Source organism: Castor canadensis, chromosome 14 (genome assembly GCF_047511655.1).
Source record: "Castor canadensis chromosome 14, mCasCan1.hap1v2, whole genome shotgun sequence".
NCBI classification, from domain to species: Eukaryota; Metazoa; Chordata; class Mammalia; order Rodentia; family Castoridae; genus Castor; species Castor canadensis.
Genome location: NC_133399.1, coordinates 27,027,842 through 27,132,464, shown reverse-complemented (window position 1 = coordinate 27,132,464; position 104,623 = coordinate 27,027,842). Strand labels below are relative to the sequence as shown.

Here is a 104,623-nt window from a genome sequence, read left to right as displayed (position 1 = left end):
GCTTTTCCTACTTAACTTTCCCAGCTAAACTACACAAGGCTCTAGCCCAGGCAATGGCTTGATTGCACTCAGGTGGAATCCTGAACAGAGACACTATCTAAGAAACTGTGAGATAGTAAGTAAATGTTTTAAAGCACTATGTTAGGCAGCAATAGGTAAGCACACACATATCCGTCATCTTACAGCTAAACCCCTGCTGTTCTGGGGACAGAGGCATTCTTTTGGATCCAGATTCTTTCACTCAAAATTGTGTCTATGAAGTTTACCAGTACTTTTTTTTTTTAACTGCCTTTAATTTATTCCTTCTATCTGCTATGGAGTCTTCCATAGGATAAGAATACTTTAACTTGCCCAGTATTCTGTTGGGCTATTTCTAACTTATGGCTCTATTATACATAATCTGTTATGTAAAGTCTTTACATTTTTCTTTCTCTTTTTGATGGTACTGGAGTTTGAACTCAGGGCCTCTTACACCACACACATACACCCAACCCTTTTTGTTTTAGTTATATTTCAGATAGTCTCCCGTTTTTGCCAAAGCCATCCTGGACCTCAATCCTCCTACCTAAACTTCCTGCGTAGCTGAGATTACAGGTGCAGACCATCATGGCCAGCTTATTGGTTGAAGCAAGTCTTGATAACTTTTTGCCCAGCTGCCCTTGATCTTCACATCCCCAGTCCCACACTTCTATCTTGATATACATATACATGCATTCCTTTTTTTGTGACAGAACATGTGTTCATATGAAGTTAGGATATATTACCAACAGGTTTTGAGATTGATTCACCAATAAACATGCACATCCTCATCAGCTTCATCCTTAGAACCCTCATATATTGTTTCACTATGTCCACCCAGCTCATTGGGACCCAGAGTGGCAATAGAGAATATGGACGCTGCCAAGCCACATGGCCCCTTCAGAGCTTACTGGGAGCCCACAATGGCAGGGGACTAATCATTTACCTGTAAAGCGAGTCCAACCTATAGATGTGTGCATGTCTATGAAGAGTCACACAAGTCAGACGCCAGTGGCTCACTCCTGTAATCCTAGCTACTCAAGAGGGAAAGATCAGGAGGATCAAAGTTCGAAAGCAGCCAAGGACAAATAGTTTTTGAGACCCTATCTCGAAAAAAACCCATCACAAAAAAATGGTTGGCAGAGTGGTTCAAGCGATAAGAGCACCTGCATAGCAAGCATGAGGCCCTGAGTTCAGGCCCCAGTGCCACCAAAAAAAAAAAAAAAAAAAAGCACACAGGAATGATCACTATAGACACTTGAGGAAATGAAGCCTCGTCTAGGTAGAAAAAGGAAAACAGATTTTGATTCTCTCAAAATCCGTACACAAACATTTATTAAGATAGGTAATTAAAAGAAATGAATTTTCATGATGAATTTATTTTTCAATGCTCAGTCTCATATTCTAATTCCTCAAATTAATTTCCAACTCATGAAAATTCAAACACATGCATGCTTTATCCTATTTTATCTTGACGTACAGCATCTGAATGGATAACACTTAGTTTTCCTGCCTGTTATTATAGACTCTTTTCTCAACTTTTTCCCCAAACATAAAAATGATGATAATGCCAAACCTGCCAAACTTCCCTGTCTCCCTCCACCTATGTAATGTGCCAATCCATAGAGAGATTTCATCATCTCCTACTCCCTTTCCTTTTTCATGGCTACCTCCCACATCCTGTTTTGTTGTTTGCAGTGCTGGGAACTGAATCCAGGGCCTATGTACATGCTAGGCAAGTGTTCTACTGCTGAGCTACATCTCCGCCCCTACATCTTGTATTTTTTGGTTCCAAGTTAACAAATTACTCATTTTCTTAGCTTCACCTACACCCATACAAAGACAGAAAAAAAAAAAATACTGTCTTATCCTTTCCAAACCTTTACCAATTTATGATACATTCATTTCCCTGGTTACACATTAGCCTCCTCCCCTAGTTTATAAGCTCCCTCAAATAGCTCTAGTTGAATTTTGTCACCAGACCTTAACAAACCATTCAGGCACCCAACAGTTTACAGGTATTACAAGAAGGGAATGGAAAGAGCCAAGATGCCCTACTACTGATGAATGAATTAAGAAAATGTGGTATTTACATATAGTGGAATTTTACTCAGCCACAAAGAAAAATGAAATTTTGTCACTCACAGGTAAATTGACAGAACTGAAGAACAGCATCTTAAGTGAAGTCAGCCAGGTTCAGAAGGCCAAAAGCCACATATTCTCTCTCATGTGGAATACAGATCTAACACAAAGGCAGCAATATCATGAAACACTGGTCACACTAAGGGGAGGTCACATATGAGAGGGGGAGAGATTAAAAGAAGGAAATTAAGAAGGTGAATATGGTTGATGTACTACTCTCTATACAAGAATGAATATAGAATTTTTAAACCAGATGAAACCACCGTAAGGGACTAAGGTAGAAAAAAGAAAAATAGAGATGAACCAAATCGGGTTATAATACATATATACATGGAAATGTCACAAGGAACCTCCCTGTGTAGCTATCTTAAACAAGCAAAAATGTCATTTTTTTTCTTCTTCTTTTCTTATACAAAAATGTAGAACAGAAGGATAGAACAGGTTCTGTCTGGGGAAAACAGTACCAGTGGGAGGGGGGTGAATACAGTGCAAATACTGTGTACACGTGTATATAAATGGAAAAGTGATACCTGCTGAAATTATTTCAGGATTAGGAGGAGGGTGGAAGAAGAATGATGGAGGGGTCAACTCAAATATGATCTATTTGATATAGTATAAGAACTTTTATAAATGCCACAATGTACCCCTATCCCGCACAACAATTAAGAAAATAAAAACAACTGCTTTCTGTCTGCCCCTCTGCTGCCTCCTGCCCTCTCCCTCCTGCCCTGGCCATGCTCCGCAAAGTCCTGATCCTCTCGGCCTTGTGTGCCCTGGCTGTGGCTTTCCCCACACCACCCCCAGCTCCTCTAGACTCAACCAGTGAGCTAGACTCAACTGGTGAGCCAGAGTTTACAACTTATGTGGAGATCACCTCTGAAGTGGTCTTAAGCACTGCTGTAGAGGTAACCATAGATGGAGATTCAACCATGGACCCACAGCAGACTGCAAAATCAGAGGCCACCACAGATGTGTACGAGTGGGACACACACACTTTTGAATTCTCTACTAATGTCAAGACCTCCAGCTTTGTGGATGAAACCAGTGAGGCCACAGATCAGATCAGCACCTTCACAGAAAGCAATGAGTCTTCGACCATGTATCTTTAAAATGAAGCAAAATCTCCGTTAGCTGTGACCTGTGCTATCCACCAGTACCCAGCCAAAGAGAAATGGCAAGGCAATGATCCTGGGTGGGTGCTGTGAATTGCACCCAGAAGGCAGAGGCCCATTTTTGTAGCTCTGTCCAATTTATTACAAGCTTAATAAATATTCAGACTGCAAAAAAAAAAAGAAAAGAAAAGAAAAACAAGAACGGAGAAAACACTTAATGAAAAGGGCTGGGGATGTGGCCCCATGGTTAAGAGTGCATGTGCAAAGCCCTAGATTCCATTCCCAATACCACAAATAAATAAATAAATAAATAAATAAATAAGCTGGGCACCAGTGGTCACACCTGTAATCCTAGCTACGTGGGAGGCTTATAGGGAGGATCATGATTCAAGGCCACCCCAAGCAAATAGTTCTCAAGACCCCCCCCAATCTCCAAAATAACCAGAGCAAAATGGACTGGAGGTATGGCTCAAGCAATAGAGTGCCTGCTTTGCAAGTGTCAAGCCGAGTTCAAATTCCAGTCCTACCAAAAAATAAACATACCAGGAAAACACAATCACAATGTATGGCTTTCTGAAAGAATTCGTGATCCTTCCAAAAGAAAATAATAGAAAAACAACAGCCACTGCTCTGGGTTCAAAGAAACTTAAAGACAAGATGGGTGCCAGTGGATCAGCCTGTGATCCTAGACACTCAGGAGGCAGAGAGCAGGATCACCAACCGGTTCAAAGCCAGCCCCAGAAAAATAGTTCTCAAAACCCTATTTTACAAAAACAAGTCAGAAAAAGGGGCTAGCAGCATGGCTGAAGCTGTAAGAGGGTGTGCCTAGCAAGCATGAGGCCCTGAGCTCAAACACCAGTCCCTTCAAAAAAAAAAAAAAAATTTAGATTAAAAAAAGACTTGAAAGACAAACTGAAAGAGCAAATCCCTGAGTTCAAACCCCAGTACTGAAAGAATAAAAAAAAAAACTAAAACTAAAATATATACACTTGGAGTCAGTATTAGAACCAACAACAACCAAAAGTATATATTGGAACAATGTAGCGAATTTTAGTTTTTTACATAGGCTATATATTAACATTATTTTTATTCCCTTAATTTAAGCTGGAGGCATGACTCAAGTGGTAGAGCACCTGCTTAACAAGCGCAAGGTCCTGAGTTCAAACCCAATACTGCAAAAAAATATATATCTTTTTTCATTATTTTAAGAGATGCAGTACTTTGCATTTAAAGCTCAGTTTGCATGTCTGCAATTCTCAAATAGTTCACCAAAAAACGTATTTTATTTTTCTGGAAAGATGACAAATTCAAATATTACAGTGCAATCTTTCCTTTCTTCCTCGAAGCCCTTGGTTTGAAGCTCTGCAGAGAGGGGTTGGGGATGGTACAGCCCTAGGAATTTCAGATGAAAAGAGGTAAATTATTGTGTTTTAGTGGAGTAGCTTGTTGCCTCCACAATAAACCATGTAAGGAAATATACACGCCCCAGAAACTTAAAAACAAGCAGCTGTTAGCCAGGCACCTGTGACTCACGCCCATAATCCTAGCTACTAGGAGGCTGAGAACAGGAGGAGTGAGGTTTGAGGCCAGTCTGGGCAAATAGTTCTCGAGACCCCATCTCCAAAATAACCAGAGCAAAATTGCTCTGGAGATGTGGCTCAGCGCCTGGTTTGCAAGCAAGAAGCCCTGAGTTCAAAGCCCAGTCCTTCCCGCCCCCCCCCAAAAAAGGCAGCTTTCTACGTGAATGTAATTACGTGTCAGAAACAAATACAGGACGCGCAGAGAGAAAGCCGAACATCCGGTGACACCCGTCAAAGCCCCTACAACCAGCTTTGCCCCGGAGCTCACCGGGACGCGCCGGTCCATGCAGAGGGCGTAAGTCGGGCGAAGTCGCGGTGAGTCAAACTGCGGGAATTCTTTTCCTTCTGAAAGAAAACCTAAAAGCTTGCTTTGGAGGCTTTTGGAAAGGCAATCGCCGTGTCTGAAAAACCTGTGAGGAAGCGCAGGGATGCCAAGTCCCCAAATCGCACCAGACAGCACGCACCGTGGGAGCGACAGCCAGAGCGGTCTCGGACCCCACCGCGCGGCCCCGGCGGACGCGAGCGCTCGGAGACGCGGACTCTCGACCGAGGCTCCTCCGCCACCAGGGACAAACCTGCACTTTCACCGCCCCCTTGCCACTGCCGGTCGGCCACTTTACCTAACCTCAGTAAAGCCGTATCCAGGCAGACCACCACTGAGGGAACTCGGAGCCACACCGGAAAAGACGGGCAGCTCATGGTGACGTCACTTCCGCTGCCTTGGTTATGAGGGCCGGATTCCGGGGTCCGACCTGAAATACTTTGGACCGCTTCAGGCACAGAAATTATAGTTAACTTCTCTCGAGGATGGGGTCGGCCGCGAAGTCGATTTAGGGCTGAGGCTGGAGGCAGAAACAGATGCAGAGGCCCAGCAAGAGGTTAGAAGCCTGGGGGCGGGGCTGGAGGCAGAAACAAATGCAGAGGCCGAGGTGGAAGTGAGCGCCAGGCCTGTGGGCGGGGCTACGTTTGTGGGCGGGGACTGAGGCGGAAACTAATGTAGAGGCCCCGGTGGAGATCAGCGCCAGGCCTGTGGGCGGGACTACGGCGGTGAGGGGGCGGGGCTGGAGGCGGGACCGGGCCCAGCCCGTTGAGTGGACAGCTGGATGGACTGAAGGTCAAGACTGGGGGTGGGGATTACCCCCGCGGGATGCTCAGGAAAGCTTTTTGCCTGATTCCGCCACGTTCCTGGAGGACTTGCATTTGTTCTCTCGGTATAAACCTGTAATGGTCTGTATCCCTCCACTCAATTCACTTTAGGTCTTTGTTTTTATCTTCACACATGCTACACTCTACTGATTCTTTGTGTTTCCATAGTACTGGTACTTCTTGCAAATTTGAATTGTTTTCTTCTTAAAAATATATTTCTGGTTTGGGAATTTTTTTCTTGCTGTACTGGAAATGCACCCTAGGGCCTCACATGCTAGGCACTCTACCACTGAACTACATCCCCAGCCCTGAATTTCTATTTCTATTTCTCGGATCTTACCATAAATTCAGGACTTCCTATACCACGTTGTAAAATAACAGATACCAGCCATTCTTCATTTATGCAAAAATGGTTCTAGGCCCTGAATTCAAACCCCAGTATCACCAAAATAATTAGTAATACAAAACAAAAAATGGTTCTAAAGTTTCTATGGTGATCAGTTTGTTGTGGTTTTTAGTGGCAGGCCTTCGTACAGTTTAATAAATTTATTTTAAGCACTGATTTATTAGTATTTAATCAAGAATTGTTCATGTAGCTGGGCACTAGTGGCTCACACCGGTAATCCTAGCTATTGGGGAAGACAGATCTGGAGATTTGAGTCCAGCCTGGGCAAATAGTTCCTGAGACCCCCATCTCCAAAATAACCAGTGCAAAATGTACTGGAGGCATGACTCAAGCACGAAGCAGAATTCAAAGCCCAGTCCCATCCAAAAAGAAAAAAAAGTCTCCACATGTCTGGCATGGCATCAGAAGCTGTAATCGGGGCATTCCAGAGGCAGGAGGATGGTGAGTTGGAGGCCAGTCTGAGGTACACAGCCAGACCCTGTCTCGAAAGACCAAGGGTTAGGAATGGATAGCTCAGTAGTAGAATGCTTGCCTAGCATACCCAAGACCCTGCATTCCATCCCCAGCACTGGTGGGAGGGAGGCAGAGTCTCCATAAACTATACATTTCATACAATTTCCTAATTTTCTTCTACAATGTTTAAACACTTGTTTTTTCTTTCTTTTTCCAGTAACAGTACTGCTGTGTTTCCACTAATGGTATGGCCCTGGTCTGGAACTTGTGGACTCCAGTAATCTCAACTCGGCCATCACAGTACTTGGGACTCCAGTTGCAGTGCTTTAACTTCATGGAATGTATTTTGCCATGTGGTTTGAGGGTAACTGATGTCAATTTTTTTTTTCCTACAGAAAGATGGCCAATTATTTTGGTACCAATTATCAATACTGTCCTTACTACATGATTTTGCATATAGATACCCAGTTGTACAAGCACCATTTATTGTAAACATTTGTTTCTTTCCACACTGGATTGCTCTGGCAACCTTATCAAAAACTGTAAGTCTTCATTCCTGGAATATCAATTTATTTTTTGGTAGGACTGGGGTTTGAACTCTGGGTTTCATGCTTGCAAAACAGGTGCTTTATTGCTTGAGCCACACCTCCAATCCATTTTGCAATTATTTTGGAGATGGGGTCTCGAGAACTGTTTGCCTGGGCTGGCCTCGAACCTTGATCCTCCCCATCTCAGCCTCCCAAGTAAGATGTGAACCACTGGCACCTGGCTAGACTCTCAGTTCTGTTCCATTAATATATTTTTAAGCCAGTACTACATTAACTTGATAATTGCAACTTTGTAGCATATTTTCAAATCTGGAAGTGTGAATCTTCCAACTGTGTTCCTTGCTGGAGATTGTTTTGACTCTTTTGTCATTTCTATCTGACATTTAGGATTAGCTTGTCAATTTTTTTCCTTTGGCAGCACTGGGGTTTGAACTCAAAGGGCAAGCACTCTTACACTCCAACAGCCCCAGCTTCTCAATTTCTGCCAAGTAGGTAGTGGTAATGAAAAAAATCAAATGGCACTTATTAAAGCAAAGTATCAATATATGATTCTCTCCACTGTGAATTCTTGTCTGTTGATAGAACAGTAACAGTATTTTTCAGATTCCACCCACCTGAAGGCAGAAACATAAAATGTAATGATAGCCACTATAATTTTTGCCTTTTTCAGTACTAGGCATTGAACCCAGGACTCTGCACGTTGGGCAAGTATTCTACCACTAAGCTATACACCCAGCCCTTGTATTTTGAAAGGGTCTCACTATGTAGCCCCTGATGACCTGGAATTCACTATGCAGCCCAGGCTGGCCCTGAACTGGAGATCTTCCTTTCTCAACCTCCCAAGTACTGGGATTATAGGGATGCACCCCAAGGCCCAGCTTTAGAAGTTCGTATTTTCTGATGCTTGAAATTCCCAAGGAACAGGCTGTGTGTGAGCCTCCTGATCATCCAACCATGAGGCAGGGGATCATAGCTACTAGGGAGGAAGAGATCAGTAGGATCACAGGTTCAAATATTAGTTCACAAAAACGTATTCTCAAAATATCCAACACAAAAAGGGGTTGGTGGAGTGGCTCAAGTGGTAGAGCACCTGCCCAGCAAGTGTGAGGCCCTGAGTTCAAACCCCAGTGCTGCCCCCCCCTTCAAAAAAATAAATAAACAAGTTCAGAGTTCCAGGTGATCACAGCCTACATAGTAAGACCCTGTCTCAAATATGTGTGTATGAATTTTTTGGTGGTATTAGGGTCTGCATTCAGGCCCTCACACTTGATACAGAAGTACTCTACCAGTTGACCCACTCCCCCAGCCTGAACATCTTTAAATGTACAATAAATTCTGTGATGCCTCGAAGTCTTTACCGATACTAATTGGCATTGACAACACTTGTTACCTAGGTTGTTGCGGTATTAAAGTTGAGACAGATTGACATAGCCACCAAAAATAAACTTTAATAAAGAACTAACAAGAGTCCTATTTCACCCATGAGGTTTTGGAACCCAGGCCACAGCAAGGTGACAGACTTTGTTGATAACAAAGGAAACAGGTCATACATCTCTGAAATTAACAGAATCTTTTGGAATGTGTTCATTACATCATGAAACAGCTTTACCTCCTGCCTAATTCCTTACAGTTTGTCCTATAACCTGTGTAAGCAGACAGAACAGTAGGTACCCTGAAAGGCATAAACTTGTCCTTCCCTGAATAGCATTTACTCAAGAGTAAGTAAGTTGGTACACTTTATTTATTTATTTGGCAGTACTAGGGACTGAACTCAGGGCCTCCCAATGCTAGGCACTCTACCACTTGAGCCATGCCCTAGTCCTTTCATGTTTAGTTTGTTTTTCAGATAGGTAAGGTCTTGTGCTAACTTTACCTCAGACTGTGAGATGAGCCTCCGACATCCACCTCCCAAGTAGCCGGGTTATAGCTGTGGACCACCACACAGAGCCTCCCACTCTAAGTTCTGAAAGAGACCCTTATAGGATAAGGGCCACGTTTTCTTGTCGCCATTGCCTATGATCTGAAAGAGCCACTGAATGGTATTGGTTGCCATCCATATTGTAATTCGGTCTGACAGAGGCCTGATATACCACTGCCTATGCTCACAGCTCCTGGCAAGTCCTGTCAACATAGACGTACATACCAACCCCAGCATGCATGGCATCCTTGAGTTGACAGAAAAGAGGTGGTTCCCAGTGGTACTTCCACTGGGAGCTTCCAATGTACCCATCCCACACCAGGGTAGCATTCTACTCCCAGAAATCAAGTGCAGGAGGGGGGAAAAGGAAAAACACATAAGGTGTTTCTGCCTAGTTGGGGACACAATAGACTTCAAAGGAGTCATTATTCAGGGCATAATGTAGCTGTGAGTTCACATTCTTTGATCTGAGAGCGTGGGTAAGAGGGTAATAGTCAGACATTCATGATGAAACCTTGTGGAGGGGGCCAGAAGGAGTCCTAAAAAAGGCTTCAAGAAGTGGGGTCTTCTCTCCAGGGGGACAGGGTTTGACTAACATTAAGAGAAATGTCTCTTGGACAAAGCAAGTTTTCATTAACCTTTCCTTTAAGCATGGAAGCGTAGGAGTGCACATTCTAACAGAAACAAAGGAGTATTACCTGGATCCCGGGCAAAGCAGACACCGAGTTCACGAGAAATAGCACACAAGTGTCCAGTATGCACCCTGTGCCTCAGGAAAGGCAGTACATGGGCACCTGTTGATGGCGGCTTCAGTGTAAGGAAAAAATGTCTCTAACACAAGACTTTCCCCAAATGTGAGGGCTGAGGCGATGTCATCTCCATTGGTGAAATGCTGGGCTGGGCCAGAGTCCAGCTAGATGCGGGACTGGGGTCCCTCTTGAGCTGATATGGGAGCCTAAGCTTATAAACGAACAAAAGAAACCAGAACCAGTCATAACAACACAAAAATTTAAAGCTTATATAAACCAACGAAAGAAATCAGAACCAGTGGTGATACGACAAAAAGTCAAAGAAATAGTGTGCAGTTGTCCCTGACAGGGTTTCAATCTTGTTTCTTCATGGAAGTTTCTGTTCAAATGAATTCTATTTAAAAAAAAAAAAAAACTTCTATATCAAAGAAGCAATGGCCAGCATCTAGTTACTGAGTCCTATGAAAATTTGCATTGCCTGCCCATATGAGAGGGGATAAAATCAACATTTTATAAAAACAAACTGGACCATGGTGGCTCACCTGTAATCCTAGCTACTCGGGAGGTTGAGATTGAGAAGATCACTGTTTGAGGACAGCCTCCATTTTAATTAAAAAAAGAAAAAAATGCTGGGTGTGGGGGTATGAGGTATGATGGTGTGTGTCAGTCATCCTAGCAACAGCAGGAAGGTTTTTTGCGCCAGACGGGCCTGATCTAAAAAGCAAGACCCAATAATCAAAATGACCAGAGTAATGTGGGCTGGCAGCATGGTACAAGTGATAGCACACCTAAACAAGCACTAAAACCACCTTTTTTTTTTTTGTGGAACAGGGGTTTGAACTCAGGGCCTTCACCCTTGAGCCACTCGCCCAGCCCTATTTTGTGTTGGGGTTTTTCGATACAGGGTCTCACAAACTATTTGCCCAGGATGGCTTTGAACCATGATCCTCCTGATCTCTGCCTCCTAGGTAGATAGTATTACAGGCCTGGCCAATTTTCTTTTTTTATACAAACAGATTAAGGTCTGGACAAAGCAGAAAACTAGAGGTTGAGGTGTGCAGTAATTAAAAAGGAGTTATTTGAGACCACTGTATTGCTAGATTACAGTTACTTAAGACCTATCAGAGACATGAAGGTTCTACTGAATGCCTCTACTATAAAGGGGGTCAAGGAGTGTTCTGGCATATCTGGTATCATGACTGACTATATAGAGGATGTTGGATTTTGATACATACTTTGCCTGCCTATGAAGCAAGAGATTCCAGTGATTTGTTTACTTTTGATTATATTGAAGTAGATTAGTCTGTTTGGTCACATAGGCACTTCCTCACATGGAAGTGATTAATGATGGTCTTAAGTTCCTGTGAGTAAAATGTTATAAAACGAGGTCAACACCACGTAGTTATCCCCTTCTGTACAAAGCCATTTCTTTCTGCTTCTCTGCCACGTTGTAGGAATCTCACAAAGGGCTAACCAAATGGGGCTCCATTGATCTTGGATTTCCAGCCTCCAAAACTAAGCTAAATATACCTCTCTTCTTTATGAAGTATCCAGCCTCAGGTACTTGGTTACGGCAACAGAAAATGGACTACAACTAGTAAAAGCAGATGAGATAGCAACTCATCCAAAGTCTTGGTGGTACTAGGGTTTCAACTCAAGGCCTAAGCTTGCTGGACAGGCATTTACCACTTGAGCCACTCAGCCATCCTTTGTGTTGGGTCTTTATTTTGATGTACTGGGACTTGAACTCAGGGCCTACACCTTGAGCCATACCAGCCGTTTTGTGATGGGATTTCTGAGATAGGGTCTGGTGTACTATTTTCCCCTGGCTGGTTTCGAACCCAATGTGGAGGCCTCCTTTGTAGACAGGATTATAGATGTGTGTGACCAGCAGGTCTTGATTGCAGCTGAGTACAATCCTGAGCAGAGAACCTATCAAGCCATCTCTGGGCTCCTGACCCCAAAAAACTGATAATTGATTCCACTGAGCTTGTTAAGCAACCACAAATAATAAATATGCACATTCTCTAATGAGTTTGAAATTTCTGAGTTGGAGAGGGGCAGGCAGTCTTTTCATGCATTAGGCCCTGGGTTTAAGCACAGTAGAGCCAAAATATAAAAAGTACTGGTGTGAATAGAGTACTTTGATCTACACACATACATGTGCAATTACTGTTGTTACAGTGTGCACAAGCACAGATTTAGTATATACTGCCAAGATTTTTGAAATTTCCCCAGTGTACATCCCCACCAAAACTGGATATATATTTTCACAAGCTTTAGATTTTGAGTCAACAATTTTTTCATGATGTTCAGTCAATTGTGACACAAAAATGACTGCTCAAAACTGTATACTTTGACTTCAGCACCAAAACAAACTGTATACTTCACGAAAAATTCATTAAAAGACATCAAGAAGAAAATTAGTAGGTCTGAGGGGACAAGGGGAGGTGGAAGAGCAAAGAGAAATTAATCTCAGAGAATGAAAAATATTTAGCGTCACCTATGTATGAATATAACGCACCGTAAGCTGTTGATCAGAGGAGCGTGGTGACAGAGAAAGAGTAAGCAACGGGAAAGGGGTTACTCTGATTAAAGCATGATATACACAGGCCTGAAGTACCAAGGTGAAACGCCCTTGGACTAGCAATATATGCCTTAAAAAAAAAAAAAAAAAAGGACAGGAGGGTAAAACAGGTCTTTTCCAGGACTGGTTAACAGTGGGAGGGGGTATGCATAACAAAAAGGCGAATGAGTGTGAATATAGTAGATTCTTGCATTCGTGTATGAAAACAGAACGAAACCTGCTGAAATTTTTCTAGCAAGGGAGGAAAGTGATAAGGGAAAACGATGGAGGGGGTGAATATAACTAAGATATATTGTAAGCACCTATGTAAATATCACAATGTATCCCTCTCTACAACTATTATGTGCTAATGAAAAATAAAATATAAATTTAAAAAGATAAGAAAATTAAATGAAAAATCCATTCAAAGGGAAAAATGGATAAAATGACTTTATTAAATTCAAACCTGTCACATGTTCTCTGCACATTTAACAATGTATATTCTGTTACTGTTGGGTGCAATGCTAATCCATCAATTGTTCAAAGTATGTTACTCAAGACCCCTGTTATCTTTATATTGCTATTTCTCTCTTCAGGTCTTTTAATATTTTCCTTATATAGTAAGGGGCTCCACTGATACCTATAACCTCCCATTCTCTTGTTATGGTATGTAACTTGCTTTATCACATATAATAGATACTCTTGCTCTTTTATGTTGTTTTGTGTTTTCGTGGCTCTAGCTGTGCTACCACTGAGCTACAGCCCGCCTCTCATCTGATCTTTTTAGTTTTCATTTGGAAAGATTCTCTTTTACTCCCTTCACTTTCAGTCAACTTGTGTCCTAAAGGGTGAGTCTCTTATATGCAGCATATTGGTAGATGTCTTTTTTGCTGCAGTATGCTGTTGTAGGTCTTTTGATTGCCAAATTTAACATAATTATTGAAAGGGTCACACACCATGACCAAGTGAGATTTATCCCTGGAATGCAAGGATGGTTCAACAAACACAAATCAGAAAACGTGATACATACACATTAATGAAGGGAAAAATCACGGCAAAAAAATTTAAACAACACTCATCCTCCCATGACCACTCCCCAAAATATTTAAAACTGCACCTCAGGGCTCAAGCTGCACCAGGTGGCTAAGCAATGTATCGTCTGTTTAGAAAGTGCAAAGCCCTGAATTCAAACACAGCACAACAAAAAAAAGGGCAAAGCATCTCAACTAATAAAGGCCATATGACAAGCCCCAAACTATCATCATAAATGGTGAACTCATAACTTTTCCTTTAAGATCATGAATAAGACACTTCAACGTAACACTGCAAATCCTAGTTAAGAGCGATTTGAAAAAAAAAAAAAAAAAACATCCAAATTGGGAAGTAGTTTGTGTTTGCAAATGTAGAAAAATTACTTAGTAAAGTAAATGAAAAAATTATTGGAACTAAAACAAATCAACTAAATTATATAACACATGCAAACAAACAAAAAAAAATTCAGAAGATACCCAACACAGTGACTCAAGTGATAGAATGCCTGTCTAGCAAAAAAGAAACTAAGAATCCTAATGAAAAAACAATATAATACTTTTAACAAGTGGGTTTAAAGACCTGTACAATGAAAACTACAAATTATTGATGAAAGAAATAAATGGACACAAATAAATGGAATAATCCATATTTACAGATTGAATATTGTTGCCATGTTCACACTCCTCAAACAAATCTACAAATTTAATGCCATTCCTTTCAAAATTTCAAAGATACATTTCACAGGATTACGAAAAAATTCTAAAAGTCATATAGCACCAGGTAAGACTAAAGAGCCAAAGCAAATCTTGAGCAAGAACAAAATTGGGAGCCATCACAGTTCCCGATTTCAAATTATATTATAAAGCTACAATAATCAAAACAGTATTGTACATGTGTGAGGCCCTGGGTTCAAACCCCAGCACCAGAAAAAAAAAAGTATTCTACTGACATAAAAACAGACACATAAAACAGGAACATAATAGAAAGCTCAGAAACAAACTCATGCATATACAGTCAAGTAATCGCCAACAAAAGCACCAATACACAAATGGGGATGGGATAGTCTTATATAAATGATACCGTGCAAACCAGATATGCACATCCAAAAGATTGCAACTGGACATCTTACATCATACACAAGAATCCATAGCAAATGGACTCAAGCTGTGAAACCAAAAAAAAAAAAAAAAAGTGAGAAGAAAACATAGAAACTTCCTGACACTTGTGTTAACAATGATTTGTGGACTTCCCAACAAAACCAAAGACAACAAAAACAATAATAAACAAGTCAGGATACATCGAACAAAAAATGTTTTACAATGAGAAAAAGTTAACAAATGAAGAGGCAAAAAATAGAAGGGGAGAAGAGTATTTGTAAACCACATAACTGACAATGGGTTGTAATTCAAAATATGTAAAGAATACATCTAACTGAATAGCAAAAAACCACTTAACCCAATTTAAAATATGCAAAGGAGCAGAGTATTTTCAAAGGCACAAAAATAACTACATGGATACACAAAAAGATGTTAAATCACCAGGGATGCAAATACCATGATGAGGTATCACCTCACATGTTAGGATGGCTATGTCAATAATAAAGTCAACAGTAAAAACTGCTGATAAGGAGGATGAGGGGAACAAGACCCTTGTAATACTGCTGGTGGAAATACAAATTGGTAGCCATTAAGGAAAACAGTTATGCAAGTTTTCCCTAATATTAAGAGTAGAACTATAATATTATCCAGCAAACATTTCTGGATATACATCCAAAGAAGTAAGACAACTGGCTGGGCCCCAGTGGCTCATGCCTGCAATCCTAACTAGTCAGGAGGCAGGGGTCAGGAGTATCATGGTTTCAAGCCAGCCCACACAATAGTTCTTGAAACCCCATCTTGAAAATACCCAACACCAAAAAAGGGCTTGCAGAGTGGCTCAAGTGGTAGAGCACTTTGCCTAACAAGCATGAGGTCCTAAGCTCAAACCCCAGTACCATTTAAAAAAAAAAAAAAAAAAAAGAAAAGAAAAACCACTGCCTGAGACATCCATTTGCCTGTGTTCACTGCAGCAATATTTTTTGGAGTGTGTAGTGGGGTCTCACTATGTAGCCCAGGCAGGCCTCAAACAATCCTCCTGCCTCACCCTCCTAAATAGTGAGGACATGCCACTGTGCCTGGCTCAGCAGCAGTATTCTTAATAGTGAATGTATGGAAATACTTGTGTCCCAACACATGGATAAAACTACCCAGGTGTGATGGCAAACACCTGTAATCCCAGCAGGAGGATCAGGAGTTTAAGCCCAATATGGACTACACAGCAATACTGTCACAAATAAAGAAAACAAAATGGTAAAAAAAAAAATCTAGGGTTAGGTGAATGGCTCAATTGTTTAGCAAGAACAAGGCCCAAAGTTCAAACCAGAATACCACCAAAAAAACCCAAAAAAACCAAAAGACTGTATGACCTCACCAAAAAAAAAACTGTAAAACTCACTGAAGCAGAGATTACAAGAGCAGTGACAAGCTGAGAGTTGTGACAAAAGGGTCAAAGGTTCAAAAGTTCACTTATAGGATATTTGAGTACTTGAGATATTATGTACAGAATGCTGTCTACAGGTAACAATAATGTACTGTATATATGAAATTTAAGACAGTACAAAGTGTTTTCATAACATGACAAAAGTATGGGGGCTGGGGAGCTCAGTGCTAGAATGCTTGCCTAACATAAAGACCTAGGCTGGAGCCCTAGTACTCATTACTCCCCAAAATAATCATCTGGTGAGAGGAGGTAAGTATGGGAAGAGATATATATACCAATTAGCTTCAGTGTGACAGATTATTTCAAAATCAGGTTGCACACTTATATTTAGCTGTCAATGATACCTCAACAAAGATATTAAAAAAAAGAAAACTGTAGTGGAAGTGGAATTATTTATAATTTTAGTCATAAAACACTTATACTAGAATATATGAAAAATTCAAAACAATAAAAACGTTACCTATATACCCATCTAGAAATCCATGAATATTAGCACACAAGACTTCAGGACACATGGAAGCATTTCCCATATTCCACACACAGTTCCTCTTCAATGTGAATCACATTTCGTATGAGATATGTAAGGAATATGTAAAAATGACATTCCAATACTTCTTACTTTCATGAAGTTTTTCTCCATTCCACATTTCTTGCTTTTACAAAGTTTCTCTCCACTGTGAGATCACAGGTGAACATCATACAGAACAACTTACACAGATATGGTACATCAAGAGGATTTCACTCTATTGCAACATCTCACAAACTGAGCAAACCTTGAGGAACACAGCGAAGGGTTTCCGTGTTTCTTACACTGTATGTTCTCAGGTAAGGTATTACATGCGGGATGGTGAGTAGAGTCCAATGACTGTCCCACGTTCTTTATATTCATTGGACATCTTCAGAGTGAGAGGTGTCTCATCTCTTTAAGGTGAAAGGGGACAACTGAATGCTTTTACAGTGCTTACCATGATAGTTTCTCAAGACTGAATTCAAATGTGATAGCAATTGAGAGTCCTTAACAAATTTTCCTCATTCCTTACAGTCAAAGTGATTTTCTCCAGGGATTATTTGTTCATTAAGATCAGAACTAGTGAAGGCTTTTCCACATTCCTTCCATTTAGACAGTTTATATCCAGTGTGAATTTTCACATGAGTACGTAAATGGGTTGAAGTGCCAAAGGCTTTCCCACATTCTAAACATTCATAGGGCTTCTTCCCAGTGTGTATTCTTAAATGTTTAGAAAGGCCTGAGCACTCAGTGAAGGCTTTCCCACAGTCCTTACATATATAAGGTTTCTCACCAGTGTGAGTTCGCACATGCCTGCGAAGGTAGGAGGAACATGTAAACCCTTTTCCACACACCGTACACTCAAAGGGCTTCTCTCCACTGTGAGTTCTCAAGTGTAGATGAAGAGATGAGGAGGAAACAAAGGACTTCCCACAGTGGATACATTCAAAGGGTTTTTCTCCTGTGTGGCTTCTTAGATGTTCAATAAGATATGAGGAAGTTGAGAAGGCCTTGCCACATTCCTTGCAATCATATGGCTTGGACCCAGTGTGAGTCAGCACATGCGTAGTAAAGCTGGTACGCCCAGTGAAAGCTTTCCCGCAGTCCTTACACGTATATGGTTTTATTCCAGTGTGAATTCGATAGTGAGTCTTAAGGCATGAGGAGTTTCTAAAAGACTTTGCACAGACCTGACATTCAAAGGGCTTCTCACCAGTGTGAGTCTTCATATGTTCAGTAACTTGAGAAAAGCTTATGAATGCTTTCCCACATTGCTGACACGGATAGGGCTTCTCCCCAGTGTGTGTTCTTAAGTGTTTAGTAAGGCCCGAGCGCTCACTGAAAGCTTTCCCACATTCCTCACATTCAAAAGGTTTCTCTCCAGTGTGAGTTCGCATGTGCCTGCGAACATAGGAAGAACGTGAAAATGTTTTCCCACACACTGTACACTCAAAGGGCTTCTCCCCAGTGTGAGTTCTCAAATGGACAGTAAGATAAGAGGAAGATGCAAAGGCCTTCCCACATTGGTGACAGTCAAAGGGTTTCTCTCCTGTGTGACTTCTTAGATGTCCAAGAAGGTGTGAGGAAGTAGTGAAGGCCTTGCCACATTCCTTGCACTCATATGGCTTCTCCCCAGTGTGAGTCAGCATGTGTGTAGTAAAGCCAGTATGCCCAGAGAAAGCTTTGCCACACTCCTTACATTTATACGGTTTTACTCCGGTGTGAATTCGAAAGTGCTTCTTAAGGCATGAGGAATTTCTAAAGGTTTTCGCACAAACATGACATTCAAAGGGCTTCTCACCAGTGTGAGTTTTCATATGTTCAGTGAGTTGACGAAAGCTGGTAAAGGCTCTTCCGCATTCCTTACACTTGTAGGGCTTCTCCCCAGTATGCGTCCGTGTGTGTATATTAAGGCATGAGCGCACAGCAAAGGTTCTCCCACATTCTTTACATTGATAAGGTTTCTCTCCAGTGTGAGTTCGCATGTGAATGCGAAGGTAAAACGAACGAGTAAATGCTTTCCCACACACCTTACACTCGTAGGGCTTCTCTCCAGTGTGAGTTCTCAAATGTGCGATCAAATATGAAGAAGAAGCAAAGGCCTTCCCACACTGGTCACATGCAAAGGGTTTCTCTCCTGTGTGACTTCTCATATGTTCAATAAGCCCTGAGGATTTAGTGAACACTTTCCCACATTCCTTACAATCGTAAGACTTCCTATTGTGACTTCGTAAATGTGAAGTAAGGGCCGAGTGCACAGTGAAGGTTTTCCCACATTCCTTACATTCATAGGGTTTCTGCCAAGTGTGATTTCCCATATTATTCAGGTAGAAAGGATATGTGAAGAAATCCCCACATCCGTAGGGCTCCTTTATAGTGTGTGTTTGAACATGGGTAGAACAGCTTGTGGACTGACTAAAAACTTTCTCACACTGCTCCCACTCATAAAGTTTTTCACCATCATGAGCTGTGTCATTTGCCTGAAGGTGTGGTTGATTAACAAAGGTTTTCCCCCAATCACTGCATTCGAAGGATTTGTCTTCAGTGCAAGTTGTCTGGTAATCATTGTTTGGACTCAGGGTGAAGGCGTCTTCATGTTTAATCAACAGAGATAGTTTCTCTTCTGCAGAGGTTTCCTTGAGCAGTGGAAGGAAGTCTTTCCCATACCTATTACACTCAGAACTGTTCTCTGTATTTGGAGTAATAGTGTGTGTCTGAAGGTGTGAGTGTTCACTGAAGATTTCTCCAACATGCTTGGAGTCACAGAGCTCCCCTCCACTGTTGCTTTCTGCCTGTTGATAAAGGGATGAATGAGGATTAAAGGAGTTTTCAGACTTATACATGAATATACACTTGTGGGAAGTCTGAAGCACCAAACTTCACACTAAGTTTGGGGCATCTCTCTCCACAGACACTGCTTCGCTATGAATTATGACTACTTCTCTCAACTATTTCTCATTCTTGACGATTGCTTTCTGTGACTTCCCAGTCTTCCATGAACTTGGAAAGTAAGAAATGTTCTTGTGACTCTTACCAGTTGTATGCTACTTGACGCATCTGACCAAAATATATCCTGCTCAAGTGCTGTCGCTTTGGTTTTAAGGTGCATTTCCCATTCTGAAGAAAAACAGAAAACAATTACAAAGGTCTGCACAACAAAACAGGAGCTTAAATAAATTAAGACTAGTATTATTTTCATTTGAAACATGCTAAACAAAAATAATTGCCTATGCTTGAACTCTGTCAAACATAAGGGTGTGGGGTCAAAATATGTAAGTTTAAGAACTGTTTCTATGAACATTAAATGCAATGACCAGAAATAATAAAATTAGAAGGAAAACTGGAAATAACTGAACAAATAGAACCAATAAACTCAAGATGGATGACAGCAGGTCACCGCTGAGATCATAAGAAAGGATGGATAAAGTAGTGAACACGGGAAGTTGAAGATATCCCAAAATTCACAGTTAAAGGACTTCAGCCTTCAGGGCTGGCAGAGTGGCTCAAATGTTACAGCACTTGCATAGCAAGTCTAAAACCTTTGAGTTCAAACCCCAGTACCAACAAAAAGAAAAGTTTCCGCATGAGGTGTGGCTCATACTTACCTTGGAGAACACTTCGCTCCATTATTGCCAACTCTACTTCCTTCAACCAAGAGATCAGGCTGGGCTCACAGCTGACTGCCTATACACAGGAGAGATACATCAGTGGAAGGGTCTCATGTAAGGGATGACAAACTTTCTATATGAGAGGAATTACACTTCTAATGAAACATTAAAATAAAAATTTTTTGTAGTGGTAGGGGAGTTTGAACTCAGAGTCTCTCACTTATTAGGCAAGCCTACACCCCTAGAGTAATGTACGGAAGCCCTTTGTTTTAGTTATTTTTCAAATAGAGTTGCTCAGTGTTATGTCTGTGCTTCCCTGGACTGCAATCCTACTTCCATGTCACCTGAAGATGGGATTACCAGAGTATGCAAACATGCCCTGCTTTTCTTGTTAAAATGGGGTTCACCCTAACTTTTTGTCTCTTGGTTATCCAAATCCACAATCCTCCTGATTCAAAGTACCTGGATTACAGAAGCAAGCTAGCATGCCCAGGCTAATTTATTTTTTGGTGAAACTGGGGATTGAACTCAGGGCTTCCTACCTCCAAAGCAGGCCTCTTGAGCCACACCTCCAGTTCATTTTGCTGTAGTTATTTTAAAGATGGGGTCTGCCCAGCTGGCCTTGAACCTCAATGCTCCCAAGTAGTGAGGAATACAGGCATGAGCCAAAAAGTCCAAAAATTTTTTAAGCAGCTCAAAATGCAAGTACTCAAGTCTTCAGATATCCTAACAAGAATGGCTATCTCTGCCAGGCACTGGTGGCTCACATCTGTAATCCTAGCAACTCAAGAGGCAGAGATTAGGAGGATCATGGTTCGAAGCCAGCAGGGGCAAATACTTCTTAAGACTAAATCTCAAAAAAAAAAAAAAAAATCACAAGCAAGAGCTGGTGGAGTGGCTCAAGATATAGGCCCTGATGAGTTCAAGCCCCAGTACCACACACACACAAACACACACACAAAGGAATGGTTCTGTCTGACCCAAGGAATTCACATTCAGATTTAAATATCCATGAAAAAGTCATTTAGACTTATTCAAATAGGACATACAAGAGAGAAAGATCTTTATTCTCATGGTAAATTACTACACCAGAGGTTGTCATCTTCAGAATGAAACAGATTCACATGGAAGAATTGTTTAAAACACAGATGACAGGGCACAAATGGAGACTTTCTGATTTAGTATGTCAAAAGTAGAGTCTCAGGATGCACTTTTCTAAGGGAATTATCCTGATGCTATTAATTGTAGGACATTTGACAACAATCACCAGTAGCAGATTAGATGTATTATGGTAGGAACACTATCTCTGTTGGTTCCAACTGTTTTCAGAGTTGACATCATCAATCCTAGAAAATATAAAATACACAAAAGTCCACTCCTCTGAGTAAGGTCACAACCATATCCTCAAAGGTCACCAAGTCCCATACCATCATGCACATGCTACTTTGAGTCAAGTAGCATCTTCATCACTATTCATGGGGAATGAAGAAGTGATAATAATCCCTATAAAGGATTCTAAAGTCTCCCATATTCTATCCCAGAGTTCAATGTTCCTTGGATGTGTCTCTATTCACACTCACTCTCTGTGGTCTCAAACAATCATACGGCTTTGGCACTTGTTATACGTGAACTAACTTACCCCAACTAAACTTGAAACTTCTTTTCATCCTACTTCCCTATAATGCAGCAAATTCCTGAGCACATTACAAAGTATTCACAAGTTTTTCATTACCATTTCAGAACACTCAGAAAAATAAGTATGTAGCCAGCATACACATGCAAACACTCTTACATGTTTCCAAGGAACATGTCAGGGCAGCTTATGTATCTAAGTGGAGAGTGCCAAAACGCATTCCTATTTAACCAGGATTATCTAAATAATTCCTATAGACATAAATTATTAATAAATATTACTTATCAGTCATCAAACATTAGCTTCCTGCTAGTGATCTGTTATAGCCAATAGAATTGGTACATGGTGGGTTGGGCACTCAGCTCAGTGCAGAATGCTTGCCTAGCAAGCAGGACACTCTGGGTTCAATCTCCAGTGCAAAAAAAAAAAGGGAGAGAAAAAAAAAGATACACCGTAAAACATGAAATTAGTAACACCAACTGACATTTCCTGAGGAATGCTACATGTTATAATTCATACTAGGAACTGATGTGTATACATAAACCCTCTTAATTCTAATAACCCTTCACAGTAGATAATATAACCAGAATTTTATGATGGAAAAAATCTTGATTCAGAAAACACAAGTGATTATTCCATCATCAATTAGTGAGGATGTGGGAAACCAGGACCTCAATGCAAGCCTCCCTAGAATCTAATCTTCTGTAGTTATTATTCTCCAAGACAGCTACTATATAAAGGACTCTGGAAATTGGTACCTGAGGTGGAACTGTTGGAAATTATTTGGAGCACAAGGGCTAATCTCAGTGGATTAATCATCTTCATTCATTATCTGATGGCATTATTGGAAGGTGTTTGAAACCTAGGGGGTGTGGCCAAATTGAAGGAAGTAAGTCACTAGGGGTGTGCCCGGAAGAGTAGAAGTAGAGTCCAATTCCTTTCCCTCTCCCTGCCTTCTTCTTCTGTGTGCCATGTGGGCATCAGCTTTCATCCAACTGCCCTGCCTTGCCACAGGCCAAAAAGCAATGGACCCACCTGTCCATGGCCTGAATCCTCTGAAACTGTGAACCAAAATAAATCTCCTTCTCCTCAAGTTTTCTCAGGTACCTTGCTACGCAATTAAAAAGTAACATGGGTCTGCTGCCAGTGGCTCATGCCTATAATCCTAACTACCTGGGATCCTGGGATCAGAAGGATCGCAGTTCAAGACCAGCCCTGGCAAATAGTTTGCAAGACCCATCTCCAAAATAACCAGAGCAAACTGGACTAGGTGTGGCCCAAACACTTTGCAAGCAGGAAGCCCTGAGTTCAAACTCCAGTCTCACCAAAAAGAAAAAGAAAAAAAATTAACAAACACAGAAAACATCCAAGAGTAACATCAATCAAATAGATTTGCCAAACAATCTATTTGGTGTTTCTTCTCAGAGAATCAACTTTACTAGGTAATTTTTACTTATTCCTCCCTTTAAACTTAATTATACAAAAAGAAAACAAAAATATAGTAAATACCACAAACAATAGAAATGATCAGACAATAATCCCCAGTACCACGAAAGAAAAAAGAACTGATCCAAAAGAAGAAAGCATCTGGGACCTTGATAAAAAAATTCCTTTAAAATATATGATTATAGGAGAAAAATGGAAAAAAAAAAAAAAAAACTTTATAGAATCTATGGGATACATTTAAACCGGCAAATAGCTGATCTATAGGACTTCAAAGGTCAAACAGACAAAGGGAAAGAAAAAATATTTTAAATATTTTAAAACAGTAACAGGGCTGGAGATTTACCTCAATAATAGAGCACTTCCCAAGCACGCATAAGGCACTGGGCTTGATCCCCAGACCTGCAAAACAGTAACAGAAAATGTCTTACATCTAGGAAAAAAACAAATTTCCATGGAGAAGCTCCAATTTCCAAGAGACTCCAATGAAGGGCTGGTGGCATGGCTCAAGTGGTAGCATGCCTACTTAGAAAGTGTGAGGCACAGAGAGGATCCTAAAGGCAATGTGGGGGGGCGGGAAGTAAATCACATGTGGAATTTCAAAAATGCTATGAGCAGATCTATCACCAGCAACTTACAGGCTAGGACAAAGCAGGCATATATGTGAAATAAGTGCTAAAGGGAAAAAGAAAACAAAAAAAAAAAACCTTCTAAAAACAAAGACCCAACACACAGAACCAAACTCATCACCTCTGTTCCTCAAAAATGACAAGACATGAAGATTTTCCCAGAAAAACAAAGTACAGAAAGTTCATCACTATACAGATCTACCTTTCAAGAAATGTTAAAAGGAATTCTACAAACATCCAGCAACAGCCAGACACCGGTGGCCGACGCCCGCAATCCTAAAGTCAGGAGGCAGAAATGAGGAAGATGGAGGTTCAAAGCCAGCCCAGGCAAATAGTTTGTGAGATCCAATCTCAAAAATAACCAACAAAGCAAAAATAGCTGGTAGAATGGCTCAAAAGTACCTGTCTAGCAAGTGTGAGGCCCTAAATTCAAACCCTAGTACCACCAGAGGAAAAAAATCCACAGGAATAGAAATCTCATGGATAAAATACACACTTAAATTTAGAGCCCTCTAATGGTCACTTATAGTCTTCATATGAAGATTAAAAAAAAAAAAAAAAAAAAAACAAAACCACAAAGTATTAAAAATACTAGTAACTACAGTAGTTTAAAGGGCATACAACTTAAGACTCTAAAAGATATAAATTGTGAAATTAAATACATAAAATGATAGGGATGAAAAAAAGTAGCTATTTATGCAAAGGGACATTTCTATGACCATAAAAAGCTGTTATAACTCTACGATGTTTTATGTAAGCTATAAAATGAAAAAACAAAATCTAAAGGATACACAAGACAAAAAAACAAATCAAAGCATTATCACTAGGGCTAGATGCATGGCTCAAGGGGTAGAGTGCCTACCTTGCAAGCACAAAGCCCTGAATTCAAAACAAAGTCCCACTGAAACAAAATAAAAGGAACAGGAAACAGTATAGAGATTCCTACAAAAATTAAAAAATAAAACTGCCACATAATCTAGTAATTCCAATACTGAGTGCATTTTCAAAGGAAGTAACATCAGAATGTCAAAGACATCTGCATTCCCTCATCTACTGCAGTCCTACACACAACAGACAAGATGTTTTAACAATCCAGGTCAACAGTGCTGGACGAATAAAGAAAAAGCAGTGTACATACTCACAGAAGAATACACATCAACTTTGGTGAAAACAAAATTGAGCCCTGAGTCAGGTGCAGGTGGCTCAAGCCTGTAGTCCTAGCTACTCAGGAAGCAGATATCAAGAGGACTGTGGTTTGAACCCAGTCCTGGCAACAGTTCAAGAAACCCCATCCTGAAAATACCCAATACTAAAAAGGGCTGGCAGAATGACTCAAGTGGTAGAGTGCCTGTCTAGCAAGTGTGAGTTCCTGAGTTCAAGGCCCAGCACTGCAAAAAATAATTAATTAATTAAAAACAGAAAAAAATGAGTGAGACAGATTAACTTAGCCACAAGAAATAAACTCTGAACCCAGCACCAGTGGCTCTCGCCTATAATCCTGGCCTCTTTGGAGACTGCGATCAGGAGGATTATGGTTCAGTACTAACCTAGGCAAACAGTTCTTCAGACCCCCATCTCCAAAATAAAATGCACTGGAGATGTGGCTCAATGTTATAGTACCTGGTTTGTAAGTGCAAAGCTAAGTTCAACTTCAGTCCCGAGATGGGGGTGAGGGATGGTGGGGGTGGAGGGTTAACTCTGATAGAGATGACACAGCATAAGCTGGGCGTGGTGGAGCACACCTGTGATTTACCTCAGCACTTGGGAGGATTACTGGATTCAAGATGAGACTGGGCTATAGTGAAAATCTGGTGATGAATACTGTAATCCTAGCTCCTCAGTAGATGGAGAAAGGGAGGACCATGGTTTGAGGCCAGCCTGGGCAAGACCCAATCTCAACCAATAAAAATGGGCAAAGTGTTGTGTGCAAGTCATCTCAACTACATAGAAAGCATAAATAGAAGGCTTAAAGTACAGGCAGACCCTAATAAAGAAACCTAAAGCAAACAAGTCTGGAGGCATGGAGGCAAGTAAGAGTGCCTGCCAAGTAGGCACAAGGTCCTGAATTTAAACCTCAGTACCACCAAAAAAAAAAGATTAAGCATATGACAAATTTGGAACCCAGTCCACAACCATGTGACCTCTTTGTCAAAAATAGCCAAGAAAGTAAGTCTGGCATCTCTAAATTTAAGGGACTCTTTTTAGAAGAAGATGTTTTTATGTCATTAAAGAGCCTTACTTCTCAGCTTCCTCCTCAATAGTTTCTTATACCTGGGTAGGTCATACAGCAGGGGGCACACTGAATGTAAAGACCTATCTTCCCAGGTAGCATTTAATCAAAAGCCAGTCAACTACCCAGGCCATTTTCAAAGAGAACTCAATGGCTTCCAGTATAAGGGAGCCATATATGTTGCCAACAAGCACTGCATATAAACTGAAAGGGCCACAGAAAGCAACTGGCTGACCACTACGTTTTGATTTTATTGGACAAAGGCTGTCTGTATAGTGCCTGTACTGACCCAATGCTGGGTCTGTGTGGGCACCCTAGTAATACATTTCATTTTGCATGGTTTCCTTCAGTTTATGGAAAAGGAATCTACAGTGGATGCAGACTTGTGGGCATCCCCAGTGTACTGGGGTATGGATTCATTAGAGAAAACAAGTGCAAGAATAGGTAAAGGAGGTATTGCGCTTATGAATCTGGGCCACAAAAGACCCTGAAGAGCTACTGCTCAAGGCACAACATACCCATAAGAATTTCATGCCGTGTTCAGTCAAGGAAAAAGGATGGCATGGTGGCATGCACCTGTAACTGCAGCTGGGTGAGCTTCAACCTAGGAGTTCAGGGCCAGCCTAGGCAACAAACAAATACTGTCTCTTTAAGGGGAAAAAAACAAACAAACAAAACCAGTGCTGGTGACTTGCACCAAAAATCATAGCCATCCCAGAGGCAGAAATCAGGAGGATCATAGTTAAAAGCCAGCCAAGGTAAATAGTTCACCAGACTCTATCTCAAAAACACCACATACAAAACAGGGCTGGCAGAGTAACTCAAACAGTACAGTGCCTATCTAGTAAGCAATGAGGCCCTGAATTTAAACCCCAGTACAAAAACAAACAAACAAACAAACAAAAAAAAAGATGGGCACAGTATCTCAGGTTTTTTTCCAGGACAGCCAGGGAATCCCATTTCAACCAACAGCTTATTGGGTACACAGGCACATGTCTAGCAAATACAAGGCTTTGAGTTCAAAACACCAAAAACTAAACAACCTATGCCCGCCTGGGACATCAATGGCTAGCTCATCGCAGGTCGCAGGATAATGTGCACCCTCAAGCTGCCTTCTTCTCCTAATGTGATGGGGTAAAATCAAAATTTAGGGAAAAAAATTGGGGCAAAACAAAGAACTGTAAGAACTATAAGGGCCAATTTTTTAAAAAGAGTTGTTCATGGGAACCACTGTGTGTCTTCCCATGTAACTAATTATCTAGAACCTGTCAAGAGCATGAAACTTCTATGGAGCCCAACATGCTGGTCTCAGCTAAACCCAAGGGTTACGTTGAAGATTCCATCATGGTAACTGCAGTTAGTAAAAAGTATGGTATATTTGAAAATTTTTGAAGGTTCAAGGTTGACCTTAAGTGCTCTAACCAAACACAAAAAATAAGTATGTGAGGTAAATATCTTGATTTAGTCATTGCAAATATAAAGAGATACAAAATTTCATTTTCTATACAACTACTTTTTTACGTCAGTTCTCTACCTGGGCACAGTGGCTCATGCCTGTGTCGAAGAGGTTGTTATCAATACATTATCATACCTGCAGCTCTGGACAACAGTGGATACAGTAAGGATGATGCCTGAAGACTGTGTGATGGCAAAATTTTTGTGGTACCCCAGCAGTACAGTAGAAAAGGTCAACTGTTACCCTTCAGAGGGAGAGGCACACTGGCTGACAGGCTGTTAAAATAGGAAAGGAGCAGAACATGTTAGGCAGTATTTACCTGCTATTGATTTAATAGACTGCATAGTTTCTTTTTTTCCAGGGTCGGGGATCAAATCCAGAGCCTTATTCATGCTAATCAAGCACTCTGCCACTGAGTTCTCCCACAGCCCTAGCTCAGGTCTAGAATCAGTGATTGTGAAGAACCTACATTAATGTACTTTGGGCCACATTAACTAATTAGGGCCCACAGAGTTCCATGTATGAAGGCAAGTATAAATGACAGGAACATTCATTACTATGTAAGAGTATATATGGGCACTATTTTAGGGCAAAAAGTATTACTATAGAAAGTTGAAGCCGGGTGCCAGTGGCTCACACTTGTAATCCTAACTACTCAGGAGGCAGAGATCAGGAGCATCAGTGTTCAAAGCCAGCCAGGGAAAATAGTTCATGAGACCCAATCTTGAAAGCACCCATCACCAAAAATGGGCTGATAGAGTGACTCAAGGTGTAGGCCCTGAGTTCAAGCCCCTGTACCACAAAAAAAAAAAAAAGTTTTATCAATCCTACAGTTAAAGAGGAGTATACCAATCTTTCTTCCATGTCCTGTAGGATGCCCTTTTAAGACAACAGACAAAAAAGTTTAATAGGATCCTCAGACATAACTATAATTTGAATCCCAGTAAAAAGGTTCATGAAATTTCGTCAACTGATCATTTTAACAAATACTAAAAATCAACAAACCTACATTATACATACCTAAAAACCAAAAAGTACCTTCTTTTTGGCAGTACTGGTGTTTGAATTCAGGACCTCATGCTTAGTAGGCAGTTGCTATACCACTTGAGCCCACCTCCAGCCCTTTTTACCCCGTTTATTTTTGAAATAGAGTCTTGCTTTGTGCCCAAGCCTGCCTAAATTGTAATCCTATTTTAGATTTCCTACTGTATCTGTGAACATACCATCCGTGCACTAACAAATCCTTCACCCACAGCCACTCCATCCACAACCCTGTTTCTCATCAAAGAACCCTTTTCACTGCAAAGTGTGACAATGGCTGTCTTGTCACATCTCCATCATCAGAAGCAGCTGACCTAGATCAAAGGTAGAACAGCTCATTGAGCCATGTGGGACACAATACTCTGAGGAAGGGATTCTGTCTCATAGGACCAAATGCATGCTTTCTGAGTCAGAGAGCCTTTCGTGGTGCTGTCTCCCCACAGTCAGAACATGTGCATCCAGTTCATGGAAAACTGACTCCACTGATAAGAAATTTTACTTCACTAGCACTACCTTACAAGTGCTTCAGAGCTAGGCACTGACACATAACCCATACACATAACCAACCCTAGCTACTCCAGAGGCAGAATCAGGAGAATTGCAGTTTGAAACCAGGTCAGGCAAAAATCGAGACCCTACCTCAAAAATGTCCAACATAAAAAAATGACTGACATAATTCTAGCTCCTAAGGAGGTAGAGATCAGTAGGATCACGGTTAGAAGCCAACCCAGGCAAATAGTTAGCAAGACCTTACCTTAAAAAAAAAAAAAAAAAATCACAAAAATAAGGCTAGGAGTGGCTCAAACCCCAGCATCGCGGCGGGGGGGTCGGGGGAGTTGATAGAGTGGCTGAACTGACAGAGCACCTGCCCAGCAAGTGTGAGTTCACACCCCAGTACTGCCAAAAAAAAAGTGTGCTGGTTCAGAGACTTTAGTCTCTAATGAGCAATGCTCCTATAGGGGCACAATGTATATATACATTGAAGGATGGGACTGACACCAAGCCATTTTTAGTCACACAAAAAAAAGTGTGTGTGTGCGTGTAAACAATCCGAATTATCAAAGGGAAACTGTGGTATCACCATGTAATTGAGGCAGGGAGGCTAAAGTTTAGAAACTTTAAGCACTTTTATGCTGCATGGAAAATTACAACTGAAGACAGGGTAACAGAAGCTATGCTGGGGGAATGAGAGTAGAGTCACTTTACATTCAACACAGAGCAGCTGAGGTTCTAAGGGTGAGGGGGAAAAAAGAAATGATCACTGAAGAAATAAGCCATGGTTAACAACTACAATCTCAAAACCAATTACATCAACAAAAAATGAACAAGTTTCAATGAAACCCATTACTTCATACAACTAATACACACTAATTAAGGCAGGTGTGGTGGTACATGTCTATAATTTCAGCACTCAGGAGACTAAGACAAGAGGATGAGTTCCAAGCCAGTAGAAAGCAAGATCCCTACCTCAAAAAAAAAAAAAAAAAAAAAAAAAAGGGGAAAGGGGCCCATAGTGGCTCAAAGCTGTAATACTAGCTACTTAGGAGGCTGGGATCCAGAGGGCTGTAGTTCAAGGCCTGCCCAGAGCCCATCTCAATCAAGAGCTGGGTGCAGTACTATGCTCCTGTTCATCCCAAATCATGCAGACCGCTGAGATGGGGAGGAACACAATTCTAGGTCAGCCTGGGCTAGGAAAAAGGCTGGGTGTGGTGGTACAAATCTGTAATCTCACCAACGGCAGAAAGTCAGGCTGGTCTAGGCAAAGAAAGATCCTGGAAGCAGTGGCTCACATCTCTAATTCCAGCTACTTGGAGGTTGAGATCTGGAGGTTTGTGGTTCGAAGCCAGCTAGGCAAATAGTTCATGGGACCAAATCTCCAAAATAACAAGAGCAAAATGGAATGGAGGTGTTATTATTCAAATGTTAGAGCACCTGCTTTACAAGTGCAAAGCCCTGAGTCCAAACCACAGTCCCACCAAAAAAAACTTTTTAAAAGGGAAATAAACTGCTATACTGACCAGGCACCAGCAGCTTATGCTGGCAGAGATCAGAAGGATCTCAGTTCAAAGCCAGCCCAGGCAAATAGTTCATGAGACCCTATCTCAAAAATACCCATCATAAAAAAAAGGCTGGTGGAGTGTCTCGTGGTACACCACATGCATATAACAAGTGTGAGGCCCTGAGTTCAAACATCAGTTCAGCAAAACAATTTCAAAAGGGAGACTGGGAGGGAAATGGCTCAAGTGGTAGAACCTCTGATTAACAAGCACAAGGCCCTGAGTTCTCACTACAGTACTGCTTCACCATCCAAAAAAATATTAACTGTTAAGTAATTTTCAGGTCAGGTCAGCACCTGACCTTTCAGCAGCAACAGCTGACAGTTAGTCACACCCTTTCCTGGAAACTTGCTTCATTTGGCTCCTATGGTTTCATACTCTAATAGTTTTCTAACATGCTACTCTGTTTCATTGCTTTCTTCTTTCTCTTTCCCCTTACTTCCTATGGTCAGACAGCCCCAAAACACAACCCGATTTTCACTTCTCTGTAAACCCCCACTCCTCTGACACTGTAATTCAATTCATTAGCTTAAAATGCCACCTACATTCCAAAGACTTCCACATTTATATCTATGAGCCCCATCTCACAGTAAACTCTGACTTGACATTTCCATTTGAATGTTTAGTAGACATCTCCAACTTAACCTGTCCCAAATTGAATTTTGAACTTCAAAAGCTGTTCTATCTGCACTATCACTTATTTCACTTGGTTACAGCTTCATTTTTCTTTCTTTTCTTTTTTGGTGGGCTATGGGTTGAACTCAGGGCTTTGTGCTTGCAAAACAGACACTCTATCACTTGAGCCACACCTCCAGTCTATTTTGCTGTGGTTATTTTGGAAATGGGGTCTTGCAGATTATTTGCTCAGCTGGCCTTGAACCACAATCCTCTGGATCTCAGCATACCAACTAGCTAGGATTACAGGCATTAGCCACTGGCGCCAGCCAGCTGCATTCTTTAACTCATTCTAGCTGAGAACCTTAATTAGCCTCAACTCTTTGTTCATGTCTCACATGTAGACATACAGGGAGTCTTGTCTGCTTTACCTTCCTCACTGCTACCATGCTGGCGTGAGGATCACTGCTCACCTGGATTGCTGCCATGGCTTCTCACTGATATCTTGGCTCCCATCCTGATCCTCCAGAAGCAGTCCTTCCCACAGCATTAGAAATGCAAGTCGGGTCATGTTGCTTCTCTGCTCAAAATCTCCATTAGATTCCCATCTTACCTTTCTGAGCTCATTTCTTTCTATACTTCCTTCTCTTACTCCCTTCCTGACAGTACTTAGGGCTTTTGCACTGTAATGCTGTTCCCTCATGTAGTCATGTAACTCCTGTATCTCCACTATAGTCTGGATCTATAATGTTCCCCAAAACCCGATGTGGTAAAGGCTTGGTCCCAGTTTGGTGTGGTTGGGAGGTGGAGGAACCTTTAAGGTCACTAGGGTAATATCCTCAAAGGGAATAGTGGGTCCCCAGCCCCTTACTCTTCTTTTTATATCCTGACCATGAAATGAGTGCTCTTGTATTGTCACATGTTCCCACTGTGACACACTGCATCACCACACAGCCAAAAGCAATGAGGCAAACCAACCATTGATTGGAAATGCAAGCACAAGTCCCTGAGTTCAAACACTGGTACTACCAGGCATCAGTGGCTCATAACTAATTCTAGCTACTTGGGAAGCTGAGATCAGGAAGAATTCAAGGATTCAAGGCTAGATCCACTCTCCAAAGAACCAGAGTAAAATGGACTGACTCATGTGTGGCTCAAGCAGTAAAGTGCCTGCTTTACAACCGTGAAGCCCTGAGTTCAAACCATAGTTCCACCAAAAAAAAAAAAGTAGAAAAACGGTGAAGGAAGGGGAAGAAAGACAAGAAAGATTACAAGGTATACTCAAAGTACACTAAATGCATGTGTGTAACTATCACAATGAAACCCCTCATTATGTACAATTAATACGCACATTTTTTTTTGCTTTCTGACCTATTTCATTTTTAAGTTTTTATTATATCATTATTGTGACATTTACAAAAGTGCTTATAATATCTTAGTTAAAATCACCAACTCCATCGTTTTTAGTCCCCCCTCCCCTTTCTTAGAACAATTTCAACACGTCTCATTTTTCCATTTTCAAATGTTTTTAAAAACCCATACTTGTATTATACACACAAATTATAAAAGTAGAGACACATGTTCTCTATGAAGCCTATGTTTCAGCAATGTTACCAATTTCAGATCACAAGAAGATGCAGTGAATTCAAAAGGAACACAATCCCTAGGAACCATGATATTAAAAGATTACTGTCTGAAAAGTGGTGCCTAGAACCAAGTCTAAGGTGGCAAAGAGTGACCATGGATCACAAAGCCTAAGAATTTGAAGCAACTTGGCAACAACTAGGGGAGGAGCCAGAAAAGGTGACTCAAGTTGGTGAGGACTTTAAACACCTGTCCCCATGTGTCTGGCTGTTTTGCTTTACCATGGTGCTACGAACCGTGAAAAGCTAAAAAACAGAGAGCTTAACAGAACCCACAGGACCACCCAGCAAGTCCTTGTCTTAACACCAAAGCTAACTCACAACTCTGTTAACTTTTCTGAGTCTCTTAAACCCCCTGAATCTCAATTTCCTCATTTGGAAAGCAGAGATAATTAACTCTTCCCCACACTCCAGAGTTAGTGTTTAACTTGGTGGCATGCATATTTGGTACATTATGTATTGAACAAAAACAAATATTCAACACGTCCACAGTTAACAGCCAAGTCCTCCCACCCTATACCAGAGTTTTCTCATCTTAATCCATGGCACCTCCATTCACACAGTTATTCAGAAAAAAAAAACTGGAATCAATCTTTACTTTTTTTCCCCAGATCATCAGGAAATCCATCAACTCTACCTGTAATTCTAGCTACTTGGGAGGCTGAGATCAGGAGGATTGTGGTTCGAGGCCAGCCCAGGAGAACAGTTTGTGAGAACCCATCTCCAAAATCACCAGAGCAAAATGGACTGGAGGTGTGACTCAAGATATAGAGAGCCTGTTTTACAAACACAAAGTTCAAACTAAGTTCAAACCCCAATCCCATACCAAAAAAAAAAAAAAAAAAAAAAAACTCTCCAATAGGGATAAGGCATGACTCAAGTAGTAGAGCACCTGCCTAGAAAGCTCAAAGCCCTCAATTTAGGGCTCAAGGTCCCCCCACCAAAAAAAACAAAAAACATCACATCAGATACTCAGAATTTCCCAATGGCACAGACCTCACTCAGTAAAATCCAGAGCCCGTATTGTGGGCCGTGGGATCTGGTCCCTTGCCATACCTCCTTGACCCAATCTCCTACCCTTTCACTCACTTGATAGGTGTCACTTGGGCCTGTTTATTGTGCCTCAAACTGTCAGTTGACCTAGTTGCCACCTCAGCACTTTTGCACTGTTCCCTTCAGACTGGAACAGTTTCTCCAGACATCAGCAAGGTTCACTCCATCTTGTCTGCTCAAACACTGTCTTGTCTGTGAGCCTCAACAAAGCGCTCCACCTTCTTGACACTGCCTATGCCAACTCTGCTTTTTCTCACAGGATTTATACCCAATGGTTATCATTACATATTATAGATTGTATCTTTTGTTGTTCACTGCCTGTCACTCCCCACTAGAATGTAAGCATGGTAAGACTGGGGACTGTTGTGTTCACTGCTATTCACTCAGCATCTAAAACAACAAAGGATCCCTTGGGCAATCAATGAAATATTTGTGAGATGTATTTATCTAAAAAAATATGAGATTATTTTTCATCTGGTCAGGTGTAAATAATAAATGTGGAAGCCAGGTACCATGGCTCATATCTATAATTCTAGCTGATTGGGAGGACTATAGTTACAGGCCAGCCCAGGCAAAAAGTTGGCAAGACAGCCACCTCAACCAATAGCTGGAAGCAATAGCATGTGTCTGTCATCCCAACTACACAAGGAGGGCTGGGATGTAGCTCGGTGGTACAGCGCTTGCCTAGCATGCATGCGTAAGGCCCTGGGTTCGGTCCCAGCACCAAAAAAATAAAAGACAAAAAAAAAAACCTCTCCCCAACTACACGAGGAAACACAAATGTGGCTCAAGTGGTAGAATGCCTGCTTAACAAGCAAAAGGCCAAGTTTAAACCCTAGTACTACCAAAAAAATCTACTTTGGAACAAAACACTAGACTATATTATATTAACAACACTCTTAAGCTTTTCTCATGTATTTATCATAAATCTGTTTAATACACAGTTGCTGCTTTGGAATCTATGTTTAGGTTCCAAGTAAGTTATTTGAAACCCAGCTGTACCATCACCTTTGGCCTAGTTAAAACTTTCCTCCCTAGCCTGGCGCCGGTGGCTCATGCCTGTAATCCTACTCAGGCCTGTAATCCTAGCTACTTGGAGGCTGAGATCAGGAGGATCATGGTCAAAGGTAATCTGGACAAATAGTTCTCAAGACTCCTTCTCCAAAACTACCCAGAGCACCTGTAATCCTACCTACTTGGGAGGCAGAGGTCAGAAGGATAGTGGTTAACGCCAGCTTTGGCAGAGTCTTTGTAAGACCCTGTCTCAAAATTACCCAACACAAAAAAGGTCAGGCAGAGTGATTCAAACAACAGAATCCCTGCCTAGCAAGCATGAAGCCCCAAGTTGAAACCCCAGTACCTCAACCAATAATAACCAGAGCAAACTGTACTGGCAGTGTGGCTCAAGCATAGAGCACCTACTTTACAAGCATGATGCCCTGAATTCAAACCCCAGTCCCACCAAGAAAAAACAAACCTTCCCAGTGTGGTTCTATGACCTATCCCACTGACCAACAAATGCCAACCATAATTACACCTAATGATCAACACCAGAGTCATTTAAATATGTTCCCCACTTTGTACATGCTACTTACCCTAGTGAATCCATGATCCCAATGGAAAAGGCTGAGGGACATTATCTATGGACCTCACAATGCTTTGTTCCAAATCACACCCCTCCCCATTTCCTACCTAACAGTGAGCCCCTGCTGCCACCTCTAAACTTCCTGTGGGCCCTAGAGGGCAATCCCTTTTAATTCAGGAATGTATGAGCAATAAAATAAAATGCTTGTTATTTCATGTGTTTATGGTACTGCCTCCTCTGTGTCTCACCTTACCAATGCACCAAATGTAATTCTCCTCCTAGTTTGGGTAGGGCTAGAATTTACAGTCACTCTCCAGAGACCTCTAGATCAAACAGAGTAAAACACAGAAACCAGGAGAGCAACAGGGGCAACAGCAGCCAACAGCCAAGGCTGCTATATAGTACCCCAAGGGAACACTAGTGAAATTGACTTTTTTTTTTGGGGGGGGGGGGTTTGACAGCTACATCCTCCAGGAACACAGCTGTGACATCCTTCTCCAAGGAGACTTATGACACACCCAATGAAAAAACACATAATTCCTGTAACTCTTGGGTTCTTCTAACAACGTATTTCTCATTTACAACTTGTACACCAATTATTGCCTGGGGGAGTGGAGGACCAGAAAGCTGGGCATGATGGCAGGTAGCACCCAACTGTTGAAGAGGCTGAGGCAGGAGGATCACTTTACTCCAACAGTTCAAGGCCAGCATGGCCAATGTTTTAACACTCCACGACAGAAGGAAAGACAAAAATAAGAGGGAGGAAATCTTCTTCATGATAAGAGGTTATTTAAAACTTTTTAAATGCATCTTGAAGGGTCTGGCACCAAGGGCTCTGGGTAGGCGGCCCAGGGCTGGTGGGTGGGCAAGGCTGACAGGCTGAAAAAAATCTGGGTAGGAAGGGGAAAGTCTTAGAGCTAACCCTTAAGAAGGGCTCATAAGCTCCATGGGCTATGGCAGAGGGCAGGTGGACAAAAGAAAAGAGGTAATTAACATAGAGGGAGTAAAAAAATCTGTAATAAGAAAAAAATGTAGAATCTAGACCTAAATGATGGTGATGATGGCACATGAGTGGCAAAGGGGGAAAGGAGTGGGGGTGGGTGAAAAGGATATATATATTACACATACATATTTAATTACATATAATGGGGTGAACTTGTTCAAAATATACTGTACACTTCTATGGAATGATAAAACTCCCTTGTACTATGTATGCTAATAATAAATAAGAGGGCTAAAGGTGTGGCCCAAATGGTAGAGCACCTGTCTGGAAAGAACAAGGTCTTAAATTCAAACCCCAGTAGTGTCAAACATAAATAAGAGCAAAATAAACTAAAACATCCTGAAGTCTCTGGACCATCTGAGGTGGTTAGAACTTCCTCCAGGGACCCTAAAGCAAGTAACTGCCCCTCCTGACCACCTGATATTCACCATAACAAATGACTGGCCAACTACCAGACTCCCCCAGAAAGAGGCTCTCGCAGACCCTGAATCTGTGACCCTTTGCACCCAGTTGCCCATTATGCTTTGGGTCATAGAAATATCATCCTAGTTTGGCATGTTACTGAGGCCTCAAGATAGGAGAGAACCCAAACATGGGTCCTCTGGATTATTCCACCTATAGGTAGCCAGTGGCCTCCTCTGCCCTTAATACCTCACCCGATGCCAGGGGGCTAGAGAAGATCACATCTTCTGCCTACCTAGCGCTTTGAGATTAACTGAGTGAACAATAATGTGAGTATGACCACCGTATGTAATCGAGCTTAACTAACGCTATTGCTTTCTATCTATTAGAAAGATGTCCCTCATGAAACATAGGACACCAACAACGAAACTGACTAAACCTCAGGCAGTTATCTTAGCAATGGACATTCTGGTAAAATGGCCTATCTCTGCACTTTTTATCAATGACAGTGCCATGCCTAAAAACTGTCCCCTACAAAGTAAAATCACACTTCTGCACATGTACTTAGGCCAAAAACAAGGCTGGTAGTCACAGTAAACTTATTTCTCAATGCTCAGCCAACAATTGCTTCCTTGAATTATTTCCTATTAATAATTAAAAAAAAAAAAAAACCTAAAAGAAAATTTCCTACTCATGAAAATAGGCTGGGGACATGGACTAGTGGTAAAGCCTGTGCCTGGCAAGCACAAAGCCCTATATTCAAACTGCAGTAATGCCAAAACAATAAAAACAAAACACATTCATGCTTTATCATTTTCTCTTAATTCACATTTGAATAGCCTCTTGTCAGCTACATGTTTAATAGCACACTGCTCCCTCAACTTTTTACAAACATAGAAAATGACAAGTATTAAACTTCGAGCAATCCCTGATGTACTTTCCAGCCTCTCTTTGCAAAGGTGGTCTGCCACTTCATAAATAGCTGTCATTGTCTCCTTTTCCTCATGGCTGGCTCCTACTGCTTGTACTTTTGCTCTCAGTTTCAACATTCTGACTTACACTACTCCCATTTAAAGACCATTCAAAAAAGACCTAGGAAATCATGTCTTTATTTTACTTCCAAACCTTCATGGAATTGTAATAATTTGTTCATTTCCTGGCTTACACTTTTGCCTCCTCTTCTAGTTTACGAACTGTCTACAAAGAGATCTAGTTGCCTGGCACTGGTGGCTCATGCCTGTAATCCTAGCTACTCAGGAGGCAGAGATCAGGAGCCAGTCCCAGCAAACAGTTTGTGAGACCCTAACTCCAAAAATCCATCACAAAAAAGGGCTGGTGGAGTTGCTCAACTCTTGAGTTAAGGAAAAAAAGAGATCTAGTTGAATTTTGTCTCTATGCCTTAACAAGCCATTCAGGCACCCCATCAGCTTACAGGAAATACAAGAAATAGAGGAAAGATTTAAACACAGCAGGAGACTAAAAATCAGAATGGCTAATTTTCTGAAAGAATGCCTAACTATTTAAAAATACAACAGGGTGGGGACAGGAGGCATACCTCAAGTGGTAGAACGAAGGCCAACTAGCAAGCCTGAGACCCTGGGTTCAAGTACTGAAAACAAAATAAAATAAAAATAAATAAAAGGATAAAACAGAAAAATACCCTCTGTTTTACAGTCAAAGAAAAATAAAGGCAACTTCAACACAGTAGATATAACCAACAAAAAACAACCAAAACCAAATTTTGGAACAATGTGGAGACTTCTTTTTTAATATATTCTATATTTGTAACATTCTTTTCCACTTTCTTATTTTAAGTGACGGACTACGAAACATTTAAAGCTCAATTTGCACGCGCGCAATTTTTAAATTATTTCTTTCCAAACAGTTCACCATAAAAAAAAAAAGTGCTTTTATTTTCCTGGAAAAATAGTAATAAACTGAAATATAATGGTCCTAGTGCATCCTTTCTTCCTGGGAGCCCCGGGATCGAAGAGAATGGGACGAATAGAATGGTTGAAGAGTCTGGTTCTTAAACAGAATGACTTGCAGTCTACACTCACGCACATCCAGACAGAAAGATGCACACCCCAGACGCCTCAACAGCTGGCTTTTTTCTTTCTTTTTTTAATATTTCTCAAAGATAAATGTAAGACGGGAAATGAGAAAGCCGAACTTGGGCCTCCCCACCCCGGGTGGCCCATCCCCCTACAAAGAGAGGGTTGAGAAGCCCCTGGAACCACTTTCCCCCCGAAGCTCACCGGGACGCGCCCTAGTCGCCAGGTCCGTGCGGAGGGCGGACGGGGGACCGGGAACGAACCGCGGCAATCCGTTTCCTTCTGGAAAGAAGTTCAGAGAATTTGCTTTAGAGGTTTCTGAAGAAGAAATCATCGTGTGTGGAAAAAAAGCACTGAGGAGGCGCACTTACAAAATCCCGGAGCAGCGGCGGCCCGAGCGGCCTGACTCGGCCGCGCCGGACGACACGCGGCCCCACGGACGCGAGCGCAGCGCCAGGCCTCTCGGAAAAGGCTCGTCGGCGGCCCGGGTCAAACTCGCTCTTTTCCCCCCACCCTCTTCCACCGCCGGCCAATGCTCTTACCCCACCTCACCAAAGCCGGACCAAGCAGGATGACCAGTAAGAAGAAAAGGAACTTGGCGGCCAGGAGCCAGCACCGGAAAAGACGGACGAGAGCCGCTGACGTCACTTCCGCTTAGAGCCTCCTCCTCCCCCACCCCGCCCTCCGTGCACCAGGCAGGGCGGGGTCCAGGAGCTCCGCGCTCAAACAGGTTGGACAACTCCTGCAGAGCAATTATAGTTTCCGCCCACGAGGAGGCGGGCCGACCCGGGAAGAACTGAGAGCGGGGGCTGGAGGACATTGTTGAAGGTATAATTAGGCCTGTGGGCGTGGATACGGGAGGGGGCGGAGCTCATACCGCCACGGGGTTGCAGGTGGCAAGGGTGGTACAATGTGAGATAGCGTAAGCCCACGCAGGACTCTCGCAGAGAGCTTAACCATATCTTCCTGGAGCTCTTGCACTGTTTCTGCCCCATGGTAAACCTACCAACCTTTCAAATGCCCTCATCCTCTACTCAACCCGTCTTTTTCTTTCTTTCCCTTCCTTCCTATCTTTCCTTCCTTCCTTCCTCTCTCTTTCCTTCCTTTCTCTCTTTCCTTCCTTCCTTCCTCTCCTTTTTCTCCTCTCTCTCTCTTCTCCCCTTTCTTTCTTTCATTCCTGGAGGGGCTTGATGAGCTGGTGTTCTATGGCTTGAGCCATGCCTTTAGTCCTAGCCTGCTTTTTTGGACCTTAGTTACCCCTTTTTAAAGTTTTTAGGGGACTTGTGGTATGGTTTATGTTGGCAATAATGGTGCCGATAGGTTTCAGTTCTTACTGCACCCTTAAGCTTCTGTTTTCCAGGGTCACAGTCCAGCCTCAAGTCTAGCTTGAGCCCTCTTTCTGCCCCAACCTCCAATCAGCATGAACCATAAGATCCTAACCAACCAGATCATGCTGAGTCCCACTAAGGGGTATTTAAGCCCCTGCCCCTCCTGCTTCTCTCTCTTGGCTCTCTCTGCTCTCTCCCTCTCCCACCCGGCAATAAAGAATCTCTTGGCCAGATCACTCCTCTCCACGTGGTCACTTTTGGGGCCTATATTTCCTTACAGTTTAAGTGATAGAACACCTGCCTAGCAAGCACCTGTCCTGAGTTCAAACTCCAGTACCACCAAAAATAAAAAAAGTTTTTAGGATCCTGGGAGTGTGGCTCAAGTGGTACAGTGCCGGCCATGGGCTCCATCCCCAGTACCACCAACAGAAAAAAAGAAAAAGAAAAAGAAAAACTTTTGAACTCAATCCACTGGCTAACTGGATTGACAACATACTGATTGGTTGGCCATTGAAGAAAACATACAGTAAACAATATACAGAAAAAATTCCAGCCCCTCTCTTTCCACTTTAACCTACCCAATCCCAAATACTCATCATGATTTGGTCAGAACCAGGTCTCAGAGTCAGGAATCAGGGTGACAGAGGGTAGAGGAGTCACGGGCTGTGGGTGTGTGACTGTCACAATGATGCATTGGTCATGCTGCAGGTTCTCTCCCAGTTGGGAATATTTGGAGAGAAGGCTGCTGCCTGATGACACCCAGCTGAAGAGAGACCTACCTACCCAGGGCCTGCAACCCTGCCCCAGACCAAGACCACTATATTCAGAGTGTTAAGATATTAACCACAAATTACTTTCCTTGGTGAGGGGGGTGATTCTGGACTTTTTGTTTTGTTTTCTCTTTGGTACTGGGATTTTGATCTCACGGCCTCAAGCTCGTTAGGCAGGCGCTCTGCCACTTAAGCCACACCTGGAGCAGGTCCCCTATTTTCTTATTCAAAAGGAAAATCTAAGAGTGCTCTGGGTTGGTAAAGTGGCTCAGATGTTAGAGGGCCTGCCTACCAAGCCTGAATCCGAGTTCAAACCTCAGTACCACCAAACAAGAAAAACCCAAGAAGCAGAGAACAAGAGGATCCAAGTTTGAAGCCAGGCCAGGCAAATAGTTTTCGAGACCCTGTCTTGAAAAAAACCCATCACAAAAAAGGGCTGCTGGAGTGGGGCAAGGTGAGGCCGAGTTGAAACCCCAGAACCGCAAAAAAAAAAGTGCTGTGACTATCAACTACCTTAAGGACAAAGGACATCATCAAAAAGCAGCCTTTTTTTTTTTTTGGTGGTACTGTACTGGGGCTTGAATTTACAGCCTCCTAGGCAGGCACTTTACCACTTGAGTCACACTCTCAGGATGTAAATGTTTATCTTCTATGTGAAATAATTAGAAGAGAGGCCAGCCCAAGCAAAAAGTTCATGAGACCCTATCTTGAAAACACCCAACACAAAAAAAAGTTAGTGGAGTGGCTCAAGTGGTAGAGTCCCTGCCTAGCAACCGTGTGGCCCTGAGTTCAAGCCCCAGTACCACTTAAAACACACACACACAGCAGTACCTGCAAAATTTGATTGCAAATGAACTCTTGAGCCCTGAACCAGGACTGGCAAACTATGAGCCAGTTGTTACGAAGTTTTATTGGAACAAAATCATGCACATCTGTTTACTGTGCTCTGTGACTGCTAAGTACAAAGACACAGCTGAGTAGTGTGAGATCTTAAAGCCAGAAAAGCCTCTAGCCCTCTAGCCCTTTCCAGACAAAAAGGTTGGGCTGGGAGCATGGCTCAAGTGGTAGAGTGCCTGTCTAGCAAACAAGGTCCTCAGTTCAAACACACCAGTACCTCCAAAAAAAATCAGTCTCCAGATAAAAAGAAATCCAACCTCTACTCTGGGTACAATTACTAATTCAAAAGAAATCCAACAAATGGGGGTGGGGGGGGAGAACCAAATTGGAGATGTTGTTCTAAGACCAGATCTCATTTTGTAGCTCCAGCTGACCTCAAACTGGCTATCCACCTGCCTAAGCATCCAGAGTACTGAGATTACAGACATGTACCACCACAGCCAGTTTGGGGGGAGAAAAGTTTAAACACAACATAAAAATCCAAGCAAAATATCACAATGTGTGACTTTTCAAAAGAATGTGTGAGGGCTAGCAGAGTGGCTCAAGTGGTAGAGCACTTGCCCAGGAAGCACAAGGGCACAACACTCTTGAGTACAACTCCAATCCACAGTACCACAAAAGAAAAATGGAAAAAAAAAAAAAGAATGTCTCACACTTAAAATGCCAATATAAGGCTGGGGATGTGACTCAGTGTAAAGCACTTTAAAGGCCCTGGGTTTGATCCCTAGCACTAACCCCCCACCCCACCCCCCACCCCAAAAAAGTCAATATACCCTAAATTCAAAACCATCTTGGCAAACAATTTTTTTAAAAATCAATAAACAACAGGGACTAATTATTCTAGGGTTAAAGAGACCAGAAGATATAAACTGTTGCAATATATGAAGCTTAAACAGATCTTCAACTCCACAGCATGCAAAGAAGCCAGGTATGGTGACTCAGGCCTCTAATGCCAGCATTTGGGAGGCCCAGACAGGAGAATTAACAGTGACCAGGCTGGGCCTACATCATTCCAGGCCAGCCTTTTTAAGACACTGTCTCAGAAAAAAAAAAAAAAAAAAAAAAGCACCCAAAAGCATTTTGGTGGAAATAGGAAGAATTTTGGTACACAGAGGAGATATTACACATTATTATTTTTAACTTTCACAGTTCTCATATTGGTAAATTGTGGTTTTAGTAAGGCAATGTGTTTTATATGTTTTTATTTTTGCAGTACTAAGTTTGAACTGAGGGCCTCATGCTTGCTAGAGCACTTGTGCCACTCCACCAGACCAATGGTAAATTTGATTATTCTACAACCACTGTAACAAATTCTCCATCCTTTATTTCTGGAGGTTGGTTGGTTGTTTTTAGTTAGACTGGGGTTTGAATTCAGGGCTTCGCACTTGCAAAGCAGGTACTCTACCACATGAGCTACATCTCCAGTCCATTTTGCTCTAGTTATTTTGGAGATAAGGACTTGGTAATTATTTGCCCGGCTGGCCTCAAACCACCCAATCTCAGCCTCCCAAGTAGCTAGAATTACAGGTGTGAGCCACTGGCACTAGGTTGACTCATGAAGATTTTAATTTCTGTGGGGGATATACAGGCATAGGAACTTCAGAAAGAAAAGAGCTAAGCAATCTTCATTTCCTTTAGTGGAAATGTTACTGGAAACCTCAATGCCCCAGGGAGGTCTCCAAAGAGAGGAAGCCAAAAAAAAAAAAAAAAAAATTGCCAGGTGTCAGTGTCTCACACCAATCATCCTAGCCACACAGGACCAGGACACAGAGATCAGGATAATGGTTTGAAGCCAGCCGGGGCAAACAGTTCTCAAGACCCTATCTCCAAAAACCCTTCACAAAAAAATAGGGCTGGTGAAGTGGCTCAAGGTATAGGCCCTGAGTTAGAGCCCCAGTACTGCAAAAAATAAATAAGTAAAACACATCAACGTAAAGGTCAAGAAAGTTTATTAGTACAGCAAAGCAAAGGAGAGATGAAAAACATAGAAAGATAGATAGAAACATAGTACACAGCCCAGACATGGGCTCAGGAACATCTGGTAACAGGTGCAATGAATGCTCTAACATCAAGGGTATTTATGGTGAAAAGCAGATTTAGGGTTTGGCTCAAGTTTACCATAGGAAAAGTGCTTCTCTTTGTTTTCGCAACAGGCATATTTAATTATTTTTGCTTACACTGTTTTATCACTTGGACCCAAAGACTTCAAGGTTGGCCTACTTATTAAATTTGGGCAATTAAGACACAGACATCTAAGCATCCCTTTAAATTTAGGACGGGTGCTGCCATATGCTCCCTTCAAAGATGTCCATCTTTGCAATAAGTATTTTCTTTCGTAAACATTTTTTTGTGCCCAGAGGAATCAGTTTCCCAGGCGTTTTTTGTTTCTGTTTTTTTCCAGGATAACATATCCTTGCTCAGTTTCCAGAGCATGCTAATTATTTAGCCAAGGTCAGAGGTACAGAACTGCGCTTTCTCTTTATTTTTTCTTTTTACTAAATGTTGAGGCTGATTGAGGCTTAAAGGAAAAAAAAATAGTGTCTTGTGCTTTTAACCCAGCCATTCATTACTACAGTGTTATAAAGTGTTTATTGGTGAATTCCTGGCTGCTGTTTCCCATGCCTCCTTTTCCCTGATCTATTCTGCCTCAGAAACACTTGAGATCTACAAAATTTATATTCACATGCAGAAATAGGCATATTTGAAGACATGGGAGTTCTGGCATGTAATCCCTGCACTCAAGTGATTGACACAGGATTCAAAGTTCAAGGCCAATGGGAGCTGCATACCAAGCTCAAGGCCAGTCTGGGATACAAAGCAAGAATGTTTCAAGAAAAAGAAAGAAAAGAAATATACACATTTTAATGCTTGAACATAAAGTTGCAAAAATAAATCCAGGATTTGGAATGACAAAGCCAAAAATCTTTGATGAAACATCAATCTGAAATACACAATGAAAACAAAATAAAACAAAACCTTTGAGGGGGTCAGGTGTGCTAGTCCACTCGTATAGTTCCAGCTATACCAAGATTCCGAGGGTCTCAGTTGGAGACCAGTCAGCCTTTAAGAGGTTTTAAGAGGTGCTTTAACTTGGCTGGCAGAGTGGCTCTGCCTAGCAAGTGCAAAGCCCTGAATTCAGCCCCAGTAGCACCAAAAAAAAACAGAGGTGCTTAGGCTGCTTTTGCTGAAAAGCAGGAACTCCTTAACTGGGCCTACAAATTAAACACAGGAGAAAAGTCTGGCATTTGTCTCCATTTTGTATCTATTGTTCTTTGCTCCAAGCCATTCTTTCCTGCAGCCACCTTGAAATCAAGGAAGGACAGGAGGAGCAGAGGAGGAATAAAGGAGAATGATGGAGGGGATGAATCTATTGTAAGCAATTTTGTTAAACTCAGTACAACAATAATATGCTAATAAGAAATTAAATGAAAGGACAGGATTGATCTTTATGACAAGGAACTGAAACTTTTTGTAAGAAGCAGTGCAGCCTGGCAGGACAGATCACCCCTCCAAATGAGGGCAATTGTCTATAATGATGAGACTACACCCTGGAGCAGGAGTAATCAACTCATGGAACCAGACTGTTCCTCTCAAATGATGAGTTATAACTATTTGGGAATCTTCAAAGAACAAGGACTGAGATAACGGTCAACCAGGCTCCACTCTACCAATGGAACACACCTGTGATTGGGGCTGTTTAACTTTGCATACCTTTTGTTCCCTGCCCTCTTTGTGTATTTAAAGCTAAAGCTGATGTCTGTACCCTGAAAATGGCCGACGACGGGCTGAGTGCTTACCCTGCCTCTTCCCACCGCTTGTCCCAGACGGTGTAATAAATCTCCTTTCTGTGCCCCTCACCATAAACGTCTACTTAGGTATAGAGTGGCAGAACCTGACATGTGCAAGGCCAGGAGTTTGGGAGTGGGGTGCAAAACTCCGGTTTCAAGCCCAGTAAAAAGTTAGCCAGCATCCCATCTCAAGCAACAGGCAAGAAGGTGACTCTGAGTTCAAACCCACTATGGCCAGAAAAAAAAAGGGAAACCCCTTTGAAACAATTTTCACCCTGCCTCAAAAGAACACCCCTAAACCCCGGTGTCCGTGAGGATGGGAGGGTCCCAGTCACCGACCTCAAGTGATGGAAATTCACTTTCTTCGGGAAAACAAGTCACAAAGGTTGCTTTAGAGGAGGCTTTGGAGGAGATAAGCACAGTGGATGGAGACTCCCCGCGGTAGCGCCATTGCCCACTTCCAAACAGGGATCTTTTCACGGGAACAATGGCTCTAGCGGTCGGTCGGACCTGGCCGAGTCACAGGACCCGGCGGACCGTGCCTGGCTTTTCTAAAGAGGTCCCATGGTCGCTTGGTCGCTTTGTCGCACTCCTTCAAACTACAAAGACCTCACCCAAGCAGCCAACGGCTAGACAACCACAAACAAAAGATTCTAAGAGGAATACGAGAGGGGTTCTGACGTCACTTCCGCTCCCTCACGGGAGGAGGGTCCGGCTTGCATTGGACCCATGCGGGCGGAGGAATTCTTGGTTCCTACTGTTAGAAGGCGGATGTGCCAAAGACACGACACAAAAACCGCACAGCCCAGGAGGTTGTGATTAGAACGCGACCTGGGGGCGGGGCCGGGCCTGCGCGTGGTTAGAACAAAAGGACATTGGGGTAGGGAGTCGCCCTTGAGTCCTTTTATGTCTTCTCCAGCGCTCTCGGCCCTTGTAGCGATTTCGTGCGGTTTCACAGATACCAGTCCAGAAGATGGTCTATTTTCTCCATTCAGTCACGTCTCTGTCCTTTTATTTTTTGCAGTACGGGGGCTAGTTCTACCCCTGAGCTACATCCTCAGCCCCTCGCCCGCCATGTTTCTTTTTATTTAGGCACCATGATAAACCCTACGTGGTCCCTTTGCTTTTTCAATATACTAATTTTTTTGTAACTCTTCAACTTTTTCATGTATATATGGAAATGCACATATACGTATATTCATATATATATATAGAAATGCCTATATGTATGAATATATATAGGAAAATACATGTATCTAAGTGTATATATATATATATATATATATATATATGTTTTATTTGTTTTCACTTCATGTATCTTACCAATAGATCCAGGGCTTCCATGTGTCACATGCTGGTGTCGAAGTGTTGCAGGCCGGTGTTGAGGGTCCTTGCCTTCACAGGCCAGAGAACTGGCTAGTGAGGCAGCTGAATGACAGGATTTATTAGAGAGAAAAGCTACAACTAGAGCACTGCCGGGGAGCCCGGAAGCCGATAACTCCCTGCTTAGGTGAAGGCTGGGGCTTTTTAAGGACGCTTTAACTCTGGGTTTCTCCTATTGGGCATGTATTTGCATGGGGGCCCCCTTAGATGAGCTGGTCTGTTTGCCCCTTACTGGGGGGAGGAGGGGAGAACAACATTGAGAGCATTTTGTTCATCAGTCCTGTGACAGATTTGTGGGACCCTGTATCTCCTCCTCAGGGTACAGGAATTCAGGTTTATAACTCCCTCTGGGGATGCAGGAATGTAGATTTATAACTCCTTCTCAGGGTGCAGGGCTCATGGTGCTGTCCATGGGCGATGGGCTACTTACTCATCTGCCTTAGGTATCCAGACCCAACACATGCAATGTTGTAAAATAACACTGATACCAGGCACTCTTTAATTATTCTCTCATTATTTAAGTAGCTTTTTTAATTTGTGTGGTGCTGGGAACTGAATCTACATGCTATGGAAGAAGCACTCTACTACTGACTTACACACAGAGCACAAGGTAATTAAAGTTTCTCTAGCACAGGAATGGAAGAAAGCAGTTCCCTGTATGTGTAGGGCCCTGGATTCTACCCCCAGCACCCCAAAAATAAAATTACTAAAAATTAAGATGCTGGGCAGGAGGTGCACACCTATAACCCCAGCACTCAGGAGCTGGAGGCAGAAGGATCTGTAGTTTGAGACCATACTGGACTACATAGTGAGTTCCTGTCACACACACCTTTCCTTTGGGCTGGAGGAGTGGTTCAAGAGGTAGAGCACCTGCCTACCAATGGTGAGGCCCTGAGTTCAAACCCCAGTACCGCCAAAAAAAAAAAGTTTCTCTCATACTCCTGTTTGCTGTGATTTCAGGAGGCTAATCTTTGAAGATTTAATAAATTTAAACTGACTTAATAGCTCGTTATCAACAAGAATTATTCATGTACATTATCAAAAGTACTTTATGCCTCTATCAAAATGATAGCTAATTGCTAGATTAACTTTTCAATTTTGATGTGCAAAATGTATCATCAAGTAGCCAGGATAGGTCAGGGAAACTAAGATGGTTATTGTTGCCAGCCTTTTACAGGCTTGTGTGCATGTGCTCCTAATCATATCTTGACTATATATATATTTTTTTTTTCCTGGTGGGACTGGGATTCAAAGTCAGGGCTTCACACTTGTAAAGCACGTGCTCTACTACTAAAGCTTACACCTCCAGTCCATTTTGCTCTGGTTATTTTGGAGATGGGGTGTCTCGTGAACTGTTTGCCCAGGTTAGCCTTGAACTAAGATCCTCCTTATCTCAGCCTCCCAAGTAGTTAGGATTACAGGCTTGAGCCACTGGCACCTGGCAAAGAAAGGGTTCTTTTTCTTTTTTTGGTGGTACTGAGGTTTAAACTCAAGGCCTCGCACTTGCTAGGCAGATGCTGTACTACTTGAACTATGCCTTCAGCCCAAAGAAAGGGTTCCTACAGTTACCTGACCCAAAAACAAATCCTTCAACCAGACACCTCTACACTAAAGGCTAACGCATGCCCTTGACAAACAGCTTGTATTTAAATGAAAAAATAGTAACTACTTCCTCTGATTCCAAACATATTTTAACAGTTCGTGTTCACAGAGCTATTGCATGGCTAAACATACAATACTCCAGAATTTAGATTCACAAATCAAAACAATGTCACATCCTGCCTTAAATCTTAATGCTTTATTAATTTGATGGTTCTTTCAAACCTCTTAATAAAAAGATGTTGCTTGTCCTTATGTTATTCATATAAGAAAAGTTTACTCTGCTGATTCATTATACTGTTTTCATAAAATATCCTAATCTCTCCTACAGCTTTCCAGTTAAGAGCCCTGTGATACCCCCAGTGTCATTTGATCGTTGTAGTTCAACAACTGAGCTTCCCATGTTGCTATTAGATCAGATAGGACATGACTTCTGGTCCCTTCTTAGGGTCAGTGTCTAATTTCAGCTTGGAGCAATTAGGGAGACTGACTTCCATCCAGTCAGCTTCCCTTAAGACTCAGGGACCAAAGTCATTTAGGGGGAAAATGAGGCAGAATAGATCAGGGAAAAGGAGGCAGGGAAGCAGCAACCAGGAATTTGGAGATAAACACTATATTAATGAATGACTGGATTAAAAGAACAAGATACTTTTTTTTTGTTTGCTTTGAGCCTTACACCCTCCTCAACAAGCTGTAGTAAAAAGGAAAAAAAAAAGAAAAAGAGCAGTTCTGTCCCTCTGACTTTGCCCCCCTTGCCCAAATAATTAGTGTGCTCAGGAAACTGAGCAAGGGTAACTTTAAGAAAGACTTATCTTGGAAAAAAAAAAACCACCTGGGAAACTGACTCCTCTGGACACAAAAAATGTTGACAAGGGAAAATACTTATTGCAAAGATGGTCATCTTTGAAGGGAGCATATGGCAGGACCCATCCTTTGTTCAAAGGGATGCTCAGATGCCTGTCATAATGACCCAAATTTAATAAGTGGACCAACTCTGGACCCAACTGATAAAATCACAACAGCAAAAATAATTAAATATACCAGGTGTTAGAACAAAGAGGAGCACTTTCCCTAAGGTAAATTTGAGCCAAATCCCCAGCCTACTTTTTCACCACAAAACCTCAATGCTAGAGCACTCGTGCATGCACCTATTGTCAGATGTGCTTGCTGCACCCATGTCTGGGCTGTGTATTATGTTTCTATCTTTCCTTTGCTTTTTTTTTTTTTTTTTTTTGTGGTACTGGAGTTTGAGCTCAGGGCCTTTACATTTGCTAGGCAGTCGCTCTACCACTTCAGTCACACCTCCAACCCCTCCTTTGCATTGTTTTACTAATAAACTTTCTTGAACTCTACCTTGATGTGTTCTAAAATTCTTTTTTATGATATCATAAACTTGATACCCAATGTCCAGGCAGAGGGCTCTAGTAACAAAAGGAATGGCTTTTTTTTTTCCTCTCATGGGACTGGGGAACTCAGGGCTTCACTTGCAAAGCAGGTGCTCTACTTCTTGACCTACACCTCTAGTCCATTTTGCCTGGCTATTTTGTAGATGGAGTTTCATGACCTATCTGCCCAGAGTGGCCTTCAACAGCAATCCTCCTGATCTCTGCCTCCTGAGTAGCTGGAATTACAGGCACGAGCCTGTAGAAGTTCGTTTTTAAAAAAAAAATTCTCTTCAGTAACCAGGCATGGTAACACAGTCCTATAGTTCCAGCACTTGGGATGGTGAGGCAGGAGGACCACAAGTTCCAGTCTATCCTGGGCTACACAGTGAGATCCCATCTCACTCACTCACACACACACACGCACACGCACACACGCACGCATGCAAAATCTCTTCAAGGACTATGGGTATAGTTCAGTGGAGTGCACTTACCTTAACATACATGAGACCCTGGGGTCCATCCCCAGCACTGGAAAAAAGCACACAAGGCAAGTACAGTTGCCCCACAGAGCAATGGCAAGACTTGAGGCATCTGATTTGACACTTCTCTGGGTCTGGAATGAGAGATAGCTAGAAGGATGCAGAAATACTATTACATAAATGATTTCCAATGGTTTCACTGAATGATCAAGGATTGTGAAAGGAACCAGCCTGGTGACAAGAGGCTAGGAAATGTATACAGCCTGATCTTTATTTTTGTGTGTATGGGGTTTGAACTCAGGCCTTCAAGCTTGCAATGCAGGCGCTTTACCCCTTGAGCCACACACACCTCCAGTCCTTTTTATTCTGGTTATGTTGGAGATGAGGTCTTGGGAACTATTTGTTTGGGCTAGCTTAAAACTGCAATTTTCCCAGTGTCAGCCTTCCAAATAGCTAAGATTCCAGGTGTGAGCCACTGGCGCGCCGCCAACGTGGTATTTCTTAAAAAGACATGGAGGTACTTAATTGTATTCCCATGTGAACAGACACCAAAGTGATCCTCAAGAAATGAGACTATTAACAATCAAACAACATGATACACTGCTTAGGTAAGATATCTTTCTTACCTATCCTAGTGTTTGCATCATGGGCCCAGGATTAAGTGGCTATAAAGAAAGGGATGAGCCCATTCATAGCTTAACAATGTGGACTTCCCCTTACCAATGCTGACACAATTGTTCACATTCTGGATATTACATATATGTATGCATGTTTGTTCATTTCAAATACTCTACCTGTAGTCATGGCATTCGCATGGCACTGCTTCTCGTCAAGAAACCATCTTTTACTAAAAATTAAGTGTGACAGTGGGAGCAGGTCCCTAACACGCGACTGGGCTTATCAAATAGCCCATCACTCACAATGTCATCCCAATGAAAGGTGGGGTGGGGTGGCTTGCATTGGAATGTTACACTGCCATCTGACCATTCTGGCCATTTTGTATAACACTAAATCAAGAAGAAAAGTGGGGGAGTCACTGGAGCAATTGATGCCAGTGACCAAAGGGAACCTGGAGAATGGCGGTACAACTGAGGCAAGGGTGAAGTCTGGCACATCCAAGTTACTTCGTGCCTGAGGAAAAAAGGGCATGGAAGACACAGGGCACTTGGGAATGGTTTGGGATACTCCATCAGGTACACAATTAGAACAGCTTACATTTTCACTGAGGATAAGGGACAGATGGAAACAGACAGTGAATTCATAAACCAGTGGCCAGCAGCTACAAATTTCTGAGAACAGTTATAGAAGCAAGAACTCTTTATTAGTTTTGCATGTTTTATTTTGGCTCATCATTTGCTTATATGCATATATTTATGTAAACTAAACATCCACCTTCTATCTCCATCTTTTTTCTATTTTGTACACAAGTTATTGGAGATTAAGTTTACACTTTAGTAAATTTAGGTACTATTCAGTGAGAATGTCACATTTGAAATATGGGCTATGAACAAAGACTGTGAATCTTCTCACTTGAAGGGTAAGAACTTCTTCCCTTGAGTAACAGTGGGAGAAATCTAGAGAATGTGAGGGTATTTAAAGTCCATCACAATGGACAGGTGCATGTGGATGCTGACTGGCCAAAGTGAAGACCGTGCCAGTTATCAATTCATTATCCAAATGCACCTTCAGGAACTGCTATGGAAAAGACAGGGTTTTTTTGTTTGTTTTGAGTACTGGGGTTTGAACTCAGGGCCTACACCTTGAGCCACTCCATCAGCCCTTTTGTGTGTGTGTGCGTATGTTAGGTATTTTCAAGATAGGGTCTCACGAACTATTTGCCTGGGTTAGCTTCAAACCACCATCCTCCTGATCTCTGCCTCCTGAGTAGCTAGGATTAGAGGAGTGAGCCACTCACTGGTACCCAGTTAAGACTGGGATCTTTAAGCATGTATTTTTATTTTTATTTTTGGGGGCAGAGGCGGTACTGGAGTCTGAACTCAGGGCCTTGAGTTTCCTAGGCAGGCACTCTACCAACTAAGCCACACTCTCAGCCCTTTTTTTCACAGGGTCTGGTATTTTCACCCAGTGCCAGCATTGGACTAAGATCTTCCTACCTAATTTTTCCGCATAACTAGATTTACAGCTGCACACCATCACACCAGCTTATTTGAGATGGGTCTCACTAATGTTTTTGCTGGCCTCAAACCACAATCTTCCCAGTCTCTGCTTCCCAAATGTTTCATATTATAGGCGTAAGCCACCGCACCCAGTCCTTATTTTTTCCTTTTTTGCGGTACTGGGGCTTGAACTCAGGGCCTATACCTTGAGTCACTCCACCAGCCCTTTTTTTGTGATGGGTGTTTTCGAGATAGGGTCTCACAAAAAATTTGCCTGGGATGGCTTCAAACCAGGATCCTCCTAATCTCTGCCTCCTGAGTTGCTAGGATTGCAGGTGTGGGCAACCAGCGCCCTTTTTTTTTTTTTTTTTTTTAATGGGACTTAAACTCAGGGCTTCACACTTGCAAACCAGGCACTCCACTTCTTGAACCACACCTTCAGTTCATTTTGTGATGGTTATTTTGGACATGGGGTCTCAAGAACTATTTGCCTGGGATAGCCTCTAACCTTGATTCCCCCTTATCCAATCCAAGTAGCTGGGATTACAGATGTGCACCATGTCCAGCCCTTGCTTTTTCGTGATAGGATCTCTTCATGTAGCCCAGGATCGCTTCAAACTTGAGATCCTCCTGTCTCCAGCTCCCAAGTGTTCAGATTACAAGTGAGCTCCCCCATATTCAACATCAAGCACTTAAGTTTTACACTGGATAGTTTTAGCTGTTAACATAATGAAGCCCTGGATGAACAATGCAAAGGAAGACAACTTTTGTTACTGCATTCAGCTGTGACAGTTAGCTGATCAGTCTCTTGTCATGCAAAAACCATACATGCACACAGAATACAACAGTTCAACTGGGAGCTCCACTCCAGCCCACCTAACCCAGACAACAAAAACTCCCATGGGAGAAGCACTGCCAGCATATGCACCAATGGACTTCCTGGCTTATTTCTTGTGTCCCCTATAACAAGGATACTGTGTGCATCCTTTAATGTGTGAGGCATGTCAACTTAACTTCCCATGTACTCAAAAGCTCTGCCCTGTGCCCCAAAGGCTTGCCGCCCACAGACCTCCAGATAGAGACATTGAGGGACCTAGGCTGTGACTTAGTATCCAAGTTGCCATTGAGGATCAGCCTGCCAGTCTCAGCTCCTGTGTGCCCCAGCTCACCATGCTACTCAGTGCTTTGTGTAGACAGTGGAGGCCAAACGCCTGCACACTAACTTACCAGGTGCAGCTCCCCAATGCCTTGGAGCTTTGCCACAAATTTGACTTGTGCATATGGAGTTCAGAGTCACTCAGAAAACTCGTACACTACCCACAGGAATAGAACTAGCAGGTCCAACAGACACCAATAACCACAATATTTCTAGCTCTAGACCACTGCCTCCTCCTGCATGTGCACAAGGCTGGTCAACTACTTCCAGCTAAGAGTATGGGAAATACGAAGGGCATTTACAATTATAAAGGTTCTGAATGAGTTGGTTTTGTGTTCATAAACAGGGAAATTATCATGGTGGATCAGATATAACCAGGGGAAACTTTTTTTTTTTTGAGGGGGACTGTACTCGGTTTGAACTCAGGGCCTTGTGCTTGCTTAACAGGTGCTCCACTTGTGCCACACCCCCAGTCCATGATTTTATTTATTTTTTTATTTATTGATTGGTGTGTGGTACTGGGGCTTCAACTCAAGGACTGCACGTTGAGCTGGTTCACAAGCCCTTTTTTTGTGATGGGTTTTTTCGAGATAGGGTTTGGAGAACAGTTTGCTCAGGATGGCTCTGGACCATGATCCTCCTGATCTGTGCCTCCAGAGTAGTTAGGATTACAGACGTGAGCCACCAGTGCCCAGCTCCATCAACCTTCTTTGGAGAGGGCCTAGGCCTCCCTAAGGTTCAGACTCTTCCAACTGGTTGAACGAAGGGGTCACATACCAGGAATGGTAGGTTATTCTCTAGCTGAGGTCAGCCTTACAGCAAACACCAAGTCCTATAGTTGCAAGGAAGTAAATGTTACCAATCATCTGAGCACAGCACACGTTTCCCTAGTTAAACTACAAAGCCAGAATCTAATCTATACCTGGATTGTAGCCATGTGATACCATGAGCAGAAAAAAAATAAATGTAATTAAAATCTTGAAGTAGGTAAAATGGAGAACCAAGTAATTCCTTCATTTACCCATGTCTGAACATGACTCAATGGTGTGAGAGATGGGCACTGGTGGCTCACACCTGTTATCCTAGCTACTCAGGAGGCAGAGATGAGGAGGATCAAAGTACGAAGCCAGCCTGGGCAAACAGTGCTCGAGACTGTATCTCAAAAATACCCAATACAACAAAGGGCTGGTGGAGTGGCTCAAGTGATAGAACAACTGCCTAGTAAGAGTGAGGCCAAGTTCAAACCTCAGTACCACCAAAATAAAAGTATGATACATGGTTTTTTTGTTTTTTGTTTTTTTTATATGGAGGGGGGGGATTGGCAGTGCTGGGAATGAAACCCACAGCCTCATTCCTGCAAAGCACACATTCTGGCACTGAGCTATACCCCAAGTCCTCCTCCGTGTTGCTTACTTTACCATCAAAACTAGCAAGCTAATACTAATATTGTTTTCTTTGAAGAAAGCATTCCATTAAAGTAAGCCTACCATAATTTATTTTTATTATTTTAAGTTCAGGGAGAATTGAGTTTTCCCTTAAAAAGCTACTTCAAATCCAACATCTCTAAGTAATCTTTGACATTTGTTATATGGCCATTTATTTTGCTGAATAGGATGCACACATGTTCAAACTCAGATTCTGCCAAATGGGTTGTCAAGGTACATTAGTGATGAGGCTGGAGGTGAGACTCAGTGATTAGGGTTTGCCTCACATGGAAAACAGCTAGGGTTTCATCCCGCGCACCACGGGGGTTGGGGGGCGGGGAGAAGAGGAGGGAAAAAAAAAGTTTCATTAAAAAAAAAAAAAAGGTTAAGAAAAAGAAACAGACATCATCTCAAAAGATTTGGAATGCTTCACCTATCAGAATATGCCTAATACTTGCTAGGCATGGGCACCACCACTTGAACCACACCTCCAGACTTTTTGGCTTTCGCACTTAGGGTCTTGTGTTATTTTGTCTGAGACAGCCTGTGCTTTGGTCCTCCAGAGTAGCTGGCTGGGTTCATATGTATTTACAACTATTATACTTTGATAGGTGACCATTCTAAGATGTTATGCTTTCTTTTTCTCCTGTTTTTTTCATAGTTTTTCCAAAAGTATATTTCAAAGAAATGAGTTCAAGGCCAGCATGGGCTACACAGTGAGATCCTACCCTTAAAAACAAATAAACAAAAGAAAACCTAACGCTTTTTTTTTTTTTTTCAGTAGTCTGGCACTTGCTAGGCAACTGTATACACATGAGCTATGCCCCCAGCAAACCTAAAGCTTTTCTTGTAAAAGAAAAGCTTTCTGGCTTTTGGCAATGATATTTTGGAGTTGTCACCAAAAGCAGAGGCATCAGAAGTGAAAAATAAACTAGAGCTATAGCAAACTAAAAAGATTTAGCTTAGCAAAACAAAACAGAGCACAAAAAAGTGAAAAGGCAATGTATATAGAGAAAATATTTGTAAACATAAACCGTTTATGTGACGTTAATGTCCAAAACAGGTAAGCAACTCATAACTCCATAGCAAAGAAAAAAAAAATCCCAATTTTAAAATCAACAAAGAACTGAAATGGTTATATTCCCAAAGATATGCAAATGCCTTGCAGGTATATGAAAGACATGCAAAATTAGCAGTCATCAGGGAAATGCAAACCAAAACTATAATCATATTACCTCATGTAAAGATGGCACATATAAAAATACAGCAAACCTATTTCTGGGTTTATATCTAAGGACATAAAAACACTAACTCAAACTGTGAGCCAGTGGGTCACACCTGTAATCCCTACTTGGAAAGCTGAGACTGGGAGGACCAAGGTTGGAGACTAGATAGGCAAACAGTTCATGAAAGTCCATCTCCAAAATAACCAGAGTAAAATGAACCAGAAGTGTGGCTCAAGAGGTACAGCATCTGTTTTGCATGTATGAAGTCCTGAGTTTAACCCCAGTCCCATGGGGAAAAAAAAGTCACTAACTCAAAAAGAGAACTGGGCTAATGTTCACTGTGCCAATACTCATAACAGCCAAGGTATGAAAACAACCTAAGTGCCCCTTGACAAATCAATGGATAAATAAAAGATGGCCTTAAAACAAAACATTTAGCTATCAATGAGGAAATTCTGTAATGTGTCAATAATACAGTTCAACCTAGAGCACAGGATGTTAACTGAAATAAACCAGATGAGCCGGGCACCAAAGGCTCAGGCCTGTAATCCAAGCTACTCAGGAGGCACACAGATCAAGAGGATTGTCGTTCAAAGCTAGCCCAGGCAAACAGTTCAACAGGCCCTACAAAAAAGGGCTGGCAGAGTGGCTCATGTGGCAGCATGCCTGCCTAGCAAGCATGAGAACCTGAATTCAAACCCCAGTACCATTGGAGTGGGAAAAAAAAAAAAGGAGAGAGAGAAGACAAATATAGTAAGAATACAAATACTGTATGATCTCACTCTAAAGAAAACTGAACTCAAATCACAGAATGGAATAGTGGCTACGAAGTTTCAATGAAGAGATAAGTATGTACTAGAACCCTTAATATAAAACATGGTGATTTTAGTTAACATGTTCTTGAAACCTAAGACAGCAGAAAGTGTTTCCATAACACAACAAATCAAACTAGGCAAAATAATGGAGAATTTGATTTGGGTGTCCATCATTTCACAGAATTTAAGGATGGCACCTCAGATGGTAGACTCTAAATATAAACAAGTTTTCAGTCATATCAAAGAGGGACATTTTAAAAAGGAAAACTCTACTGGAAATTAGAAATTTATAATTGAAGTCATAAAAATACACAAATATGGTAATACTTGGAATATTCAATATTTATCTAGAGAACCACCCAGAAAGCCATTATCTGTTACAAGATTTCAAGACACAGTGAAGCTTCACACTGTTCATTGTGAAACACCAGTTAGTCAAACTTGTATGAAAAGCAACTTTCCAAATTGCATGAAGTTTGTCTCACTGTGAGCTCACACGTGAACATGAAGCTACTGAACTACGTTTCCACATGTCTGGCATCAGTTCTCTCTTGCAGCACCTCACATATTTAGTAAGACTCAAGTAAATACTAAAGGGTTTGGCATGTTTCCTATACTACACAGCTTTGGAGTGAGTTCTTACATGCTAGACTGTGAGATTACAATGACTCAATCACATTCCTTAAAATTGGAGAGCATCACCAGAGTGAGTTTCATGTCTTTTAAGCAAACAGCAACAACTGAATGCTTTTATATATTGCTAATATTCCTAAGATTTCTCAATGCTGTGAATTCATTGTGATAACAAAGGGTAGAGGGCTTCTTAAAAGACTTTCTGAATTCCTTACGTTCAAAGGGTTTCTCTCCAGTGGGAGTTTTCATGTTCATTAACATCAGAAGAACCAGTGAAGGTTTCCTCACATTCCTTATAGTCATACGGTTTTTCTTCGGTGTGTTTTCGTAAATGCTTATTAAGGCCTGAGTGCTCAGTAAAGGCTTTTCCACAGTACTGACATGCATAGGGCTTCTCTCCAGTGTGAATTCGCATGTGAACTCGAAGATAAGAGGACCACAAAAATGACTTTCCACATATCATACACTGAAAGGGCTTCTCTCCAGTGTGAGTTCGCATGTGAACAGGAAGGTAAGAAGAACATGTAAATGTTTTTCCACACACTGTACACTGGAAGGGCTTCTCTCCAGTGTGAATCTTCAGATGTACATTAAGATATGAAGAGGAAGCGAAGGCCTTCCCACAGTGGTCACATTCAAAGGGCTTCTCTCCCTTGTGACTTCTTATATGTGCAATAAGGCCTGAGGAAGTGGTGAAGGCTTTCCCACATTCCTGGCATGCATAGGACTTCTCCCCAGTATGATTTCGCAAATGGATAGTAAGGCCAGAGCGAGCAGTGAAGGCTTTCCCACAGTAAGTACATTTATAGGGTTTTACTCCAGTGTGAATTCTAAAGTGGGTCTCAAGTGATGAGGAATTTCTAAAGGACTTTGTGCATACCTTACACTGAAAGGGCCTCTCATTACTGTGAGTTTTTATGTGTACTGTAAGTTGAGCAAAGCTGGTAAAGCCTTTCCCACACTCCTTACATTCATAGGGCCTCTCCCCAGTATGTGTTCTTATGTGTTTAGTAAGGCAAGAGCGCTCAGGAAACGTTTTTCCACATTCCTTACATTCATACGGCTTCTCTCCGGTGTGAGTTCGCATATGAATGCGAAGGTAGGAAGAACGCGTAAATGTTTTCTCACACATGTTACACTCAAAGGGCTTCTCTCCAGTGTGAGTTCTCAAATGGGCAACAAGAGATGAGGAATGAGCCAAAGCTTTCCCACACTGGTAACATTCAAAGGGCTTCTCTCCTGTGTGAATTCTTATATGTTCCACAAGACCTGAGGATGTACCAAAGGCTTTCCCGCATTCCTTACAATCATACGGCTTCTCGCCATTGTGAATCAGTACATGTTTAGTAAGGCCCGAGCGTGCAGTGAAGTCTTTCCCACAGTAATTACATTTGTACGGTTTTATTCCAGTGTGAATCCGAAAATGGGTCTTAAGGCATGAGGAATTTCTAAAGGTCCTTGCACATACCTTACATCGAAAGGGCTTCTCGCCAGTGTGAGTTTTTATATGTTCAGTAAGTTGAGCGAAGCTGGTAAAGGCTTTCTCACATTCTGTACATGGATAGGGCCTCTCTCCAGTATGCTTTCGTAGGTGTATAGTAAGCCATGAGCGCCCACTGAAGGCCTTCCCACATACTTTACATTCATAAGGCTTCTCTCCAGTGTGAGTTCGTATGTGACCGAGAAGGTAGGAGGAACGCGTAAATGCTTTTCCACATACATTACACTCAAAAGGCTTCTCTCCAGTGTGAGTTCTCAAGTGTGTAGTAAGGTAAGAAGAAGAAGCAAAGGCATTCCCACACTGGTCACATTGAAAGGGCTTTTCTCCTGTGTGACTTCTCATATGTTCAGTAAGGCGTGAGGGTTGAATGAAGGCTTTCCCACATTCCTTGCACTCATAGGACTTTTCCCGAGTGTGTTGTCGGAGATGGACAATTAAGCTTGAGCGCTCAGCAAAGGCTTTCCCACACTCTTTACAGTCAAAGGGTTTCTCCACAGTGTGGCTTTGCATATGAATACTAAGGTAGATAGGATGTGAAAAGAATTTGTCACATTTCTTACATTCATAGTATTTTTTCTCAGTGGGCATTTGGACACATCCATCACGGCTTGTGGGGGGAGTAAAAGCTTGACCACACTGCTCTGACTTGCATTCAAAGGATTTGTCTTCCGTGAATACTCTCTGGTTATCATCTGGAGTCAAGGGACCCGACAGAGCAAGTTTCTCTTCTATGGAGGTTTCCTTGAGCAGCGGAAGGAAGTCTTTCTCATACTGATTACACTCAGAAGTGTTCTCTGTGTTTGGAATACTCATATTTGAGTGTTCACTCAAGATTTTTCCAACGTGCTTAGAGTCACAGAGCTCCCTTCCATTGTGCCTTTTTGCCTGTTAATGTAAAGGGATAAATGAGGATTAAAGGATTTTTCAGAATTACACAGAAATGTGTACTTGTTCTTTACTTATTTTTAGTGGTATTTGGGTTGAACTCAGGGCCTTCACTGTACACTGAATCAATCCTCCAGTCCAGAAATGTGCACTTGTAGCAATTCTGAAGCAGCAAACTTCATACTAATTTGGGGCATCTCTATAGGAAAACTGCTCCCCTGTACCAAGCATGCTGGCACAAAGTTGCAAGCCCAGCCTAGGTTATATAGTGAGATGAAAGCTAGCCTGGGCTACCTAGTAAGTTCAAGGATAGACTGGGCTACAAATGAGACCCTAAGAAAGAAAAGGAAATTGTTTCCTTATGAGTCATGACTACTTCTCTCAAATATCTCTCATTCATGCTATCAGCTTTCTGGGACTTCCCAATCTTCCATGAACTTGGAAACTAAAAAATATCCTTGTTACTCTTACCAGCTGTATCCCACTTGATGCATCTGAACAAAATATATCCTGCTCGAGTGCTATTGCTTTGGTTTTAAGGTGCATTTCCCATTCTGAAGTGAAAAGAAAAACAATTATAAAGATCTGCACAACAAAATGAGAGCTTAAACTAAAATGATAAAACTGAATTAAACATTAAGTTAAACATTATTAAAACATATTAAACATGCTAAACAATAAAAAGATAGACTCCAGTAGTTTGCCTGTGCTTGAAACTTGCCAATCATAAAGACGTGAGGTTAAAATACAGAAGTCTGGAAATTGTTTCAATGAAACTTAAATTTAATGGTGAACAGAAACAATATAATTAGGGAAGGAAAACAGGAAACAGCCACACAAACAGAACCACTAAGCAGGTCAACGTTGAACTCACTGACAATATCCCAAAAATCAGTTCAAGGACGTTAGCCTTCAGAGTAAAGTCATCTTTAGAAAGTTTCACTATACTTCCAAACATATGGAACATACCAATGACAATATTTTTCACAAACACTCACCTTGGAGAATGCCTCGCTCCATTACTGTTAACTCTACTTTTTCCTCCAACCAAGAGATAACACTGGGTTTGAACAGCTGACCTCCTATACACAAAGAAAGATACATCAGTGGAAGAGACTCATGTAATAGATGACAAACTTTCCCATGATAGAAAGCTGTATTTCTGGGTTGGCAGAGTAGCTCAAGCAGCAGAGTGCCTGCCTAGCAAGCAGAATGCTCTGAGTTCAAACCCCAGTACCATCAATATAAAAATAAGAAATTAATGAAAGGATCAACAAAATACAAATACTCATGCTTTAGTATCCTGAAGAGATCAGTTTTCTTGGTTTTATTCTGTAATTCAGGCTTAATCTCACATTTAATTGCTAAAGGAGCATAATACTCTTGGTCTAGTTACTTCTAAATATTGTGGGTTTAAAAAACAAAAAAAGATATACACGCAAAGCCACTAAGGCTGTCTTTTAGTAAGATGTAAGGGCCACTGGAGCCATATGATCCAGGTCTTTATTTTCATAGGGAAAAAAACCTACAACACTGGTTCTCACACCTTTAGAGTGAAACAGATCCATGTGGAATGACTGTTAGAAAATGAATGACAAAGACAATCTCAGAATGCACATTTCTAATAGAGCAATGGTGATGCTATCGATCCTAGAAACATTTAGTTGAGAACTACCAACTAACTAATTAAACGCTGTTTAGTCTATTAATAAAAGACTGTGTCTGTTTATTTCCCACTGTACTCTGAGCTGACATCACTAATCTTGGGACACAGCAAGTACATATTCTGTTGTCTAAAAGGCTTAGGAATGATGGCAGACTTACCTACTGTGGCCAGGTTCTGGTAGTTCTCCAGCATTACATCTTTGTAAAGGTTTCTCTGAGTTGGGTCCAAGGAAGTCCACTCCTCCTGCGTAAAGTCTACAGCCACATCCTCAAAAGTCACTGAGTCCTGTATCATCACAGACATACTGGTTTAAGCCAAGCAGCATATCTACCGATACTCACTGGAGAGTGAGGAAGTAACACCAATGCTAAGAAAGATTCTAAGGTCTCCCCTGGTTTTAACCAAGGTTCAATGGTCCCCCAACCATACAGCTTTTGGCATCTTACATGTGACCTCATCTCACTACAACTAGAGTAAGAGTTCTATTCTGCTAAATTGTAGCACACTACTGAGCACATTTACAAAGTCTTCATAAATGACTTTCATCTCCCTTAACACGTATCAGAGCACCCACAAAAAACTGAGATATTTTTAGGGAACTCCCTCACTAATATGTAATGTGTGGCTGTCCGGTGAAATTCAACCACAGTTTCAGGATGAGTTTTTTTTTTAGCACTGACCAGCTCTATAGGTGGATCTATACCTACAAGGAAACACATCCCCTGGTTTGTCCAATCATGCCATTTTTGGAAAGATACATGCTTCACATTATCACTACATTCATTATTAGAATATATGCAAAGACTTTGCTTCCTTCTTGTGTGAAACCCATTTCTCTAAAGTAACTCTCCACGTCCTCACTTCCTTTAATTGAATTCTCAATCTTGCCTGAATGTGTAATATAGAAAATATACTTTGTTAAACTTACCCTTTGTGTACTAGAGGTATGCCTGGTAAAAAAATTCTGCTGAAGTACTGAATCTTTGGTTTGCAGTTGCCTTTCCAATTCTGAAATTAAACCAAAAAACTGGTTTACATGAAATAACTTATGTTTAGGGCTGGGGCATGGCTCAAGTGGTAGAGTACCTGCATAGCATGGGGAAGGTCTTGAGATAAAACTGCAAAAATGAAAAATAACAAAAAACAAAGAATAAATTGGCTCGCACCTGTGATTCCAGCACTCATGAGGCTGAGACAGGATGATCCAGTTCCAGATCACCCTGGGCTATGAATTAAGACTCATGATTATAGAAAGACGACTGGGGAGGGAGGGGTGCTGAAGCAACAGGATGAGGAAGGAGAAAGAGAGGTGATGGGGGTGAATATAATCAGAAATACATTATCCAGAAGTATGAAAACAGCACAGTTGGGTGCCAATGGCTCACTCCTGTAACACTAGCTACCTGGGAGGCTGAGACAGGGAGGATCATGATTCGAGGCTAGCCCAGGCAAATAGTTAAGGAGACCCCACCTCCAAATATTCAGAGAAAAATGGGCTAGAGATGTGGCTCAAGAGGCAGAGTGCCTACTTTGCAAGTTGAAGCCCTGAGTTCAAATCCCAGTCCCACCAAAAATTTTAAAAAAAAAAATCAATGAAATTTACTAAAAAGTGTTTAAAGGGGATATTACAAATAGTAATATAGGTAGGATGAATTTAATCAAAGTACATTATATGCATGTATATAATATCACAATGAAACCCCTTTGTACAATTAATTTATAGTTTGAAGAAAAAAAAAAAAAAAGACCATCTCAAGGAAAGTTTCCTCACTATGCCTGCATATACTGAATCTGTTGTCAGTTGCCAGGGGTGTTCTCCACACTCACCTGGGAGAACTCCGCTCTGCACGATCATCTCTTCTTCTTCTTTCAAGCAAGACATAGCACTGGGTTTGATGAGTGTCTGACATCCTATACATAGGGAAAGACGCATTCATGGAAAAGATGAGAAATCATCCTACAACTCATGTCTATAATTCTAATGAAAGCAGTGAAATTATTTTAAAACTATAAAAGGCAAACATCGACACATTCTGTAATCCCAAAGATTAATAATCTCTGACCACTGAAATGTTAATTGATATATTACTTATATTTCCAAAGCTCTAACATTTTAATCAAATAAAATAAGTACACTAGCTGGGTATTGGTGGCTCACACCTGCAATCCTAGCTACTAGGGAGGCTGAGATCAGAAGGATTGAGGTTTAAGGCCAGGCAACAGTTTGAGAGGCCTCATCTCCAAAATAACCAGAAGAAAATGGAATGGAGGCACAGCACAAGAGGTTGAATACCTGCTTTGTAAGTTTGCAGCCCTGAGTTCAAACCCCAGTCCCACACAAAAAAAAAATAACACTACAACAGTAGGCTGGGGATGTAGCTAAGTTAAGTGATTGTGCATGTATGAGGCACTGGTGATATCCAGCACCAAGGCAGGGGCACAACCCCTACCATAGTAGATTATGTATTAGGAGAGATACTGTCTTTGCTATTTCCCATTCTCAGAGGTGAGAGATACCAGAATAGTAAGTACCTGATCCATGTCAGATTATGAGAAATGGTAACAGTCTCACCTACTGTGGCCAGGTTCTTGTAGTTCTTCACCATCACATCATTATGTATGTTTCTCTGAGCTGAGCTCTTTGAAGTCCACTCCTCCTGGGTGAAGTCCACAGCCATATCCTCAAAGGTCACCAAATCCTAAACCATCACAGGCATGCTGGCTGAGCTACACAATATAGCCACCCAATTTCACAGGAGAATAAGGATGGGAGACCCAATACTGTACATCTCAAATCCTTCACTGTCTACCCCAGGTTTCAGAGGCCTTAGGGACTGACTCTTTTCTAGCCACACACTCACTATTCATCTGCTTCAGTCCCATGGCTCTAATAGCACATCTCAAACACAAACTTACCTAACTACAGACAGAGATCTCCTTCTTGTCTTACCTTCTTCAGTTATATACCCATGGGCATACTGTGTGCATTTAATAAATGATGAAAATAAATCAATGAAATAGATGAAATAGAGCAATGACACTTTCACCTTTCTCATTATCTTTTAGAACACTGAGCAAAACAAGAAACATGCATTTGGCAACATGAAGACCAAGATTACCTGGGCTTGGGGATTCGGGTCTCAAGTAGTAGAGTACCTGCCTAGCAGGCTAAAGAGTCTAAGTTCAAACTCTAGTACCACCCAAAAATAAATAAATAAACAAAAATAAAAGTATGACCATGCCATACCACTGTTGGCCATAGCACTACAGGAGTGTAAGTCATATGGCAGCTCTACTCACTACAGTCAAACTGTAGAATCAAGCCTGAGTGCCAAACAACCAAAAAATGGGTAAAGAAAATGTGGTACACAAACATACACAAACACACACCATGGAGTATTCAATCATAAAAAAAATGAAATTATTTAACTTCAGGAAAGTGGATGGAACTGGAGGTCATCACATTAAGTGAGATAAGCCCAGCTCAAAAGGCAAATTTCCGAATGCTTTCACTCATTTGTGGACTCTAAACATAAAATGAAAATAATACAATAATGGAACATGAGTGTAAAAGGAGATGTTTGGGGTAGAACTGGCAGATGCAGGGAGGAGGAAAGGGTATGGATGAGTGAAAAAGATTAAAGTCCACCACATGTGTATATCTGAAGACAGCAAAATGAAACTCACATGATGCTTTTGAAAAAGGGGGTAGGGAGAAGGGACGTTAAGGAATATAAGACGGGGTGAAATTTTTCAAGTACACTGTATATAAAAACTGAATTATCAGTAAGACCCTCTCATACTATCAATGTATGCTAATTTAAAAGGTTAAAAGATTAAAAATTACTAAAATGCTACAATAATTTTCAAGGTAATTCTTCACCACTGTGAAACACTCCACTCTGTGGGGAAATTCAACTAGGAACACAATCCTCAAATAAAGCCTTATTTCCTTTAACCCTGGAGTCAAGGCTGCTTAGAAAGGTGTCTAGCTGGTGGATGCAAAGAGTCAGTTTGTAAAAGGAAACATGGTCTTTATACCTGATAATTACTCAGACAGTCAGTCACCGCACTGTCAGCCTCTGTCTCTTCTTTTTGACTGAAGAGTAGGTCCCCAGAAAGAACATCTTCTGGAAAAGAATGACATGACAACCCATAGTTGACCAGAAGTCCAAATTCTCATGCATGAACAGGATTCCATCCTAGTTCAAAGTGACATACAATCCAATTCATTCGAAACAACTCACACACAAAACCACAGCAATTCTATGTCACTTACATAGCCAGAAAAGTGATCCTGAGTCATGCTGCCCATCAAGAAAAATAAAAGGAGAAACTGCTCTCACTGTAACAATTTAATTCACCTGTGGTGACAGAACTCAGGAATGGGATTATGTACTTTCTTCTCCCAAAGCAGAGCACACTTACAAAACAGCCCCCTCTGGCCTACTTTAGTACCTCAAAATGGACTAGCAGTGAAACTGTTCTGGCCAAGCTCTCTTGGGTCTATACTGTGGAGATCCATAGCAAATTCCCTGAAAAGCTACAGCAACAGGACTTACCATGCAAGGGACTACTACTGTCCATTCTGTAGTCTTATGATGAAATGTGTGATCCCGCTCTTCTGTGATGCCAAGGACCCTTCAGGGCAGTTTACGAATCTAAGTGGATAATGACAATACTCATTCCTCTTTAAGCAGGATTATTTAGATTCCTGTTGACATCAATCATTAACAAGCATTACTTAGCAGTTGCCAAATATCATGTATCAACTCTCTGCTGGTAAAACAGGTAAAAGCCAGTAAAAATGCCACACCATACAATATGGAATTAAACATCAACTGTCATTTCCCAAGGAACCCAATGTATTGTAAATTATACCGGAAGCTTTTTATATGTATTTTTATATACGGTCAATTATATATAATTATTCTATTAATTCAATTACTCTAACATTCCTTCACAGCAAATATCATAATCACTATATAACAATGAAACAACCTAGATTCAGAAAAACACAAGTGACTGTTCCAATATCATACAGTGAGGAAGCAAGAAACCAGGACTTCACAGATAACTTTGTCTCATCTTCTATGGTGGTCACTATACCCCAAAATAACCACCATATAAATGATTTGGGAAATTGCTATGTGGGTTACTTACAATGTAATATCTACCTTTGACAGTAAGGCATTACAACCAGAATGCCAAGGTTTACAAACTCATCAGAATACATGCCACTCACTGCTCAGCTGCACTGGAGCCCCAGTATGAAAGTACTGGTCTCTGCCTGGGGCTCAAGGTAGAGGAAAGAAAGCACCTGCAAGAGCAGCACCAGAACACTGTTTGCCAAGCACCTGAATGTTTCCTGAGTCTTCTCAGAGAACCACCTTATACTACTGATAAAGAACTTTCTCCAGTGTGCTCTGCTTCCATGTGTATTTATTCCTTCCTTCAGCTTTCAGACAAAGGAAATAAAAAGCACAATAAAGAGCAAAAACTACTAACCAAGCAGAAGAGCCTGCAATCCCCAAGACAGGATAAATAAAACTGTAGAGTCATGGGAGAAAAAATGAAAATAGAAAGAACACTTAAGGTATTTATGGGAAAGCAACAGAACAGCAAATTCTTGATTTACAGGGCTTCAATAGAAGAGAAAGACATTGAGTTAGAAACCAAATCCTAAAAACACAATACAGGGCCAGAGGCATGGCTCAAGTACTACAGCATCTACCCAGCAAGCAGAAAGCTCTGAGTTCAGGCGCCAGTACCACAAAACAACAAAATCAAAACAAGAAACATAGGCTGGTGGAGTGGCTAACGGTAAGAGCCCACACCTAGCAAATGTGGGGCCCTGAGTTCAAACCCCTAGTGCCAGCCCCACCTCCCCAAAAAAAGTATCAAAACCAAAAACACAACACAACAACAGCAAAAACACCAAGCTGGGCATGGTAATACATACCTATAATCCCAGCTACTTGGAAGGAAGAGGTAGAAGGACTGCAGTCCAAGGCCAGCCTGGGCAAAAGCACAAGACCTTATCTGAGAAACAAACTAAAGCACAAAGGTCTAGAGGCTTGGGTCAGATAATGAAGTGCTTCCCTAGCAAATACAAGGCCCTGAATTTAAATCCTGATGGGGAGGTGTCAGAGCCAGCAGTGGGACCTTGTGTGTGTGAGTTGATATCTGGCTTTGTGAGAAAGCTCCAAGGAACTGAGGCAAAGGCCTCAGGACCAGACTGTGCCTGTGTGATTTGGTATCTGGCCTTGTAAGAAAGCTCCAAGGAACTGAGACAAAAGTCTCAGAACCAGACATCCAGAAAAACAACAGTGCTTAAGGTTCCCCAGATGGCTTTGTGTCCTTCAGATGTAAATAAGAAGGTTATGCTGACCATGTGCTTCTCCTGTTTCTCTGTTCCCATTTTAAAGGAGACATAACAAAGAGTTAATTTTAACTGTGCTTCCCTGTACTAGTGTAATCTTGACATGTAATACTTGGCGTGCTTTTTCTGACCACATGCTCTCTGTGAAAAAAGGAGTTTACAAAAAGCAGAAGTGATATTCATTAAAGTGGCTATTGAGCAAGACTTAGTAGTCCCCTCATCTTTTATGGCTCCAGTCACCCAGGTCCAGCCGATAAAAGGTGAGGGTGGGGGTGGAGGCTCAAGACCATCCTGGGTTACAAAATGAGTTCTAGGCCACTCTGCTATCCACACAGAGACCCTGCTCAAAATAAACAAATAAAATAAATGCAGGACTGGGATCCAGCACGTGCTTAGAGCACACAAAGCTGTAGGTTTGATTCCTAGCACCAAGAGGAAAAAAAAAAAAGTAAATAGAGAGCATGCCTAAAGGCAGTAAAAGAAAAAAAGTAAATCACGTAATACGAAGGCACTCTAAAAAGGCTGAGCAAATCTGTTATCAGGAACTTACAAATCAACACAATGAGAGAATATATAAATGGCTGAACAGAAAAAGTTGCCAACTGAATCTAGTAAAGCTATCCTTGAAAAATGGAAGGAGAGGGCTGAGGATGTAGCTCAGTGATGAAGTACTTGCCTAGCAAGCATAAGACCCTGGGTATGATCCCCCAGCAAGGGGTGGGGAGGACTGAATGGAGCATGGGAAGACAACAGGGACAAAACAACATATTCTCTGATAAAAAGATGTACACAAATTCACAATATTCTAATACTGTAATGGTGGTCTATCATTTATATCCTTAGGAGGTTAAAAATCAAATTATTAAAAATACTGACAGCTACAATAATGCAACTTAAAGATAAAAATTGCAAAATTAAACACATAAAATGAAAGGTGATAGCCGGGTGCCAGTGGCTTACGCCTGTAATCCTAGCTACTCAGGAGGCAGGATCAGGAGGATCACAGCTTGAAGCCAGCCCAAGCAAATAGTCGGAGAGACCCTATCTTGAAAACAACCATCACAAAAAAGGGCTGGGGTAGAGTGGCTCAAGGTGTAGGCCCTGAGTTCAAACCCACACACATACACACACAAAACTGGAATATAGTTATTCTATATTAACCAAGTTGTTACCAGTTTAAAATACTGTACTAAAGATAGAGGGGAAGAAAAAAACAAAAGATCTACAAAACCACCAAGAAACAACAAAATTGCAATAGGAGGTCCTTACCTATCAATAATTACCCTGAATAGACACAGATTAAACTCACTTCTCAAGGGCTGGTAAAATGCTTCAAGTGGTAGAGGACCTGCTTAGAAGGCTTGAGGCCCTCAGTTCAAACCCTAGCACCACCAAAACACTCACCACAAAGTGGCTGCAAGGATTTAAAAAGCAAGATGCATTTATAATGGTGCATACAAGACATTCGCTTCACCTTTCAGGACACACATAGATTAGAAGTGAAAGCATGGCTGCATGCTGGCTACTCATTCCTGTAACCCTAGCTACTTGGGAGGCTGAGATCGGGAGGACTGAGATTTGAGGCCAGCCAGGGCAAACAGTTCATAAGAAACACTGCAAAATAACCAAAGCAAAGTGGACTGCAGGTGTGGCTCAAGCAGTAGAGCACCTGCTTCACAACCATAAGGTTCTCAGGTCAAACGCCAAAAAAAAAAAAAAAAAAAAAAAGTGAAAGCATAGAACAAGATTTGCAAATACAAACAGAGAGAACAGGGGTAGCTATATTTCTATCAGACAAAATAGGCTTTAAGTAAAAAACTAAGAGGAAGCAGGGTACCAGAGACTTCCATCTATAAACCCAATTACTCTGGAGGCAGAGATCAGGAGATCTCTGTTCAAGGTCAGCCTGGGAAAAAGTGTGCCCCTATCTCAAAAATACCCAACACACACAAAAAATGGCTGGTGGGGTGGCTCAAGTGGTAGAGTGGCCGAGTAAGCGTAAGGCCTTGAGTTCAAACCCCTGTACTAGTGGCAGGGGAACCTAACAGGAGACAAAAGGTTATTACATAATGAAGGGATCTGTTCATCAAGAAGACTGAACAGCCAGGCATGACTCAAGCTTATCATTGCAGCTAAACACTAGAGGATGGCAATTCCAGACCAGCTGGGGCAAAAAGTTAAGGAGACCTTGTGTCAACAGAAAATGCTGGGCACGGTGGCACATGGCTCTCAGCTACTGCAGGAAGCATAAATAGAAGGATCACAATCCAGGCTGAAAAACAACCAGCAGCAAAAAAAGGACTAGAGGTGTAGCTCCAGCAATAGAGGGCCCTAAGTTCAAACCCAACACACACACAAATAAAATAAATTTTAAAAAATTTTAAAACTCCAGATGTAAGAGTAAAGTTCATGACAATAAGCACACCCAAAGAGAACAAAGAGCTGGCAGAGTGGTTCAAATAGTAGAGCACCTACCTGCAGATCGAGCCTGAGGTCCTGAGTTCAAACCAAAGTACTGACAAAACAAAAATAAAAAAGAAGAAAAAAAAAGTAGATAACCACAAAAACAAATTACAACTTAAGAAGACTATCTCCCATCCCATCAAGGAAAATCTCAGGAACCAATGTGTTCACAGCTGCATTCTACAAAGCAAGGCTCACAAAAGAATAGTCCTTCAGAAAGAAGCAGTATTAAAAGTACCCTGAATCAAGATGAGCGGGAAACCATACTAATAAACACATTTTGGATAAAAAATAAATAAAAGAGCATGCTGCATACTATAAATATAGCAAAAGTTACATGACAACTATAACAAAGTAAAATAAAAATGAAATACACCTGACTCCCCCTTGCACTAGGAAAGGGGCACTGCCAAACTGGAGTTTAGCCAGCTTTCTTCTGTGTATCAGGTGGACAGGGAACTAAAAGCAGGAAGCTACTGTGGAGCCCACATTATGTGGAACACACAAAAGGGGTTTCAATGATGTTTGGTTATCCATAGTTCACAGCCAGGTGAGGGCAAAAAGCAAATGTGCCCAGAGATGAGTCTTGACGCTGCTCTCCCTTACTGTTTGAGCTGGGTACTTGTAGCCATTTGTGAAAATACTGAAGTATCTAGAAAATATTAATTTCTAAACCAGGTGTGTTGGTACACATGTATAATCCGATCACTCAGGAGGTTGAAGGAAAAGGATCAGGCATTCAAGGCCAGCCTGGGCTACATAGCAAGACTCAAAAAACAACAAAAAAATTTTTTAAAACATTCTGTGATCCCTCAACATCTTAAAAGTATCAACTGAGATGAGTAACACTTGCCACTTGGGTTGTTTAGCTATTAATGTTGAGACAGACTGACCTATCCATCAGAGGTAAACTTTCATAAAGACAATAAATAGCAAGACTCTATGAGACCTATGATTATGTTCTGGGACCCAGTCCACAATTAGGTGATTTTTTTTATCAGTAATGGCCAAGAAAACAAGACAAAAGCCAGGAAAACATGCCTGGCATCTCTGAATTGAAGGGAACCTGTTGATTAAATCACAAAAAAACTTTTATCTCTTGGCTTCTTTGGTTTTTTTCCTACACCTGGCTAGGAACATATAGGAGGTACTTTGAATACCACAAAGCCCTTCTTCCCTGGTTTCCATTTAGTCAAAAGCCAGTCTGTTATTCATTTAATTTCAGAAGGAGGCTCCATGACTTGTTGCCTAACAGGCAATGTTTATTGCAGTTCCTGTAAACAGTATGAAAGGGCCACAGAATGATACTGGTTTACCCCAATGATTTGACTTTGTTTGAGAAAGGCTGACATACTGGTGCCAGTGCTGGCATCCTGTGTGTCCATGACATGTCCTATTGAGAGAAGAATGAATACTGATCATTTTGCCTGGCATTCTTGGGTTGGTTGAAAAGGAAAAGTCAGGGGCTGGGGTACAATTCAGTGAAAGAGTACTTGCCTAGCATGGGCAAAGCCCTGGATTCCATCCCCAGACCTACAAGAAACGGGAGGTCATGGGCTGGAGGTGTGGCTCAAGTAGTAGAGCACCCACCTAGCAAATGCAAGGTTCTGAGTTCAAAGCCCAGTACAGTCAAAAAGAAAAATTAGGCCAGGCACCAGTTACTCACACCTGTAATCCTAGCTACTCAAGAAGCAGAGATCAGGAGGATTGCAGTTTGAAGCGAACACAAATAGTTCTCAAGACCCTATCTCAAAAATCACCATCACAAAAAGGGCTGGCAGAGTGGCTCAAGATGAAGGCCCTGCATTCAAGCCACAAAACTGAGAAAGAAAAAATAGGTCAAAGTTGGTAGAGATATGGGTATCCCTATATACCCAACTGCACACTCAGATACGGTTTCATTAGCGAAAGCAGCCCAGAAATGAAAAATTACATAATAGGGCCACAATAGACACCAAAGGTGTCATTATGTGGATCATAAAGAAGCTGTAAGAACTGCATGTTGTGTTTCATCAAAGAGAAAAAGTGGCTGAGGTGGTCATGCATATGGTGGAAAACCGGAGGGGTAGGAGAAAGGCTTCAGGATGTGGACATTACTCTCCTAGGCAGGGGCAAGGACAAGTCCCTTCTAGGGAAAGAAGTAACTCCCATTACTTTTAGTAATCTGTACAGTTTCACTTCAGCCCAAACACATACAGGTGGACATTGCAGCACAGAGCAGAGTTTACCTGAGTCCCAGGTTCAAGAGACAGTAAGCTGGATAAAAATAAGTAAAAAAATGTCCTCTGTACAATTTGTGCCTCAGGAGAGGTACTCCTTGGCATTGCTTGGTGGCAGCTTTAGTTTAAGTAGTGACATTCTCTCCAGCAAAAGAGTGAGTGCATCTCTAGTCACGGGAATGATAGCTGATACAATGTCATCTCAGGTAGTCCCATCTCCACTATGACATTCTGGGCTTGACTGAGTTCACCTTAGTGTCAAGAACCAGGTATCCTTCATAGTGGAGTCCCAGTTGAGTTGATGTAGGCTTCCAATAAGTGCCCATTTTGGTCATAAGACAAAACGTCAGGACTAGGTATGAATCTCAGTGGTACAGCACTAGCCTAGCATGCACAAGTCCCTGGGTCCAACCCCCAGCACCATCCAAAAAAACAATAGATCAAATTCTGTGCACATGATGAGGCTTCAGGTTTTGGGTTTGTTTTTTTTGTTGTTGTTGTTTTGTTTTTTTTGAGATATTGGAATTTGAATTCTGGGCCTCTCATTTATTAGGCAAGTAGTCTACCACTTGAGTCACTCCTCAGACCTTCAATTTATTTAATGGAAGTAAAGGTTCAAATGGGTTTCACATCAAATTAGCAACTGCATGCCTTCTGTGATCTGACCTCTTGCCCTTACGTGGTAAGATACTGGTATGGCCAAGCACCAGTAGCTAAAGCCTACAATCCTAGCTACTCAGGAGGCAAGAGATCAGGAGAATCAAGGTTCGAAGCCAGCCCAGGCAAATAATTCAAGAGACCCTATCTCAAAAAACCCTTCACAAAAAAAATGGTTGGTGGAGTGGCTCTGAGTTCAAACTCTAGTACTGCAAAACAACAAAAACAGGTCTGGGCAAGATAAAACTGCAATGGTTGATTCATTCTACTCTAATTTAAAATGAAGTATTTATAGAGAACAATTATCTAGGATCCACCAGAGATATAAAAGCTCTATCAAGTTATTTTCTAAAATCCTAGTACTGCTTTATTTTGAAAAATAAAAAGGCTCATCTTAGTTACTGAAGGGAAAAGGGGTACTGTGGTCCTAGTAATAAAAAGACATGTATAATTTTTATTTTTACTTTGATTATCTGTAAGGCAACAGATTCTAAGAAATTTTTCTTTTGTTTCCTGAAGAAGCCAAGACAAGTAATGGCTCAATAATTTGTAACTAATGAAAAGATGCATCTTTGCCCTTTATTAGGAACATCCTGGTGAGGGGGATAAAAATAGCAACATTCCAGTGAGCTACAGCACTGGACATTCAGCAGTGCCAGTCCCATAATTCACGAACTCCCACTGTTGTTCTCTCAGTTAATGATAAGGGGCTCCTGAGATAGCCACAGGATCTAGAGATGACCTCCAGTACCAGTACTCTGAAATCTGTCAAGGGAATAAAAAGTGGGAAACAACTCTCTCCAGAAGCCTAGATTTGCCCATATTGTCTAGAAAGACCATGATGGCTATAAAAGATTACAGACTACTCATGAACTACAGTGTAAAGTGCAGCTGATTATGGACAATCACTAGATCTGGTTCTGAGATCCTCTGTTTCCAGCAGAGACCAGCAATTAACAAACTAATGCCTGTTTTAATGATGTCTAGCACAAGGCTGAGAGAGGTAATTCCCATCTGAAGCCTGGGGCAACAAATGCTCATCAGAACTGGTACATGACTATCCAGGAGTCATGAAAAGAGATTGCCCCAGCCTCTGCAGCAAAGGAATCCCTGTTGATTTTTAATCTATAAAAACAATTTGCAAATGCAGAATATTCAGCACTAAAAAGTGTTATCACTGAATGTCCCTGGTAGAGGAGTATCATATCATACCTATGGTCCTGGAGAAAGGTGGATATAGTTAAGATGTTGTTTTCAAAGACTGTATGAGATGAAAAAGGTGCTGAAGTACCCCAGAGCAGTATGGAAAAAGTGAATTATGTCCCTTTCAAGATGGAGGCACACTGATCTGAGAGGCTATTCAGATAGGACATCAATGAAGTTAGCCAATGTATAAAAGCAAAATATTCCCCAGCTATTGACTGCACAGAATTAGCACCTGTATTCACAACAACTGGATATGGCACCTTCATGAACGAAATCATAGTATTAAGGCTGCAGTAACTCATTTTGACCAACATTTACTTATTCATTTAATTTCAGCTTTAAGCACAGGCAATGACAACTGGTCAAATGGATAAAGAGTAAAGATACTCACCCTTATAGTAGGTTTTATAAGACTTAATTCTTAAAGACCCTATTAATTTACTTTGGTTCATATTAACTGATTTTAATTAAGGCCCATGGAGTTCCATGTGGAACGCCAAATGTAAGTAACAGGAACTCACTTTTTTATAATTTATGTATTGTATCAACATATGTGGGGAATATTTCAGGGTAACATATACTGTCACTCTAAGAAATGGATACAACCTTAAATTTAAAGTGAATCATATCAATTTTTTTTCATGCTACAATAGGAACATTTTTAGGACTATAGGGGAACAATATGTAATTCAGTGGGATCTCCAAATATAACTATAATTTGAAGTTCATAAACTTTTGTCAACTGATGTCTTTCTATAAATGCTGAAGATAATTAGAACCTATGTAACACAGGAGCAAAACCTGAAGAGTATGTTTTGATCTTCTCATATATAAATTTGGATTTTCAATGAAATCAAATTGTGAAAATTCTTCAAATTATCTGTTTTTCCTACATATAGATAACTTATCAGGCATTAATTTCATATTACCTATACTAAAATATCAAGGGCTGGTGGAGTGGCTCAAGTGGTAGAGCACCTGCCTAGCAAGCATGAGGCCTTGCATTCAAACCCAAGCGCTTGCCACCCTGGCCTCAAATTGGTCAAATACTGTAATATGTATAATCTATTTACTTTCCTTGTATTTTCTTTCCTGGAATCTAGAAAATTTATATTAAATTACTACCTAGGGGACAGAAATTAAACAACCTTTAAAATCACTAGTCAATGGCCACCAATATCTTTGCTCAACCTGGCATTTGCACAGCAAGTAAAAGTTTAATGCTCAGACTGGAGGCGTGGCTTAGGCAGTAGAGCACTTGCAAAAAAAAAAAGGTTTAATATTCCTTTTTTTTTGGTGGAACTAGGGTTTGAACTCAGGGCTTTACACTTGCAAAACAGGCGCTCTACTCCTTGAACCATGCCTCCAGTCTACTTGTTCCGGTTATTTTCGAGCCGGAGTCTCTCAAACTATTTGCCCAGATTGGCCTCAAACCTTCATCCTCCTGATCTCAGCCTCCTAAGTAGCCAAGATTACAGGCGTGAGCCACTGGCACCAAGCTAATGTTCATTTTATATCCCCCTAAGGCTTAAAGAAAGCAGTCTCTCCCCCCACCACCACCTTTTTTTTTCTTTCTCTTTCCTTTCTTTTCTCTTTTCTTGAGACAGTCTCACTATGTAGCTTAGGCTAGAACTCACAATCCTCCTGATTACTGGAATCACAGTAGGTGTGCTCCATCAAGCCTGGATTTTCGTTTAGTTTTACGCTTTTAACCACCTTAAGTATAGATGTCTTGCTTCTGTCTCTGGCTGATAGGAGAAAAAAGGAGGAGAGGTGAAGGTGGCTCTGGTTACCTCCCAAGAATGGCCCTTGTTCACAGGATAATTATTCCCCCTTCCTTTTCTTATTTTCATATGCAAGATCTTTTAAAATAGACTGGCAAGGGGTGGGGGTCATGGATCAACTGGTAGAGCAACTGACTGGCCAGTGTGAGGCCAAGTTCAAACCCCAGTACTGAAAAGAAAAAAAAAAAAAAAGTCTGGCAGCTAGAAGTTTTCTCTATGTGGTTATGTTTAACTTTAACTTACAAGCTCCTGAGCAGTCAAATCAGCCTCCTTCTCTGGAGTAAGGAGCTGGAGTCCACAACCAGGAGAGTGCCTAGTAAAGCAATAGCATCCTCAGTTTGTCTTTATTTTGGGGCAATTTAATTTAAAGTGAGATGCTCCACATGGGAACAAGGAACAGTACTTAAAAGGGCACATTAATTAATCAGGAGCCCTCCTACCACACAAATTTAGAAACATCCTCAAAAGTGCAGAAAGATTAAAGTGCTCCTTTTCTTTTCCTTTTTTTAAAAAAAAAAAACAGTGAGCTACCACCCAGTACACCCTGTCCCCAACATAACCCATGGGGCTGAGGAGACAAAGATACAGCAGAAGTGCCCCCTGCCATGCTTAGAGTCCTCCTCACTGGACAGACTCCATTCTGCATGTGGATTTCCTTTTCTGCTAATTAAGCTCCTGCTGGCACCACCATCTGTGCACTCACAAATGCTTCCCTCAGCCACCTCATGAAGAAGGAAATGAACAATGGAGTGGGTCTCTGCAATGGCTGTCTTGTCGCACCACCATCACTCAGAAGCAGCTGACCTAGCTCAAAGGTGGAATAGCTCATGAGCCACGTGGGAGACAACACTCTGAGGAAGGGATTCTTTCTCACAGGACCAGATACACAAAGCTCCCTGCTTTGAGTCAGAGAGCTTTACAGGTGCTGTCTCCCCACAGCCAGAATATGTGGGTCCAGGAATTCATGGGTGAAAGTGAAACTGGCTCCACTGACAGAAATTCTGCTTCCAATTCCAGTAACTTAAGAGCGCTGCAGGTTCGGAGACTTTTGTCTCTAAGGAGCAATGCTTCTCTAGGGCACAATTATAGTTCCAATACATCGGAGCAAGGGACTGATGCCCTAGCCATTTGGGGCTTCATACAATAAACCAAGAGACAAAAAAATAGGAGGGGGTAATCTACTGACTGTAATGATTATTCCCAATTCCCAAAGGGGAAACCAGCACTGCCACACAAGTGACACAAGGTAGAAACATACAACCTCCAACCAAGCACTTCTTTTTTTTTTAATTATTATTATTTTTTTATTCACACGTGCATACATTATTTGGGTCATTTCTCCCCCCTGCCCCCCTCCCTCACCCTCTCCCCCCCTCACCCTCTCCCCTCTCAGTTCCAGGCAGGCCCTGTTCTGCCTTTATCACTAGTTTTGTTGAAGATAAGAGACAAGCCTAATAAGGAAGACAAAGTGTTTTTGCTAGTTGAGTTGAGGATAGCTATACAGAAATATTCCTAGATTGCTTTCATGTACACGTGTTACGACCCATGTTGATTCATCTCTAATTGATCTTTACCCTGGTTACTGATCCCCTTCTCATGATAACCTCTGTTGCTTTAAGGTTTCTGTATTAGTTCCTCTGGAGTGGGGACATCAAACACTTTCATGTTTTCCAACCAAACACTTCTATGCTGTATACAACAGGCTAATGGCAAATTACAACCAAAGAAAGACAGGGTAACACACAACCTAGACCCTTGGGGAGTGAAGGGTTAGGTCACTCTATCAGATACAGACACAGAGCAGCTGAGGTCTGACTGAGGACAAAGGAAGTGTGGAAATGTTCATTAAATACATGAGCCATGGAAATCAACTGCAATCTTGACACCAATTACAGAAATAAGAAGTGCTGTGGTTTTGCATTTCCTAGTTACATGCATGTTTTCACTTATACTAACTGTTCCTATCTCCTTCCAACTTTTATCTTATATATACATAATCAGAGCTTAAATTTATAATCTGTCTTTAGGTAACGGAATATTCATTGAGCATGTGACTAATTTGAGGAGTAATATGGCCTAGGACTGTGGACTTTCTCCCTTTTGGGAGAGGGTGACACCTTTTCCATGTATCTTCTTATGTAGAAATACAGACATGTTTAATTATTACAAGGAAATATAAGTGTGTGCTAAAGCAGATGCCCACCGTGAACAGCCAAAAAGTGAACTAAGTCAGTTATCTCTTTATATCTATTTATTTATCTCAGTTCTAAGTTCACTTTCAATAGCTATTATGGAATGAAAGCATTTTCTTTGCATATGTATATTTACCAATGTTAAGCTTTGTCATAAAGGTATGTCATAGTTTTTAAAGCAGGGCTAACTATGCAGCCAAGGCTGGCCTGGAACTCACGATCCTCCCATGTCAGCCTTCCAAGTGCTGGGATTATAGCCAGATGCCACCAATGCCCAGCTTCATAAACTTAATCCAGCTGCTGCCTCAGCATCCATTTCTAGACTTCACATAACTCATTTGAGCCCCAGTGGTAACCGATCACCTGTGACCTAATTAGCTTCTCCTGTGGGGCTGGCAGAGTGTCTCAAGTTGTAGAGCACCTGCCTAGCAAGCCTGAGGCCCTGAATTCAAACCCACTACCCACCCTCCCCCACCACCACCAAAAACCACTATACCATTGCTGGGCACTAGTGAATCACGCCTGTAATCCTAGTTGATCAGGAGGATCACAGTTTGAAGCCAGTCTGGGCAAACAGTTTTCAAGACCCTATCTCAAAAACACCCATCACAAAAAAAAGGGCTGGTGGAGTGGCTTAAGGTGATTGCTCCACAGCCTACGTGTTTCTCATCTTGCTACAGAAAAGTCAAACACATCCCACACATACTAACTACGAGTAACCTAATGGCCAATCCCAGATCATGTAAACATGCCTCCGAAAGCATTCTCTTTACACTAGCCAATTTGTAACCCCAGTGGGAAAGCCTGATGTACAATGTTCAAAGACCTTAATACACATAGTCCCACAGGTCTGTCCTCTCTCAACCCATAACCCACTATTGAGCACTCTGTCTCTTCTTGAGGGACAGCCCTTGAATTTCACGGGTGTGTGGATAATAAAATGCTTCTTCTATTTCATGTATGTTGTATGACCACAACTTAACTCTCTTGTCCTGGGTAGGGCTAGAATTTACAGCCACTCTCCAGAGACCTTTAAACAAAAATAGAGAAAAACAAAACTGGTTCAGCAAACACACCAACATGCATTTAGAGTCCTCCTGCTTACCACCTGGTCCTCTCCTGTAGCTAATACCACTTAGGAAGGCTCCATTTCTTATGGCTTGCTGGGTTCACCTGTGCTATGCTCCCCATCCTAAATGGGAAGGGCCTGCATAGCGTCAGTGCTCTCTGGAAACCAATTGTCAACCTCAATAGGGCAAGAGGTACAACCACAGCCAGGAGCCCAGCCAACTACCACTCCCCAACTGGTCAGAGCAAAACAGACTACATTTGGAATGCCATGCTTGGGCTCACTGACTTGTGAGAGGCAGCATGAGTAAGGTAGATATGGGGCAAATACAAGGGTCAGAAGAGCGGGAAAGGGAGAAAGGCATTCTATTCTGACTGCCGAGTTAGGGGTCAGTATCTAGGGAGGTCACTAGACTTCCTGACAAGAGAGGCACCTTGTTAGCAATGGTACTGCTGAGTCTGTTGTCCCCTTACATGTACTGTTAAACACTCAGTCCTAATAAGGTCAAATGGGGTCAAATGGGACACAGTAGAGAAGGAAGCAAGAATCTACAAACAGGACAACAGAAATAAGTAATGTAGGACACACTCCTTATGTGGACATTGCCAGGGGAATTGATTTTGGTGGCGCAAGGAATTTAACACAGGTCCTTATGCATGTGAGGCATGCACCCTATCACTTAATTACATCTTCTATCTCTTATGGGGCCATCTGCACCACAAGGTGCTTGCCAGATAAATATTAAAACAGAGAGGAAAAGATATCTTAGCCATCCAATGATTCAAGCCATTCTAAAGATTTTATTTAAAAATAAGGGGAAGAAGGGGCTGAAGGTGGGGTAAAAGAACTAATAATCTTGAAGTCTGGCCATCCCAGAGAGAGACTACTACCTAAACGCACTAGGTCTCTTGCCCCTTTTTGATTCTTACCAGTAGAACCACCATTTCAGGCAGCTCGAAGTTTGTTGTTTTTTTGGTTTTATTTTTTTAAAAAGAGGAACTTTAAACATTAGGTACCAGATCTCAAATGGAAGCCTTGCTTCCATTTCCTGTAGTCACAGTACCCATGTACTGAGATATTCCATATTGACCATAAATACTGTAACATAGGGCTAGGGGCATGGCTCAAGCAGTACAGTGCCTGATTAGAAAGCACAAGGCCTGAGTTCAAACTCCAGTATCGCCAAAAAAAAACCCACAAAACTCTAACAACAATACAATTAAAATTATATTGAACTTCAAAAAATATAATTACAGTAAGACTTTCACTTAGAAAGAAAATGGCTTGATATATGAAGGCTGAGTTGTAGAGTGCTTGCTCAGTGTGTGTGAGGCCCTGGATTCAATCCCCAGAACCACAAAGAAACAAACAAAACGAGGCCATGGATCCCCAATTAAAACAGTTAATATGAAAATAAGGAAAAAAAAAAAGGTAAATTTTGCCTAGCTTAATGTCAGAGCACTTGCATAGCATGTGTAAGGCCCCGGATTTAATCCCTAGCACTGCAAGAATAATATTAAAAATAAAAATAGTTAATATGAAAGTTAAAACAGGGCCTCACCAGGCATGGTAGTGAATGTCTATAATCACAGCACCCAGGAGGCTGAGTCAGGAGTTCTAGGCCAGCCTCAGCTACATTAACAAGATCTCGTCTTTAAAAAGAAAAAAAAAAGTTGTGTGTGGGGGGGGAGGAGGAACACCACCACCAACAAAACTTATATAAAATCTAGTTCATAAAGGCATGATTATCTGTGCTGCTTCTCCATTTGCCCTCCCAGTTTTATTTTGTTTTGAAGGTACTAGGTTTGAACTCAGGGCTTCAAACTTGCTAGACAGGCGCTTTTACCACTTGTGCCACACCTTCAGTCCCCAATTTTGCTTATTTTTAAATCTTAAAATAAAGGACACCTTAATGCGGTGGTCACGTCAATCAAGGCCACCAACAGCCAAAACTGAAATTACTGATTCAAGGCCAGCCTGGGCTATATATTGAGACCTTGTCAAAAAGAAGGGGAAAAAAAAGATTAAAAAGACAGAAACAGAGAAGGGAAGAGCGTTGACTGATTCTGTTCAATTAACACCCAGGTAATATCACACTATTATAAACTTGCCTAATACACAGGTCTGTTCATGCTATTTCAACAGCCTTCCAATCAGTTTGCCTACACTTCAGAAAGAGAACACAATGCACCTTTTCAAGCTACCCAAGAGATCTGCCATCATCCAGAGATGACACCCATCTTCTATCTATCAATGACGCTACATGGATAACCTCCTTCTCCAAGGAGACTCAGCTGACACACTCATGAAAAGATTACCTTTTAGTACTGTTGGGTTTTTGGTGGCAACATGTTTTTCATTTGCGTATTTTACACCCAAGCTCAAATCAACAGGCACTCCTATTTGTGCTTTTGGAGTGTATCAAAAAAGACAAAAAAACAAGATGCAGTGGTACCCAGACCCAGATATGCAAGAGAGTCTGAGATTACTCGATCCAGGATTTCCATGACACCATAGCAAAACCCTGTCTCAAATAACTGCTTCGTGATTTCATGATAGAGGTTCTGACAACCTTTTTTTTTCAGTGCTTTCAGAATTCTCTGGAATGTTCTAAATGGCTAGGGTTTTTTGTTGTTGTTTGTTTTTTTGGGTACTGAGGCTTGAACTCAGGGCCTCACATTTGCTAGGCAGGCAGGCACTCTACCACTTGAGCCACTCTGCCTGTTAGCCCTAGATGGCTGTTAATTCCTCCAGGGCTTCTAATAAAAGAAATTCCACCTTCTTGGTTTCTTGGCTTATCATCAAAACAAAAAAATGGCAGGCCACCTATCAGGCCTTCCTGGAAACAGAGGCTCCCACAGATCCTGAGCTTGTGACCCAGCAACCCAGCTGCCAACTAAGCTTTGTGTCACAGAAACAGGACATAGGCTGGCACTGCTGCTTAGACCTCTAAAACAGGATACAGCCAAGTGAGTCTTCAGATATATTTCCCCTGGACGAGAGGGTTTCCCTTGTCCTCAGTCCTGTCAGAGGTCAGGGTGCTGGCTGTGACCCCTTTCTCGGACCCACTGACTACCTGGGAAGACCCTTAGGATTAACTGAGTGAACAGTAACTGGAGTTCAAAGACTCTGAAAGGGAGTTGCTGACCATCACACATGACACAACTTAGCAGAGTTGCTGCCTTCCATCCCCGAGCCAGGATGGTCCTCATAAAGACCTGGGCCCAAACACTTGGACAAATTTCAGTCACCTTAGCACTGGATGTCCTGGTCCATCAGCCTGAGGGATAACACTCACAGGCCTACAGATCTTACTTTCTCTCACCCCCCCAATACCTGAATAAGCACCAGCTCTCTCCAAACTTCCCATCAGCCCTCCAGGGTACCTCTCTTCTCTCATATATCTTTAAGTAATAAAATACTTGGGTTCTATCATGTGTTTTGTGTGCTGTCTCCCTCCTGTCTCAACTGACCAACATACCAGAACCTAATGCTCCCAGTGAGGGCGGGACTAGAATTTATAGCCTCTCCAGAGAGCCCAAAACCAAGCTGAAGGAGTGAGTATACAATGGGGCACAGGAAGGACTCTGCAAAAGAAAAGGAAGCTTTACCTGCCGGACACAACTGCTACCACAGTAGTCAGCAGTCTGAGTATAAGAGCACCTCATGGTGCTCTGCCCAGGCCGTATGCCCAGAACAGCCTGTAAGTGATCAAAAACCGGCCCAGTAACCACCATCTATCCTGTAGTCCTTCTGATAGACTCCACGGTCTCAAAAAATCTCTCTCTCGCAGACACCCTTTGCACACGTGCCAGCCTTTCATGCTATATTTCAACCTAGCTCACTTTGTACAATCACCTACAATAAGCCTATGCTCTAGGCTTGTTACACCAGATATGGACACTTCAGCTACCAGGCACTGCAGCCCAAGTGGCACCAAAACTCCTGTCAAACTTCCCACCAGCCTCATGTGAAGACCCCAGGAGAGCTGGTGGAATGACTCAGACAGTAAAGTGCCTATTTAGCAAGTGTGAATCCCTGAATTCAAACAGTGCCACAAAAAAAAAAAAAAAAAAAAGAAACAGTAACACACACACACACAGGAACAGTTCTAGTGCTGGCATTAATGGCTCAAGTGGTAGAGGGCTTGCCTAGCATGTGTGAGGCCCTGAGTTCAAATCCTACTACTGCCTAAAAAATAAAAAAAAATAATGAACCATGAATGGAAAGCCATTCAGATGGGCACCAGTGGCTCATTTCTAGCTACTCAAGAGGCAGAGATCGGGAGGATCACGGTTTAAAGCCAGCCCAGGCAAATATTTCACAAGACCCTATCTCGAAAAACCCTTCACAAGAAGAGCTGGCAGAGTGGCTCAAGGTGAAGGCCCTGAGTTCAAGTCCCAGTACTGCAAAACACACTGAACATTTTAGGACCCATAACTGCACTGGTGTCTCAACTCCCTCTTCATGCTACTCATCAATAGCATCTGGCACTGTGGAACCAAATCTGGCCCACTGGAACCACGCAAATTCCTCCACCACCCACTGAGCTATAACTACACTGTGGCTGGCAAACCCTAATATGATCCCTGTGGGCGCCACCTGCTTGTAAAATGTGTAGGCCTTCTCTGAGGAAATAAAGCTCAGCTAGCTAGCTTAATGAAACAAACAGTCATGTGGCAAGAACTGCAGAAGACTCTAGGAGTGAAGGTTACCCTCCAGGTTTCAACACCTACCAAGTCCTATATACCTCTAGGAGACAAATTTTGCCGATTCCCTGAGTGTGGAAGTATTTTTCCCTACATAAGCTTCTCCAGTTAAGCTACATAAGACTGCAACCCTAGCAATGCCTTGATAGTAAATCAGGTGAAATCCTGACCAAGAAGCTAGCTACCCAGTGCCTGGGCTCCTGACTCAAAAGAAACTGTTACTCTAACCCACTAATTTTGTTTTAAATTGTTAGGCAGCAATAGAAATAAATACACTCATGTTAGCTAATGAGGTCTAAATCCTTGCCCTGGAGAGAGGCAAGACATTCTTTTTTGTCTAGCTTCTTTCACTTCAAACCGTCAGTAAAGTTTATCGGAAATGCTGCGTCTACTTTTGATTTACTCCTTCTGTTTGCTGTACTCTTCCACAACACATCACAATTTATCATCATTCTGCTGACCACAAGTTGGGTTGTTCCCAATGCAGGGCTATTTATACCAGAATAAAAGTCTTCATTTTTATGATACACGTGCACATGCATTACTTTTGTGTGACAAACCACATACAAATACAAAGTTAGGAGATATTCTCAACAGATTTTGCAAGTGCCTTTACCTTCAGAATCGTCATCAATTGTTTCACTATGTCCATCCAGCTCATCAGTCTCTCCAATTGGCAAACAGAATGCTAAGCCATGAAGCTCCTTCAGAGCTAACTGGCAGCCTACCACAACAGAGGAATTTTCTTGTCATTTATCTATGGAATTAATGCAACTCCCTAGATGTGTGAGCTCAATAATTCTAATTCCTCAATTTCTTTGCCATGAAATTACGATTCATGCTTTCCAGTTAAATTAATTTATTTACTTATTTATTTTGCAGTATTGAGGTTTGAACTCAGGACCTCATGCTTGCTAGGCAGGTAATCTACCACTGATCCACATCTCCAGGCTCCAAAATTTTTCACTTTTTTGGCAGTACTGGTAATTGAATACTGCACCTTGTACTTGCTGGAAAGCATTCTACAACCTGAGCCAGTCCTGTAATATGAACATTAAATGAGTAACAGAGTAATATGGAATAGGTGGTAACACTAAAAAAGCTTGGAAGACAGATCCAAAACAATCAAAAACAAAGTGGAGAACTTGGCTTTTTTACAAAGGGTATATATTAATATTTTTAACTTTCTTGATCTAAATAAGAGGATTGCGCTGGGGTTTTATTTCTTTATTTTGGTTTCTTGAGAGGGGGGTCTAGCTATATTGCCCAGGCTGGCCCTAATCTCCCCAGCCTAAGCCATTCTCCTTCCTCAGTCTCATTAGCTGGGACAAACCAGCCCATTCTGCCGGGGTAACTACTGTGGTTTCAGTACGATAATGTGTTTATCTTTGGTAAGATGCTGCATTACCAAGCATTTAAAGTTCAAATATCAGGCCTGCAATTTTCAATTACATCCTATCAAGTTACTAGCTTACCATGGAGCCTGGGGATGTAGCTCAGTGGGTAAGCTTGATACATGAAGTCCTGAATTCACACTTCAGCACAGGAAAGAAAAAAAAAGTTCCTCCAAATTGGTGGAACTGGAAAGCATAGTCTTAAGCAAAATAAGCAGAAAGTGTCACAATTAAACCCATTCTTTCACACAATTAATATACACTAATACATTTTATTAAGCTTTCCAAAACATGTATTTTACTTTTCTTGGAGAAAGCAAGTATGTTCAAATATTGTAACTTTAGTGAAATAAAATCTCATCCTTTCTTCCTAAAGTTCCGTTCTGAAACTCTGTGGGGAAGTACTGACCAGGAAAGTGGGATGAAAGAATGGCTAAGCATTCTTTCTGGTCCTTCGCAAAATAATCTGTGATCTACACATGCTACACAAGCTGCACAATACAGAAACGTGCAGCCTAACGCCGGTAGCTCACGCCCTGTAATCATTGCTACTTGAGGCTGAGATCGAGAGGACGCAGGTTGAAGCCAGGCTGGGCAAATAGTTCCTGAGACCCCACTTCCAAAATAACCAGAGAAAAATGGACAGATGGAGTGCCTCAAGTGGTAAAGCACCTACTTTGCAAGCACAAATCCCTGAGTTCAAACCTCACTTCCATCAACAAAGAAAAAATAAAAATGCACGCCCTCATCATCTAAAAAATGACTTTCTCTTTCTACATAAACGTAACGTGTCGAAAGTAAACATAACCAAGTAAATGCATCCTTCAAAGACGACACATTTGTTTCACAAATAAAAAACAAAAGAAACCCCCTGACCCAAGTTTCACCCGCTACTCACCAGTGCGCTCCAGGTTCGCCAGGCCCGTGCAGAGATCACTAAGCCTGACTCCAACGGAAGTTCTTTTCCTTTTGGGAAAAAAAAAAGAATACTTTAGAAAGGCTTTTGAGACGTTAAGTATTATGTTGGAAACGCCCCTGAAGACGTGACATTAAGAAATATATCCAAGCGGCACCTGGGGGACCTTCAGAGCCACGGCCCTAGCGGCCTCCGAGACCCGGAGGCGCCAGGAGGACGCGCAGTCCCAAGGGGCACGAACGGAGCTGGCCGGGCCAATCTAGAGACTCCTCGGCGACTCCACAACACTTGTACTTTCGTCACCCACTTCCATCTCCGGCGCAGACCCTTACCCAGACAAACCAAAGCCGTTTTAAGCAAGCCACCACCAAGGAGAAAAAGGAACTTGGCCGCGCGGAGCCAGACCGGAAAAGACGGACGCGAACCGCTGACGCCACTTCCGCTTCCAAGCTCTGGCCCGGAAGTGCCCCGTTCGGAGTGGAATCTCACCTAAATTGTACCCCGAGGGCAGAGAAATTCTAGTTTCCTCCCGTAGCGGTGCTGATTGGTTTTGGGGTTGGAGAAGATACAGGCCATGAGGACTAGGTTCAAACAAAGCCTCTGGGTGGGGCCGGAAGTGGAACAGGACCCAGCGCGCGGTTTGAACCGCAAACCTGAGAGTGGGAACGCGCCGGATGCTCGCTTCTTGTCCTCCCGCTCTCCTAGAGCCCCCCTTGTATTCCACTGTTGATAAAATTACCAATCTGTGAAGTGGTCTACTACCTTTACTCAATTAATCCAGTCTTTTTTTTTTTTTTTTTTTTGAGACAGGGTCTCTGTGTCAAGGCTGGGCTCGAACTCGCGATCTTATAGCCTCAGTCTTCTGAATGCTAGGATTACTACCACCACAACCGGCCTGATCCAGTCCTTAGGCCTTTATTTTTATTATTTGGACACCATCCTAAACACCAATAATTGACTCCTTTGTGTTTCCATTATACTGATACATTTTCTAAGACTTGAATTTATTTTTCCTTTTTCAAATAGGTATTTCTCTTTGCATTTAACGAATCTTAGCATAAATTCAGGACCTCTCACAGTATGCTGTAAAATAATACTGATACAAAGCATCTTAGCTCCCTCCCCCTTTGTTTTTGTTGGTGTGGTGGTTTTGGGGCGGGGCTTAACTCAGAGCCTTCACCCACCTTGAGCCACTCCACCAGCCTTTTTTTTGTGAAGGGTTTTTTGGAGATAGAGTCTTGTGGAACTATTTGCCCCAGCTGGCTTCCAACCACAGTCCTCCTGATCTCTGCCTTCTGAGTAGCTTGGATTACAGGCCTCTGTCACTGGTGTCCCCCTCCCCCTTGGTTTTTTTGCTACAGGGCTCTCTTACCTAGCTTAAGGTTAGCTAAATAGTGAACTTGCTACCCTCCTGCCTCCACCTGCCATAGTGCAGGGATTATAGGCATGGATTAAAGCCAGGCCCCCAGGCATTCTTCACAAATTGAGTTTGTGGTTTTATTTGTTTGTTTTCGGCAGTAGTGTGACTTTAATTTAGGGCCTGGCCTTAAGCTAGTAGGTACTCTAACCACTGGAGCCTCTCAGCCCACCCTACAAATTGAGGACAGGTTCTAAAGTTTCTACAGAAATCATTTTGCTGTGGTTTCAAGTGGGTGGCCTTTGGGGAATTAATACATGATTTAAACCACTGGTTTATCAACATATTTTATGAAGATTGCTTCATGTGTGTTACCCAATGTATTTTATGCACTTACTGAATTGTTCTGTCAAAATTTGATATTTTGCTGGACAAAAATATTAAATATTTATCCAAAGTAGTTTGTTTTTAAGAATAATTTCTGGGTTTCTTTCTTTGCATTTAAAATGCTCCTTAAACCCTCTTACACTGTTGGTGGGAATGTAGACTAGTACAACCACTCTGGAAAAAAACTTGGAGGCTACTTAAAAAGCTGGACATCGATCTACCATTTGATCCAGCAATACCACTCTTGGGGATATACCCAAAAGACTGTTACTCCAGAGGCACCTGCACATCCATGTTTATTGCGGCACCATTCACAATAGCCAAGTTATGGAAACAGCCAAGATGCCCCAGCACTGACGAATGGATTAAGAAAATGTGGTATCTATACACAATGGAATTTTATGCAGCCATGAAGAAGAACGAAATGTTATCATTCGCTGGTAAATGGATGGAATTGGAGAACATCATTCTGAGTGAGGTTAGCCTGGCCCAAAAGACCAAAAATCGTATGTTCTCCTTCATATGTGGACATTAGATCAAGGGCAAACACAACAAGGGGATTGGACTATGAGCACATGATAAAAGCGAGAGCACACAAGGAAGGGGTGAGGATAGGTAAGACACCTAAAAAAACTAGCTAGCATTTGTTGCCCTTAATGCAGAGAAACTAAAGCAGATACCTTAAAGCAACTGAGGCCAATAGGAAAAGGGGAACAGGTACTAGAGAAAAGGTTAGATCAAAAAGAATTAACCTAGAAGGTAACACCCACACACAGGAAATCAATGTGAGTCAATGCCCTGTACAGCTATCCTTATCTCAACCAGCAAAAACCCTTGTTCCTTCCTATTATTGCTTATACTCTCTCTACAACAAAATTAGAAATAAGGGCAAAATAATTTCTGCTGGGTATTGGGGGGGGAGAGGGAGGGGGCGGAGTGGGTGGTAAGGGAGGGGGTGGGGGCAGGGGGGAGAAATGAACCAAGCCTTGTATGCACATATGAATAATAAAAGAAAAATGAAAAAATAAATAAAAATAAAAATGAAAAATATAATAAAATAAAATGCTCTTTAAAGAAACAGAAAATCTAGACTACATAAACACTTCCTGAATTTCGTCTGCAATGTATTACTTTGGGTTTTTTTAGTATTATTGTTATTATTATGTGAGCTGGGGTTTGAATTCAGGGTCTACACCTTGAGCCATTCCACCAGCCCTTGTTCATGATGGGTTTTTTCAAGATATGGTCTTGCAAACTATTTGCCCAAGCTGGCGCCAGTGGTTTGTGCCTAGCCACCTGAGAGATTGAGATTTGGGGGATTGCAGTTCAAGGCTAACCTGGGCATATAGTTCAAGAGACCCCCATCTCCAAAATAACGAGAGCAAAATGGACTGGAAGCATGGCTCAAGTGGTAGAGTGCCTTCTTTGCAACCATGAAGACTTGAGTTCAAACCCCAGTCACACACACACACACACACACACACACACACACACACACACAAATTTAAACTTTTCATCCTCATGTGACTTTATTTTGGTTAATTGTGTGAAGAGTGGATCCAATTTTTTTTTCTCCAGAAAAATAGCCAATTACTGTAGTACCTCTTACTAATAAACTCTCCTTGATTTACTAATTTGAAATTCCATATTTATTAAACAAATTCCTACATATATTGTTACCCTACTCTAATCTTATACTGCTAGGTGACCTAGCTAAATTTCTACCCCACACCAGTCTTGTTTACCTTTGAGGACAGGATGGCTATAGGTTAGCAGTTCCTCTGCAGTGGGCCAGCAGAGACCAACTGGATGTAAAATGTCTGCCAGTGACAGCCAATCTCTAACTACATCATAATGCCATCTGTGAACAATTGCCATGGCAACCAAAAAGAACCATATAAAGAGTGAAAAGAGATAGCACCCAAATTCTCAGAAAATCTCTGCCCATCCCCAGAAAATACATGAATATTCCTCCCCTAAATTAACCTATCCCTTCCCCTCATTTCTTTTATTTCTCAACCCCTATCAGTCCCAGTTGATTCTTTAACTTATCTCCCACTTCTATTCTTGGCCAAGAATAAAAGTCTCCTCTGCTTAATGGTGGTCACTGTTGTTATTGGTTCCACTATTCAAAGAGGGAGAAAAGCAGGGTGTACTGGTACATCTCTGTAATTCCAGCACCCAGAAGGCTGAGGCAGGAGGACTGAAAGCTGGAGGTCAGCCTGGGCTACATAAGGAGACCCCTGCCTCAAAAAATCAACCACCCCAAAAAAAAAAGAAAGCTAAAAAAGAAAAAGTATCCAATTTGGAATCAAAACTTGGTAGTAATGCCTGTATCTGTTTCTGTGGCAGTAATATGTTTACTTATATCAGTATCAGTATCATAATCTTTTCATTTCAATAGTTTTATAGCAACTTATTTTGCAGTAGTAAAACTATGGTAGTGTTTATTGTATCTTACTACTACTTTAGGTGCTTCATGGACATTAAATTTTGGAGGATCTTGTTTTTAGTAGTGCCAGGGATCAAACCCAGGGCTTTGTGTAGGCTAGGCAACTTCCCTACCACTGGACTACACACCCAGGCCCACATGCAGTAAGGTTTTATGCTCCCAATGATGTAGGTACAATCATGATTTTTGCTTTTTTAGGCAAAGTTTATTGAGATAATGGACCTATGACAATTTGCTCTTTGAAAACAATGTAATTCAATTTTTAAGTATTTTACATCTTGTGTAACCCTCATAATTCCAGAACATTTTTATCACCCCTAAATAACCATTTGGATAGCAAACGTCCCCCATTTACAACTTTTCTTATACTCTAGGCAAGCACAAATCTATTTTATGTCTTTACAGATTTACCTTTTAAGGACATTTCATAGGAGTAAAATCAGACAATGTTTCGTGAGTAGCTTTTTCACTTAGAGTGTTTTTCAAAGCCCATCTGTCTTGTAGTATCTATCATTCCTTTTTCACTCCATTATTTACTCATCATTTGATGGACATTGGGTTGTTTTCACTTCAGCAGCATTACGAATAATGCTGCTGCAAACATTAACACATCTCTTTGTGCATACAGGTCTTTATTTCTCTTAGCTATGTATTTAGGAGGGGAATTTCTGGAACTTACGGAAACTGTATTTAAAAAAACAAAGTGCCAGGCTCCTAGCTACACAGGAGACAGAGATCAGAAGGATCGCAGTTCAAAGCCAGCCCAGGCAAATAGTTTGTGAGACCCTATCTCAAAAAAAAAAAAAAAAACCTTCACAAAAAAAGGGCTGGTGGAGTGGCTCAAGGTGTAGGCCCTGAGTTCAAACCCTAGTATCAACGAAAAATAAATAAATAAATAAAACCCACAAAAACTATGTTTAACAATTTGGAAGAAAAAACAGACTGCTTTCTGTTTCCATTTGACATTTCTACCAAAAAACATACAAGGGTTCCAAATGCTCCATATTCTTGCTACCACATGTTATGGTTTGAATTTTAAATGGCCCTCAGAATCTCATGTGTTGAAGGCTCAGTCCTCAGCTGATGGGACTGTCGGGAGTGGCAGGTCCTCTAAAAGGCAGGGCCTCATTGGAGAAGTTAGGTCCTTGGGAGCTTGAAACTCAAACCTTCTGAGTGTGTGTGTGTGTGTGTGTGTGTGTGTGTGTGTGTGTGTGTGTGTCTCTCTCTTGCTCTCTCTCTTCCCAGGCCACCATGAGGTGAGCAGCTTTGCTCCACCACACCCTCACTGCCAGGATTTTCTGCCTGGATATAGGCGTAAAGCACTGGGGCCAAGCAACCCTAGACCAAACCTCAAACCATGGGCCAAAAGAAGTCTTTCCTCCTTTTAAGTTTTTTCTCTCAGGCATTTGGTCCCTTAGGTGGAAAGCTGACAACACAACCCAATTCATAGCCTGTCTTTTTGGAGAAATGTCTGCTCAAATCCTTTTCAAAACTGATCATTTGTCTTTTCATTGTTGAGTCATAAGAGTTCTTCATATATACTGTAGTTATCTTTTTTTTTTTTTTTTTTTTTTGAGGTACTGGAGGTTGAACTCGGGGCCTTCACCTGGAGCCACTCCACCAGCTCCTTTTTTGTGAAGGGTTTTTTGGGAACAATTTGCCTGGGCTGGCTTCAAACCACGATCCTCCTGATCTCTGCCTCCTGAGTAGCTAGGATTACAGGCATGAGACTCTGACACCCAGCCTGTAGTTATCTCTTTCATATCATTTATGGTTGGGAAATATTTTCTCCCATTCCATGCCTTGTCTTCTACTGTTTGGATAGTGTACTTGAGAATATAAAAATATGTAATTTTTTTTATTTTTTACTTTTGGCAGTACTGTGGTTTGAACTCAGGGCCTCATACTTGCTAAACAGGTGCTCTACCACTTGAGCCACTCCAGCAGCACACAAGTTTATAATTTTAATGGATGTCTTTTAATGTACAAAATATTTTCATGTGGAGCAGAAAGTAGTTGGCATGCAACTGCAGTCTCAGCTACTTGGGAGGCTGAAGCAGAGGACAGCTTGAGCCTAGGAGTTTGAGAACAGCACAGACAACATAGCAAGACTCTAGCTCAAAAAGAAAAAAATTTAAGTGGGTAAATTCCAGTTAACTTTTCCTTTCTTTGCAATGTGCTTTTGCTACCACACCTAAGAAAACCCTGTGTCAGGTGCAGTGGCTCATGCCTATAATCCTAGTTATTATGGAGGTGAAGACTAGATTACAGTTCGGGGCCAACCTGGGTAAAAAGTACACAGAACCCATCCCCATAATTTCTTCTAGGAATTTTACAGTTTCAGGTCTTTTTTTGGGGGGGCAGAGGGATGGAGCAACTGGGGTTTGAACTCAGGGCTTCACACTCGCAAAGTAGGCACTCTACCACTTGAGCCACACCTCCAGTCCATTTTGCTCTGGTTATTTTCCAGATGGGGTCTCTTGAACTATTTGCCCAGGCTGGCCTCGAACCACAGTCCTCCCAGTCTCAGTCTCACAAGTAGCTAGGATTACAGACCTAAGCCACCAGCTCCCAGTCAATTTCAGGTCTTAACTTTAGTGTACATTGGCAATTTGTAATTGTGACATTAAAGTTTATGAACACACGTGGAATAATTAAATTATGACAGTTAACTTATCCATTACCTCAGATACTTAACATTTTGAGATTTGAATGAAATAATTTTTTAAAGCTGCCCCAAAGGGTAGTGTACTGGGCAGCAGCTGGGAAATCAGTGGTTGGACTTGACCCCATGTTCCAGCTCATCCATCTTCCTGATGTTCTAGGAGTTGCATGAGCCCTTGGCAGCCCTGATGAGCTCATCTGCCAGGCACTCAGTAGTGGGCTTGATGGTCTGGGAGGCAGCCTCCCAGGCGCCCCTGCACAGATGGATCAACCAGATGGCCTGGTTCACCTGGCACAGGAGGGACATATCCATAGCCTGTTCTCCCCCAATGTGTGTTGGATCTTCCTAGGGGCTACTGTGAATGAGGGCATTTACCAGGACCTGCAAGGTTTCTCACCAGGACCAGATGGTCTCAAAGGCATGCTGGACAATGCACACAGTCATGAACTCTGCCACTTTTGCAAGCATACATCATGGAGTTGTTGAGACGCTCACTCCATGATGGGGAACTGTGCTTGGCACATAGTGTCCTGCACTGTTGGGCAGATATTTGGCATACTTCTTCACTTAAATATAATCCTGCAGTCTGGTGCTGGTGGCTCATGCCTATAATCCTAGCTACTTAGGAGGCAGAGATCAGGAGGATCGAGGTTTGAAGCCAGCCCGGGCAAATAGTTTGAGAGACCCTATCTCAAAAAAAAGCCTTCACAAAAATAGGACTGGTGTAGTGGCTCAAGATGAAGATTCTGAGTTCAAAAACCCCAGTACCACAAATACATATATATATATATATATATATATATATATATATATATATATATATATATAATCCCACAGAGAAATGTCATTGATCTGTATATCATCACTACTCCCTGTCCCAAAGAGCTTGATGTCAGGGATCTCTGCCATTGCCATGGAACTATCTCCTACTCAGTCTTCCTGAGGGCATAAACAGGGTATCCCTGTCACTCTGTGTGGAGCAAGTATCATGTTGGCACAGAGAGAATGAATGAAGTAATTATTAAAAGGATATACACGATGATCATGTGGGATTTATCCATGGGATACAAGGCAGGCTTATATGCAAATCAAGAAGAGTGAGTGGCAGTGGTGCAGCTCAGTGGTAGAGCACTTGCTTGCTTCACATTTGAGAGGCCCTAAGATTGATCCCCAGTTCTGTAAAAAAGGTTGTAATCAGACTTGTAAGAGAAGAGAAGAGAAGAGAAGTTCTAAGATACAAAGTCAACACACAAAAATCAGCAGGGTTTCTATATACTCACAATAAACTCTGAAAATGAAAACAATCCTGTTTATAATAGCATCAAAAGCAAGGTAATTAAAAAACATAATACATAGCTGGGCACCGATGACTCACAACTGAAATTCTAGCTACTCAGGGTCATGATTAGGGGATGGCCTGGGCCAAAATTTCTCGAGACCCCATCTCAACCAATAGCTGGGCCACATGTGAAGGACAGACCACATGACGTTAAGGAGACAATTCTCCTTCCCAGGAAATGCCTGTCTGCATCTGAAAAGCATCTCTGCCCTCAGGCAATACACAAAGAAAAAGGCTATAAAACCCAATCTCCACCCTGACCCAGGGGACCACTGGTTTCTGGGTCCCCCTGCATTCCCCAACATGTGGTCTTTCTCTTCTCTTCTCTACAAATAAAATCTTTCCAACCTTTGCTGCTGGAGTCCACCTGTGCTTTCATTCTCAGAGCAGGCTCAAGAACCCTGAGCACCTGAAATTCCTGCATGTGTCATCTGTGCATCATATTTGGCAACCACGAAGGGACAAGTCTTCACCTGAGGTCGGTATAGGTTGTGCCAAACTGGAAAAGGCTGCCTAGGAAAGTGACAGTGACCATCTGGCACTCAGATGGAGTCTGTTCTCCAGGAGAGCCACCCACCATGGCCTGGCTATGGTGGACCTCTCAGGCTGACCTTCTCTCCCTCTCTCTCTCTCTCTCTCTCTCTCTCTCTCTTTCTCTTGTTAAGGAGGGTTTCTCGCTTGGGAATCTGAGGAACCGCTCCAGGCCCATTACAGCTGTAAGGCAGGCAACCTGAGAGAACTCAGGGGCTGGTCAGGGGCTTATACCAGACTGCCAATGCTACAGGGAAGGAGACAGACTTCAGTGCACTGAGGCTTTTTTTTTTTTTTCCCTCTCCTTAAACTCTCTCTCTCTCTTTCAAGATCTGACCTACTTAAGAGGAGGTCCAAAAAGAGCCAATGTAAAGGAAAGTTTCTCTTCAAGCTGTAAGGGTGCTCTGGCTGGGGCACTCCCCATTCTCACCTGAAGGCTGGAGATGCAACTTCCTGACATGCACTGAGGCTTCAAAGGCGGCTAAGTCTTGGACCCCTCCAGCCATGTCCATGGCAAACAGACAATCAGATCTCTCATGCTTCCTTCACGGCTTCCTGGTCCAAGACTGGAGGTCGCCCTGTGCTTCCAGTGCTCCAGTACTGCCCTTGGGCAGGATTGACCTGAACAGCAGTGGTGGCCAAAAATCCCTCATGTGTTGAGCCTGGAAACTCTCTTTTCCTCCAATCCTCAGCCCCTACTTCCCTGTTCCCAAGTAGTTCAGGATGAGAGGCCCCCTCCCCCCTTTGCTCTAAACAACATGGGCTTCCTTCTTCAGGGAGTTTGAGACAAATCCCTGCAGGCGCCAGAAACTGCTAATCTCTACATAAGCTTAACTGTCTTTATCAAGCATCTGGTAAAACTGGTTAAACTGGTTAAACAGTTTCCATAGCCTGCCCACAGGGAAAAGATTAAACAAACAAACAAACAAACAAACAGTTAAAAAGCAGAGATCCCCAGGAAAAGGCTTCAGATGCTCTCTCTCTTTTCATAAAAAGCATATATGCCTCACAGGATATATAGGGGGACAGAAGTCTATTCATCAGGAGTCCCCATCCACACCTCTGCAAGAGTCTTCCCTATGGCCATGCAAGCCCTCTTGGTTACTTTAATAGAGTTATTTTTAAATTACAAGCCTTCAGCTGGTAGAGAAGAGCCAGGTACCTGGGTCACAGGGCAAACAGGCAAGTCAAAATAGAGATTGGTCAAAAGTCATTTCAGTGGGGTGGCTGCACCCAAAATAACCTAAAATCCTCCATGATCTTAGCCACAGGTGGCAGTGGCAGGAGCAAGGGAGAGAGGGACACCCTTTCCCACTAGACTTTCTCCTCATCTGGGGACGCCTAGATAAAAGGAGAAACCTCTGTTAAAGTGACCAATTTTCCCTTGTTTCCCTTTTTAGATGGGGAATCAAGCCTCAAGGATCCAGGAAGGATCCCCCCTTGCCTGCTTATTAAAACATTGGAAAGATCTTGATCCAGAAAGTCTTCAGCAAAAGTGACTCAAGTTTTACTGCACCCAGGCTTGGCCACAGTAACCTCTGGGAGATGAGGAAAGATGGCCAGAAAGCGGGAGCATTAATTATTATATCATTCTTCAATTAGATATGTTCTGTAAAAAGGAGGGAAAGTGGACCAATGTTCAAGTGTTCTTTTTCCTAAGAGACCACCCAGAATGGCTGAGCAAATGCAGGCTAGATATCCAGACCATGTGACCCTTCGCAAAAAGCCCCCTAACTCCCTTGAACCAAAGACTCCGTCTGATGCTCCATGAGCTCCCCTTCTCCCCCTTTACCCAGCCACCTCACACAGCAGACATCGTCCCTCAGGACTCTACCCCTCCAGTTGATTCCTGGAGGGGACAGGGCTCATGTTCCTTTTAGAGTGAGTGAACTTAAAGAAATAAAAAAGGATGTAGGAAATTATACAGAAAACCCAGAGTAGTACATCCAGGCATTCAGAGAAGTCAGCCAAAACTTTGAACTGAGCTGGAAAGATGTAACGCTATTGCTATCTCAGACCCTTACTGAGCTGGAGAAACAGCGGGTACTAGATCAGGCAGTCACAGCCGGAGATGATTATCACTTAGATAAAAGCAGCCCTACAGCCTGTCTCATACTGGGCCCTCACAGGAAGGAGGAGGGGGAGGGAGAAGAAAGACAAAGACACTAGATACCTAAAAGGGAACCTCCATTCCCAATTCCAACAGGAGATCAGGCCGTGCCTAGGTATGACCCTAAGTGGGACCCTGAAAATGACAAGGATGAATGGAGCCATAACCACTTCATCCACTGCATTCTTGAGGGCCTGAGGAGAGCCAAAGTAAAACCTCTTAATTACTCCCAAGTCATGGCTGTACAGCAAGGACCTTTAGAAACCCCAGTAGCTTTCCTACAGAGACTTAAGGATGCTTTACGAAAGCAGACCAACATTGTACCAGAGTCACAGGAAGAGGAAATGTCCTAAAAGATAAATTTCTAACACAGTCAGCACCAGATGTCTGTAAAAACTTCAGAAACCGGTGGCTGAAGGAAGCAGAGATCTGGACCAATTGGTCTGTGTAGCCACATCTGTATAGTATAACAGGGACTTAGAAAAAGAAAAGAAGGACCTGGAAAAGGAAAAGAGAAAGGATAAGCAGCAGGAGGTGCTGATCACAGCACTCAGAGAGACTTCCCCAGGGCAAAGTCCAAACCCAAGGACATGCTTTAAATGTGGACAGGAAGGCCATTTTAGGAGGGAGTACCCCCGGAGAAAGCTACCTCCAGGACCCTGCCCCATTTGTCGGGGAAAACACTGGAAGGCACACTGTCTCTGGTTCTCAGGGGAACCGAGGTCAGAGCCTCCCACTCAATGACGGGTCCTGGGGCCTCCCATACAGGTGCCTGTGACCACCATAAAAGCAGGGGAGCCCCAGGTTATACTCACTATCGAAAAGCACAAGGTCAGCCTCCTTATTGATACTGGAGCCAGCATCTCAGCTATTCTTTTCTCTCCTGGACCCAGGTCCTCCAAGAAAATTACTGTTCGGGGCATATCAGGCCAGCCTCTACAGCGTTATTTCACTCAGCCTTTAGCCTGCTCCTGGGGAGATTTCCATTTCTCTCACTCCTTTTTAATTGTCCCAGAAACTCCTACTCCTCTGCTAGGGCAAGACTTTCTATCTAAATTGGGGGTACAACTCCTTTTACGCCCAGGATAGTACTTCTGTTTGCCCCGATAGAGGAACAAGTGGACCTCATGGCATGGACAGATGGACACACTGTGGAACAGGCACGAACAGCTGTCCCAGTCCTAATTTATCTCAAGGACCCCTCTTGGTTTCCCCATCAAAAACAATATCCATTAAAGCCAGAAGTTAAGGAGGGGCTAATTCCCATAATCATAGACTTAAAGAGACAGGGACTGACTGCTAATAGAATGCTCCAGCCCAATAATACTCCTATCCTTGGTGTCAGGAAGGGGTCTAACAAATGGAGGCTAGTCCAGGATCTCCGCCTGATCAGTGAAGCACTAGTGCCTCTCCAGTCTGTAGTTCCAAATCCCTACACCCTTTTAGCCCAAATACTTCCAGGTACTGCTTACTACTCCATCCTGGATTTAAAGGATGCCTTCTTTTGCATTCCCTTACATCCTAAAATTCAACCTATCTTTGCCTTTGAGGACCCCACATGAAAGTCTGGACAGGTCACCTGGACTGTCCTCCCCCAGGGATTCAAAGACAGCCCCCATCTCTTTGGGTTGGCTCTAACCCAAGACTTGGCAGAGTGGCAATATCCACAAGCTACTCTGCTACAATATTTGCTCTGTGGACCAAATGAGCCTGTTATTTCATGAGCTACTGAATCCTTACTAAACTTCCTACCAGACAGAGGATATAAAATCTCTAAAGAAAAAGCTAAACTGTGTCAGTCTAGGGTTACATATTTAAGTCTTGTCCTGGAGAAAGAAATGAGGGCTCTAAGAGAAGATAGAATCCATCCAATCCTGATGTTTCCTCTAACTAAAACTCTAAAACAATTAAGGTCCTTTTGGGGGGTGAGAGGATAATGTAGAATTTGGATCCTGGGATATGCAGACCTAGCCAGGCCCTTATATCAAATCCTTAAGGAAGCACAGAAGGATCACCAGCCCTTTATTAAATGGGATGACAAGTCGGAAAATGCATTCCATCAGTTAAAAAAGGCCCTTATGACAGCTCCAGCCCTGGGTCTGCCAGTACAAGACCAGTTTCAATGATATGTCTATGAAAAGGGAGGACTGGCCTTGGGAGTGGTGACTCAACTCTACTTAAGTAAAGAATTAGATCAGGTAGCCAAGGGATGGCCAGGATGCCTTAGAACAGTGGCTAAGCCTTCTAGTGCCCGAAACTCAAAAACTTATCCTAAACCACCCCCTAACGGTTTACACCCCACAGGACTAGGGGGAATTTTAAAATCAAAAGGAAAACTTTGACTATCTGACAGCTGTCTACTTAAATACCAGGCCCAGCTTCTAGGAGGGACAGAAATAACTGTAAGGACCTACCAGAGCCTAAATCCTGATCCCTTCTACCAGAGGCAGAGGGAGATCCTGAACACTCACGTGAAGGGGTATTTAATGAAAAATTATGCTGCCCGACCTTACTTAACTGATGGCAGTTCTTTTGTCAAAAATGGTAACAGACATGCAGGGTTTGCAGTAGTTGACAGAATTTGGCATCCTCAAATCAGGTCCTCTTCCTCCTAATACAAGTGCTCAATTGACAGAATCAGTGGCCCTAACAGAAGCCCTAAGACTGTCAAAAGAACAGAGAGTAAACATCTATACAGATTCTAAGTATGCCTTCCTTATTCTGCATGCTCATGCAGCCATCTGGAAGGAAAGGGGAATGCTAACTACAACAGGAACAACTTCCCATAGAGATAAAAGGGAAGTTACTCTAATAGTTTTAGGGATAACAGCATTAATTGCAGCCCTTGCTGGAAAGAAGGAAGGGTATGTGCCATCACCATCACCAATACCTCCTGTTGCACATGTATAAACACTTCAGGCATTGTACAGGAACGTGCAGACTACATTCTCCAACAGGTTAAGTGGCTCTGGGAGCAATCTCTTGAAACTCAAGTTCCTACACAGGTATGGGACCAAATAAAATCCTGGCTTCCCTCCAGGACTTCATTCCTACCCTTTCTGGAGCCTATAGTTGCTATTATTCTCTTGCTTGTGTTTGGGCCTTGCATTTTAAACTTACTTATCAAGTTTGTTTCTTCTCGACTAGAATCCACCAAACTACAAATGCCTCTGATGGAGATGAAAACAACCTACTATCGTGTTCCTCTCTAACTCCTCTCTCATGGTCAGCCCTGATGCTGCGGGGCCCTTTCATCACCCCGTCAACAGGAAGCAGTTACTGAACAAACTTCGTTGTCCCTATCCCTAACAGTAGTTAGGGTGGTCCTGAGACGGGGGACTTGAAGGATGGACTGCAGGAGGTCAAGGAGACCCTTCTCCTTCCCAGGAAATGTCCATCTGCATCTGAAAGGCATCTCTGCCCTCAGGCAATACACAAAGAAAAAGGCTATAAAACCCAATCTCCACCCTGACCCAGGGGACCACTGGTTTCTGGGTGCCCCTGCATTCCCCAACATGCGGTATTTCTCTTCTCTTCTCTACAAATAAAATCCTTCTGACCTCTGCTGCTAGAGTCCACCTGTGCTTTCATTCTCAGAGAAGCTCAAGAATCCTGAGCACCTGAAATTCCTGCATGTGTCCTCTGTGTATCACAGGGTACATGCTATTATCCCAGTTACATGGGAAGCAAAGTTCAGAACAGCTGGCAAAAAGCAAGACCCTATCTCAAAAATAACCAGAGCAAAAAGGTCTGGTGCAGTGGCTCAAGTAGTAGAGTGCCTACCTTGCAACTGTGAAGGGCTGAGTTCAAACCTCAGTGACAAAAAAAAAAAAAAAAAAAAGCATAAACATAAAGGAATTTGCTGGCTCTCAGTCAATTGAAGACACCAAGGGGAGGTGGCACTCACAGGCCAGGAAGAGAGCCCTCACCAGGAAGCAATCCTGATGAGACGCTTCCAGAAAATACATTTCTTTTGTTTAAACACCTATGGTAAATTGTTATGGCAGCACAACCTGATTACAATAGATGACAAACAAAACCCACTAATCAAGTCTAATTTATTTCTTCCTTCCCCCTTTCTTCCTCTTTCTCTCTATTTTTCCTCCCTTCCCCTCCCCCCTTTCTTTTCTGTGCAGAGGATTAAACCCAGGGCCTCACACATGCCGGACTACTGCTCTGCCACTGAACTACATCCGCAGCTTCAAACCCAATTTCTTCTCTTTTTGGCGGTACTGGGGTTTGAACTTAAGGCCTGGTGCTTGCTAGGCAGGTGCTGTATCACTTCAATCATGCTCCCTTTGGTTTTAGTTATTTTTCCAATAAGGTCTGAAATTTATGCTCAGACCGGTCTGAACAGCAACCATCCTGATCTCTGCATACCGAGTAGCTAGGATTACATGTGTGAGCCACCTCACCTGGCTTCCAAACTCAACTTCCTTGTAATGAATTAACAGAACTAAATAAATTCTGCCAATATTAATATATAAAAAAAGCACAACAATATTAGAAATGAAAAAGATAATGCAGAAGGTAAATAATTACAAAAGCCATAAATGAGAAAAATATAAGAAAATATTATGAATTTCAACTGTAAAATTTAAAATGCAAAACCCCTATAAAAACAATACTTGCCAAAACAAAACTTTCAAAATTGGACTTAACATGAAATTGAAAATCTTTACAACAATAATGCTACCCAACAATACTTATTTACCTATAAAATAAATGTAGAGTACATCCTTTTAGGAAAACACTGCACATCACACACAAAGGAGGCTCACGAGAGTTATCTCGTGTCCAAAAGTTTAATAAGCAGGGTGGCTGGCTGAGAGAAAAAGGCGCAGCAGCTTCTCTCAGAAGGTCTGGTCTTAAGTAGCATTTGGGGGAAAGCAAGAACAAAGGATGGTCTTTGATTTGCAAAGGAAGAGACCAGCTGCAGGACCAAGGTCTCAGGCAAAGGGAGGTGGCGGGAGATAAGGAACAGTGAGCCTTGATCTGCAGAGGAACAGACCAGCTGCTGAAGCAAGGTCTAGGGGCGGGTAAAGGAAGGGGGTGGGAGATAAGGAACAGTGGGTTTTGTTTGCGAGGAGTGAAACCAGCTGTGGCTTAGGCTGCATAAGAGACAGTTCCCATCACATCCAGGCATAAAAAATGACTTAATCCATTATACCCAAATTGTGCTAATCACAAGGATGACATAATAGTGGAATGTCAATCAATTTACATTTTTTTAATGCTCCTATTATTTGTTCATTCAAATATTAGATACCTAAAATAGGCAAGTACAGTTGCAGGTACTTCAATTTTCTCAGTGAACAAAACGATCATCTAAACTGGACATAGTGGTGTACATCTGTAATCCCAGCACTCAGAAAACTGAGGAAGGAGAATAGCAATTCCCAGGCAAGCCTGAGCTACATAGTAAGAGCTTGTCTCAAGCAAATTAATAAAGAAACAAAAAACACACACAAACAAAAATTACTAAGAGGAACGTCTGAGGGCTGAGGGTGTAAAACAGGAGAAAATATTAGGGGTGTGTGTGTGTGTGTGTGTGTGTGTGTGTGTGACTGGGGTTTGAACTCAGGGCTTTACACTTGCAAAGCAGGCACTCTACTGCTAGAGCCACACCATCAGTCCATTTTGTTCTGGTTATTTTGGAGATGAGGTCTCAGGAACTATTTCCCTAGACTGGCCTTGAACCATGATTTTCCTGACCTCAGCCTCCCAAGTAGCTAGAATTTTAAGTGTGAGCCACCAGCGCTCAGCTTGTTGCAATGTTTTGATGCTATCCACTCATGGAGACCTTGGGAATGGGGTGATCTTAATAATCAACGGGTCTTCTGACACAGATGCCTACTTCTTGTGACTTTTTTTTTTTTTTTTGGCGGTACTGGGGCTTGAACTCAGGGCCTACACCTTGAGCCACTCTACCAGCCTTATTTATTTATTTATTTTTTGTAATGGGTGTTTTCGAGATAGGATCTCCTGAACTATTTTGCCCAGGCTGGCTTCGAACTGCAGTTCTCCTGATCTCTGCCTCCTGAGTAGCTAGGATTACAGGGGTGAGCCACTGGTGCCTGGCTTTTAATGTTTTGGGGGGTTTTTTGGCAGTTCTGGGTTTGAACTCAGGCCCTCACACTTGCTAGGCAGGTGCTCTACCGCTTGAGCTTCTACTGGTGTCCTAACATCAGCTTTGGTGTACCTAGTGAGAAATCCTAGTTTCCTTGGGGAGATTAGGATTTGGACCAGCAGTCTTGTCGGTGGGTAGGAGGCAGAAACAGGCCGGGTGGAGATTAGAGCCAGGCACCTGTGGGCGTGGCTACTGTTCTGGGCGTGGTTGCAAGCGAGCGTGGCTTGTTTCGGGGCGGGGCTGGAGGCAGGGCCAGGCCCAACACACGAGGCCGAGATCGAGGCTGGGGGTGGTGACTCAGCCCACGGGATGCTCAGGAAAGCTTTTGGCTCACTCGGCCCACGTTCCTGGAGCCGTTGCATTGATTCTCTCCTATCATAAGCCTGCCCCTGCATGGTAAGATCGACTTTGTAGGCCTTTACTGTCCCTTAAATTTCAGTT

The 104,623-nt window shown here is 42.1% G+C and overlaps 3 protein-coding genes across 40 annotated transcripts in view; all 3 read right to left on the bottom strand.

Moving 5' to 3' along the window:
• Positions 1-5,613, bottom strand: part of LOC109687767 (uncharacterized) — a 24,602-nt gene extending 18,989 nt beyond the window's left edge. For 3 of the 9 annotated variants that reach the window (XM_020165794.2, XM_020165795.2, XM_074054147.1), the window contains exon 1: positions 5,121-5,259. The gene's annotated coding sequence lies outside the window, so the exon portion shown is untranslated. Of the gene's footprint in view, positions 1-5,120; positions 5,260-5,316; positions 5,439-5,472 lie in introns of those variants that run through there. The other 6 variants (XM_074054145.1, XM_074054144.1, XM_020165791.2 and 3 more) reach the window with 5 other exon arrangements.
• A 7,448-nt stretch (positions 5,614-13,061) lies between these two features.
• LOC109687765 (uncharacterized) lies at positions 13,062-46,616 on the bottom strand. Of its 19 annotated transcripts, none has more exons than XM_074054133.1 (9): positions 46,291-46,616; positions 39,373-39,450; positions 38,670-38,723; positions 27,851-27,990; positions 26,778-26,882; positions 23,747-23,802; positions 20,322-20,400; positions 19,751-19,833; positions 13,062-19,508 (listed from the first exon to the last, which is right to left on the bottom strand). In XM_074054133.1, the coding sequence occupies exons 5-9, from the start codon at positions 26,779-26,781 to the stop codon at positions 17,238-17,240; spliced, it is 2,493 nt and encodes an 830-aa protein (XP_073910234.1). In that variant the 5' UTR covers positions 26,782-26,882; positions 27,851-27,990; positions 38,670-38,723; positions 39,373-39,450; positions 46,291-46,616; the 3' UTR covers positions 13,062-17,237. The 19 variants fall into 19 exon arrangements, with proteins under 19 accessions (XP_073910234.1, XP_073910229.1, XP_073910236.1 ...); XM_074054128.1 differs by lacking the exon at positions 46,291-46,616 and adding an exon at positions 39,711-39,830; XM_074054135.1 differs by lacking the exon at positions 46,291-46,616 and adding an exon at positions 39,721-39,736.
• Positions 46,617-54,393: 7,777 nt separating this feature from the next.
• Positions 54,394-87,655, bottom strand: LOC109699857 (uncharacterized). Of its 12 annotated transcripts, none has more exons than XM_074054119.1 (13): positions 87,544-87,655; positions 87,194-87,261; positions 71,078-71,117; positions 68,183-68,238; positions 66,783-66,881; positions 66,262-66,350; positions 64,793-64,919; positions 64,048-64,131; positions 63,149-63,228; positions 62,379-62,505; positions 61,553-61,636; positions 61,026-61,108; positions 54,394-60,554 (listed from the first exon to the last, which is right to left on the bottom strand). In XM_074054119.1, the coding sequence occupies exons 5-13, from the start codon at positions 66,805-66,807 to the stop codon at positions 58,386-58,388; spliced, it is 2,868 nt and encodes a 955-aa protein (XP_073910220.1). In that variant the 5' UTR covers positions 66,808-66,881; positions 68,183-68,238; positions 71,078-71,117; positions 87,194-87,261; positions 87,544-87,655; the 3' UTR covers positions 54,394-58,385. The 12 variants fall into 12 exon arrangements, with proteins under 12 accessions (XP_073910220.1, XP_073910225.1, XP_073910216.1 ...); XM_074054124.1 differs by having other exon boundaries at positions 66,262-66,347; XM_074054115.1 differs by lacking the exons at positions 68,183-68,238; positions 71,078-71,117 and adding an exon at positions 85,518-85,625 and having other exon boundaries at positions 66,783-66,934.
• Positions 87,656-104,623: the final 16,968 nt, after the last annotated feature.

Coding starts and splice junctions, on each gene's coding strand:
- LOC109699857 (XM_074054115.1), bottom strand. CDS start 66,807: ATGGACAGTAGTAGTCCCTTGCATG. Junction 62,506..63,148: donor ATACCTCTAGTACACAAAGG/GTAAGTTTAACA, acceptor GTGATGATACAG/GACTCAGTGACTTTTGAGGA. Junction 61,637..62,378: donor CCAGAACCTGGCCACAGTAG/GTAAGTCTGCCA, acceptor CTTTGTGTATAG/GAGGTCAGCTGTTCAAACCC.
- LOC109687765 (XM_074054125.1), bottom strand. CDS start 39,988: ATGTCCTCCAGCCCCCGCTCTCAGTTCTTCCCGGGTCGGCCCGCCTCC. Junction 19,834..20,321: donor GGAGCGAAGTGTTCTCCAAG/GTAAGTATGAGC, acceptor GTTTTTCTTCAG/AATGGGAAATGCACCTTAAA. Junction 19,509..19,750: donor CGTCAAGTAGCATACAACTG/GTAAGAGTCACA, acceptor CTTTATCAACAG/GCAGAAAGCAACAGTGGAGG.